Source organism: Leuresthes tenuis, unplaced genomic scaffold (genome assembly GCF_036924035.1).
Source record: "Leuresthes tenuis unplaced genomic scaffold, fLeuTen1.0.hap1 SCAF_8, whole genome shotgun sequence".
In the NCBI taxonomy this organism is placed as follows: domain Eukaryota; kingdom Metazoa; phylum Chordata; class Actinopteri; order Atheriniformes; family Atherinopsidae; genus Leuresthes; species Leuresthes tenuis.
Window position 1 is genome coordinate 15,457,103 of NW_027325362.1, and position 140,080 is coordinate 15,597,182.

The 140,080-nt window shown below is 41.2% G+C and overlaps 10 protein-coding genes across 15 annotated transcripts in view; 4 read left to right on the forward strand and 6 right to left on the reverse strand.

The window, feature by feature from the left end:
• Nucleotides 1-561: 561 nt before the first annotated feature.
• LOC140313079 (E3 ubiquitin-protein ligase TRIM8-like) lies at nucleotides 562-12,255 on the reverse strand. Of its 4 annotated transcripts, none has more exons than XM_072391036.1 (7): nucleotides 12,010-12,255; nucleotides 10,871-11,473; nucleotides 4,620-4,715; nucleotides 3,892-4,125; nucleotides 3,618-3,649; nucleotides 1,943-2,058; nucleotides 562-1,816 (listed from the first exon to the last, which is right to left on the reverse strand). In XM_072391036.1, exons 2-7 carry the CDS (start codon nucleotides 11,438-11,440, stop codon nucleotides 1,158-1,160), a joined length of 1,707 nt encoding a protein of 568 aa, XP_072247137.1. In that variant the 5' UTR covers nucleotides 11,441-11,473; nucleotides 12,010-12,255; the 3' UTR covers nucleotides 562-1,157. The 4 variants fall into 4 exon arrangements, with proteins under 4 accessions (XP_072247137.1, XP_072247136.1, XP_072247134.1 ...); XM_072391035.1 differs by having other exon boundaries at nucleotides 11,973-12,255; XM_072391033.1 differs by having other exon boundaries at nucleotides 11,969-12,255.
• Nucleotides 12,256-13,059: 804 nt separating this feature from the next.
• sufu (suppressor of fused homolog (Drosophila)) lies at nucleotides 13,060-22,277 on the reverse strand. Its single transcript, XM_072391037.1, has 12 exons — nucleotides 21,956-22,277; nucleotides 21,462-21,596; nucleotides 20,973-21,109; nucleotides 19,640-19,782; nucleotides 18,473-18,558; nucleotides 17,734-17,806; nucleotides 17,384-17,540; nucleotides 17,157-17,259; nucleotides 16,624-16,758; nucleotides 14,716-14,854; nucleotides 14,559-14,627; nucleotides 13,060-14,463 (listed from the first exon to the last, which is right to left on the reverse strand). The coding sequence occupies exons 1-12, from the start codon at nucleotides 22,102-22,104 to the stop codon at nucleotides 14,374-14,376; spliced, it is 1,416 nt and encodes a 471-aa protein (XP_072247138.1). The 5' UTR covers nucleotides 22,105-22,277; the 3' UTR covers nucleotides 13,060-14,373.
• A 5,194-nt stretch (nucleotides 22,278-27,471) lies between these two features.
• On the reverse strand, nucleotides 27,472-31,424 carry mettl18 (methyltransferase 18, RPL3 N3-histidine). Its single transcript, XM_072390376.1, has 2 exons — nucleotides 31,232-31,424; nucleotides 27,472-28,546 (listed from the first exon to the last, which is right to left on the reverse strand). The coding sequence occupies exons 1-2, from the start codon at nucleotides 31,334-31,336 to the stop codon at nucleotides 27,593-27,595; spliced, it is 1,059 nt and encodes a 352-aa protein (XP_072246477.1). The 5' UTR covers nucleotides 31,337-31,424; the 3' UTR covers nucleotides 27,472-27,592.
• A 255-nt stretch (nucleotides 31,425-31,679) lies between these two features.
• Nucleotides 31,680-36,236, forward strand: zdhhc16a (zinc finger DHHC-type palmitoyltransferase 16a). Of its 2 annotated transcripts, XM_072391038.1 has the most exons (11): nucleotides 31,680-31,829; nucleotides 32,691-32,948; nucleotides 33,266-33,460; nucleotides 33,557-33,645; nucleotides 33,858-33,886; nucleotides 34,001-34,134; nucleotides 34,334-34,417; nucleotides 34,521-34,606; nucleotides 34,962-35,085; nucleotides 35,384-35,454; nucleotides 35,556-36,236. In XM_072391038.1, exons 2-11 carry the CDS (start codon nucleotides 32,715-32,717, stop codon nucleotides 35,656-35,658), a joined length of 1,149 nt encoding a protein of 382 aa, XP_072247139.1. In that variant the 5' UTR covers nucleotides 31,680-31,829; nucleotides 32,691-32,714; the 3' UTR covers nucleotides 35,659-36,236. The 2 variants fall into 2 exon arrangements, with proteins under 2 accessions (XP_072247139.1, XP_072247140.1); XM_072391039.1 differs by lacking the exon at nucleotides 34,334-34,417.
• A 2,655-nt stretch (nucleotides 36,237-38,891) lies between these two features.
• ubtd1a (ubiquitin domain containing 1a) lies at nucleotides 38,892-47,268 on the forward strand. The gene is made up of 5 exons (XM_072391040.1): nucleotides 38,892-39,210; nucleotides 39,624-39,710; nucleotides 45,284-45,511; nucleotides 45,985-46,170; nucleotides 46,366-47,268. Exons 1-5 carry the CDS (start codon nucleotides 39,159-39,161, stop codon nucleotides 46,578-46,580), a joined length of 768 nt encoding a protein of 255 aa, XP_072247141.1. The 5' UTR covers nucleotides 38,892-39,158; the 3' UTR covers nucleotides 46,581-47,268.
• A 1,043-nt stretch (nucleotides 47,269-48,311) lies between these two features.
• On the forward strand, nucleotides 48,312-58,903 carry rrp12 (ribosomal RNA processing 12 homolog). The gene is made up of 34 exons (XM_072391041.1): nucleotides 48,312-48,523; nucleotides 49,290-49,519; nucleotides 49,776-49,859; nucleotides 49,983-50,059; nucleotides 50,155-50,260; nucleotides 50,356-50,472; nucleotides 50,581-50,719; nucleotides 51,448-51,575; nucleotides 51,675-51,773; nucleotides 51,854-51,945; nucleotides 52,024-52,135; nucleotides 52,319-52,419; nucleotides 52,525-52,639; nucleotides 52,724-52,866; nucleotides 52,965-53,086; nucleotides 53,185-53,249; nucleotides 53,669-53,831; nucleotides 53,932-54,086; nucleotides 54,182-54,249; nucleotides 54,379-54,472; nucleotides 54,569-54,727; nucleotides 54,854-54,934; nucleotides 55,023-55,128; nucleotides 55,219-55,326; nucleotides 55,419-55,576; nucleotides 56,376-56,467; nucleotides 56,554-56,709; nucleotides 56,796-56,968; nucleotides 57,060-57,170; nucleotides 57,249-57,295; nucleotides 57,389-57,467; nucleotides 57,545-57,612; nucleotides 57,705-57,787; nucleotides 57,866-58,903. Exons 1-34 carry the CDS (start codon nucleotides 48,385-48,387, stop codon nucleotides 57,966-57,968), a joined length of 3,873 nt encoding a protein of 1,290 aa, XP_072247142.1. The 5' UTR covers nucleotides 48,312-48,384; the 3' UTR covers nucleotides 57,969-58,903.
• Nucleotides 58,904-59,693: 790 nt separating this feature from the next.
• antxr1d (ANTXR cell adhesion molecule 1d) lies at nucleotides 59,694-79,822 on the reverse strand. Its single transcript, XM_072391042.1, has 17 exons — nucleotides 79,459-79,822; nucleotides 75,581-75,652; nucleotides 75,408-75,479; nucleotides 75,082-75,163; nucleotides 74,119-74,223; nucleotides 73,659-73,727; nucleotides 73,495-73,575; nucleotides 73,299-73,359; nucleotides 69,447-69,545; nucleotides 69,174-69,243; nucleotides 66,438-66,516; nucleotides 66,067-66,162; nucleotides 65,875-65,913; nucleotides 65,599-65,697; nucleotides 65,332-65,496; nucleotides 65,154-65,234; nucleotides 59,694-60,944 (listed from the first exon to the last, which is right to left on the reverse strand). The coding sequence occupies exons 1-17, from the start codon at nucleotides 79,611-79,613 to the stop codon at nucleotides 60,636-60,638; spliced, it is 1,734 nt and encodes a 577-aa protein (XP_072247143.1). The 5' UTR covers nucleotides 79,614-79,822; the 3' UTR covers nucleotides 59,694-60,635.
• Nucleotides 79,823-82,252: 2,430 nt separating this feature from the next.
• On the forward strand, nucleotides 82,253-85,877 carry znf488 (zinc finger protein 488). Its single transcript, XM_072390377.1, has 4 exons — nucleotides 82,253-82,368; nucleotides 83,109-83,331; nucleotides 83,698-83,926; nucleotides 84,113-85,877. The coding sequence occupies exons 2-4, from the start codon at nucleotides 83,116-83,118 to the stop codon at nucleotides 85,204-85,206; spliced, it is 1,539 nt and encodes a 512-aa protein (XP_072246478.1). The 5' UTR covers nucleotides 82,253-82,368; nucleotides 83,109-83,115; the 3' UTR covers nucleotides 85,207-85,877.
• A 3,095-nt stretch (nucleotides 85,878-88,972) lies between these two features.
• Nucleotides 88,973-94,096, reverse strand: gdf10a (growth differentiation factor 10a). Its single transcript, XM_072391043.1, has 3 exons — nucleotides 93,610-94,096; nucleotides 90,939-92,050; nucleotides 88,973-90,799 (listed from the first exon to the last, which is right to left on the reverse strand). Exons 1-3 carry the CDS (start codon nucleotides 93,842-93,844, stop codon nucleotides 90,608-90,610), a joined length of 1,539 nt encoding a protein of 512 aa, XP_072247144.1. The 5' UTR covers nucleotides 93,845-94,096; the 3' UTR covers nucleotides 88,973-90,607.
• A 27,437-nt stretch (nucleotides 94,097-121,533) lies between these two features.
• ptpn20 (protein tyrosine phosphatase non-receptor type 20) overlaps nucleotides 121,534-140,080 on the reverse strand; it is a 28,379-nt gene continuing 9,832 nt past the window's right edge. Inside the window, exons 18-46 of one of the 2 annotated variants that reach the window (XM_072391053.1) lie at nucleotides 138,443-138,520; nucleotides 138,225-138,332; nucleotides 137,977-138,093; nucleotides 137,641-137,849; nucleotides 137,058-137,162; nucleotides 136,601-136,694; nucleotides 135,864-135,949; nucleotides 135,182-135,353; nucleotides 134,465-134,676; nucleotides 132,996-133,094; nucleotides 132,355-132,896; nucleotides 131,345-131,951; nucleotides 131,022-131,192; nucleotides 130,758-130,932; nucleotides 130,453-130,663; nucleotides 130,329-130,366; nucleotides 129,963-130,049; nucleotides 129,148-129,209; nucleotides 128,608-128,769; nucleotides 128,277-128,526; nucleotides 128,072-128,163; nucleotides 127,827-127,909; nucleotides 126,431-126,564; nucleotides 126,187-126,335; nucleotides 125,845-125,935; nucleotides 124,418-124,752; nucleotides 124,120-124,335; nucleotides 123,660-123,722; nucleotides 121,534-123,567 (exon numbers count right to left, since the gene is read on the reverse strand). In XM_072391053.1, coding sequence (XP_072247154.1) covers nucleotides 123,457-123,567; nucleotides 123,660-123,722; nucleotides 124,120-124,335; nucleotides 124,418-124,752; nucleotides 125,845-125,935; nucleotides 126,187-126,335; nucleotides 126,431-126,564; nucleotides 127,827-127,909; nucleotides 128,072-128,163; nucleotides 128,277-128,526; nucleotides 128,608-128,769; nucleotides 129,148-129,209; nucleotides 129,963-130,049; nucleotides 130,329-130,366; nucleotides 130,453-130,663; nucleotides 130,758-130,932; nucleotides 131,022-131,192; nucleotides 131,345-131,951; nucleotides 132,355-132,896; nucleotides 132,996-133,094; nucleotides 134,465-134,676; nucleotides 135,182-135,353; nucleotides 135,864-135,949; nucleotides 136,601-136,694; nucleotides 137,058-137,162; nucleotides 137,641-137,849; nucleotides 137,977-138,093; nucleotides 138,225-138,332; nucleotides 138,443-138,520 — 4,859 coding nt within the window. In that variant the 3' untranslated portion in view covers nucleotides 121,534-123,456. Of the gene's footprint in view, nucleotides 123,568-123,659; nucleotides 123,723-124,119; nucleotides 124,336-124,417; nucleotides 124,753-125,844; nucleotides 125,936-126,186; nucleotides 126,336-126,430; nucleotides 126,565-127,826; nucleotides 127,910-128,071; nucleotides 128,164-128,276; nucleotides 128,527-128,607; nucleotides 128,770-129,147; nucleotides 129,210-129,962; nucleotides 130,050-130,328; nucleotides 130,367-130,452; nucleotides 130,664-130,757; nucleotides 130,933-131,021; nucleotides 131,193-131,344; nucleotides 131,952-132,354; nucleotides 132,897-132,995; nucleotides 133,095-134,464; nucleotides 134,677-135,181; nucleotides 135,354-135,863; nucleotides 135,950-136,600; nucleotides 136,695-137,057; nucleotides 137,163-137,640; nucleotides 137,850-137,976; nucleotides 138,094-138,224; nucleotides 138,333-138,442; nucleotides 138,521-140,080 lie in introns of those variants that run through there. The other variant, XM_072391052.1, reaches the window with a different exon arrangement.

A 140,080-nucleotide genomic window follows, 5' to 3' on the forward strand; every position in this document is an offset into this window, starting at 1 on the left:
GGAGACAAGAGGGGTGGAGATAGAGGAGCTGCTCATCAGTTATTCCTGTTCTCTGACCTAACTTGACAACCAGCTCCAATAACGAGACAAAGAGGGATGAGACAAAGATTTTGCCAGGGACCAGGATGTTGACAAGGAAGTGAACTGTCCTAAATTGGCAGATAATGGGCCTGCTGAGGTCTAACAAATCGTCCTCCGCTATGTTCTGGGATACACAGTAGATCTTTAACATGTGGTCATGTTAAATGTGGTTTTTTTTTTACCATTTTAGAAGCTGTAACTTATGACTAGGACGTTGGTTTCGAAGTTTTGCGAAAACGACTTGCCTTTCTCTTTATTTTTCCACAGGAAGTGCTGACATTTTAATCTGTGACTCAGTGAGTCACACTGTAAAACCTCCCACATTGTGCTTTACAGTACAAACAGACCACAAGCTATAACCACACACAACGTTTCAAATAAACGCACAACTGGATTTCAAATAAACACGATCGCCACCGATAAAAGCCCACAAGATTACACGAAAATCAGTAAACTGGAGCTTAAAATACGACAACGGGGTAATTCAATATGCTCGTTTATTTATTCAACATCTTTCACAGATTTTGGTTTATTCATAATCTTCTATAAAAATCCATGAAAAACCTGACAAGCATTTGGAGTTCAGTGTTTTTCTAAAGCCACATGGACTTCTGAGTGCACGGAGAGGCTCCCTGGGTGCCCTCAGCTGCAAACAGGAAATAATCAAGAGCTAGGAAATTGCAAGTACAGTAAAAGTGTGTTAACAGTCTTTTTAGGCACTAGAGTCCCACGTCAGGACTCGTGATGAAGGATATGTCGCTTCTTTAGTCGCTGCTTGAATGGGTTTAAGACTAAATTATTCACATTAGCACTTCCAGTTGAGTTGCAACAGAAAATAAATAAAAATTTTGAAAAAGATGTTTTCAAATTAGAGCAATACTTGTGTCACTGGGATTGGGGCTCTATCGTGGTTCCCAGAAGTGGTGTAAGACAAAATATTCAACACTATCCTGAAGGTCTACTGGACACATAATCTGACAACACGTCTGAGTCCAAATGGAAAAGAACTAAAAGCATACATGAAAGATGTGATTCCAGTTTTAATGTAATAACTAAATAAGTACTGTTCTGCTTCGTTACTTGGTCCCGTAATGCTTGTTTGAGGACTGACCGTACAGCCCGTAGAAGTCAGGGTGCCTGGGAGTCTGTGACGCTTCCATCAGTCCCCTCATGGGAAAATGCTGCAGTGGCTGACTTGCAGGAAGTGAGCCGTGTGAGGGGAACTCCTGAGAGTTCATGGAGGGGAAGGAGTTTGATGATGCGTACGGAGGCTGGGCACGAGCAGCGGGGGTCCTGGAGCAGCAGCAGTTATTCAGAGTGCACATCAGTACTTTCCTCCCTTCGTACATGGCTTGTTGTGAGGCACCTCCACTGGGGAAGTGGGAGGATGGGAATAAGTTTCCTGAGTGGTGGCTAGAGCTGGAGCCCAGACCCATCATGTGATGGGCTGCAGTGTCAAGGAGGCGACCGTGGCCAGGTCCACCATGAGGATTCTGGGGGAGGACTTCAGAGGAATAAATAGATGAAGCGTGATGGCTCTGATCAGACAGGAAGGGTTTTTTGCCGCTATAGAGCAAAGGTGGAGGATCCTGGGAGGAGGAGTTTTCTGCACTGCTTTCCAGGAAAGCCATGCCATATTTCCTCTTCTGTAGTCCTGAACCTGACCCCAGATGGGAACCAGCAGAGTTGCTGTGAGACTGGACAATCTCCAGAATGGTCGCCTCATTAAATGGTTCTGAGAATAAAAATTTGGTTGTGGAGCAGAAAAAGATCATTAGTTCATTCTGACCATATTTCATCCTAGGATTTGGTAAGCATCTAACAGGCTACATAATCTATGGTTACTGTGTTTCTTTCCTACCTTCCAACGTTTTTCTCAAGTTCTTCTCTCTTTTTGAAAGGTCAGATATGAAGTGGTGAGAGTTGAGCTGCCCCACTTTAAGTGGAGGGAGGGCAACACTCAGGTGTGAGTTCGACCTAAAACAAAAAAAGACGAGTAAAAGCGTGAAGACCAGATGTAAGCTGCCTGAACTTTTGGGCTTCGTTCACGTTACCAATCCAATTTTTTTTCCATTCATGTGACTCGTATCTGATTTCTGTGGGTTGTGTGGACACAGAAATCAAATTTACAAATCCAATTAGCACATTTCAGTATGTGGCCCTAGATCTGACATATGTCCCAACTGAGAAATGAGCGAGTGCTCACATGTCTGACTTTCATGCAACATTTCACTTATAAGCCTGAAGCTGCAGCATGACCACAGCACCGCTCGCAATAGTTGCTAAAACAGCTTAACCATAACCTTTCAGCGTAACTTCTCAAACTTTTCCTGTGTAGCTGTACAAATATTCGCTTTCCTTTGGTGCTAAATGTCATTCACCAACGAGCTGCGGTAGTTTCCATGTCAGCACGGCTTGTGTGCTTCGATCTAATTTCAAACGTGATGTTTTCTGTTGTTGCTGATGATACAAACGATGCAGGCAAAATGGCATCTGATGCACATGCGTGCGTTTCATTGGACAGTCACGGTCACAAGAAAGTCAGAAGCAAGACGCTTGCAGTTATGATTGTGAACCGTCGAATCTGGTCTGTTAACTAAATTAACTAAAAAATGCGGCCGTGTGAATCTTCGTCATCCTTTCATCCTCTCTTTTCAAAGTGATGCTAAAGACGAGTTCCCATTCCAATACTGGATGTTATTACTTTTAATCGACTAATGCGTGATGCAATTTCAAGGCTGTAAATATAAGAAAAACCCAAACATTTAGGGTATTTCATGGTTCATTATGAACATTGCCATCTGTACTGCATTTTGGACAACGATAGCCTTCCCCTGCGCTCGTGCTGCATTATTGACAATGTTAACCACAACACGGCAACAATGTTTCCTCCCTTTACTCTGTTGTGCATACACCAACCACTGTGTTAAAAAAAAAAAAGATCAATGAAGCTATTGATTAAATTACTCTTTGACATCACATTCTTACTCGTGCTAACTTGAAGTCATGTTTACTTTTTGCTAAAGTTTTTATCACAGTATTATCACTGTTAATGTCCATCAGAATTATGGTCCTGGTGCTTTTATTTGTTTGAAATCAGTTGGCTTAAATGTTGGTTATGTTTTTTTTATATATATATATATATATATAATTTGTGACTCACTGGGCAAATGAGAATAGTTGTACAAAAAGACTCAATATCAATATCAGTAACCAAGATGCGAGCAGTTATCATGTATCCATCCTTCTGCTGTTCAGCTCAAAGTTCAGTATTGAGTTGAGTAATATGGACAAAATATAAGTAAATATAAGCCTTGGGATGTTCATGGGTAGGGAGGAGCCCTCACCAAAATAAACACCTGTTATATATGTTTTTACATTCTGGATAGGGTAATGTAAATAACGATGAGACATTCAACAAGAGGGTTTGCAGAAGTAGTCCAAAAGCTGCAATACGTTGGTTTTAAATCACATGGGGTTACACAGGTGTTTAAAAAAGACACGGCTTTTTAAAGCTTCTCTGGAGAAATGCTCACCTGTCCATTAGCAGCTGGTAAGGTTTTGTGTTCTGAAAAAGATAGTAAGATGAATTAATCATTCCGACACATAATCTCCTTCAAACGTCTCAGAAATAGTGACATCGAGGAAACAGGAGAGAGCGCTGACAAAACAGGACAAACTGTGGTCTGTCTGTGTACATTGTGTGCATCCATCAGTGTTTTATTACACATTAACGTTTTGGATCGTGAAGTTTTTGTGCATACTAAAATTTTATTCTGGCGCTATGGAAATAGCCGTGACGATTTGTACCTTCATGAAGTTGACACTCTCTGCTCTTTGGAAGAGCGTCTGCACTGAGCTCAGAAGTTTCTCTGCTTCCTGGCGCTTCTCGTTGAGCTGCAGAACCTGCTGGGAGTTCTTCCTCACATACGTGATGTAAGTGCTCTCCAGCATCTGCATGGTCTCCGCTTGGTTTGCTTCAAGCAGCGCGTGCATCCTCTGATACTGAGCTCTCACACGCTCCTTCAGCTCAGAGACTGCATCCTGTGGAGAAAGACAGAGGTTCGTACACAAGCACACGCAAACAAAGAGCAACACTGAGCGACCGGAATACCAATTTCGCCAAACAATCACATGCATTTTTCTTCCCAGCCTTCACAAGGAAACAAGTAATTGGACTACATCTTTGTAGCGATTTGGCACTATATCAATGACACTGAATTGAACTGAAATGAGTAACGGATTGACATGCTTGGTGACTGTATTCGTCTTGCTTTTTGTGGAATCTGTGCCTTTCTTGCTCAAAACAACGAGTGGGAAATTCTTCTAAATAAGCTTTCCATCCTAATGCGAAAAGCGGTCATAGCTGGAGATACGTTTTCCTTTGATGACAGGAACAAGGCAGAGAAAAAGTTAGTCATTTCATTACAGCAGACAAAATTACAGCACAAACCCACACAGTGGTAAAGAAAGAAGAGAGCAGCTCCGATCGTGCTCAGAGCTCTGCGTGTATGTGCGAGGTACTTGTTGTACTTTACCTTCATCAGGGTCTTGTCTGACTCCAGCTTGTTGACCTGCTCATCGATGTTCTGAACACGACCCCCCAGTCTCTCTTGCTGCCTCATTAGCATGGCCTGAGATGACACGGACAAGATGGATTCGACAGATGAAACATAACAAGAAGCAGAAATCAGCGGGACGAAACATATAGACACGCACTTAAACTTCCTTAAGACTCTTAAGACCCCTGCTGTGGCCTCAGCAAACATGGCTGCTATTCACACTTCCTCCCCAACCCTGATTAGATGGAGGAAACAACAACTGCCAGCAACAAGCATGTGTAATTATCCATTAGGAGGGCAAAAGCAAAGACAAACCCAAGTGTGCAAATCCATCTGTAGTTGCGCCTCGGTTTGCCAGAGACTCTGTAACATTAAGTGCGGTCCATTGTTGGGATCAGCCTGCTCCCTCTACGGGCTTAATCAAGAGTGCTAAAACAGCCAAAGGCCAGTAAAAGAGGTAGTAAACATAATCCTTTTCTATTCACAGCAGAAGATCAAAATCAATCTGCAGTCACAGACAGACAGCACAGTATGAGCAGGGGAGGGCAGGTATGCTTTTTAATGAACTGATTCTGCATGGGGAAGGCACTGTTCCCTAATAAGAGAAAGCCGCTGTCGTGGCAACAAAGCCCTGTGTATGTATTTATATGTCAGAGCTACTGTGTGTCTGAGGGAGCAAAAAGCAGGGGTAGTCCGCTGCCCCTCTCTGCTGTCTCATTCTGCCGCATGCATTGCTCCCTGATGTTTACACTGGCCTCTGTGTCGCTGACAGATTGTCACGTCTGTGTGCACAACATCAGGGTCTGAGCTCTGCCTTCCCAAGAGCGCGCATCCCAAAGAGGGAACGGGAGCAAAGGCGTCGCTTACACGTGCCAAGAAAGGACAGAGGGAAAGTGACAAAGGCTGACATCAGAAGAGTGAAAGCAAAAGAAAAACTCTGAAGCAAAAAAAAAAAAAAAAGTGATAGGGGGAATGAGGACATTCCTGTAGTCTCTTAAGGGAGCTTCAGGGTTGTTACATTGAGGTATCTCGGCAACAGGACTCTTCAGCTGCTTACAACACTCATGTTGTGAGCAGCATTTGATATCTTAGACTACACCACAGTGGACAGAGCCAACAGTCCAAAAGACAAGAATGTACAACTACACACACTTTTGCTTGTTTGCATGTACTGTTCCATTCACTGCAGAAGACAGTCAACGGGCCTTTTTCACTTGGGAGACGGCAGAAATGTTTATTTCTCCCCCCCCCCATTTCTCGGAGGGGTAAAAAAATTAGGACCATAACAAGGACTTTGGACTGTTGACAAACACGATTTGAAGGGGAACAGAACACATAATGAGCCAAAGTGGTCTTTAAACTGTTAATAAAGCATAAACAGATTTTTTTTTGGGGGGCCTCTTGGAGACAGCTGAACTCTGAGCAGACATCGACCAAACGCAAGCCAACATTAGCAGTCCTATTTCTGGTCACCAAGCAAAATTAAGTTTCATAGTTATTCTCCTTTTAATTACATTTTGGTCCCCATTAAGCTAAAGCTTGCTCTGATACTTTGACAAAATGCTGTTTGATGCTATGCAGCAGACCCATTTTCTTTTTTTTTCTTTTTCCCAAGTCTTTAGATTAATTTTCATCAGAATCACTTAAGCTGAAGGCATCTGAAGCAAAAGTTTGAGGACTGTGCATGGTTAGGACTCAACCCTTTTAGCCAAGTATCACAGCTTGTAAAAGCTCCTTCTAGCTGCTGCAACTCTTTCAGTTCTTGCCTCTGGGATTTTCAGCCATTCTTCCTGCAAAAAAGGCTTCTAGTACTGAGATGATTGCATTACTGCACACTGTTTTCAATGTCGTTCAGATCAAAAGGCCGGAAAGAACCTTTTAATGGCAACTCTAGAGGTAGTCCACGGTAGACTGCGAGCTGTTTCGTCTTGTGTTTACTATCCTGTTGCCGAAGCCACCCTTCTTTCACTTTCAGCTTTTTTTTTACAGACTGTGTGAGATTATCAGCTGTTATCTGACTCAATTCATTCTCAACTTTAAGCAATGAAACGCTGGCTACAACACAAGCTCTGCACGTGATAAGTGTTCTTTTTATGAAATTGTGCAACACTTTTTTCCTCCAAACTTACTTTTCCCTTCTGATGACTTCTCCATGATGGTCACATTTGCACATGTGAATCTGCTAAATCCTCCTGAAGGTCTTTTGCAGTAAAAAGAGTTTTTTTTTTCACTAGCTTTTCTGGCTACGAGCAGTTCTTTAGGACCGTCTCGGTCCTCCAGACTAGTTCTTGTCCTCCGTGGCACTTTAATTGCCATGCCTTGAACTGTTATGTGAAAATGCTTTGCCTTCTCCTGCTCTGTGGTCATCAATTCATTTTGAGAGTGCGAAGCAGCTGCTTACAGGAGCCCATGGCTGCTGATTGTTGAGAAAATCAGAGGAATCAGAGTATATGTAGATGTTTGAAACTTGCGTCACATGACCATGACTGTGACCAAGCCAGAACTCTTACGAGCTAATTTCGAGGTTATGGTAGAAATTAGCTGAGGGCAACAATCTCTACACTTCTGTGAGGTGCTCCTTTTTATTCTTCCAACACTAATCTCGACTGAACTTCTAGAGAATAATAGATCTGTTCATCTCCTACTCGCTTAGTTATTCACGGTGACACAGCCAGGAACATCCCAGATGAGAGTGGTTGAAATCAGTAATGTCATAAAAGTACCTTCATTCACGAGACGATAAAAACTTTGTTTCTAGGTTCTCCTTGAATTTGTCTTTTCATGCCCCCCCCCCCCCCCTCCCCCATTTCCACAACACACGGTCATCAAATCTATTGCTAATATAAAAATATTGATCAGCACAGATGTAAGTGCCTTGAAGAAACAAAATTTATCAATTTAGCAGGTGATGGAGCAAAAAAAATCCCCCCATAACATGTAACTGTATCATGATATGTTTCAATATTGATCAAAGGTAGCTGACAGCGACAGTTGCATATCATAGTTTGTCAGTCAAGGTCGGACAGAACGCTCAGCAAGTGAATCTTTGTCGATTCGGCCAGCTCAAGAACAACAACTGTTAGCTACTCTACATGTTTGTCCATATTTAGGAAACGGAGAAATGTGAGTAGTCATGTTAAAAAACGTGTGACCATCATCACTTCCTCTGGCTTTTTTTTGCGTTTAAATGTCCCATAAGGCTCATTTAGATTAGCGTTTACGTGAGAATCTATAGCTGAACTCATGATCACCCCGTGAAGATTTTGACCCCTGATCGTTCTGTGTTGCAAAGCAACGGTGAGCCGCTCAATCCATTGTTTGCATCGTATGTTTAACCAGCTACACTCTGGGTGTGCGTTAGGGGGAGGTGCACCGGGTGGGGCAAATATTTCTGATTAATGTTCGGCCATTTCAGAACACATCTGGTTTCTGTGTGTGTATTAGTATAATGCGTATACAACACCAGCGCGGGGCGAGTTGTTAACAGAGGGAATCAAAAAGCAGTGAAAGAAATGATTGCCAAATGATTTTGTAGACGCGTTAGCAGATATCATTACATTCTTACTGTTTTGTGCATCCAAAGAGGCAGTGGCTTGAAGACTTGGCTCCGATAGCCGTGTGTCACATTTTCTGACAAGAGACAGGCAGCATTTACACTGCAAATCCGCAGAGAGGTAATGCCACCTGTTCCACACGTCAACACTACATCTTGCTTACACAAGAGGCTGCCTCCTCGAACAATCTGGTGTTACCTGTGAAAACAGACTCGGCACTGCGAATTCAGATAACTTGCGCCTTGTTTCCTCCAGTTTTCCAAACACACGACGCGACTGCGCAACATGACTGCTGCCCTGACTAAACAGGGAAAAGACACTATGTGGGGCTGCTGGTTAACGGCGACTTCATGTCATAGGAGCAGCTTTCCTGTGTCTTGATGCCTCTGCTCAACAACTGTGTCCTCCTCACTTTGTCATGCTTCCTCCAATACCTTTTCTGTCCCGTTGTATGTTTGAAATAGCATGAGGGGGCAGGGGCAGCACAGCAGCATGAAAGCCTACCTTTATCAAGCTTAAATCCGCCAATGATCACTTTCCGCGCTGTCCTATTTAGGCATCCAGACACCCGCAGGTTGCCAGGAAGCTCATGTTTAAATGAGGAGCCTGAGGCTCAATGAACAGAGAGTCTCTTTCACAATCAACTGACAACCATTCCCCACTTCTGATGTCAATGGACTGCCCTCAGCATTCTGGTGAACTGACTCACTCCAGCCCAGATAGAAGAAAATGCAAACAGCATAGCCTCCATGAGCGCTGGTTTCCTGCTGAGGTGCCTGAGAAAACCAAGGTGAGGTTGTGTGGGAGGGCTCCTCCTCCGCTTGTCCCAGGGACGACATTACTATTATATGACTCTTCTTTTCTCATCTTAAAATGACCAACGGGCCTGTGGAAAGTTACTGTAAAAAATGTCCTCCGAGAGCCAAAGATAACCAGAGATATGAAGCTGAATGTAGCTACGTTGGCTTTTCCCTCTTTGTTTATCCCAAACGCAACAAGAGTGCTGCCAGGGGAATTTAAAATGATTTTACCAAAATAGACCGTAGCTCTGTCAAGGAGAAAGACCTCTCAGTAAGTAATGATGAGAAGCCATTCTGGCCTCAAATTACTTTAACAAATGACCCAGCACACGAGAAGCCTAACTTTTTGACTGCTATATAAATTAGAGCGCACTCTGTATGTGAAGACCCAAGCAGAGAGTGTTAATCTGAGAAGAGCCAGGACCTCTTTTTCCCAGCAAATACACAGTTGTGAAAGAACAGAGAGATGGGTGGGTGTTTGCATGTGAGTGTGTAAAGAGAGCAGCTGTGGAAAGGGCTGAACAGACATCTTTTGTCCCAATAATAGCTCCAAACCAGGGCAACAGTTTGCACCGAAGATTTCAACTGATTTTTGACGTTTCCGAACTACTTTGGAAGGAAGTGTGCCTGCAACTTTCTTGCCTGGAATAATACAGTCACCAAAAAGTATCAACGAGACAGCAGCACAGCAGATGCTAAAGCAAATATAATTCTCACTCCCGCCTCTTCGCAATTAGGGAGGGAAGAAATGTGTGCGAAGCAGTGTGGGTGGTTGTTTTTGACACCTTTCAACTTACATTAGACTTGCGAAAAGGGAACAAACTGAGGTAAAGCACAGAGCTGAGGAAAATCTGGAATCCACCCCTCTACAGTGAGGAAAATGACTTCACAAGTGGAAAAAACATTGAGGACAGTCGTCCATCTTCACAGGAGTGGACGCCCCCAGCAAGTTCGCCCTAAATCAGACTCCACGGGCCTCAGTTAGCATGTCAAATGTTACAGTTTAAAGCACAGCGGCGGAGAAGTGATGATTTGGGCTTGGGTCGACTGGGATTTTTTTTTTTTCCTCTGTATTCAAAGTATTCAAGAGTAAAAAAGTGGGGCCATCTGTCTAGACAGCTAAAGCTCGGCTGAAACTGGGTCACACAAATACATGATGATCCCAAGCACGTCAGCAAACCTACAATAGAATGCCTGAAATAGAAAACAATCAAAGTGTTACAAAGACCCAGGCAAATTCCAGACTTCAACCTGATAGAAATGCTGTGGTGGGACCTCAAGAGAGCGGCTCGCAAACAACTATCCACAAACCTCCATGAACTGGAGCAACCTTTACGCATGACTGTATCTTTTTTGTACTGTTCGACATCTTTCACCTTCCAACGGTTCTTTAGAATGACCTTCCTTCCAACCGCTGAGAGCGGTTGGAAGTACTGGCTTGTGAACAATTTCGCAAATCACGTTAATTTATTAGCCTCCGGTGGGCATTTATCCTGATCAGGTAGCTCGCTCGCATAAACAACCCGCATGTGGCTCCGCCATCACTTCCTGCGGGTACAGGCCGCATCACAGCACTTACCTGAGGGCACCGCATGGCTAATGGAAAAAGCAAAGCCATCTCAAGTGGGCGGTATGATCAAGGTTAAAAGCTGCGTGTGGGTTGTGGCTGTTTGTGTAAGCGCACGCGTGTGTTTGTGTACACAATCATCTTCCCAGAGGGATGACTTTCACCTGTCCATTGCTTTCGCGTCAGATAAGATTAAAAGAGGGGTGCAAAAGAGAGAGAGAGCGCCTTCATAGACTGCCGAACTGAAGGAAACGAGTCTACCGGGTCTTTTCACTGCCGTAAGAAGAGCGCGTGTGATGGGTTTACCTGCATCTGTACACGCTGTGCGTCCACGTCACACACCGTGTGTCTTTGGTTCGTGCAGTGGGAGATGCAGCAGAACGGACACAGAGCCACCTGCTCCTCTTCGCAGTGAAGCAGCCTGTACTCCTCATGGCTGGGACACGTCCAGGCGCTCAGCTCCTCGGCGTCCACCAACAGGTGTCCCGGCGCGGCACACGGCTGCTGGAGGTGCGTCTGGATGTGGGTTTGGCAGCAGGGCTCCTTGCAGCGCAGGCACACTTTCCTCACGGGTAGCGGGGGGCCTCGTCTGCAGAGGACACAGTGCAGCACAGCGGGGGCTTTCTCAGTGTTCAAAGCATTGAACCGCTTGACTATGTTGGCAAGCTTGAAGTTCTTCTCCAGTGTGGGTTTCTGGTCGTAGTCGTGGTTGCACTCGGGACAGCGGACCGCCGCGCTGTCTTTGGCCCAAGCCTCGGAGATGCAACCCTTGCAGAAGTTGTGCTTGCACGGCAGCTGGATTGGCTCTTCGAAAACATTCAGACAAATGGGGCAAAGGAGCTCCTCCTCGAAGCAGTTTTTCCAGCTTGCATCCATGACTTCAGTAGGATCCAAACTGATGGCGTACAACTAAAAGGAGCAACAGTGACAATTAGTTCCTGGGTATGGAAATAGCCTACTTTTCCTCTACCCAAAACAGCACCAAAAGATCTGAGCCCAACAAAAAGGCTGTTTGCTTTTAGGTACAGTCTTATTACGTGTGTATAACACAACGTTTAGCAAATAAAGCAGGAGGGGACACCAGAGGTGAAACAGGTAGGCAGATCTCACCTCCAGTCACAGAACCCAAACTGCAGTCAAAATAAAACTATTCGGAAGACGTGCGACTCCTATTTGTAATCCCTGGCTTGAACATTTGGAGAGCAGGACGATACATGTTGTGGCGTTTCAAAGCGAGTGACAACTTGCTACTAAAAATTTGACTCCAGCCTTAAACATGTCACACTAAGCTCCTCTGACACGCTCTCTGAGCACAAAGACACCATCGCCCGCTGTTAACGCAACATTACAAGCGACGTGCTCAAATACATTGAATGTATTCTTACGGAACAGACGCAACGTTACCAACTATTTATTTCCCATGTCGTCCGTCGAGTCTGGTGCACCTATAATGCCGTAGAGCTTGTCATCCAGCCCCACGATGAGATCCGGCTCCTCCAGTTGAAATTACAGCCGTCTGTCCGTCGTCGCACGCGACGCCGGGATTTTCGAAGATTCCCAGCTGGTTTTCACTTCGCCGTTTCGCTTTCTCGTAAACTCTAAGAGTAATATTTTACGGTAAGTAAAGGGAAGATAGTGACTGGTCGGAAGGGAGCGCAGTGCTTACACACCGACTACAACCCCCCCCTTCCAATAACGTGACCCGTCACTGAGTCGATACAGACGGGGAGGAGCCGAGAGGAGCGAAGGCAAAGCAACGGCTACAGCAAACTCTACCGGACGAACTGCGGAAGACCAGCAGCACATTAGTGTGACCTGTCGTGGAGTTTTGCATCACTGCTTCCCCCCCCCCCCCCCAAAAAAAAAACCCGGGGCGGGCAGGGCAAAGGGGCCCCTTGGGGCCCACGTGAGGGCCCGTGAAGTGGAAAATGTGGCAACACAATCCGTGTATAGGTTTCAGTCACCTCTGACAAGTTAGAAAGATAACCTTAATGGATCACAATTAATGCTTTTTTTATTGATATATCAGCCAGATGGAAACAACTTTCTCTCTCATACTGTATTAAGTTATTTAATACATAAAGCTCTAATTATTTTACCTCACTGCCTTTAAATGCTAATGTGTTCCCAGGTAATTTAACTCACTTAGTGTCTACTCACCAAGTCTCCTTGTCCGCGTTAGACCTGGCAAACTTGACAATAATGAGGAATAAACGCCACTTATTAAATCGCACAAGTTCAGACATTGCGACTTAATAGAAAGGGAGAAACCTATTGGTTTTTACTAAGAAAACACTAATATATCTGACCACCTTGTATCCTCAGTACCAACGACTGCTAACACATCTCCAAAGTACTGTTACTAAGTAACATTTTCTGCAAGATACAACAGATTCAGTTGGATCATAAAGGAGTTTTGCTGTTTAAAAAAGGAAAAAAGAGCATAGAGACACAAACAATCTGACGTATCTCAAATTATGTCCACACACAAAGTCTTTCTGTACTCGAGATCCAGATTTATTTGTGAAATAGCTAAACTCTTTAATGCACTTAGGATTACAATCAGCCAGTTTAGTCAGAAAGATAATAAAAAATTAAAAAATCATCAGCATAAACATCTAAACTTTATACCTTTCATTCCAAAAACAGACAGGACAAACAAAACAATCATTTAAAACCCCCAAAAACAATGCCATCACGTGTTTTAAGAGTACATTTCTGTCAGAAGACACTGGAGTGAAAGTAGTTCTTAGTCTGCGTCTGACACGGAGTGCAGCGATGGCCTCGGTTTAAAGCGATGCATCTCAACAATCCAGGAGCTGTACGCAGAACTGAGAGTCAACGGAAAACCTGTAGTCCTTTGTAGCTAAAGGCACTGACGGATTCTACTCTATGTCAGGCAGGTCCCACTAGGGAAGAAGAAAAATCATAATCATGTGGCCACTGGAGACAAGACACTGCATTTGGATTCCCAAATTCTCTGTTTAACAGACTCGATGGCTTTCTTTGTACAGAAGAAGCATCATATTGTGCCAAAAAAACAAAAAAAAAAAACAAAAAAACACCCTAATTATCACTAAGGTGGGGTTAAGTTCCTGGCAGGAGGGGCGTAGAGGTGGTTAGAGCGGCAGCATTTGCCAGATACCTAAGACGTGACAGTGAATAATAACAGCTTGTAGCCGGTCAGGTTATTGCTACAGAATCTTAAAAATATTTGAGGCATAGACAATACTGGCAGCAACATGGCAACAGTTAAAACTTTGGCATGAATAAAAACACATAAGAGAAAAATGTCCAGCATTTGTAAATACTATACGCAAAAGTGTAACTGAAACAAACAAAAAAAAGAAAACACTCTGATAAAAGGGCTCCATTTGTTTTTTTTCATTCCCTTTTTAAGGCCACTGGAATAAATAGCATTGATTTTCGAGAAGCGCAACCCAGTTATTGCTTCAGACATCCTGCTGATCACAGGATGCATGCTCAACTGCATAAGTGGTGTATTTCTTAATGTGACTGGAGGAATGAATGCAGCCTGTTCTCACAGGTCAACCATCTGGACCGGCTGGTTTGAGATTGATTTGATAACCTCAAAAGAGAGATGTCGTAAACAACTAAGCTAGTCTGAGGACGCCGTAACAGTCAGAAGTGTTTAGCTGATTCCCAGGATCCACTTTGGGAGCCACATATCTGTGCGCCTCACAGATGAGGATCTCTGCCTGCTCCAGGATGTCTCCTGTTCACGACGGTGCACTCTGGAAGCGTGCGTCTGCAGATGTTTTTCTTCGCATTTTTAGTCTCTCTCTGTCTCACTGCAGTGGATTATCAAACACAGAGTCTGGTAGGACGGAAATCTTCAACTTCTTGTCTGGCCAGCTGTACTCCTTTGGCAACTTTGTCTAAACGAAGGAGGAACACACAAGGTGAAGCGCGTAAGCGAGCGGAACGAAATCAAGGCGAAAGTTAAACTTAAAATGAAGAGGGCTTCGCTTACTTCCTCACGAGTGTTGAGTTCCTGTAAATCCCCGAGCATCTGCTCCACAAACTCCTCGGTCAGCAATATCTGCGCAGGGAGAGGGGACCAAAAGTCAAATGAAGGCATCGAACACGAACGCGCGAGACGAACAAAGTGAGACTTTGTGCGTCCTTACCTGAAGCCAGGGGCCGTGAGCCGCATAGGGATGCTCCTCAGTAGCAAACGCTCCTTCGACCCCCGTAGACACGAACGTAATGGCCGTGTCCCCGTTGATACTTTTGTAGGTGAAATGTCTCCCGTGAAGTAACCGGCCCCTAAGCAAAGATATATAGACATCAGATACAAGACGGTATGAGTTACGATGTCAGAAACACGGACTGGACTGCAGTGGTGGATCCGGCCATAAGGAAGCTGTTCTCTGTAGAAACAACAGGCAAACCTTTACAGGGGAAAGTTTACGTTTTTAGACCTTTTTGTGTGTGTGTGTGTGTGTGTGTATGATGACAGCCCAGATGACATCTGATATTAAAAATCTATCTTTATGCTCTAATCACAGATGTCCACAAGTGAATTATACAGTAATAACCACGGATGAATGCAAAGAAAATCATTTTGATTACTAGAAATTTGGATCTGCAGCCATCCCCATCGTTAGTGTAAAAGGTCTTTATTGTGATTACTAAATATAATTAAAGCCTTCTGTGCACAGGAACATGTCCAAGGGAGCATTTCTAAAATCCTAATTTCCAACTGGATAGGAATAGTTTTCCTGCTAATTTCCCGAGGAAAAACAAACAACAACAACAACAAAAAAAAAAGGTCACATGTTTCTAATAAAGAATCATAGCCACAGGAGCGACCTACACAAGACTGACAGAGTATACCAGAGAAAGCCAAAATACAGATGTCAAGATCCCACAAACTGTGGGCTGTAGTTTTGCTTTGAAAGAGAGAGAATAAAAGAAACTTTCTTGTCTGATAAGTCATGAGTTTTAATGTGTGAACTTATTTAAAGATTTGACTTCATTCTCAGAAACTGGCCAAGCTGGCTGGAATGATGAGGACTGATCTGCCGTGCGTTATTCAGTCTCAGTGCTGAGGGAACTCCAGTTTACGATGTTTGGATAAGGGGATTTGGCCAGCTGCAGCTCTGGTTGTGTCTTAGGGGGAGTTTCCAGTCATTTTATTTAGCTAATTTACCGATCTGCAAAGTGTTTGCTGACAGGAATAGACTGTGGACTGCTCGATTCCTTTTTTTTTCATGCCGTGACACCATCGAGTGTGGCGTCAGGAGAGAAAAAAAATAAATAAATCGACACGCTTTTCACAGTCGTGAAAGCATGTAAAAAGTGCAAATCTCACGTATAATCATTAGCAGCCTTGCATCATCGGTCGTGTGACCCCATTGGATTCCTTGCACTCCAGATTCACAAAGATTGCTTCATTTAGTTCCTTCAGTTAATGAGTTGGGTCAAATTTAAGGCCAAAATAATCCTGTAGGCAGCTGAGAGCCGTGATGGTTACCATGACACCACGGGCAAAAACCTTTGCCAATTTCTCCGATTAGGTAAGGGTGTAGAAAGCAACGAATAAGCAGCAAATCTACTAAGACCCTAAATATAAGACACATTCAGAGGATCGAATTCTACACCTAACGCTAGTTCACAATTCAAGACAAACGGCTGCATCACCGTGACTGTCAATCATGTTACAGGTTGCAATAAAATGGAGCTGCAGTTATTCTTTACCACTGTGAACACTGACGAAAAACTAGCTAAGTTGCAGTTTTCAGCAGACTTTGAAGTGGTGTAAAGGTCCACGTGGGGGGGAGGTTCAATCAGTTTGTTTGATTTGTGCGGGGCAAATCTGCGGAAAGTCCCTTCTTCATGTCAGAGAAACTGGCATCGTCTGTGTTTTCATAACACTTTCTGCCGCACCCATTCAAGATAACAGTTGAGACTTTTTTTTTTTTTCCTTTTCTTTTCTTTCTTCCAACAGTCACACAGAAATTCTGAAGAATTTAACCCCCCTACACACACACAGTTTTATGTATGGGTGTAGAAGAGCAAGAATGGGACTGTACCGCAGGCAGAGTGGCAGAAGTGTGCCCGACTCCTGGTTGAATTTCAGATGGACGCTCTCCAGCTGCCGTGTTCGGACCAACTCGTGAGGAACAATGGCCGCTGAGCTCTCGCTCTCCAAACTGTCCTTCCGACTCCTGACAAACAGACAAAGAAGAGAAGCCGTGAGCGAGGAAGTCTAAAATGGTACGATCTCCAATCAGCGCATGCCTCTCTGAGGGGGGGGCGTAAAATATGAAAAGGAAATGTCAGGGGGCTTTGCTTTTGTCTGCAAAAATGTACAGACGCAGCTTTCACAACTCTGCTCCTTTGATAAACGGGTTACCTGATTCTGAAGCAACAAATTCTACAGAAAACTGGAACATATTACTAATGGGCCACAACAACATTCTGGGATATAAGAAACAATGATGAGAACAGTTATCAGTGGGTCTGTGAGTCACTGAGCATGATGGAGGTAGTTATCCTGCTGCAACCCTTGAGTTGGGCGAAGCCCATGCAAGTGTGTGTTGGTGTGTGTGTGGGAGGAACTCACTGAGCTCTCTCGTGGCTCTGTTTCTGGCTGTTGATAGGTGGCAGTGCTGCTTTGCTCTTAAACTCCAGTCCTTTTCTCAGGGTCTCCCTGATCTGCTCTGTGTCTATGTTTAAACAAGACAGAGTAGAAAACGAATGATTATTCCATCGCAAAACCAGATTGTTATTGGACCGACTGGCAAAGTACCTTTGGATTCGCCATTTTCTCTCCTATCGTAGCCGGCTTACCTTTGTCTGAGAGCCTGCGTGGCTGTGATCCGATGCAGATGGATCGGCTGTCCTCCTCATCCTCTGGCGGTTGGCTCAGATCATCCCACACGCACTTAGCGCTAACCCCGCTCAGGTTAGAGCCCTCCGTCTCAATACCCTGGTCCACTCTCTCCTGCTTAGATGAGCAAGAAATATATACGCAATCATCAACACTAGCTCGTGCAAAACTAGCAAAATTAGCATTTTCAGGGATTTTTACTTCTTTGAAAAGAACATCTGTGAAAGTGCAGATGTTTCTGAAAATAGAACACAAGACAAAGCGTAACAACGGGCCAACTAGCTGTGTATAGAATGTAATGAGGCCTTACTTGTAGGTGTGGATCAATTTCAAAAATGGTCTCTCCTCTCCTCATGTCTGTAATTAGCCAGGGGCCACCGGCTCTGTAACCAGGACAATCACTGGCATTAACTTCAAGTTAAACATACAAAGTTAATAAATGGACAAGCAACTCAACTCTTTACTTCCTGCTCACAATGTGTTCGTTAAACTGGAGTTCACGCACTTTAAAACAAAGCCACATTGAAGTGTAGATACAATGCGACACTGTGATTATTATCACTAAGATAATCAGTGAGATTCCTCGGAAAAAGCAGATCGTGAGCCAAGCTGAGACCCATTTCACCACTATGGCTGTCTCTCCGTTAATGTGACAGTTCAGACTTGTGTCATTCTGAGCGTTAAACCCACTACACCCAGTATATTAAGACGGATAAACCAAACTGCGGCACAAAAGCGCCGACGGCCTAATTTTGGACACAACACCACCATGTTCAGCTGCAAACAGATTAAGCCATTACTAACACAAAATCATTCAAATAAAGCCACCTAAAACCTGAAGGTTTGCTGGAAAACTTAAATATACTCACTAAGACATTTATTTCTCAGCCTCTGTAGAAACTAGAGACAAAGAATAAAAACATTATTTCCCCCCCACGTTTCAAGCTTTATTTAAAAAAAATGAAGACCGAAAGGGTCCAATTTCTTTCCACTCCTGTATACACAAAACCTGGACAAACAACACAAAAATGGGGGGGGGTTCAACTCACACTCGGATTCCACGCATCAACTCCAGGATGCCTTGGCCATTCCACTGTTGGGCCGCCTGCAGCTCCTCTGTACACACACCCACAATCTGTTGAGAGTGCAGAACATAAGGAGGTGTCAAAAAGTCCACAGTTTCAGGATGTGCTTTCTTTTGCAAGCAATCCGACTTAATGCAGAACGCAGAGCGGCTTAGTCCATCTTAGATTTAATGGACAAATCAGTGCAAAGATACTTTTGGATTCACTGGAAAACTCAACACAAACGTTGCCCGTGTTTACAAGGTTTCACTTTACGTTCCCGTTGCTGTCGGGAGGAAACTTAAACCGCATCAAGTTTCAGGATAACTATGTCCCGGGCTTTTTAACTTGTTAACTTTTAACTTAACAGGGTGTTTACATGCTGGAAGGCGCAGTTGAGTGAAACAATTGGTCAACAACATGGACAATCAAGATGAAGATCTCTGAAATATAGATTCAAACACTGGCCATTCACATACATGTGCTAATAAATGACGATCAATTCCCAGCTCGACCTGTAGGGTTGGACTAACTTGTCTGAACTGGTACTCAGGGCCCGGCTTTATCTGACGTCAGTATTTTGGACTGTTTACTGGTTATTTGTGCTCAAACTGTAAACGCAGCTGTTGCTGCGTCTCCTAGTCCACTTTACCACAACGAATCGTCCTCTCTACGCCACACGCAGCCTCACAGTGAGTGGGTTTTTTTTTTTTTTTCTAAGCAAAAAGGGACAAAAGCAAGCAGATGTGCGATTCCGGAGAGGGGCATTTTTCAGGCTACACAGCTGTGTATGTCACTGGGGAAAATAAACACTGAGCGGAGTCGCCCACAGCGGACACAGATCTAACAAGAAGAGGAGCAGGAAGTTACTGGAGCTTTATCTGCCAAAACAGAGCTCTGTCTGTTCTCTAGAATCTCCCGAGGTACAAACTCAGGTGCAGGTTCCTTTTCAGCCGAAAAGCGTCGACAAGCATTATGTCTGCTTGGTCTATGCGAGCTCTCAATAGTGGGTGGGAATGGGGGGAAAAGAGCCTCTTATTATGAATGTCCAATATTCTTCTAAATCATTGATTTAAATTTCTCCACACAAAAAACAGCTTTATGTGCAGCGTGGTTGTTTCCACTCGGCAATCGTCACATGATTTAACTCACCTGGAGAAAGCTCACTGTGCCGAATGGCGTTTGAATGGGTTGCATCTGTGGGTCCTCTGTGAGCAACATATGCTGGATACGAGACTCGCTGTTGTCCAGTGGACTGTGCCATGATACATGATCCCCACTACAAAAAGTGTTTTCTGTTGGAAAAAGTAAAAAAAAAAAGGGGTGAAATCATTTCTAAACAATGAGAAAAGTTGCAGTTTAGAGAATTGCACACAGAGTGGAGAGCACTCATCCAGTGAGACTGGCTCTACCTCCTCAGACAACCAATGGGAAACAGACCTACTATTTGCCCTTAATTCCATTGTATGGCTGCACAAAAACACTGTAAGAAAGTTACAATAACAAGAAGAGAGGAAATAGAGATCAGCCTGAGAGTGAGGAGAACAGACACGGGGAGAAACGGAGACCCATATGTGGACAGAAAGCCATAAAAGCTGCATTTCCATCTGAGTAAATCTGTCTGCTTGGGAGGTAACATGCATCCAGTCCAGATTCAGGAGAAATACGAGGGAGAAGATGGCCTGGAATCGGCATTCATTTAGCTTAGGAGCCCACCCACACGCAAATTGACCCCAGCTGGAAAACAGAGCCGAGAGCCTTGAGTGAATAGCCTTTTTCTCTGCCTGCATTGCCTTTTATCTATGACCCCTCCCTTGTCAACCGCATTTCTTCTGTTGTAAGTTACATACAACAGCAAAGACTTTTATTAACTTAACGCCACAGTATACAGTCATTAGATAGAAAGAACATCAAGACAATAATGGTCCACAATTCCATTCATGGAAACAAACATACTAAATGGGAAGGGGTAAGACAGGGGAAATCAGACTTCCTGTTAATATGCAGGGCTCCAACAAAAACAAACGATGTGTGCTAAACCTGCACTGATGCCTGAAGCAGACTCCTCTGTTCAAGCATGTTTAAACGTACCACTAGAACTGAAAGCCAACTTTACAAACAGAACGTTCTGTCGATATGCGAAGACTTGACATAGTAATATGCAAACCACAGCCAAGAGGGAGTTGTTCAATCAAAGCTTGCACAAAGAAATAATTTACAACACGACTGACGAGCTGCAACTAAATGAAAAAAAAACAAAAAACAAATCAGTGCTCTGTCCAAGTGATGCACAGAAAGGGTATGGCTGCCTAACAACAAAATAACAACGTTTCCACAGCTTGTTCAGTCTGGCTAATAACTGGGACAAATCCACTCAAACAAAAATAGAATGTTTTCAAAGCCAAACTTTCAAACTATAAGATTCGACGTCTGAATGTCGTCCTCATCCATACCAATCTACAAGAGCATTGCTTTGTGCTGTTACCTGACTGGAACACATAGCGAGCCAAGCCTTGCATGAGTTCAGCTGGCCACGTCGGAGGTGCCGTCTCCCCCACCTCTCTTTTGAGTCTGAAGGTGAGCTCAAACCCAAATCCACTGGACCCATCTGCCCCTGTAAATCTTACAAATCCACACAGAGACAATGAGAAGTTGAGGAGTTGGACAAAGGAACCTCTTTATTAGTTTTATCCTTATTTGCACGAGGGCTGTAAAAACTGCAGTGCATGTCAAGATCAGTAAGCTGTGGAAACAGGGTCATTTAGGTCAGTGCTGTCAGTGGGTGGGCTACTGTTGAGATGCTCCTGTGGAGCACAAATATTTGGCAAATTGAAAGGCTGAATAAGATGTGTTGACATGCCGCTTTTTCACAAGTTGGAAGTAATTAACAAAGTATGTGCAAAAACTAACGACTATATCCCTTTTGTGTCACATCGATACATGGCAATAACGCTGCTATAATTGGTGGACTTACTCATGAACACGATTATCCCCATACAGATCACTCAGTCCAAAGCTCACATAGTGCCAATGCTCCTGGACGTCCTGAGCTTGGCAGCCCATATTCCTGTACATGCTGATGTAGTCTAGCGGGTCTGGTCCACCAAGCCTGATCAATGCATAGAATGAAGACCATTAGCTACGGGACGCCTCCTTTTTGTTGTCAGTGGACTGCGTTTACTCTTTAATAATACAATTAGCACACACGAGAGGTTAAAACTAACGCCACGAAATACCTTCACCTTTAGTGTTATGATTAGACTCGTATAATCTGGTACTGATTCCGCCGACACCCCAAATGAAAGTCAAAGTAATGGGCAGTAAACTCTTGGACGTTAGTTAGCAGGAACGTCCATGTTAGCTTGAAGCTAAGCTAATTATTGGCTAACATTCAGCTACAAACAACATAAAGTTGCTCCGAAAATGTGTTTACAAGTCAAACCTCCACGAGCCGGGTATGCAACCTACCAATATTTTACAATGGCAGTAACTTGGAGCGGGTTGGCTTGATCGGGGTAAAGTCGCCGACATTCCCCATAGATAGCCTGCAGTCCGGGAGGAAACAGCGGCACCAGCCCGTGGGCTTGCGCACCACTGGTAGGCCGTACTTCATCCATACCACAGCCTTGGATAAATTAGGTAATTCTGTTTAAAAAAAAAAAAAACAATGTATGTGCTGTTTGAAAACTTTTCCCCAGTTAGCCAAAAAGAGACCATCCAACACCGCAAAAGCTTAACGGTGGACTTTTCTCTTGCTCTACAGTCAGCAGCGGGGGCCTGTTGCTCATCCTATACAAAAAAAAAAAAAGAAAAGTACTGCTCAACTATTGGTTTGACGAGAGTGTTTACGTCATAGATTGAAGGGTGATGATAACCAATAGAAATAGTATCAGCGTTGCCAACGTTGCCCGTCATTAGAATAGAAATAGAAATAGAAAAATACTTTATTCATAGCCCTGTGGGGGAAATTCAAATAAAAAGATAAAAAGAAAAGTTTCAATGATTATGCTATTATTATTACTATTATATTATTTTTATATATACTGTATTGGTGACTGAAAAAAATATGGATATATTTTATTATACATAATAAATAATACATTATAATATATATATTTATTTATTACTATATATATATGTATATATATATATATATATATGTATATATATATATTTAATTTTTTGGGAAACTTTGCACTTTTCTATCTACGGACAGTTCAGTCAGAAATTTAAACCACTGATTGCACTGATTACTTTATGAAAACAAGCCAAATGGAGGTCAAGGGGCTCTTCACAAGATGGCTATTTGCATTTTTTCTTGTAGGCAAAAACACTGTGGTGTGACAAAAACTGAGCGGTAATTTGCTCTGTAAGAAATATTTATTTAATTAAATCAAAATGTGCATGGGCAGAAAATAACACGATGCAAGTAAGCCCTAGAAGGCAAGGTGTGGCACTTGTTTTTTGATATTACTTCCCTGGAATGAGATACGTTAAAGGTGTCTGCTCATCTGTTGTAATCCTGAATATACTGTGCTTCACACTACACATGCAGTGGTACAAAATAAAACTTAAAAATATAAACATGGGACTATACATAGGACCCAAGCAATATGGTGAAGAATACATGCCCCTGGTAGATCTCCTTCTGTGGCGCTGCTCAGTTCTCGTTATCATTCTAATCCTTATGGCACCATTAACATATTATGCTCCAAGAGCCCCAGAGTAGGAGCATTCATGCTTATTGAGGCGCAGCTGTGGGAGAACCCATATGAAGTAGATGGTACAAGTTAAAACTGAAGCGACACCTCATTTAACAACAGAGAACCTGGTTTCTGTGAGGGCGGAGGAAAAGGATAAGAAGACAAAACTATAGATCATAACCTTTCAGTCTGAAAGTATCAGCCTTGGTCATATTATGAGTCAGTACCACAAGGGCTATGATTCAGCTGGAGATTATGAGTATCATATTAATATTTACTGCTTCAGACTTGACTGTTGTTGGTTACATATGAATAACATTAGCATTATTTTCAGCCATAGCGTCATAGAAATTCCATACTTTTCTCATTACGTTTCCCTTATATTACACAATAATACTGCCTCAGGTACGTACCCCCAAAACACTCCTTTAAAAGTCTATATGACAACATTTATGAGTTTGATATTTTTGCACATTTTGAAGCTTCAGATTTCATTTTCCCCTTCTTTCAAGCATTTAAGTCAAAGCTGTCATTACTGCTTTCCAAGCTTCAGGGCCTCATCTGTGATCTCACTGTATGAACAATTAGAAATTTTGTTCCTGTATGATCTTTGTGAAAAGAAATTGGCTGTCATATCGACTCAATATGGTTGCTATCTGCCATAAAGATGGCTATAAATTTGACAGAGCTCTAGGTAAGCTCTAAGTGAGGAGGCCAGCATGCACTGGGCAAGGAAGTAATACGGCAGCCCATGTATTTTTTTAAACTGCTTTTAAACTTTTTTTAAATATTGTCGAATTCTTAGATTCGACAATATTTTATACCCCAAATAAAAGCTGTATATTTAAAGAAATACAGGAAAAAATCATTCTTTTGTTATGACTTTATTAGAAATAAATATGTTCTACATCAGCTTTAATAAACTCAAATTAGAAAGTGTCAAATTTTTTTCAACACAGTAATATTCTTTATTATATACAAACAGAAAAGTAACATTTTTTCACCATTTAAAGAAATCAACAACATATATTAACATGAAAAAAACTTTTGTTGCTGTTGTTGTATGCTTGACAAATCAGTACCATCCCAAAAGAACTGAGCCCATAGATGACACCTGAAGATGCCACCATCTATGGAATTCAGTTCTCATAGTAGAGCACTTATCAAAATGTCCTCGGCAGCGTCTTGGTCCTTTCATGGAAGAACTGTTTGACGCGCCTCATGCTTCAGCGTCGGTGTTCCACACAAATCAAAATTTCCGCCTTCTTGTTAAGAACAAAAGAAAAAGTGAAAACTACCCATTATAACCAGTGAAACAACGCAACACTAAAACAAACTTAAGAATAGGAAATACGTTCAATAAGCGAGAAGCGAGTGTTAGTTAATAGATGCAACATGTGCAGTTAGGTCACCATCCCCACTTCTCAAGAAAAGCGGGGTGATGATGAAACGATTACATCAGTTCTGCTTCTTCTACTGTAAGATTGAGCAAGAGACTTTTAACAGTGATGATTAGACTTTGCTTTAGACAGACATTACTCACAGGCTGTATTTAGTGGAGTGGAATAAATCATTTAAAACATTTTTACGTTTAACAGATCAACACTTACATGTCCTCATTGTTTGAGGTGCCATGGCAAAATGATCAGAATCGTACAAAAATCAACGGCATAACATACTCATTTTTTAGCTTTTCATATCTAAACCAAGCAGTAGAGCTGGTTCAGACAGGTTTTATTCCACAAACTTGCCGTAAGATACAGTACGGTCATTGAAAAATGCGTTCTACCACACAGTAGCGCAGGACATTACAAGGATAAGAGCTCTTGAAGATAAGTTAAACATCAAAGCAAAGTGGAAAACAAAATCTTCAAAATGCAGTTATCATTAGATTTATCTTTACCAGGTTTTTAGGGAGCCCTCTGAGAGCGTCGGGCCTGTATGGTGGACCCAACCATCTTTTTAAATCAAAGTATTTCTGGAAATGCTTCACAACCTTTGAAATTAAAGTCTGTCAACAAAACCGATACAAGCACTGAATGAGATCAGGGATATTATGACTCATACACTCTTAGGAAAAGAACCCTGGGACAGCGTGATTATTGACAGTTTGTTGATGTGTCTTTGAACTCTACAACGTAGGTTTGATATTAACCAGCCTGTGCTGCATTACAGATTCTCGCCTGTCATTTGAAAAACATCTCATCCAAGGCCCTGGAGTCAATATTGACAATGAGAGTACAGTGAGATGATTATACAATGTTATCTGGGGTTTATTCATTGAGAGTATGCACTCTTCTAGAGCACAGAGCAGTACAATGAACTTTCTAAGGAAGGCCACACCTGAACGTGTTCAGGAAACTCATATCTTTCCGGCAGTTGGACTTGGAAACAACCGGTTCTGCGGCCTATTAAATGACAAGAAATCTCCTATGAGGAGAGTCTTAAACAGCAAATTAACAGAAAACAGAAAAATAAACTGCTTTCATTTAGAGATCAGACTTATATAAGGAAAATTTGGAATTTACTTTTCTTTAAAAAAAAAGAATTCTGCCCTGCTTACTCCAAATATGTCAAAATGTCAAGCACGCTGAATGTTGGTTCATTTGCGGTTTCTACCATTATACATACCTGATTTCAGAGCAGATTGTCTTTCCTGATCTTGCATTTGCCAGAAATAAACCTCCTCATCACAAAGGCCTCCCAGGATTTTGCTCTTGCCAGCTTTAAACACACCTCAGCAGTTCCATGTCAACACAAACATGTTTAAACGTTGAACCAGCAGCAGCTCCGTTTCACACTGAGCACACATTCCTCCCCAGTTCACCTGCAGCTTCTGCTCACTCGCTCATGTCCTCCAAGTCCCAAGGAAGGATGCGGCACAGTGTCTGGCATTCAGAGCAAATAAGCTTAAATACCACCACCTTTCCACATCACCCATCAGCCTCCCTCCTCTGTTTTTCATACACTCCCTCCGTACGGTAAGCCCGACAGTCACTTCCCAGTAAGAAGGAAGCAGTGGGAGTGAACAGCACGCCCCCTCACTGTGAATCAACACATAATAGTTTCTGAGGAAAACCATCTGACTTGCCCTGCCCCCTGTTCCCATAAAGTAAGCAGGGGAAAGGCTGTGTCTACTCGAGGAACCAGGAATTCCCCCACAGGCCAGAAACAGCTGTCGAGATGAGAGACGATGACGAAGTGCACACACTGGAAGTTTGCCGGCCACTTTATGCAAACAGAAACCATGTTTTGTGTGTTTAATGTACGTATGTGTGAAACAGCGTTTCAAACTGCAACACATTCACATAAAAAAGCAGCTGGAAATTCTGCTCACACATTTGTGGGCGTTGAAATGCACAGTCATGTTTGAGCTCCTGACATTTAGTTTCCTAGAGAAGCTCCGATTGTTGTTGAATATCTTTGATCAGCATTGCGTCATGGGCATGTTTTGATTAGTTAGAATACTGAGTATCAGTGTAAGTCAGTTGGGGTTTGACAGAGGTGTATTAAAGAAAAAAACATCCTCATATGACTCTGCTGTCAAATCAGTCGGACATGACAGGGATCAATCTCAGAAAAGGTCAGCAGGCCTTTAGTTTTTAAACACACCAGCAGCTTATTCAAACAGATCCATTGTTCAGTGGCAATGCAAAAACCCTGATTTCCCCGCATCGAAATGCGAGAAATCTAGTCTGGACTTGATACATTGTTCCTCAGAAAAATTCCTGTTAGATAAAACCAGTGGATTTCCTTGATCTGGACGAAAAGGGGATTCCACATGGAAAAAAAAAATAACAGCGAAGTTCCCTTCTCATACATGGATGGATGTCTCTCCGGGATGTATATACTCCTGAAATGCGTCAAGACATTTTGCCTTGCAGCGGAGCCCGTCATGATTAGGTAACCAGCAGAATAGGAGGTACAGAAACCCCATAGAGTCCCACCATTGATGTGTGGTGACTCTAGAATCCACTTTCAAACTACATCCTTAGGCTTGTGGGATAAGTTGCAATTGACATTTTGCGCTGGACTTCAGAAACAAGCCTGGCTTTCATGCTGGTGTTTGAACACTGGGGAAAACACTCGTAAAGGTCACTGAGCCCATTTCCTTTCTTTCCTCCCCATGCATCTAAAGACCTGTAACAGCCCCTTTCAACAGCACTTTAGTTACTAGCAGACGCATTCAAATTTCTATACAGGAAGTGAAAGAGGGTGTAGACAATGAAGAAGCAAAAAAGACATGACACAGTAGGTTTTTTTGCTGTTTTTACTGTCATTTTTTACACACACAAAAAAAGTTTCATATAGCATACTCCCACAGAAACCTATTTCCATTCATTTCCTATGTTCATCAATGAATACACTTCAACACAGCTCGAGAGTGTCTGTCGGCCCTCGTTCAAGTTTGCTTCTTAAAGCGCAGCGCGACTACATGTCTCTGAAGCCCTTCTTCCCCGTCCCACAGGCGATCCAGAGAGAAAATGCCCCTCTGCTCCACAAATGTCTCAAACAAATGCAGGCCACCACCAACACCGAAGTAGTGGGCCTTGGTGGCGAGGTAGACGAGGCCGCCCGGTGCCAGCAGTTTGTGGAGGGTCTCGTGTAGAGCAGGGTAGTACTCGGGGTTGTAAATGGTCTCCGAGGTGAATATGATGTCGAATTTGGGCTGTGGTTGTGTTTTTAGAACCAAAGGGAGAAATGTGCTCCAGTCACCAGAGAAGAAATGACACCTACTCAGTGACGGGTGCTGGGATAGGTCTACAGCTCTTTTCTTTGAAGGTGGGTTGCTATCGTTTTCCTCTTCCTTGCCTGACTTTTCACGACCGTCTTCCAGGATTTTTCCCTCGCCCTCCCTGTTTTTGTCATCCTCGCTGTCTACCTCATCATCCTCTTGGCAGTTTAGCAACACATTTGGGACCGTGAGCTGCTGAACGACGGTACTGTTGTAATCTTGAAAGTGAACCTGCCCGGCTCCTCTCTTCAGAGCCAGTATTCCCAGCAGCCCTGCTCCACACCCCAAATCCAAAACTGCCTTCCCTCTGAAGGTCTCTCCATCTTTCTCAATCAGCTCCAGAAGGTCATATGTGCACTCCCACACCTTCAGGCCTCCCTCGTACACGCCAGAGATGAGATCAGACCTCTGCTCTGCCCTGCGAGAAAGAATTTTCTCCCTGTCGTCTCGCTCCAAGGCCGTCCTCTCAAAAATAGTTTCGTTGAGGAAGTGCAAAGGAGGAAGAGTTCCAACGGTAACCGTTTCAAAAACGGCATCCGTGAGGAGGAACTGTGGGTCGCGTGGTGGAAGGTGTTCTTCGGCTTCTTTTACTGGTCCAGCTAGTTTAGGGCTATCTTCAGTCTGCAAACACAAAGCAACATGCATGATTAGGGAAGAAAAGCACGCCATCAGGTTTATATGCATCTGCTGGCTCCAAGTGAATAAATGACCGGATAACATGGTCAATGACAATAAGTGGCAAATAAGAGGCAAATTTGATCATTTTTAAAAAAAAAAGAGCTTGTGTGGTTTGAGGAAACTACTTCTACTTGTAGTATTTGCAGAATAGGTTCAGGGGATTTTTTTTTTTTAAATGAATTGTAGACACCAGTAAAGGTCCAGTGTGTGGGACACGGTGACATCTATAAAAATCGCAACTGAATGAAATCATCACCCTCAGTTTCCAACTGTGCCGGAAAAACTATGGCGGCTGTGAAAACCACAAAAGCTCTGCATGAGGTGGTTTGACCTGAGACGTCAGGGGACGTTAATAACTTGCACAAAGGAAATGAACACAACCACTGTTATTTTCATTCAATGCATCACTGTTCAAAACAGAGTTATGGATATTATGGATATGTATTTTTCGTGTAAAACGCGGCCCTTAATGTGGAGTTTGAACAGAGGAGTTGTGTGAACAGATTCTCAGTAAATACGGCTCATAATTATTACGGATATGACTTAATACACAAGGATCTCTTCTTTACATACTATACATTGTTAATGACATTAATCAATTTTAGGGATGTTGTAACAGGGCTTTTGAGAAAAGAGTAAATGATTTACAAGGCCTCCACGCTTGAGTTAGCAAAACAAGTAACAAAGTAACTGCTGCTGGAATGAATGTTGCTGCGTGTGGGATCCCTCTGGACTTGAAAAACACCATAAATACATGAGAATGTGACTCTGAAGGTTCCAACAGATTCACAACGCCGCGACTAACCACCTAATCTCCCGCGGCCTTTGTATGTATTTATCAATCACGTTATTCCCCTCACCTCTGTCATTCATTTTCTGTTCAGAGCCTAAAGGCTAAAAGGCTGGATGACTGGTTAATCATGAGACTTGTTGCAGATCAGCAATGTGGTTCACTTTCTGACTACACATCTCTGACAACACCACTCGCAAACGTGTGTCACACACCCACGGGAGCGCTACAATTCTGATAAAAAAAAAAACACATTCCTGGAGAGTTTGTGGCATGCCTCAGTACATTGTTCTCAGTCAGAAGGACAACAACTTGCAAAGTCCACAAGACATGAATGATTTTCCCCGACTTGTTGTTGACGTGCCCCCGGGCTGTGACGTCGAGGCTCACAGGCAACGTGATTATCAGCCTACGCTCATCTTTTTTTTTTTTTGTTGCTTTCTCTGCATCTACAATCGAGTTGAATAGTTGAATGTGGTTGGAGGACATCAAATTGGGATATTGTGATCAGATTACAAAATTCAAAACTCACTTTAACGAGCCCAGTTTTCATGATAAAACTAAGGTAATTACAAAGAAACTTTGATTACATGCAATATGGCAAAATGAGTAAATAAATAAAACATGTTCATGTTGATGCATTGAATTAGAACAGTTATAGGCCAACGCTTTGCTCTACTTTGTATCAAAGTAAGTTTCTGTCAGTTTTGTTGATGGTGACGTGCATCTTAGTTTTCTTTTTCCATGTGCTTAATGATGAATGATCAATAGTTATCTTCTGCGTATCTAAATTGAAAATGGATAATGAATGTGTGTGTTTACTGCTCCTCCTGTCAGCGCAAATAACTTCTGATTACTAAAAAGAACACATCATGAACTGCCCCCACGTATTGGATCAATTTTCGAAGGCTAAATATGCTAAATATTCTGTGCGTTAAGTGAATGGAAAATTGTTTTGAAAATATCTGGGTCTGAAAATGTTGTGGCTGCTTCTATTTTTCTTTTTATACACATAATATATTCAGTGTCTGAATTTGAAATCAAAAGAATGACTCTGATCATATTATTTTTTTTTCCGATGGACTAACATATCAGTTTCAAAAATCCGTTTGATTCGTATTCACTGACTGACCACATTTAAAAATCATACCCAATCACAATTTTTTTTTATTCATCATATTTACACTACATGAAATAATCATATTTTAAACTATCACATATCTGTTCTTATAAAAATGTAGGAATCCTGTCCTTAATAGACTGAAGAATCCTGTTTTTCCACAATGAGTTGTTAACTGTACCACATGAACAGATCACAGATTTATGTCAGATTTGCAAATTGAAATGAGTTCGTTTTATTATACATTAAATGTGTAAAAAATTGTATACATTAAACAGGGCAATAATTACATGTGGTAGCAACGGTCTTTGAGATGCATTTAAGCGCCACCTACTGCTATTTCTAAAAACTTGACTGTGCAAGAACATAAGTGTACTTCCATTGTTTTGCTGTTTATGTTTTTATGCTTTCTTTGTCATGCATTTGGTCCAAGGGTCTTTTGGATCATGTTATACTTACATTATTAAAGCTAATCTAAAAAGACATGTCCAAGTTATTGGTGCTATGTCAACGGGACTGATGCTCTCACCCCTTCAAAGTGATATGGGCAACTGTACGTGATGCGTTTACGAAAATTTATTTCTTGTAACTACGACCATTTAAGTGACATTTGCTCGACTGGCAGAACTTCCTCGACAAGAGGGGGGGCTACTTTAAATGACTACCCGAGAGCCTGCTGTGTATAGCAACACATCATTAGTGAGCTAACGTTACTCACACATTTAGAATAACTGTTTTTCTTTCCCGTTTGTCGTTCATTTCCATCCACGTCGTCAGAAGCTGCTGTTTGTGCTGGGAGGTCGAAGTTAAAGCAAAACGACATGATGACTGACTAGACTAAACGCGATTAGCTTCAGGTTGGAAGGTTCCACAAGTCATCTAGCCAGCATGTTGTAGCTTAGCAGAGCCGCTTGGTGAGAGAACTTCAAATCCCATAATTCTACAAACGTTTCCTGCCTCCTTTTTGCATTATTTAGTGAAGCAGCTGGATAATCACGTTTGGTGGAGTGACGTTAGATGTATTAACATATAACAACGAAAATGTAAGGACTTAATTATAAATGTGTTGGAAACATGGAGAAAAAACTGTTTGAAATATTGCATTAATTCCTTACTCAAACGACCATAATGCACCTCGCCAGTATTATAGCGCTTGCGCATTAACTTATAGGTCAGGATTCAGATCGTTTAACTGTCACAGGTCCCTGATCCTGCTCCTCCTCGCAAATACAATGTCTGCTATGCCGTTTTTGTCCATCCTTTGAGAATGTCAGCGAAAAGGATGGTCTCGACGGGTCTCTCGTCTCCATAAAACAGTGAGTACTGCTAAATATATAAATTTTTAAATGCCATTTAATGTCAGTATGAGCCGCAGCTCACAGTGTCGGGTAATTGAATTGGACATCCGGACAAAAGGGATTTTGGAGCGTTATCATCCAGAGATGTTGTAAACAAACACGTGAACTCGAGACAAATTAGGTGCTTTATTGTGCCTTTTATGAGGCGACAGACACAGTTGTTTTTCAGTTGTCATTGAACATCCCTGCCTTAAGGTGAGGCAGAATGCTGCAGCTGACAAAACTCTTCTCCAATCCAGACCGCTGTTCCGTTCACCTCCTTTAGCTGTAAGAACCTCCACCCAGACTCCACCCTGGCCGGAATGCAGCAAAACAAGACTACCTGTATAGTTGTTTTTTTTGACAAATCATAAACTGATGTTCGTTTGATTACCTCTGTATTTCCGTTGTATATACATGTGAACGCTTGGCTTGTTTTGCCAGCACCTTTAACGAGAGGGGCAATTAAGGCTTCTCAAGCGGGGAAAAAAAATCACTTGTAGAGAACATGTGATTATTATTTTTTTGTTGTTTCAAGAATGGATGCGCCGATTTTCTTTATCTGGTTATTTATACGGTAGTTTATCTTTACTGGAGGAGGTAATTTTCTCCGATTGTTGTTGCACCAAAGGAAGAATGACACAGGAAGTGAATGTAAATAGAGTATCCTCAGGGTTTGGGTCTTTACTCTTGTTGATGGATGTCTAGTATGGGCAGTTTGTGCTACTCTTAGAAAAGTAGGCCTATGGGTTGTTTTTTTTGTTTTTTTTGGCATTGTGTTTGGCAGGTTGCCAGAAGTCTGTCAATGTCTCTTTACTTTTACTACCTTTCCACTTTCAGGTGTTCGCCTACAACAAACGCAGGATGCGGTGGTGTCCCAGCTCTGTGCTCCACCTGCTGCGCTCTGTGCGCCTACGGTTGTGTTGCAGGCGAGGAAAGAACAGACTGCCTTTGTGGATTAGGGAAATTTGGGCTTACGTGAGACTGCTGGTGCAGTCACTTTACTTCAGCTCTCTTACGGACTCTGATGTCGTTTTTGACTCCATCTTTGAACCAGTGTTTGTGACGGTGGATTATGTCACTCGCTGGTTTGGCATGGTGAGTGTTTCTGTATATATACATATATATATATATGCCTGTATGCTCATTTAACTAGCAAGCTTTGTTGCTGTTGTCACTTTTTTTTTCTTTTATGACAGCTCTCTACATTGTGAAAAAAAGAGAAGGTTATGGAGTTATGTGTCAGTGCTCTTTAGCAAACTTCAGGCATGTAAGGATGTTTGTTGCTGGAGGTCAGCAGGCTCCTCTATAGTGTTCTGTCATTGACATTTATATGTTAGACTCGTACACAGGGGACGCAGCTACGTTTTTTTTGGAGGTGCCACTGTATGATTACTCCCATTTTTGTCTTTAAGGTGTTTGTCTGTCTGGTGGTGATATTGACCAGCTCCATTGTGGTGATAGCCTATTTGGTCCTGCTGCCTCTGGTCCTCAACACATACTCTCCCGCATGGATAGCTTGGCATATTTGCTATGGGCATTGGAACCTTGTCATGATTGCTTTTCATTACTACAAAGCTGCCAAGACCTCCCCCGGGTATCCCCCTACAGTAAGATTCCTCTTTTCTGCTGAACAACTAACCGTTTCATTTGTCTGTTAGTCTGGTCTTTTGGTAATTCAGGTACTTTTTCTTTCTATCTGTCAGGAAAAAAATAACAGGCCATTTGTGTCGGTCTGCAAAAAATGCATCATGCCCAAACCAGCAAGAACCCATCACTGTGGAATCTGTAACAGGTAAGTTAAAGTCATTTCTTTGACTTTTTTTGTTTGTATCAGCTATTCTGATAAAGTGGTTTTATGATTCCACAAACTAAGTCAAAAAGAATATTGATGCTGTGCAAAATCTTGTCTGATTTAGTTATTTCCATTCTCACAACAAAAAAAAACAAAATGACTGAAATGTCAGTTATTACGGTCAGGCTAATGGTTTTTCTTTGCCTTTGCAGGTGCATTCTAAAGATGGACCATCATTGTCGTATCCTTCTGTGCCCAATTTTATCCCAACTGGTTTTACAAGCAGCGTCAGAAAGTTCATGTAGTACTTTACAAAAGACATCCTGGTGATTTTTCCTTAATGTCAGCATCCCAGCCTGGTTGAATAACTGCGTGGGCCATTTCAACCATCGTTACTTCTTCTCATTCTGTCTCTTCATGACCTTGGGCTGTGTTTACTGTAGCATCAGTGGCAGAAATCTGTTCCTAGATGCATACAATGCTCTTGAGGTGAGATGAGCAGACGGTCGTTATCAGTGGGCCCGCTTGGTGTTTTTTTTTTTTTTTTTTTTGTCCTTGTGAGCCGCTATGTCTCTTAATTTTTCCTCTGTGTGGTATCGTTTTGTGTGGGGCTCGACTTTTACTTGCTGACGCCTCTTTGTTTTCCGTCTTTAACACTTGGGTTTATGTATGTGGGCTGCTCCTTCAGCGCTTTAAGCATATGGACTTGGAAAAGCCAGGGATACCAGTAACGGGGATGGGACTTCTTATAGGGCTTCTCCCATCTGGCCAGGTATCATTCACACATGAAACGCACTTTAACCGAATCAAGCTCATGCGTGGTTTTTTGTTTGTATGTTTGATAGTTGTGTAATATTTTTGTTTTTTTTGTCAAGACCAAGTATCAGACACCAGCACCTCCATACTCCTTCAAGGATAAGATGATACATAAGACTATCATCTACATGTGGGTGCTCACCAGGTAATGTTTCATGTTGCCACTTGCCGCACATAGAGCCAGTCCACATACTGTAATAAAGTTTATTGCACAGACTAGTTCAGCGACCTTTGCTCGGAACACAAAAATTTAAAACCGATATTTCTTTTTTGTTTTGTTTTTCTTTCAAAATATTTTTTTTTTGCTTCCTCTTTGTTTAAGTAGTCACAATTGTGAATAATTGTCTCACATATTCCGATTTTATCGCTTTCTACTAATGCAGAACTGGAAAGTTTGATACGACTGACATGATTAAACATTAGATGGTAGAAAAGGGTTGGTTTTTTTGTTTTTTTTTCTCTTCACGGTCGATAAAATAAAATCTGCTTTGTTCTCGTAGTACGGTGGGAGTGGCCCTGGGAGCTTTAACCATGTGGCATGCGGTTCTCATATCCAGAGGGGAGACCAGCATTGAAAAACATATCAACAGCAAAGAAATGAAGCGAATGACCAAATGTGGCAAGGTGAGGATATACATACAACTTAAAAATGTTACGGGAAGTGTTAAGTGACAGGGGTTTTGTGTATGTGAGTTTGTTTATGTTTCTTTTAGCAATAGACGTTGAACAAATGTTTAAAATAACAAATTATCCAGAATTGAACATCATAATCACTCGCTTTGAAACTGTGCCAATGTGCAAATCCCCAATCTTTGTCAGTTGCCATCCAAAACCACAAACCACCAGCTTCCTTATCAGAGGTAATGAAGGTAATGGGTTCTTTTGGTCTTTTAATAGCTTTTTAATTTCACCGTTCTGCCAGGTATACAAAAACCCATTCAACTATGGTCGGCTGAACAACTGGAAAGTCTTCTTTGGGGTGGAGAAAAGAAGGTGTGTTTCTCTGATGTGAGGACAGATTGTTTTTTCGCCCAGGTATTTGTGCGCCCTGTGTAATCACTGCTGCTTTGTCCTTTTTTTTTTTTTGTGTGCAGTCACTGGGTGACACGTGTTCTCCTGCCCTCTGGACATGCCCCACATGGTGATGGTTTGACATGGGACATCTTTCCAGTTAAAAAGGATCTCATACCTGTATGAAAGACCTTGGTTCGGCATACTTTCGGCCAACTTGTCAGCCCACTTGATCGGGTTGGCTGAAAGGAATCTTGCTCAGTGGCTCCATATTACTAAAAACATGAAGTGATGCCAATCTCCAATACCTCAAAAAACTTGTTCAGGCATTGTTCGTGGCTCTGCAGGAAGTGTTTTTCCAGCAAGGCAAGGTGCCATAAACTATTTGTTCTCTGCTGGGTTTTACTCATTCTTCCAAACTACTTTTACTTGATTGTGACCACTGTACTATTAAGGTTTTATTTATTTTTGAACACGTTATAGATATGACTGACTGAACTGTTAGGTACTGATTTTTTTTTTTATTTTTATTTTTTTTAAGAAAACATTTCAGCAGTTTCAGCCAAAGCTGACTTTTATTCAAAAACACTAAATTTGATGACACGGTGGTTCATCTCAGCAACTCCACCTACCAAACCCATTTATACTCTCCAGTCCTATGATATGATTTGATTCAAACATTCAAGGAATGTAACCTGATAATGTTATTTGTGGGTATTTTGCACTTGTTAATGAATAAATCTTTATTACTTGCTTTACTTAAATACCTCTACACTGTCAGGATGTCTTTTTACCATGTGGCAGGATCACTCATAAGACACTGAGTAGAACGAAATGAACACTATGGACTCTGAAAAATACCAATGCCAACATAACTGCCAGTTATGGTATTGAGTTTATTCTTTTATTTTTTCCATTTGTGATTGGTTATTTTGCTTCTGGAACGCGCTACACCAAGCTACTCAAGCTCCAGGGTTATGTCACAGTCTTATGTTGACAGACCACGGGAATTTACTGCAACACGACGAGGATTAAATGAGACGCACGCCAGATTTCACAAATAAACAGACAGCAGCTGAGATGCACTAAAATCCATGCAGCTGAGAGACCTTGATATTGTTTTTCCAAGTGATAGAATTAAAGGCAAATTTCTCTGGCAGTAAACAGTGTCTGGCTAAAGAGGGTTATGAAATAAATCTTTTTCTGTGTGTACATCTGTGAGGAGGGAGAAGAGGGAAGAGATTAACGGACGATAGCAGATTTCCGCCTGATTCCAACCCTTTCTCACCCTGCCACTGCTCGTCTCCTTTAAACAAATAACGCAACAATATCTAATCATCCAGCAGATGTCAGTGTGCAACATGCTAAGTTTGCTCACAGGCTCTTCAACATCAGCATGAGCATTAAATAAACGAATGAAATCACAAAGAATTTTATATTTATTCTAAGTAGTAGGTTGTCAATTTTAGATTTGAAGCTGAAGGATGTTTTATAGTTTGACAAACTCTTATCAAAACGGTAAAAATAAGCCCTTATCACAACATTAGGGGCTACTTTTTTTAAGTTTTCATTGAGGCCGAGATGATGATGAGTATAATGACCAGCAGGCATAGCAGGTTTCTCCATTTGGAAAAGACCCCATTGCAGTGAGGGATGCAAGCATGTAATACAACCACAGCAATCAAGAGTACATACAAACAGAATATTTACTCATGAGTTAGGGAGGACATTTGTGCAGGAACCCGTATAAGCGCATTGGTGTGAGTCTACATAAGAGTAGGAAGATGTTTGGTGATGTTTGGAGATGTAATGTACATGTAGTGCACCTAAGCCTGCTAAAGCAGTGCTAAGTGTTGTTTCCTTAGAATGTTTAAGCTCAAATATCTGTCCAAATGTCTTCATACACTCAACTGTATGCCCTTTTTTGTGCTTTCTTCTAACTCGACCTGAGATCTGTTTTTGTAACAAGGCCAGCTAAATAGAAATAACTATATTTCTAAAGAATAAACTAAAAATGAGCATCAAGAGGCAACATTATGGACAGTTGTGGATATGATCCTGGAGCTTCACTGGTGTATTTCATAAAACTTTAGATCGCACACAGGTGAGATGTTAAAATAAAAGTCTTATGCCGCTGTATTGTTTTTAATTTAATGGTTGCTTTAGTTCCTCCTCAGGTGCATCTTTTAGATTGCTTCCTCATTCAAACACAAACACAATTCTAGCTGTCCCGGAAAGTTTTCCTTAAATTTCACAGTTTCTGAAAAGTTATCGCCTCTACTCGGCACGTGTTGTGCAAAATGCAGCATCAAAACCTCATTTTTGCAGAGATGGTGAACAATGCAGCCGTGTGTTCATTCCCAAAGCGCTGCATCTGAATCTCTTGGTCCCGAGAGTTGCGTTTTAATAGATCTCGTGAAAAAAAAAAAATTCCAGCTGGCTCCGTCTTTATTCTATAGAAGAGGGCCATGCCTTTTCTTGCTGCACAGTTGGCTATTGCAGCTCCTATGGTCTCCAGTGAGATGCCAGTGACTTTTAAGAGAAAGGAAAAATCAGACACAACTAACTTGAATTAATGCAGCTTTGTGGATGCTTTACCTGACGTTGCTCCAGCAACGAGTTATTCCTGTCATGCTCAGGCAACTGAAGTTATCTATAGTGTTTCTGTTTATACCTTTACTCACTGTTCACCTTACATTAACTCACCTAACATGATCCATTGCCTTAAATGCTACTGTGTTGACTGCCCCCTCCCCCCCCCCCCCCCCCCCCCCCCACCACACACACAAGGTTAAAGTAGGTAGGATTACCACGTTCTCACAACATAAGCCAGTACAAATTTAAATAGACATGATAGTTAATTCTATGAACATAACAAAAACAAATGTTAAAACGTAACATATGTCACTGACACTATGTTGAGCAGTTTATGAAGTACATGAAGTAAAAGACGCAACATTTTGCTTGATATTGGGATTCTTTTTAAAGGAAAGGCCGTTGTCTGTATAAATGTTCAAATTGAAAACAAATGTTTCTGTACTGTAGCAATTTCAGACATGCAGTGCATAACTATTTCTATGCCAGATACATGGAAAGAACAGCAACAATAACAATGGGCTTATGTTTACACTCATGTTTCATACCAATACAAATGTTGATGTGAAAAAAGGCTGACCATAAAAAACGTACTTTTGTTCTAACTATAAAGAAGAACGCCCGCTCAATATTTCAGTCTAAAAACGGCTGTTAACAGTGGAATTAATGTTAAGGGTTAATAAATATATATGGAGTATATGGATTCGTCATATTGCAAATTCAACTGCTTTGAAATTCAGATTTTCTTTTTTTATCATTCCCAATCTTCACTATTATTCTGAAGGAGTCATTTCCGGATTTATCTTGAATCTAATTTACGCATGCGTGCGGAGTGGAAAAGCTTTCATTCTCTATCGGAACGCACGGTTTGAGCGTGTGGGCACCCTGCAAAGTAGTTTGAAGACATGGGGAGCCTGACTGCATTATGTTGAAGAAGCGTTGATATTTCCTGAAGACCCTGCTGGAGCAGACCGATCACCGGTCAGTAGACCTGCACAGACACCACTTCCTCCAGTTTGCGTCTGTCTGCTTGTAGACTGCTATCTGCTGCTGATCGCCGAGTCAGGAACTTCTCTTGCAAGCAGGTTCGGATGTGGCAAGCCAACTGCAGACGGATGCATAATTTAGCAGACTGGATTTCCGGTTGGTATCAGCTGTTTTTAATGAATTATGACACAGTAATTGACTTGTGACTGATAAGACTGAAGCATGTCTGTTAATTTGCAGTTGCACAGTACTGTCATAACTGTGCAGAAAGTCATTTTTTAACATGTGAATGAAAACTCAGAGCAAGAGCGGCAGGATGTTCAGGCGCGTGCCCCCATCAGCTGGCAGTACACGTGACGTAAACATAGCAGCTTGTGTGACCTCACAGGGACAAGGAGTGCTGAGCTGTCATTATTCTCCGACGATGCTCTTCTTTCACTTTATTTATGATCATTATTCTTCTTTCTTATTCGACGTTCTAATGCGTGCACGTTGAGTAGTTTGTGTTGGAATCTTTTTCAAATGGGATTCAGATGGTCTTAGATTGATCTCCTCCTTGTGGAATGTAGGGACCGTGATGGGAGGCTGTGTTGGAAGGAGCAGGATGGATGGGCAAGGGAGTGCCCGAAGCTCGACAGGAAGCAAAAAACGTGGAGGTAAGAAGCTCGAACACATTCAACCACCTCAACTCCATTGTGGATAAAGCACGTAAGGGAGCAAGTTTGTTGACTACAACCGAGGAATAATTTTCTCCACATTTGCTATTGCAGGATGCTGTTGTAACTGAGATAAAAGCTTATCTGGCAATATGGTTCTCGTGTTTCAGTGAGCCTTCTGTTATCTTATATGCCTTCAGCTGTTATGATAAATTAGATTTTGTGTTGAATAGCAAATCCAAGCTGAAACCTCATAATTCTACCGTCACAGTCAGGACTTGTAAACCTGCCAGTACAACACCGTAGTTTACCCAATATTACCTTATATTAATGTTGATGATATAACCTGGACTGTGGCTAAATTCTAAACTTTGTTAATACTTTCATTGGGTTCTCCAACAGCTTACATTTCTCTCAAAACTAAATAAATGTAGCAGGAGAAGGTTATATATGCACCTCACAAAACCTCATCCAAACCATGAAATTCAGCTCTGGAAGTTTGCAAATGAGCATCTAGTCATATGTTTAAGGGAAAAAAGGAAACTCTGTCCCACTGTTAAGCAAAGTGGCGGACTGATCATGCTTTGGGCTTATAATGCAGCCGTTGGCAAAGGGAACATTTCACTTGTAAAAGGAGGGATTCATTTCATACCTGAACATTTTGGAAGCAAAAATCAGACCATCTATAAATAAGTCGAAACCGAAGAGTGGAAGGCTCCTGCAAAATGATGGCGACCTGAAACAGACTTCAAAATGCACATTAAGAATCTCACAAGGGGTTCAAGCTTAGATTTGTGCCATTGCCCTCACAGACCCTGGGCTTAAATGATATTGAAAGTCTGTGGATAGACCTCATAAGAGCAGTTCTTGTAAAAAAGAAAAAAGCCCAAGGATATTACAGAGCTTGAATATTTTTGCACAGGAATGTGTGAAAATCCTACCTAAACAAGACGAGCCATGATACATGCCAAAAGGGCTGTTACTAAGTACTGACCATGCAGGATGTCCAAATTCTTTCCATGGGGCCTTTTTTTGTTATTTTTAAACCTAAAAAGGATGAAAATAAAGAAAAAAGTGATTAAGCTTAAAATGTTAAATGTGACACATTTAACTGCACCCCTTTTAGAAATCAAGTAAACTTTATTTAATGTAACTATTCACATCAGCAGAGGTTTTGACCTGTGGTGCTGAAATCATGCACGCTACGTTATATCTATGTAGCACCAGCAAGATGGACCACAATGTAAAGCCTTAACGATCCATGCAATTAGTTTTACCTACATGTTGCATGGAAGTCATCTTCAGTCTGAAGCTGGCAGATGTTAAATGTCCATGTACCAAGTACCATGGCTTAACGTAGTCATGTATCTAATCTGAACTGACGACCTGCTCTGGCAGGACAGATTATATAAACACTTTTCAATCCATTCCTTGTGAACAAATGCCTGTATGCTGTGCTGGACTGGCATGCATTAGGCATTGAGCAGCAGAGTCTCTGTATGAGACATTGACCCACTTAGTGCAGGAGGCATCTTTTGTTGATCTGCTGCAAACTGTAATTACAAGCAGACTGAGGTCATTTACCTGCAAAACAGACATGACTCCTCCAACAAAGTTTCTGCACTCAGATCTTGTACTTTAGTTAAATGTAAGCCCACAAACCTGCCTATTACCTATGTAAATTAAGCATCTTTGAAACAGGTCTGTATTTTTTCAAATAAGTAGTAAAGTCATGTGCCAAATTTATACATTCCCAGAACCACAGTAGTCTCTCCTTGTCTTTAACATTCTGTAATGGTCTGACCAGAGTTCATAACCCGATAATGGCTTTAGTACGTTGCCTTAGGGTATTTCTATCCTGTCTTTAAATAGAGCTGATAGGATTAGGCCTCTTGTGTAAAGAGGCTACCTTCTGGCAAGGACACTACCTACTCTCCCCATACATTGAACTCTTTCAGTGAATTACTCCCAGGGCGTTTGGGGCTGTGTTTGTTAGAAGGGATAACAGTGGACAAGCTGCTGTTATTTTTTAGCAACTTGGGAAGTGTCACAAGGGATACCTGAGCTCTGGATCTGAGTCTGCTCATTGTGTTAAACTAGAATAGGTGTTGGTGTATTACAGCAAGCACAGAAGGGACTCTCCTCTCTCTCAAGGCTGCCATCTCTCACTCATTTTTGTGGACTTTTGATGTACAGAAGTTTGATTCACAGCGAACCTCAGAGAAAGAACAGCTATGGGAGTGCCTAACTCCAGGGAATACAATTACTATCATGCTCCAAACACACCCTTTAGGATCTTGCTGAAAAGTAAGTATAGATTTTTTTTTTTTTGTTTTACGGGGGTGAAAAAATATCATCTGCTTTGACGGCTGTGCAGTTCACTGTTTATGTTATTGTTTTTGCTGCTGTTCCTTTACTTATTTCACCAAGCCTATTAGGTTTATTGTGTATTGGCATAGCCTCATTACACATTGATGCAAATTGAATACCAAAAAAAAAAAAATCAGCAAGGGAAAAATGGCTACAAATGCATGGGAAGGTTCAGATAAAGCAATAAAGATAAAGCAATGCTGCATTACATCGCGAGTGCCACTTCCTTATGATCCAGTAAACAATGCATCTGTTCGGTAAAGGCTTTACGACCCTGACCTGAATCATATGTCAGTATATAAATGCATTGTTTATGCAGACAGGCTTTACCTTAATGGATTGTGAGTTTGAATATTCAGAGTGGAGGTTGTAAATCTGATAAGTGAAAGATAAATTGCATTTTAGATCAGATTTTCTGAGTGTTTGTATTGTGTTTTAGAGAAAGACAAAAAAAAATCTCAGTTAATATAAATTAAGTATACAAAATAAGGTGTGAAAACAGAAACGAAATTATTATTTTGCCCATAGAAGTTGGAAATACACAAGAATATGATACAAGAAGATAGAAACCAAGAAAACTGAGAAAACAAAAGCGTTGCGCATTGAATGTGAAAAACAACAGAAAAAGAGACAAAGGTTACAGTGACTACAAAAAACACATTTAATACACAGTCAGTAGCAATTGCACATTGATACAAAAGTAATATGTGAAACAGATGATTCATTTTAGTGTTTATTTGCTTGACCGTTTTATGGTAGAGTTTCAGTGGATAGTAACTTAAATCCACCAGGACTGTTTAAGCTTGAATGAGGGGAAAAAAAACTTAAATAAAAATAGCTAATCTTAGATTCCAGGTAGCTACAGACTTACAGGGAAGAACTCTGCGTCAAAGCTGATCTCTGTGAACACAAACAGCCAGGATCACTGATTTACTTGAGCAGTGACTTGGATGACGGGATATTTTTCATAAACTGTGGCTGTTATTCTTGATGACTGACATTGACTGCTGAAAACAACTCCTCTGCTTCTAATAATGAAGACAAACCACAAAGGTACCTTCAGCTGTGTTATATACATTACAGCCAGTACAACCAGAAGGAAGAAAAAAAAACTCATCTTGACCATTTTCATGACTTAAGATGCTCAACAGTCAGCCTAAAAACTTACTAAGAGTAGATTTTCATCTTACTGGAGGATACTCTGGCTGAATAAATGTTTCGGTCTGTGTCTTTTTCTGCCATTTTCTCTGTGTTGGTCATGGTGCTTTTTTAGGATTCCTGAAACCTTTACTATTTGCATTTGTTCGGCTGGTATGCTGATGGAGTTTTGCATGATTGCCTGGCCGGAGACTAAAACAAATGCCCGTTCAGGAGAAGGAGTAAAATATAGAACCGTTCTTAATGCTGTTTCCTTTTTTTTTTTTAAATCAAGGAAGCTTTTTCTTGGTAAATTTGAATTCATTTGCAAACTGAAACAGGCCATTGTCTCATGACTAAAAGTCACTGCTACCGCCTGCACTGGTGCTGTGAGCATGTAAAACAGGAAGGTGTTGTGTGGTGGGAATGTCGCCTAATGCTTAAGTAAGAATTTTTTGCAATAATCTCAAATACTTCTTATGCACATATCATAAGACATACATAAAAATGAACTAAACCAATCTGTTGATCTATTCATTTAGGTACAAGAAAGGTTTATAGAAAAAATGATAAATTATGATATTATTGTTGTTAGTCCATCACAAGGCACATGGCCACATACATTGGTGAGAGTTATTTTGAATGGGTTATATAAAACATCTTATTTGTTTGCTGTAAAGGTTGAGCTATCTATCTATAAAAATAAAAATAAAATGAATAAACACAAAATCTGCATGTTTGGGAAACAAGTGTAGGATCTCATATTAAATATTAAGTATTAGATATGTTTCATATTGGATTTAAATTCTGTTCAAAAAAAGATATTTGGCACATTGCTATGTAATATAATGTAATATGGGGGCAGTGACATATAAATCCATGTCTGTTTCTTGTTAGGTGACACAACGTATCCATCTGATATCTTTATGATTATGGAAGTTATTGTGCTATATGGGAAAATGTTACGTAAGGGTTAACTTAATTCTTCTGAGAAGGGAAGAGGGGAAAAAAAGAGATGTTTTTAAAAAGATCACCACCAACTTTGATGCCGTAAAAAGCATCACAGCTTGAAATGTGATAAGTGATTCATAACGGATTTGTTTCATGTGCGCTTGCTGTTTGCAGACTTGTGTATTTTTTGATGCTTCTGATTGGCCAAAGAGTGCTCATCTTTTCATCTGATGCCCTATGGGATAGGGGCAAATAAATCCTGTTATGTGGAACCTGATTACTGCCCATAATCCACAGCAGTGTACTTGTGTGTGTATGTCTGTGTACATGTACAGTATTGGTTACTAGCCACTGCAGTAATCCAGAGTTCTATAAATAACCACTTTGATTTTCCTCCCTCTGTGAATCAAAGGGGCTTTGTTGTTAACTGTTAAAAGAGATGTATGGTATATGCTGACATGAAAGAACCTCAGCAGGTTCGAAATGACTGATCTCAGCGTTAAGGCATAAACATATCAGAGATGGTGCTTTAACGACTTTAAACACAAACACTTACAAGATAAAAAAGAATGTTCAGAAGTAAACAAACTGACAAATTATTATATATTCGTTCATTTTATTTTTTTCTTATGTAAATTCTTTCTTACATTACTCTGAGACAATGGTTGTTCTGCCTATGATATTTTAGTATGTCACAGGACTATAACGTAAGATCAAAGAGGCACTTCAGCCAGAATTTATACTTGTGTTATTTGCTGTAGAAACAGAAGCTTGGCACAAGTCTGCCAAGGTGATCTGAATAACACCTCAAGTTTCTCTGTGCTGGAGGTAATGGAAAAGAGCTCAGCCATTTTTAGAGCAGTCATGACGTGAGACAACATGGCAGCCATCCACATACTAAGCATTTTTATCACCAGGTACCTGAATTTACTGCCCGATAAGACCTTTATGATGTCATCAGACTAGATCAAGTAAAAGATTAAAAAGTTTACCTTTTGAACTTTTTAGAAACTTAAGAAATTGTTTGCATGTGCAAAGTGACCATCGTTTAAACCCTTAAGTCTGGATCAAATTAAGCACTGCCTTTTTTTTTCTTTTTTTTTTTTTTCAAATAGCACGCAATGAGCCTCTCAAGAAGGAGCGTCCAAAATGGAAGAGTGAGTACCCGATGACAGAGGGCCAGCTGAGGAGTAAGAGGGATGAGTTTTGGGATACAGCTCCAGCCTTTGATGGACGGAAAGAGATCTGGGATGCTCTCAGAGCAGCAGCCCTGGCTGTGGAGTGCAATGACCTGGAGCTAGCACAGGCGATAGTGGACGGTGCCTGCATTACACTGCCGCATGGTAGGGAACTACTTTAACCCACACAGTGTCTCTTTCAGATATGATAACATCATCCAAACTGTAAGCTGAAAATCCTGGAATGACCTGCCCAAATTGCATCATTTAATGTAATGATTCACGCAGCGTCAAAGAGCAGTTTGCAGAATCGCATGCATGAACTGATCAGAGATTACTGCCCTAATGGTTACGTAATAGCCATAGTACTGTGTGTTCACTGTGAATGGACTGATACCATGAGAGGAAAAAGCTCTGTCCCTTTGTTGTTTTGATCACACAGTTTTTGCTTTTAACTGCTTTACTTCTTCAAGCTCACTTACTCTCTTGACCTAACAGTATGTAAACCAGGCTTATGTAACTATTGTAAAACATGGAGAGAGGGTTTACTATAGGTAGTGATGATAATTTAGGCTGCCAGTTTTGATGAAAATGTTTTTGGGATCTGGTCGTTTAAGTGGGGGATTTGTCCTCTGCAGGCTCCCTCACAGAGAGTTATGATGAACTGGGCAACCGCTACCAGCTGCCAGTGTACACTTTAGCCCCACCTGTCAACCTCATCACTGAAACGTCTACCGACGGCAAACTGTCCGAATGCACACAGAAGCAAGCTCAATCACAGCCGTGTAGAGAAGAGTTCCAGCTGCGGGTGCGATTATCAACAGGTAACGGCCACTGCTGCGTATGCTCTGTTTACATAATGAAGAACTAAATCCTAGCCGGCTTTTCTCCTGCATTTGATATTTATATTACCTATCTCATCCTGTCTTAGGGCAGATTAACAATTGATGGCTTTACAATGTCTTACAGCTCGTTCGGTAATCTGTGTCAACTCTCTTTATGCCTTGTGGTTGTCTTAGGAAAGGATGTGCGTCTGACAGCCAGCCTGGCGGACTCTATCGCTGAGTTAAAGAAACAGTTGGAAGAACAGGAGGACATTACCGTGACCCGTCAGAGGTGGTTCTTCTCTGGGAAGCTTCTGACTGACAAGACTCGTCTGCAAGACGCAAAGATTCAGAAGGACTTTGTTGTCCAAGTGATCGTGAACACAAATCCCTCAGTTATAACTAACTGAGGTGTCAGGCAGAAGAGATGAAGTGACGAAAAGATAAAAGACGTGCCAGAGAGGGCTGCAGGAGTAGAGCCTGAAATCAGTTTTCAATCAGTACTGCAGTTTAAGTTTGTGTACATTTTTATATAAGATATTATTGCTTTTATATTGCTCCTTTTTCTATTTTTCCTTTTTTTCCAAATAAAGCAAGAATATGAAAAGCACTGAAACACTTTAGAGTATAGGTAGAGCCCTAACACACACATTTCACTTTCTGTTTGTCTATTTGTGGAGACCTTAACTTGCAGCTCTGCCATTCACTTGGCTTCCTCTTCCTCGTCATGTCTGTTTGTACTTGTGCTTATTGAGGAATTCAAACACAGTTGACCTGATGGTCAAATAAGGAAAATCCACTCTCTTTTTTTTTTTTTGAAAAGTAGAAAGAAAGCTACTTGTAATTATGAATATCAGATTAAGTGTGTGTTGTTTGGTCATGTAACTGTGTGCACAGTGCACGTGAGGCTCAAAAATATATACTCATGATAAAGAAGTGGAATGTAATGAAAGCACCTTTCTAAAAGGTAGTAAGAGATTATCAGGTTTACTTTAATTTCATCACTCCAAACAACTGTACAAACATACTGTAGTTTTATGTATAATATGATGCTCACTGTACTTGAATAACTTAATAAATATTGTACATTTAAATCCATTCTCCCCTTTTGTGTTTTTTTTTATAAGCACTACACAGATGTTAGAACCCACTATAACGTTTCCATGGCTGGTGTTGCCTGTCTTTTCAACAAAGCAATACCCATTAGGATCCGCCTACAGGCTCTGTCTTCTAACTGTGCCGGGATCTCCTTCAAGGGTGGCAAATAAAAATAAAATTTGACCACACATCTTAACAAAGTGATGTGACGCCAACATGTCCGTCCATTCAGCGTGGCAATGATTCTTTGAAATCCATGAGAGTTCACTCTAGGTTTGAAACATCATTTTTCTGAACAATATTCCCTTATTTGGTGTTTTGGTGACAGTGGTTGAGAGAGCTGTCTTGAGATTTTGGTCCAACATTTCACAGAAATGTTCACACGGGTTGCGATTTGGTGACCATTAAGCCCATGAGACACAATTCTCATTATTTTTCTGCTCACACCCTGTTGTCATACTGGAAGGGAACAGTCCTTTCAGAATAGAAATGCTTCATTGTAGATGACAGATAATCATTTGAGACAGATGTTTTTCAAAGTGTGGCGCATTCCTTCTCTTGGGATGCTCCAAGTGTCAGTTTTGAGTCACTTCAAAGTTATGATGTGGTATAAAATGTGGTTTTTCCCCAAAGTCAGAAACAAAATTTCCTAAGAAAGACCACCAATGTATTCCGTGTAATCTGGATTTGGCAGTTAGCAATATGTAGTTATCATGGATCATATAAAGAGCTTTCAGGGTTCGAGGCTGACTGGTTTGTAAAAATTGTGAAAGCAGTGAAAAGTGCTGTTATAAGTGCTAAACCAACATAAAAATTGCTGCTAAATTTCTGTCAGTTCCCAGATTGATAAAATGACTTGTTTTGGTTGTATTGTTGTGTAGTTATGGTTTTAGTACAGTTTCTTGGCAAAAATCTTAATTTGTCTACAGTTAAAAAGATGCTACAAACAGTGCAATTGTCTGAAAATAGCACTGGGGGTCAACAGCGCCATCTACTGCCGAAAGAAATAATGACACTATAATGGATGCCCGAGCGCAGCTGTGACGTCACGTGGTGAGCGACAGTCACCTGGTCCAGAAGTCAGTTGGGGGAACGTGACTGTTTTCAACCCCGAAAATGGTCAAATCGGGGAAACTTCGGTCTGGGACCGGGTCGAAACTCAAAAGGTGGAAGAAAGGCCATAGTAGCGACTCAAATCCACAGACGAGCCGCTTTCGACAGGCTGCAAAAAGCCGCTTCTTCAGCCGACCCACTGGTAAGCTACACGTGGGTCTCTGGCTAGTGCTAACAGCGGCTAACATTAGCCATTTAACTTCAAACAGCCTCATATAACTGTCTGTTCCTCTTTTACATTTGAACTTAAATTCAGCACCATGCTCTAGGTTCTATGTATTTTCTCTGTCTGTATAAAGCTTGCCCTGCAAGTGACAATAATAGGAACACATAGTTTGTAAATATTTAGCTGCACGAGTGCCTGTTTTGGATCTACATTGCTCATCGTATTCTGAATATGTCTGTGATTATTTCTTCCTTTAACGTTGATATTGACAAGTTCTTAATCGAGAGCATTTATGTTTGCACACAACGTTTGCAACGTTTATGTTTGCGAACAGTTTATGAATCACAACCATATTTATGTGTTATATGGTCGCCCAAAGATGTCCAAAACTAACTTAACAGTAATTTCACAGAAATTAGCTTGACATATTTCTTGTTTTAAGGCCTTCAGTGAGATTTGTAGCAAGTGAAACACTTTGTTAGGATGAATAACAGTTGTTGGCCAACTCACTAGTAGGGAAGTGAGTTAAATCATTGTTTGATATAAATCATGCTTCAGTGCCATCCAAAATGACACAGACCTGCCACTTGCAACTCTGTATAAATTTGATATAGATCAAAATATACTATAATAAAGTTTTTAATCCGCAGTATGAAATGGCCCTTTGTAAAACAAGTCCTTAATGTCTGAAAGTCACTCACAAAATGAGTTCTAAAAAGCAGCACACTTTTTCTTCCCACAGAAAAGAGTGATCTAACAGTCGATGCTCTCAAGCTTCACAATGAACTGCAGGCTGGTCCACTGGAGATCAGTGAAGGCGGCCGTAAAGATGCCCGTATGGAAGAGGAGCCGGATGAGATGTTTTCAGAGAGAACCTCGGGCACCTTCCTTAGCGGTCTGTCGGACTGCTCCAACCTCACATTCAGAAAGGTGCAGCGCTTCTGGGAGTCCAACTCAGCCGCGCACAAAGAGGTAGGTTTGGCAGCACATGTGTTCCCAGCAGCCTGTTGAGAAAGAGCTCTGTGGAAAATGGTTGTTACCGTCAGAAAACCTTATGTTTTGTTGAAGTGAACTCTCCATTTTGGGCCAAAGCATAAAAATAAAGTAGGAAAGTGCTGAAAAGTTGTCTAAAACATTTCTAATGATTTCCCCTGCAAATATCCATATAGGTGTAAATCCACGATAGCCAGATCGCTGTAGCTGTAACTGTATATGATATTCTTCACAGATCTGTGCCGTTTTGGCAGCTGTTACTGAGGTGATCCGAGGTCAAGGAGGAAAGGAGACAGAAACAGAGTACTTTGCTGCTTTGGTGAGTGTTGCCTTTTTTAATGTGTTCACTATCTACTTAACAAATAAGTTGAACTATGTCTAGATCTAGATCAAGATCAAGGTTTTGGGCGTGATGATGAAGCAGGTCTTTGGTTTTGTGTAGATGACCACCTTGGAAGTTGTGGATTCAGCCGAGTCTCAGACTGCAGTGGCTTACCTCCTCAACCTCGTCATGAAACGGTAGATTTGACATCCTTTTTTCTTTCTTTTTCTTTTTAAATTCACAACAAAACCCATGGACAATGAAACCTTTTTTGTCTTTTTTTTTTACATAGGGTTCCTTCTCCGGTGCTCATGTCTAAATTCTCAGACACAACCAAGGCTCTGATGGACGTCATGTCAAAAGAGGCCACGTCTGACACAGCTTCGGCGCTCAGATGGGTGAGGAGGTTTTTTTTTTAGCGCTGTGTTTTTTCGTAGTCTATTCTTTGTTGAAAACTTTTGCGAGGACAGATTTCTTTATATTTCTTCTGTAGGTCCTGTCATGCCTGGCCACTTTGTTGAGGAAGCAGGATCTGTCTGTGTGGACATACCCATCTACTCTGCAGGCTTACCACGGCCTGCTCAGCTTCATTGTTCACAGCAAGCCTAAGGTCCGTTTCATGAGCCCACATGACCAGCTCTACTTATCTAATACTGCATTTACTGAAAACAAAAGGGCGTGGCATTCTATCCCAAATCATTTCTCTTTTCCCTCTCAGGTCCGTAAAGCAGCACAGCAAGGTGTGTGCTCCATTCTTAGAGGCAGTGACTTCCTGTTTACGGATAATGCCCCAAGCCATCACCCTGCTGCACTTACCACAGCAAAGTTCTGCATCAAAGAGATGGAGCAGGCAGGAGGTGAGGCATCATGCTTGTTGATGCACTTGATTGATAGATAAAGTAATTCACTATTCCTGTCAGGACCTCTGCCACTCTTGAATTGAAAGCAAATATTTTTGATCATCTTCGTAAATGGAAATGAGAACCATTTTTGCACGGTCAAGATATTTATTTAATTTCCCCAAAAGAAACATAATAAAAGGCTTCTGTATAGTAGAAATGAAAATAAATCCAATTTTGCTTAATCCCTGTTATTGGCCCCCCCCTGAACCAAGTAGAGTTAATAAGACTTTATATGCAATCTGTGCACACTGATAGAATATCATGTCTTATGTTTGCAGCTTTTTCATAGAGATAGATTCAGGATTCATTAAATATATCAATGAATACTGTGCATTGTGAACAAAACGTATTCCGCAGTGTTTGAAAACTGGGTTTGAGGTGAGGGTCTTTGTGTTTTCAGCAGAACAACAACGTCGCAAACAAATGGATGAAAGGGAGACTGTTTTAAATTGGCCAGCAATCCTCAGTCCTCTCTCAAACCTGAGGAGAGGCTAAAATCTTGTGTATACTTTAAAGAACTTGAGCATATCTTAACGGAACACTGGCAGAAACTACCAGCAGATGGATAGAAGCTTCTGGATGGCTTTTTGTTAAATCTACCCATTTGCTTTTCCTGTTTAAAAAAAGCTAAATGATTTGATGGTCATCCAGTTATTGTAGGTTTCTTTTTCTTTTTTTCTCAGGCAATAAAGAGGACACCACCACGCTTCATGTACTGTGTCTCCTGAAGGAGTTGATGGGAACGTTTCCTCTGGGGGCTGTGAAGTCCTGTTGTGAGACTCTGCTGCGAGTGATGACTCTTAGCCACGTGGTAAGAAGGCCAAATTATTTGGGGCCCCGAACCCTTTGATCAGCTGCGGGGCTTGTTTGTGGTCCTTAATGTCATGTGTTGCTGTGTTTGTGGCTGTAGCTGGTGACGGCCAGTGCCATGCAGGCATTCCACAAGCTGTTTAGTGGGAAGCCAAATGCCTCCATCCTCTCCCCGGAACTCAATGCACAGATCATCACGGTGAGAGAACATGAAGATGGTTGTTGTCCTATTTTAAAACTTGATGGGGGCGGGGACTCACTCTCGTTTGTCGTCGACAGGCTCTGTACGATTACCTTCCCAGTGAGAATGACCTGCAGCCTCTGCTGGCCTGGCTGGCTGTTATGGAGAAGGCACACGTTCACCTGGCGAGGTATGATCAGTCGTGTTCTCTGAGCAGAGTATCATTGACCAATCACAGGCGGATGAACAACAGAATGTTCTTGTCTAGTTTACAGAGTTCTCTGAGTTTAGGGCACCTCCCTCGCCTCTTCTCTACTGCCATGTCCTGCCTGCTGTCGCCACACACTCAGGTGGTATCTGCAGCCACAAACACGCTGAAGGTAAAGGACAAAGAGTTTGAGCTTTTGGGTTAGAAAGTCTGAGGCTCGGGATGTTTCTGGATTGTTATAGAATCTGCTTTTTGGGTGGAAGGTCTTAACTAGCGGAAAAACCCAGTTAATTAGTTGTTGTGTCTCGGTGCGTCTGCTGGTCTCTAATTCACTAGTTGTGTCCATCTGTTTCAGACTTTGTTGACTGAGTGTGTTGCCCCTCATATGGACGAGATGGGCATGGTCACTGCCACTGTGTCAGCGGGGAACCCCTCATATGTCTGCAAAATGTTTCGGTACGACCCCCAACTGTCATAGAAAAATCTCTTCTTTTATGTGAAGAGTCTAAGTGTAAAAGCTCATCAGGATGACTGTGGTTGAGTACTGATTATCTGTTCCAGTATTGTAGAGGAAGGACTGTCCTATCGCTTCCACGCCTCCTGGCCCTTTGTGCTGCAGGTTCTGGGCTGCTTTTATCGAGCTGCAGGGAAACAGGCTCACCCCATCATGACCAAGGTAGGGTGGCAAAACCTCACCGATCACTGTCTGGATGAATAAAGATGGAAGTGCGTCTGAGTGTTTGTGCCGCTTCCCGTACAGTCCCTGCAGTCTTTGGCAGACCTGCGCTCCACTCCTCAGTTCCCCTTCAGTGGAGAGTTGGACCTGGCTGTAGGAGGAGCTGTGGAGAGCATGGGACCTGAAGTCGTGCTGGGTGCTGTGCCTCTCAACATCACTGGCTATGAGTAAGGGCCCACACTCCTACTCAGACACACTGCATTTTGTTTTTCCAACCTCTGTAGTACTTAAACTGACATTTGAAATCGGTGATGGTGTTTTTCAGTGACGACTTGGAGTTCCCGCGCAGCTGGCTTATCCCGGTCATCCGAGATCACGTGAAGAACACTCACCTTGGGTTCTTTACTTCATATTTCCTTCCTCTGGCCTCTACGCTCAAACAGAGAGGTAATCTAAGTGTTAGATTCTCTAGTTGAGGTTTAGGAACTCAGATGGTAGATCTTCTGAGTTTTTGTGTATTAACTGTTAAATCTGTTGTTTTGTAGCTGAGGAGTTGGAGCAAGCAGGAAAGAAACTTGAGGCCAAAGTCTACCAGACGCTACAGCTACAGGTAGAAGTCTCTTTGCTTTAACTAGTGTCACGTCTCATATTAGCGTCAAGTAACTGTAAGTGGCTTTTTTATTTGATGCGAAAACAAGGAATTGGCTTTCTTTTTTTTTTTAAAGGACAAAATCACCCCAAAGTGAGCGAAAGTTAGGAAATTGATGATTGCCATTTCCATCAACCTTTCCTTATGCAGTACATTGGTTTACATAGCTCAATTCAGCTTAAGCCATGGTTTTTTAGCCTAAAAATTGTTCAATATGAGGTAAAAGTCATCAGGATTTGGAATTCTGAGGTTCTTTGGTTGACTCTTTGGTGTGGGATTGCAATTGGTCTCTTGCCTGGTTGAATATATATATATATATGTGTGTGTGTGTGTGTGTATATATAGTACAGTATAGTTCTGAGATTTACTCTTTCTTTCAGATTTGGACCATGCTTCCAGGCTTCTGCACATGTCCTGTGGACCTGCTGGTGTCTTTCAAGGGCATCGCCCGCACCGTCGGCATGGCCATTAATGAGCGGCCAGACCTGCGGCTCACGGTGTGCCAGGCGCTGCGCACTCTGATCAGCAAGAGCTGCTCCACAGGTGGGAGGACACGTGCTCACAGAAAGGGAGTCGACGAGTAAAACGTGCCGCAGCGACATCAAATGCTTTAAAAACGTTTATGTGTGCTTTATGTTTGAAGCGGAAGAAAAGGCCGAAATGGGCCGCTTCTCTAAGAACTTCCTGCCCATCCTTTTCAACGTGTTCAGCCAGCAGCCCGCAGCGGGAGAGCCTGGAACGTACAGGATGGCTGTGCTGGACACCATCAAAGTCTATTTATCTGTCACTGAAATGCAGGTGAGTCCGTTTTGTTCTGCTTTGTGCTGAAATGCTTTGTTCGCACAATTAAATTAGGATGCACTCCATCACTAATGGAAACGGATCTTCCTTAGCTGATCTGCACTTTCCTGCAAAAAGCCACAGAAAGGTTGTCGAGCCCAGAGAGCACCGAGTTCACACGGTAGGAATGTGGATTTACTGCTATGAAATATTTGTAATTGACTCATTTCTTTTAGAAAAGGCTTAATATCGGTGTACTTACTCTTCTGTTTATTTCTCCAATTTTGTTCTGGCCTCATTCACTTCTTAGGCTGTCTGTAATGGACCTTGTGGTTGCCATGGCTCCCTTCGTAGATGAGGTCACCATGACTAAAACCTTTGAGTTGATTAGACCATATTTGGAGGTAAAGTCACAGTGCAGCCCTCTTATGGATTGTATGGTTTTCATTGTGGTGTATTAAGTATAAATGTTTTTTGAATGTTGATGCATGTATTTTCAGGCCAAAGAGCCAGGCATGCAGAAGAAGGCGTACCGTGTGCTGGAGGAGATGTGCGGAGCAGAGAGAGATGAATGCAGAGCGTTTGTCGTGTCTAACCTGGAAACACTCAAACCCGTCTTGCTTGATACTCTGAAAAAAGCCTCTTCACCAGCGAAGAGGGTGAGGTCACTGTGCAGAGAGAAGCAAATGACAGAGCGCATTAGCTGGGATTTAGTACTACTAATTGCTTAACGGTGCCGTCTGACCATGTCTTTCCATTTGTGCTGCTTTTTTTTTTTTCCTCAGCCGAGACTGAAGTGTCTGATGCACATCGTGAAAAGGTTGAATGAGGAGCACAGAGACTTCATCACTGCACTGCTACCAGAGGTACTGACACCAATAAGAGCCGGCAAGCACACAAACACGGCGAGTGCTGCCGTTTGTTGTGTCTTTATGATTATGTTCCCACTTTCAGGTGATCATATGTACCAAGGAGGTGTCTGTGGGAGCTCGTAAGAATGCCTACAATCTGCTGGTGGAGATAGGAAACGCTTTCGTTCGCTTCTGTGGGAACAGAAAAGGTCTGTTTTGTTGGAAAGTTTCTCATTTTGAAGATTTTACATGTGCTTTAGGAGCACTCGAAAAGAACCGTCTCTCTGCTTCTGTTCTAGATGCCATGGATCAGTATTTGGTGTTGGTGTATGCAGGGCTTACGGGTTCCGTCACCATGATCACTTGCACCGTGCTGGCGCTGACGCGTCTTGTGTTTGAGTATAAAGGTAATCCTGCAATTTCCAGGTGGTGATCGGAAAGCAAATTTTAAAGCAGATATTTGTGGGTCGGAATCAGTCTGCTGCTCTTTTTCTCTCAGACTCTATAGAAGTGTCCACCATGGAGCAGCTGCTGCACAATGTTTGCCTGTTGCTGTCATCTCGTACCAGGGAGATAGTCAAAGCTGCTTTAGGCTTCATTAAGGTCATCCTCTTCATCATGGACAACAAGGCGCTGGCCTCACATGCCACTGTCATGGTATGACTTGTTTATCTGGGTTCATCAGAGTCTTACGGGGGCACTACATGTCAACTGAACCAGAAGTTGTCACAGATTTTTGATTTAGGCATTTCTCAGGTTACAGCCGGTTTGATACGAGCTGGGTCAGACTTGAGCATAGTTGAGCAGATGTAGGGTTTCAAAAAGGCCACTTAGAAATGTTCTATATGTCTCATTTTACATATGGAGACAGGTGTGTACTCTACTATTATCTGGTAAGTTTGCCACATTTCATTGGGTTTATCGTCAGATGTAGGTGTTACAGCCTCTTAAAATATACATAACAGTAGACAACCAAAAATAGGTAAAAACATAAGATTATAACTTGGTAGTAATATCTTGCACATTTTGACTGTCCCTTATTAATAGCCTGCTGATGTTTTCTTGCCTATGTAACAGGTTTTTGAGGGTATTTCTGCAGCTGTGCACTGGTGGTTTAATTTGGCATAAGATGGCCTGTAAAAATTACTCCAGTTGAGTTGGAAAAAGTCTGATTTAGCATATTTTTAAAGATGGAATAATATATTTGGGTGACAATGGTAATACTGACCCACTCTGTAAATTCGCTCTAACTTGACAAACTCCCTCATTTGAGATTTTTTTTCGACTAGATTTTTCATTTGCCAATTAAAAAAGAAAAAAGAACAACATCAAACATTTGACATGGAAACTCCAGTTTAACTTGTTGCTTTTTAATATCTGGATGCAATTTGGGGGAAAATAGCAGTGAGGGAGTTGAAAAATGGACGCAGATTAGAGATTTGACTTTTTCATTCAGATGGAGGGCATTGGAAACATCACAGATGATGTGAGGAGACACTTCAGAACCAAACTGAAAAACATCTTCACTAAGTTGATCAGAAAGTTTGGGTGAGTACTTTTTTTATATTACTTTAGCTGTTTATCCCTCAACTAAGCAGCTGGAATTCACTTAGGATACTCTGCTGTGTTTCCAGGTTTGAGCTGGTGAAGAGAATGCTGCCGGCAGAACACCACAAGGTGCTGACAAACATTCGCAAGACTGAAGCCCGCAGCAAGAGGCGAAAACAGGCTGCAGAGGAGCAGGACGACTCTGAGAGTGAGGAGGAGGCACCTAAAGCAAAGAACGAAAGGTGGAGCACTGTTCCCAACAAAAAACCTTCCGGCACCCTTCAGTTTCCACACTTTTCCTTAAACCCTTCTGTCCTCTCCCTTCCAGCATTGAGGACATCCTTGCGGAGTCTGACAGTGATTTGTCAGAGGATGAAGGAAAGCCTCGCAATGCTCAGAAAAAAGCAGGAAAGCAGCAGAAGGGACGGGCATGGCTCAAAGAGGGAGAAGAAGATGACCCACTTAACTTCTTGGACCCAAAGGTTTCCCAGAGAGTTCTAGGTAACACAACACCCAGGCTTTGGTTCCATTTGCCAATAAAAGGAAGTTAGTGGGCACAGTAATAATGAACATGACTTGTGTTGTTTGTCAGCCACAAATCCTCAACTGAAGAGGACCACCAAGGTTGAACATGGCTTCAAAGTGACCTCAGATGGACGGCTGATCATCAGAGATGATGAAGAAGAAGATGTAAAGCACAAAGGTGAGAGCAGTTCAGCTGTGTCCCATACGTTGCTTCATGTCTGAACAGACTGATGACAGTCCTTCACTCTCCTCACAGACGGTGAAGAGATGAACGATATCCTAGAAGAAGCGGGAGTCAAAAGTGTGAGTTTTTAACTGTGCAGAGTATAAATCAGCTGTTTGGGAAACTTTTCTTTGCCGTTTTGTTCATGGTCTTCCTTTCCCCAACCTCTTCAGAAAAAGTCCATGAAGAGGAACTTTCAAGATGGCAACTTTGATGATGACATGGACATTGAACCTCAGTTGAAATATAAAGGTAATTTAAAAAAAAAGAATAGGAAAAATGTAAACCCTTTGAGCAGCTTGTTGATAAAACTTGTCTTTTGGTCGTAGCTGGTGGCTCAGGTATCCACAGACCTCTGAGAGGTGGTCAAGACGTTGGAGCTGATTACAAATCAAAGGTGAGCTTGCACGAGAACCTGCTGCTGGAAGTGACTGGAATTGGGTGAATTGTTGCTCTGAAACGGTCATCCTGTGTTTTCTTGCCTCTCAGAAAGGAAAAGGAGACGTGAAGAAAAAAGGAAAGCTCGATCCTTACGCTTACATCCCTCTGAAGAAGTCTCAGCTCAATCGCAGGTATGTTGTGTCATAATGTTGAACCAAAAATGTAATTGGTGAAACATATCTGATGCCAGTGTGGATCATTCGTTCCAGGAAACGTGCCAAACTGCACGGCCAGTTCAAGGGTATGGTGCGAGGAGCCCAGAAGGGGGCGCTGTCTGGGAAGAAAATGCAGAAGAATAAGCGGAAAGCATGAAGAGCATACTTTACATAACTCTATGGACTCACTGTGATGGCGTGTTCTCAAACATGCTAAAATGTAGACATAAACCCCGGTTGTGTGCGTTTCTGTGTGCAAGTCCTCAAAGGTAGAACCGGTTTGTTTTTAAACTGTCATCTCCAAAGTGGTAATGAGGCTGTGATTAACACGAGACGACACTAAATAAATGTGCTACAGCATACAGCATGTTAAAAATATTCCCTCCGCCTTGATGGAAGTGATCTGACTGGTTATAAAGAGCAAAAAGAAAAAGGCAATTGGACTGTAATCATTTGCACATGCATCAGAAGTTAAATCTATTTACGTGTTTGAATAAATGTGCACAAAGCAGCTGTTAAAGGAAGGAGGTTTTGGTGTTGAGACATTTGGACACATGAGGGCGCTGTAAACTTGTAAACTGAATAGTTAATGATGAGTAAAAGCATTCATTAATTCTTTCAAAGGCTTATTTTTAGCTCAAACAACACATTTTTCCACTTTTCCTCTTTAGAAGCACAGGTATTTCCGACCTGCGGCTGTTGCATCTGGCAGCGTAACTTCAAGCCACTGAGACAATAACTATAGGTTGTTTTGCTGCTACTCTCATGTGATTCAGTTTCGCAGAGTGAGTCACATAGTGACAGACTGACCTCTTAATCACACTCCAGTATGTCTGAGTTTAGTATGTCACTGCTTCTGAGGAAGGAAATGAATGTCAGGCTAGACATCATCCACATTCTAATTAAAGCCTTTTCTTAGAAACTACCAGGGTGATATGTAAGCCCCCCCAGAGAGGCAAAATGGAAAAATTCTAACCATTTGGCGTCGTCAACTAGCAGATACTGTAATACCATCAGAGGACTCAGACTATCGAGAAGAGATGGCTACTTTCAAAGAGAGCTGATTCTGTATGGACCACAGTGAGCACAGCTTGTGACCGCTTCTGTTAATGTAACTAAATACTATGTGCAAAGAAAAAATAAAACGTGCACAAACGAGATTCAGAGTCACAGCATTCTGTTCAAGATGGAGTGAGAAAAGGGGAAAACTCAATTCTGACTTATCAAAATGAAATTCTCTTTTAACCAGGGGTTAAAAAGGAGAAGAATGAGCATATATATATTTCAGAATGATAGTTTCTCGTTTTCTACATATGAATTTGTTTTTTTTAGCTAGTTTATTTAGCCGATTTTACACAGAGTCCTAACTTTTTGTAATGCATTGTTGTATATGTGTATTGATTGAATATTCCCTCTTACTGCAAACGATCCATTACGACAAGGTGAAAACTCGATTTTACAAATTTAGAACGAACCCGTTCCTCATTCGACTGCAGGTCTCCGGTGCCGTTGGCGGGAAACGAGCGGCAGGTTGATCAGCACCTAAATGTTATCCAGAAGAATGACTTGAGAGTAGCACAAGAAGTCAAAATCTTCAAATGTAAGACTGATTAAGCAGGTCGTCTGCATAAATATCAGGGATATATCACAAGGATCCCGACGGCAGTGGAAGTGTAATTACTTTAAAGAGCATCGCAGGAAGAGCAAAGCATTATATCACCAAATATTGCATCATGTAATATCCAATTTACTAATAACTATGTCCTCAGGTCTGTGGCGCTGACTGTGTGTTTGTGGGCAGATTTACAACATGACTCCAAATACTCCTCTTAAAATAGTAAAATATGATACCGTACTTTTAATATATTACAGAAAACGCTGATTAAAAAAGGAGATTTTTATTGAAGACAGACACAAGTTATTGATGAAGAAATAATACAAACGATCATTTCAGTCACTAAATGCAATATATAGAAAAACCCTGAAGATAAACATTTTTAATGCATTCTTTCTCCTAAAAGTGTTCATAAGCTTAAAAAAAATACCTCCAATGGTATGCCAGAATGCTTCCTAATATCTTCCCCCGATGCCCCCATCCCTGCCTCAAAGATTTGAAAACCCACACATCTACCTGATACTAAAACAGAGAGGGCCTGTGTTGCAATAAATAAAATATGGAGAAACTGCCCTGCAGTTACAAGATCAATGAACTTTGAATTTTAACTAGATTGCAGAACGTTTCTTTGGTAAACACATGAATTGTCGACACCTAATTTGGCTTGTATCTAAAAAAAAATGTAAAAAAGAAGAAGGGGAAAAAAAAAAAAGGCAACAATACAGACATTGCTATTATCTTTCATTACATGCTGGGTTTAACATCACTTCTGTCAACACTCAAAAAAAACCCCAAAGCGGTCTTTTTACTTTCAGCATTCACATGCGAACTGTCACAAGCTATCGCTCAACAACGCTAAAGTCCTTTTGGTTGGATTTCCAGCAAAGATTGCACTTACTCTCTCCACCGACACCACATCTCGTACTGTACATACAGGCCTAATCAAGTAGATGCGTAATGATTTTTTTTTTTTTTTTATAGCGCTTATGTTTTATGTAAAAGCGTTGTGAAACTCAGTAGCAGATTTTGACATCAGATAAAAATAAAAAAGTTTTTTTTTTTTTTTGCTGTCCAGCAACAAGGCACAGAGGTCCTGGCCTGGAGGATTTTTTTTTTAACTGCTTTATAAGTTTTTGGGCTTAAAGCAGGACACTTTTCTTAATGAAACAAGTTGATACATCAGTTGTTTATTGCATGCCCTCCTCATCATTACAGCCTGGGTGGGGGGCGAGATGGCGGGGGTCCTGGTGGCCCAGGGGGTGCCCGAGTTGGGGGAGGAACTGGAGGGACTCGGACTATGGGGGGGGGTGCACGCAAAGGAGGCGTGGTGATGGGGGGCGGCACTGTGCGAGGCCCTCTAGACGGAGGCTTTGTACGGGGGACAGAGTTGGAGACCAGAGGTTGCTCTTCAGCCGGCGGAGGAGCAGAAGCTGAGGGGGAGTGAGGCGTGCGGGGAGGGGCCTGGTGGTTTGGGGTGGACTCTCCGTCTTTGACCCGCTGAAAACTTATACAGCGACCCTGCAAGACACAAGCGCACGTCATCATTTCGGTGCAGAATACAGATTAAAATAAAGTGCGTCTCTGTGCAAAATCAATGAGCGTCTAAGAGCCACCAGCCAAAAACGCTCGTGGGAGCCTTTGCACAGCTTCACAGACAAACGCATGTGTGTTTGAGGCCACAGAGAGCGCACAGAGCTGCTTCTGTCCTCTGTCCACACCTGCGCGACAATAACAACGATGCCCCGACACAGTCAGCACGCACACATGGCCTTTGCAGTCTCTGGCTTTCCCTGATTCCTCTCCTAGAGGAGCCTCTGCTGTGACATGGCCTTTCTTGACGCAAAACAAAAACTGGTTTATGTCTCTTACATGCTCGACTTGAGGGAATGTAAAGAGAAGGATTTAAATATGTCCACAATAGTCAACAGAGGTCTGTCAGTGTTTAACATAATTTACAAGTCTGGGATAATGGAGCGCTTCTCTTATTGTCCTCATTGATGGTTTTTTTTTTTTATCTCTTGTCCTTGGAGCATCCGGCAGACAGACAGACACACACACATACACACACAAACATAAACTCTTGTCCTGGTCAGTGTGTGAAGGATGTGGAGTAGGTCTCTGTGTCGCAGACCCTTGGTGGTCTGATTATAACACCTTATTAAACAGAGAAGCCCTAAAGTCACACAGGGGCCATTAAGAGGACCCCAGCAGCAGTAGCTTTGTGACTGAAGGGGCCATTGTGTGTTTGTGTGTGTATATGAGGGGTGTGTAATTGATTGAGGGCAGACCCGCTTTTTGGGGGTGGGGTAGAGGGGTGTGACTGCTTCAGTGTTGTCGCCGGGCTGCAGTGAAAAGGCCAGTTTGTGAGCAGCAGAGCAGCAGCACAACACCAGAAAGAGCATATGGACACAATGAGAACACAAGCTCATGAATATGGGTGTGTGTGTGACTGCAAACATGCTTCCACCAGAGCATATGGCCTGAATGAAACCTCATGAATAACAAAGAGGAGGAGAAGAGAAAGGTTAGAAGGCTGAGTGCAGAGAGCACCAAAAAACATAAGCTTGGAGAGCATGTCTCCATCTTTAAGAGGATAATGTGTATAGAAATAAAATGTGGGTGAGTTCTACGCCACTTTTAAATATATATTTCTATAATTTTGACTTGTATTTTATAATTATACCTTCATTTAACCAGGATGTAAGAATCTTGAAATTACACCAAGTGTCCTGGTCAAGACAAGCAACAGATCAGACCAGCAATTGTTAAAACAATATGGACACATACACAAAAACTATCACATATGTACATCATATGAACCATCATACTAAAGAAAAGGCACCAGTCATCATAAACAGGAGGCAGATATGATCAATCATAACATTAACAATTTGTTTGTTTCATTTAGTGATATTCATCCGTATTGTGTACCCCTTTGGCTCTAAGATGTGTCACTGCTTCATTTCTCCTTGTGATGATTGTTTACATCAAACCCTCAGCTCCTTCTAAGAAGAAAAACAAGACCCTAAAACGCCTCCAGCATCCCTCTTCGCACGATTTCTGTCAAGTCTCTGTTTCTCCGTCAAACCCAGAAGACTTTGCCCTCCCCTCACAAACACACATATATCAGGCAGATCGTGGATGTTTACAGGGAACTCATGCAAACACGTACGATTTGTCACTGTAACAGTAGAGAATAAGCGAGAAACGAGAGAGTGGAGACACATCTGACCTGACAGCACTGCCTGTCAGCTCGCATATTACATCAATTCACTCACATCAGGAAACTGTTACATGTGCGCTTGCAAGAGTTAATGCACTTCATAGTGGAGAAGCTGGATCTTAAATTCCACGTTAACATGCTATTGAGCACATTAAAAGAACATGTGAGATTTTTTTTTTTTGTGATAGGTGCAAAACTTTATCCATGTGTTTCAAGGAATGAAAAGTCCTATGAATTAAGCTGTGACTGAATTAAAAACAATGCTCTATGTAAAACCTTCTGAATGTAGAGGGGAATAATATTGTAAAGCATGATGTCTGTTGGTGCTACTGAAATAGAGGCATCTGGCTAAAATTTGGTGGAAAAAATTGTTTAGGGAAAGCAACATTAATAGATATAGGATTTAGAATAAAGACTAAAGACTGAATCCTTCTCACCAGTAAAAAAACAAATATTACAATGAACGATTGATTATCGTTACCATATCATACCATTATCATACCATATTGATTATCAATAGTATATTGGGCTTTCTGTGGATGCAAATGAGTTATTATCTACTGAGACCTGTGCCAAGTTAGATGAACAGCAATTGAAAAAATGTTGTAAAACACAAATGTGTGTTTTGAAGGTTTTCTTTTCTATTGGTCTATTGGTTCTAAAAGTTTCTCTTATTATGTGACTTTGCAATTTCACTTTCTGAGATTTTCTCTTCCACAGATGTAGATAGAGTTCAGACTTTGGTGCTCAATGCATTTCTCCAAATTTAGCACTTTTTTTTTTTCTACAGATTGTTTTCGACCGTTGGTTTCCCAAACTTTTTGTGTGGTGTAAGTGAAGTAATGTAGGAAAAGAGAAAAGGGGTGAATGAGGGGCGGTGCACTTGTGCGGTCAGAGTGAGCACTCTCCTCAGGTCTGGTCTGGCCTCTCCTATGCGACGTGGCCATCAGTGCCATTAGCTCTTGGGACAAAAGAAGGGAATCTCGCCTGACACAATATGACTCGTGGCCTTTCAACTTCTCCTCTGTGTGTATGATGCTCACTCTGGAGATCTGACTTATACGTTACAGTGACACATTCATGCACACACACTAGTAGACAAAGAGATTATGTGCAAATGGAAAGCGCGGCAGAAACTGGCAGGCCATTGATGACTGTTTGCAGAGCTAGTGATGTAGTTGGGAGAAAGCAGAATGAACTTCATCTGAGAGCCTGCTTAACAAGCAACATTGGGAAGTCAGATGCCAGCTGGTCGACGTTCTAATTTTTGCCACTTTATTTGGCTTTTTGTGGCCCTGCTGTGCAGTCAGTCATCATCAGCCAACCATCTTTTTTTTGTGGAGAAATTTGGCAGTACTGCTGACAAGAATCCACTCAGGTATTAGGTCTGAGCATGGCCTTGTCAGCGATGAGAAATCACCTCTTTAATGTCTGATATGGCTGTTACCACAAATTTCTAAACATCTATCTCTCCTTGGAACAAAAGTGGGTTTTTTTTTCTCCCCCATTTTTTCCATGTGAGAAGTTGTGTTTCATTTTCCCCAGTTAATGGCGCGTGAAGGGAGTTGTGGGGGTCATTACTGAAAGGCCCTGTGAACCACAGTCCCACATAAAGTGGCTGACAAAGACGCCAGAGATTTCTGCCCTTACAGAGACTAATTGTTCATCTTGGAAAAAGAAAAAAAAATCTACATGGACAAAAAGGATAGAACCACTGATATAAAACAACTTTTATAGACTTCTGATACAGTGGACAACACTGTTGCATAGCGCAGATGAATCATGCTATTCAAAGCACAAATCAATCAGTGATTTAGCGTTGGCTATGTGAAGTGACAATGACACCATTTACAACGGTGCAGATGTTTTACCATGACAACCAGTATGGTGATCAAAAAACATGTCTGGAGTTATGGGTTGCCATTCACAGGGTCAAGGTTAGACAACATTAATCGCCCTCTGCTTTCTCTGTCACAAACTTGGAGGGAACACGGTGATGTCACGATTTAGGAATGGCCATAATGTCCAGTAACGAAATGCACATCAGCTGCTGTATGACTGCATCACACGACTAAAATTATCGGTTGAAGGTAGAGAGTGAAGGTGCCTGCTATTTGGGAAACTTGATAGAGGCCTAGTCTTTTTCTGGAGTCGCAGGGGAAAGTACAGAAGGGAACAGTACTCCTTGTGTAGGAACAATTGCAGCTTTGATGAGGGGACCGGTGTCAGTAGCTCTTTGACTAAGTGTGAATGTGAGCATGTGTGGTGAAAATCAGAGCTGTGCTGTACATGTTGCTCAGTAACACACGCCTTTATGTAGTGAGACACAAGGATGCAGATGCTCAGTTGTTCAAAACAGAGACAGAAACCCTTCTGTATCGTCTAACTTACTGCTAAAAGGCTTTTGAGCATTTGTCACTCAGAGCAATCCTTGAAATTGAACAGAATTTGCCTTATAGGCGGCGTTTTGGAATTTAGTGGCTTTTTAGAAGAAGCAGTCTCACCTGGTCTCCAGGCTGTGGTCTCATCAGGGATACCTGGTCGTAACCTCTCCTAAACAGAGCCCACAGAGCATCTAGCTTCCCCTGGAAAGCACAGAAAGTAAAGTGAATTAAATACAGGAAATTTCCAATAAAGAAAGAAAAAACACACATTTAACATTTAAAGAACAATCATACCAACCTTAATGGGTGAGTACCACTTCTTCTGCTGTGGGGGTCGGCGGGGAGGTTTTCGAGGCTTGGGTTCGTAAGGTTCAAATTCCTGCTCTGGCATCTTCACGACTGCATTTTTAGGCTTGTCTAGCTTAGCACCTTCCTCAGTTGACCCTTTCTCCCCCCATCGCACCTTGGAATTGTAAATAGGAAAATGCAAAATCAAAACAGAATGTACGTACTGCTCTATTTTTGCGTTACGTACACAAAGACAGATGAGAGCGTGTGTTTCTACCTCCATGCGTTTGATACCACCCACTCCTCTTCCTCCATAATAAGAAGCATCCACTGTGGGCCATCTCTTCTTGGGCATCCCGTCTTCATCATCCGATTCCTTTGATTAAGATCTTTATCATGATGCAGCTCATATTCTTTAACGTACTACTATTAATCAAAGCAACTCCTATAAAGTGGTTTCAAAACCATTTAACACCATATTAACCCCTACAATCTTCTGCCAATCTCTGACTAGAATAAAAAATAATATGTTGAACTTCATGCAGTGACTTACTGGCTCAGGAGGCGGGGGTGGCGGAGGTTCTTTGATCACCTAAAGATATAAACAATTACTATTAATATGAGATACGCAAAAACTAGATTAATTTACAGCTGTCCCCAAGCTGAACGCTTCATTGTTACCTGGTTCTGAAAATAATAATCAGGTAATTCAGTGTGATATCCAGGGTGAAACTCTCAAACTTACCACAGTGCAGCAAAGAGGCCAGAACCACCACATCAGCAGCAGAGCCAACAGCAGGAACACAACCAGCAATGATATCAGCACTATGGTGCCGTCGAACTACACACACCCACAGAATGAGAGGATACAGATTAAACTCAAAACAAAAAACTGCTGTTTGAAAAAAAAAAAAAGGGCTAAATCAAGAGCGAAAGTACTCACAGCCTCCTCTGATGACAAACAACAGAGGAGCGAGAGAGGAAGATAAGAGAAACAGGAGAAAAAACGAAGAGAGTTGGAGGAAAGTTTATTTAAAAAAGGCAGCATGCCAAAGAGAAAAAATTGCCATGTATGGTTGCAGCGGTGCAGACTGTACACAGGCGGGCGGTACTCACGCATTCAGTGGTTGTGATGTGAACAGAGCTGGTGATGTAGGAGAGGCCCTCGTTCATGCTCACCTGCAGGTAGATGACCCTGAAAAACACAACCCCATTCGATAATCTGACGTGCACAACTATCCCACTCGAGGGTGTCTGCGTGTGTCAACACATTCATGACTACTGTAGAAGCTTGCCAAAGGTGTTGAACGCACTCCTCCATCCACTTTGCCCATACTTGCTGCCTTAAAAGCACGCAAATATGCTGACAAAGGACCCACAGCAAAAGTCTATGAAGAGGCTGAAGGAGCACTCCACCCTCAGAAGGAATCTCTTCTGCTTGGATTGGACCCAGGCCTCTAATGTGGAAACCACAAAAGGATCAAATAACTTCTAATTCTCCAGGATTTTATGTTGATATAAATATATCAAGATAGCCAGAGCAGGCAAAAGAGACAGGAAAAAACAAACAGTTTTTTTGGTTGATGGCATGATAAAATGATTATGGAACCAATGCTGTACATAACTGAGGTTGCAAAACTGACTTTCTGGTTGATAGGTTCAGTATAAAAGACCAAAGAAAGAACTAATGCCAAACAGGCAGACTGCTGGACTGTAGTTCTGGGTTTAGAGAAGAATGGAGAAAGGCATCTTGTACTATTCCAATGGTTTAGGGGAGTGGAGACAAGGGGAGCATTGAGCTTTGGGTTTAGTCTTGAGGAGGGGGCAGCAAGAGGTCACTGCAGGGTAGTAGGAGGGCAGAGGAAAGGAAACAGAGGGTGGGGGATGGTAGGAGGAAGGCTTTTCCTGTTCTCCATCCCTTCAGCACTGTCCCTCCCTTCTGAGAATCCCTCTTTGCTTCCTCTGTCACTGACTATGTTTTCAGCCCCTGCTCCATGCCTCACTGTGGCTCATCTCATAACTCACACTGACACTGACTTGGGAGAGGGAAATTGGAGGTGCAGGTGCCACTAATCTTTTCTTCTACTCCCCCCGCAATCATATGGTCAGCTCTCCTTTCAGGCAGGCAGGACATGTGACGCTATCAGCTGCACTCTGACAGAGAGATCTCAGTCCCTATCAATCATCAATCTGCCCACAACATACGTTTTTCTCCTCTGTGTGTGTGTATTTGTGGCGGGGGGTTGCATCCGGAAGGTTCCCAGTCAACACTGATTTGTTTGACAACAGCAGTGACTTCATCCTATGTGACTTGGGTAAAACAGGAGGTGAGTGATGATTTTCTTTAGGAGTTTTGGGCTATAAGGTGATGCTGGGAGCGGAAGTCAATGAGTTCTCATGTATAAATTTAACAACTCCTCAGCAGGAAAAAGTTCAGCTTTGAGACATGCGAGGAAGATTTTATGGCATTAATTGATGATGATTGTTAATACTATTAAAGTCCTTCTCACAGCAGGTACTCATGTGGACTAGTGGGCCCACATGGCAGAACCTGCTGCCACAATGTAAAACAGAGGCTTGGATCACTACACACACAAAACTTAGCAAAAAGTTGTTTTCTGCCAAATCAATAAAATATAATATTATATTCCAGTGAGAGTATACGTCTATGCTTTACATAATACTTTTCTTTAATCTTAAATCTTAAATATTATCAATATGAGAGGACTAAAAGTAACTCAACAGCAGAGAGTTATTATGCATTACCTGTCCAGCCTTCATAGCGTCACGGTCGCCTCTTGGCATATTTCCACAACTAAACTCATCAGCCAGCTGTCGGCCTTCTCTCTGGGCTCTTCAGCCATTCACAGCTGACTTCCTCTTTAGAGCACACGGGGTGTTAGGTAGTGCTGACTCTGCTGTGATGGGCCTCTGTTACATGGAGGGATACCTCCTTCAGGCATCAGTGCAGCGTAATGATACCCCTTGTTCTGCTCTGGTCTCAGCAGGAATTGCAACAGAGTGATGCTACTTAGACACTAAATTATAGAAAATTACTATCTGCTGAATTGTGCAAGTTGTGTGCAGTTATTTGGTCCTTTTGTTGTGCAGTGTGAGTAAAATATACTTTAGTTTGACAGTTTTTTAAGTCCTCTTGCAGCCACAGTGCTAAAGCAAATTTAATTTTCTTCCCGTCTCTGGACATCAATTCCCCATCGAAGCAGCACTTTTTACTGGCAGACAAGACTATTTCAAATCATGGAAGAAATCTGAGTGACAGAGACAAGACAGATGATGACTGGGAGGTGTCTGAAGCTGCAGGCTTGAGAGTATAATTATGCACAGGACTGCGGGTACGGTAAAGCTGCTGGGCCGTGCACCACTCTTAGCTCAGCCAAAAGCATCAATCTATCTTCCCCGTAAGAAAACTCTGCGCTGAATCACCAGGAGCAAAGATGGAAGCCCTCAGAGGAAAGTCTGCACAGCCCCACAGTCTCTACTCACGCTCTCCCTCTCAGAGATGAAAACAATCACACACACCAACAAATTTTCACGCGCAGTTGTGTGGCCCTCTCAAGCAGGCTCTCATTAAGTCATGTTCCTGGGCTCTACTCCTGTTGTCCCCTCGCGATTAGTGTCTGGCTTCGTTAGCTGTGACAAACATTGATTGATCGCAGACACACAATGACTTTGGCCCTAATTTGTTCAAGGACAGCGGTCCTCACAAAACTTGAGTGCAGCTGGCAAATATCTGTGTTACAGCCATACATGGATAGTTTGGAGACTGGAGACATAGCTGAGAAACAATGTGGTGTGAAAACCTGGAGTGAACCACAAAAATGTGCAGCTTACCTCCCCACCTCCTCTACGACGGGAGCAGGACACAGTAGGTAAGTGTCCTCTATTCCAGCTGGTCTTTCATCTGCACATGAAATACAAAATGACAAATTCCAATCCAGTTACACATGAGGTCTTCCAGATATCTAGATAATAGTTAATCACTATTACTCACAAGCGTTTACTTTCTTGTTTCTGATATTTACTTTTAAACAAATTTTTTTTTAAAACTTTTTATCCTCTCAATACATGCATTTTATGTCCTTTGTGTGCATTTGCAGAACTTACCCACACGATGTGTTTCATTCAGTTTGAAGCTGCAGAGAACCTGGTTGATGTTTCTGGCATGGAGAAAACCATTGCCCCTGACAACCACCTGGAAACTCTCTGAAACAAGAAAAGAGCACAAGCAGCACCATCAGAAATTATAAGTAACACGTACAGTCATGTCAAAGCTCATGCTTTCAGTTGAAACAGCACATTTATGGAAAAATTTATCTTCTATTCCTGCCAGATTTTAAATCAATTTTCTGGGGTGTTCAGTTCTGGTGAGAGCTGGCAGCCATTTTTTCTTTCTATGAAGTGCTCAACTCGAGCAGGAGAAACTCATGCATGCCTCATTACTGCTTGTTTATATCTGTGTGCTTGTGCGTGTATGTGTGGAATGGCCATAATATGCTCCAATGGTGCTAATGCTAAAAGTGCTGCTATTCACAAATATCCCAGACAGTGCTGTAGCCAGAAGGAGTGTTCATATTTTTGTGTGTGTCTTTGACCTTTAATTTCCCCCAGGCATTGTTAAAGTGCACTGACAGAGGCTTGCCAGCATATGCTGGAGTGTCTATGTGGCTGCTACCCAGCATATGTTAAAGAGCGGGGAAAAAACACTTGCTTAAAAACATGCCTGGAAGGCTGACAGCAGCACAGCACCGTCAAAGTAGGTCTGACCTTACCTATGGCAGCACGACATGGCATTCGCACATGTGTGCCTCCACACAGACGTGTATGTGGATATGTAGTGCTTCTGTGTTTTTTTTTGAGGAATGTCTAAGCATTTATATGTAAGCATGAATGTGTGCATGTGTGTGTGGTCTCTGCATGTGCTCTGGAGTTTCCTCCAGCATTATCCTGGCTAATAAAAGTGAACATTTGCAACACCTTTAACATTTCAAGCTGCAGCGTGAAGATCACTGGATAAAAACATCTCAGGGTGTGGGTGTATATGTGACTGTCTTTCTTTAAAGGTCAGACAAGCAGCGATGAAAGCCATAAACTACAGATATGCAAGTAGAGGAAGAGCTGAGAGGAGAAAGCAAACACCACCCTACAGATGTCTGGAGAAATGTAGAAGAATGAAAATTTGTATTAGGAGGCGTTCCAGCGAGAATATAGACATAGTAAGCTCTTGCAAAGCAAGCATAAGTTACACTTTCACAATACATGATGCACAATCTTGACACTGCATTTTACTTACTTATTCATTATTACTTACTTACTGCACCTTAGTGTGTAAAGAGGATGCAGTTATCAAGCCTCTACATCGTGAGTTTTTCATATCCTGCAGCTGCACATAGCTCAACACATAGTGCTGAGTTCTCCACATGTGTGAGCATGCTCATTTACAGATGTTCAATGATTTGCAACATGTCAGTCAGTCACCGCCTTCGTCATTTCCTACCATATTAAATCTGGATTCCTCATGTTTTTACACACAAATGCATGAGCACACATCACCTGGTTAAACAAAAACATATGTATAATATAATATAATATAATATAATATAATATAATATAATATAATATAATATAATATAATATAATATAATATAATATAATATAATATAATATAATATAATATAATATAATATAATATAATATAATATAATATAATATAATATAATTAAATTAAAGGAGTTCACATCAATTATTCTTGCCAGGTGACTTGGCTGATTTAGCAGTCATCACCCTTTCAACTAGTGTTACCATCAAACAACCTATGTTGCACCATGACAGGGTGCAGCCACAAAAATTCACAACTCGGGGCTGAATATTGCAGATCCATAATTATTAAAACTACTAATGTGTAATGCTTGTAAACGTGAACGAAAAAAAAGAATAAAAAAAGGAAAAAAAAGTCTGATTAATTCATGGCCAATAAAGAAGTGGATTGCATTGTATATTACTTCCCTTGTTTATGGAATAAGTGCGAGACCTCCATATCTGCAAACTAAACATAGCAAAAAATCTATTTCTAATTCACTGCATTATCATATTTGACTGATTTCTACAGTATTTTTAATCATACGAAATCTTTGACTGAAAAAGTCTCATCTTTTACAAACACCAAAGCATGACGGGAAAAAAGGTCAGTGCTGTCAGACGCATGGTGGGCTGGGACTGGTGGTGTCCTGCTGACATGTACCACCAATGTGCTGCTGCCCTCTGCCACTGCGAGCACCAGTCCTTTTACATCTACACCTGAATGTCTGACATGAATTTGAATTGTGTGATAGTGTTTCTGTGTATTGCCACACAAATGTACATACACTCGCGTGTCTTGTGTTTGTGTGTGCAGAAAATGCGGTGTGACTTGTCCGAACGGCGGGCCTTCAATCATATTAGTGCGAAAGGACAGTAAAAAACAAGGAGGGGCGAAAGCGGAAGGGACAACAGGGAGAAAAGGGTCAGACGTTAATGAAAGCAGCAATCTCTCCTGTCATGTTAGATCTAAGGCCAAACTCTCACTGTCCTCAGTGTGTGTGTGTGTTGGGAATCAGTGCTGTCATGTCTGATAGTGTGGCCCAACGTTCACTGTCCAGTCTGATGGCCTGTTTGCAGGCAGCTCAGTCTGGTCACTTCACATCAGTGTGAGGGATGTGTGTTCATGTGCTTGAAGACAAGTGCGCTAGCTGACTAAAGAGCATCTAAATGTGTTTGTTGGTTCAAAACATGTTCGATATGCTATGTGACTACATGCAGGCAAAGAGGAAAACAGAGACTGTCACATTATATATGCAGTATGTCAGTGTCTTTGTAGATGTGAATGCATAATGATAGATGGATGGGGGTAGGAATTTATAGTCAAATATCCGCAATTTTCCAAAGGGTTTTGAGATTCAGAGCAAAGTATGATTGGTAATCACTTTTTTTCAGATGGTCCTGCAATAATTAGCTTAGAGCATCAGGCGGTTAATGCTTAGTTCTTATTTTTCCTCAGTGTAATGTGAAGCCAAGCGCAGGAAAGATTAGACTTGTATCTTATGTTTACACATCAAGTCACAGAAAATGCTTGTGTGTACAATCTTTAATAATTAGGCCAGACCCAGGCCTCGGTCAAAGCGGTTCGCTTGGTCTCTTAGTTCACTGACCATTAGACAATTCATCAATCGAATAATAAATGAGGCTGTTGGAGGATATTTGGGCATATGTCGAGTGACACACACCAACCAGAAACTATTATTATCACTGGAGGATAACAGTTATTTTGTCACTATTAGTCCCTCCTTTTATCCTTCTTGAGTGAAATTTTGCATCTTCTCTTCTTAGCTGCTCTTTCTTTATCCTTTTCTCGTCCTTCATATCCTATAATGGATGTTAATCTCCATTAGTTGTCCTGGTAGCAGGCCTGCAAATGCACTCTCTTAAGTGATTCCAAATAAGGTCATGTCAAAGCTCATCCATTCTGCTGGCTACCCATAAAGGATCTTCCTCTCTCGCTGCATCTCTTCTGCAGCTTCTTTAAACTGCTGTCAGGAAGCAGAAGAGTCTGACATAGATGTAGAGGTGAGGCAGAGGATGGACAATCAAAAAGACTATTTAGCATATACAATGTGGCAAACTAGGCCAGGGATGCAGCCAAGCTTAAAGATTCATGGCTAATTCCTCTGACCAGCATCCACCCCCTCCTTTTTTTTTTTTTTCTTTTGCACACATGCTGTGTTGCAGCGACTATGCTAATTTCCCCCGGCCAAGAATGACAATACGCTCTCTGTCACTCCGTGATCATGAGCGTCCAAGCGATTACTCAACCTCATATTCAGCTTCAAAGGCTTCAGATGACTGACACAGTCACACACCATGACTGGCCTCCGCCTTAACAAAGATGCTAAAACTTGCGCCTCTTAATCTTAAACATCTTACCTCCTGCACACACGCTGGATGGCTCTGCTGCCAGAATCTCAATGCAAGACTTCTTGATGATCTATGAGCCATAAGGAAGTAGAAACCACAGTCATGACAAATTTTAGGGATGTAGCATTGTTTTATGACTGTCTCTGTGTGGGTATCTCTATGACATACATGCGGTACTCTGTGTGTGTGTGTGTGTTTCCCATACTGAGTCAATGATTCCCCTGAGGGCTTGGAAGCCTCCCCAAACAGGAAACACATGATCCACACTGTCTGCAATAGTTGCAAGCTAGAAAAAAATAGAAACAGAAAGAAAATGGTATATTTGCTTTTTATGGATTTGCATAAAATTCTTCTCTATGTGGATCTTACTTGGGTCTGGTTGAATTCTTTGACCCCTACACAGTAAACAATGGCTCCCAAAGACCTGGCCACCTGTGCCTGAAAGAAAATAGCAAAACTATTGTCTTCTGTTGAGCCAAAAAACCTTTTGTTAGTCCACAAATCCACTAAATTTTATGGTAGGCACCACATGACACACACTACAATACAAAGACAGTAGCTCCGATGCAGTTTAATGTTAAAAGCTGGGTCATATTCTTTTAATATCATTTTGCTGCATTAACTTAAATCCTTTGAAACTTCACCAACTGCCGAGTTAATGAATATCTAAATCAGTGTTTAAATGCTTTTCTAAACATTTTTTAAAACTATATACACCACAAAGATCTTATGTAGCCCAGGAGACAACAGGACACATTCTAACTGTATTCATTATGCATTGACATAAACTGTTATTCATTTGCGGACAAAGATATCTAACACACATTACCTCTCGCTGTGCTGTGTCAAACTGCCACTCATTCAGTTCTCCATCAGTCAGAGCAATGATAACACTGGCGGTCCCATGGTTCTCTTGACGTATCTGTGAATTAGCCTGGAATTGCAAAGAAGAAACATTTTAGATCAACACTTTTTAAAGTCTTTACTGCTGATACCAGCGACATTTGAAAATCACGCTGCATGTCCTGTGATAATAAGTTCTTACATACGGTTCAGCATAACTGCAAAGTCAACCCTATAGATCTTACTTTGTATTGTATGGTCTGCCAAAGATCAGTAAACATGAACTTTTTTGCATGCAAAAGATCTGCAAAGTTACAATGCTGGTCTTCAACAAAGGGAATGATTCTCTCCCACAGAGGACACTGCCCCCAGACCCTCTGAAATACTTTGTTTATAGCCAAAGCTTTTCTTTAATTACCTAATGACATCCCTATGTAGCATTTGCGTAATGCCAATCCTACAGTTCATTTGGCATGTCTCAAATGGAGAATGAGAAGCTACCTTGTATTACAACATTTTTGACGAATCGGAGCAGAATAGGCCATTCAGGAAGAGGGTCTTAAAGAGACAGTAGCAAAAATAGAGCGTGTAAGACAGAAAGTGACAACAGGTGCTGCAGCAATTCAAAGGATGAGAAAAAGTTTGTTTTTGCACATTGAAGTTTCATTTGAAGTTTGTACAATAAAATTCTGAACTTTTGAAAAAAGCTAAATATAAGCTCTTTAATCAATACTTTATGAGTGCTCTTTTTCTCCCCTCACTTAAGTGCTTAAATCTGCACTTTAAACACGCAGCAAGTCATTCAGGATCTCAGCCACTCCTCATAGTTATCTAATTGGTCCTGGTTTCAGCTGCCAGGCTCTATTAATCCTTGGCAGACACTGTCTGGAATAGATCCTTACAGGCTAGCAAGGAGATTTATGAACTAGGTCCTTAAACTCAGCCTTACCATCTCCAGGCCCAAGTTCATATACGTGTCTCCTCCTGGGATAACTTGGTCCAGAGCCCTTAAGCCTTCAGTTATGGCCTCCCTGCAGGGTAAACACAAAAACACTGAAGGGGGGTTGCTCTTCAGAAAGCAAAAACAAACAGGGAGGTAGACTACTTAGAACTTAGACAAACTATGTACGCAATTAAATCTGGTCAGAATATCTATATGTTTTCCCTTCGGCCATAAAACCAGTAACAGTCATAAACCCAAGAAGAAATGGTATAACTATACGGTACAGGCACACAAAAATGCAGACAGAAAACACAGGTAGGTACAGCCATTACCTGTTCTCGGTCAGTTTCATGATGATATTTCCTCTTGTGGAGAAGACTATAAAGGACATTCTCAGCATGGGGCTGCAAATATAAAAGTTGTTTCCCTTTAACAATGGCACAAAACTGCTCAAATGCACAAAACAAAACATCCAAAAAACACAAATGACTGGTCCTGCTTGTACCTAATAAACTTTTCTGCCAGCTGCCTCACAAAGTAGTAAATCTCCTTCCAGTGATGCTTCACGCTTCCGGATCTGAAAAAAAAAAAGCGGAAATACAACCATTAAAGGAAAAATATATATATCTTTTTTAATAAAATTACACATCCACATGAGAGGAACAGGGTTATAACTTATACCTAAGAAAATGTGCAAACGCAATGTGCAGATTTATTATCCATGAGATTTGTTTCCAGAAAAGGTGTCAAGAATATTATTTGGGTCACTTAGTCACATTCCATTACTTTGGACCGTAACTGTAAGCTGTGAGCTGCTGGTTAGATGGCTACGTGCAGCTACAAACATGACATTTTCCTCAATGAAACCTAGTCCCATGGGGCTGCTAATGGGGGCTAATTACTGCTGGGCCAGAGGGTTGAGGTTAGACAGGGACAGATGTAGCAGTCTGCCTCTAGCAGCGACCATGTAGCAAGCAGCTGGCCTGTGTGCACATTATACATGGTGGCATAAGAGTGCAAGTGAGTGAGTGTGACTGTGACTGTGAGGAGGAACAGATGGCCCTACTGTGCATGGCCAGCCCAACAACAGGTTGGGTATCCATGGGAGTAAAAAGGCTGCGACATGAACAACAGTGGGACCCAGCCCTAACGCTTAGCAGGGGGGAAATGTGCAAGTGTGTGCGAGTGTCTGTTGAAGGCTGTAACATTCAACATGTTCAACACCAAACTCGACAGAAGGGCAGGGCTTTCTGTGTGTGCATTACAGGGTCATGGTCAACTTGAAAGCCTGAGCTGGTTAGAAGGCAAGATGGCTCCTTTGTATCTCCCATTTAACTAGGCACTTCCGTCTCCACTTATCATCTTTCCTGGAAGTGAGTGGATGATAAAAGCCCTGATCCAGGAGGAGTTTCCTGAGGGATTAAGTTGCCAAGAGAGACAAAAGCACCTTATCTTGATCTCAAAATTCTGCGTGGTTACTGATATTCAAAAAGCTCATCTTCAACTCAGTGTGCAGGACTGAAAGAGATTTAACACAGCCAAAAGTTTTAAAAAAACTGAATGTGTTATATTCATTAAACTGAGACTGAAGCACAGGGCTCAAGTGTGTATGAGTCGTGTACCACAACAATATATAAAGAATGCCCGAGGAGGATTTACCTTCTTAAAATGATGAATAGTCTTTCAAGTGCAGAAACATCTAGTTAATTAACTGACAAAGAATGAGTCACACATTTTACTACTGTTGGCAGTATGCTGAAATGTCATAAGTCTGGCTTCTCGATTGCAAAGACAAAACCGTTTGTCGATTTTACATTTTACTTTCTGTTCAAACACACTACTCTGACATAGCCTTGAAGTCTGTGTTTTTAAAGGTAAAAACAAAACACAAGTTTATCATTATGAAAATAATTAGTTTTTCTTTAAAAAGAGGGAAAATCAAAATGCTTTTAAATATTGAATGTTAAGGAAAATAGATCATTGAAAGAAAATGACAGCATCATTCTAAAGTTTTAGCCATCGGTCTTCAATCTTTTAACTGCATTCTTAAGTAATGATGGCAGAACCTCTTTGCGCTGGCATTCACAAAAACTTGCACAATGTTCGCCCTCGAAAACAAACCTCTGATCAGGAACCGGTCGTAATATCAGGAACCTATTAATCAATTTGTGGGCAGCCCGAGAGAGCGGAAAAATGCAGCTTTGTATTTAGTAAGGGTCAGACGTGGAGCTTAGAAGGTGTGGCACTTGGAGTAATTTAGTTTTTCTGATGCTTCAAGTGGAGATTATACGCATTCTCCACTTGTAAGCATGTTTCATAACCCCAAATATTGGATTAGGTCACTTGGTGGCATTTAAGATCTGTAAAACAGCTAACGAGACGGTGCTATCTCGGGAGAAAGATCAGCTGCTTCCTGGAGGCCTGCAGAAGCTTGCAGAACCAGACAGTCAAACAAACAGAGGCGCACCAGAGGCTTGGCCATGCGTGACATGCCACGCTCCCCAGGCTCCTCCTAAACTTTTTGAAGCAAAGGGTAAAGACTGAAGAGTGGCTGACAGATGTTGATGTGGACATCTGAAAGATCATCAAACGTGTCAAAGCCAAAGTTAAATGTCACTCAATGTGTCCACCTCACAACTTATGGGTGGTGCACATGGAGCCACTGAGGACATATTAAAAAAGACCCCAAAAAACGCTTGTTTGAATTATTACTTCAGACTATTCTGGAATGCTGTGTAGAGACACCACAGTGTTTAGCTGCTTCACCATAAAATCACAGCATTCGTTCTTCTGAAAATACAATCATTTCTTTTGACATTCTACATGATTAGAGCAACAAATTCAACCATACATTATGGTCTTTGCTGTGACTCTATCCCTGCGCTTTTCTCTGCCAACTTGGCATGTTTTGACATGTCATTATTCTTTGTCCGTATGCATAATCTCACCTCGCAGCAAGAGTCTAGTCATGACAAAAATGTAAATTATAATCTCTGAGCAACTATTGGGTTACTCTGAGGGGTGTTTTTAACGTTGGGAAGGAGGTTATCTCCGTGGCAAACGTATGCATAAAGATCAGTAATCACAAGATTAAAACCACGCTGGGGACCTTTGTTTGTCACTGTCATGCTCCCATTTTTCACTCCCTGAAACCTCCCACTGATTCCTATCAAATGAAAAACAAACTAGCCTGACAAATGAAAAGTGAATAAGGTCATGTAAGGGTTATATTTGATAGATTTAGTCGTATCATTTTTTTGTCATTAGTGTACAATTGCATTAAAGTATGAAGTATGAAGAATGTTTGTGTTTTAAAACTCTTATAGCTTCAGATAATGCCGCTGCTCCTTCCCACAGTTTGTATCTGGCACCATAAGGCCTCCTTTGGTTGCAGTTGCCCCTAGGTGTCACTCAGTTCTACACACTACTCCTTTCAATTGTACTTGCAAATAAAATCAATTTAGTTCAGGTATTCTGCAGACTGAACTCAAGCTAAACTGGAGGAGGATAAACTATCCAAAATAACTTTTCATGAACTGATTATGCAGATGTTTCTTCTTTTCTCTTTTTCTTTTTTTGACACATGACATATAAATAACACCTTAATGAATAACGTGTTTATCATTATCACGTGTAATGCTATTCTTTCCGCGTATAAAACTATTACAATACATGCCTTTTAGAATAAGGAAGCTATTTTCTGGTCCTTTTGTTCAATACAACGACAACGGAGAAGGAGGAAAGAAAGAAAGAAAGTTCAGTGCAAGATTTAATCAACTGGCATGGCTTCTAATGACCGGCTCATCTAATCAAGACATAAGGAGGAGAACAGTAAAAGGGAGCACACTGAAGCAACACAGCAGGCAGATTCTGCAGCTGTGTCCGCAGGCGTCATCAGACTGAAACCCTATCCATGCTGCTCGCCCTGCCCACATCCCGTGGGTAAAGCTCATTCTGTTTGACTTACCACTGTAAACCAGACGAAAAGAAAAACACGGTCAACTGTCCAGAATATTGTCCCTTTTCCAAAAACAAAAGCCAAAAACCCAAAAGTGTCTAATAGCGTACCTTGATACATACAAGACAAACCTATTTTAAAACAATGATGGATGATTATGGGTGTGTTCTCTATGAAGTCATCCCATTACGATCTGTAAGACTTGGACAAACTTACTAACACAAAAGGCAATATGATTAAAAGGTTTAAGCTGTGTGTCCGACTTTAAAAGCTCCATTGTGCTAGTTTGCTTTTTCTAAAGTAGCCCACCGTGGGCCACGACAGGACGTCCAACTGATGCGCTCCGCGTTCCCCAACTCGTAGGTTGCATGGCAATGCGCAGCGACCAGAAAGTTACAACGCCATAAATAATATCGGAGACTCACTTGTCCAGAACAAAGTAGAGGTCGAATGCGCCCTGACAGGACATCTCCTCCTCCTCCTGTTGCTCTCCCTGCGGCTCCCCTTCCACAGAGACACCGAGGAGGAAAATTCCAAGCAAAGCCAAGGCGAGAGACATGCGAGCTCGTGTCCACGCCATCTTTCCCGGTTACAGTTGACTACTCCAACACTGCTTCAGTTTAAGATCTTTACATTTCTCTCTATCGTGTGTTTTTTTGTTTGTTAACAGACTGAGTGGAGTGATCGTTTTGTTTGTTCGGGTCCTGCTCTCTTAACGGTGAGCGCACCCAGCCCGCAGAGTCTTGTCCAGCTTAAGCCGGGCTCTCCAACTCTTCTCCTTCTGCAGAGGCAGAGAGACAAAAAAAAAAAAGGGAAAAAAAATCACTGAAGCTGGGCAGGATGAAGGAGAGGAGCGACGCCTGAGGAGAGATACAAAACTCCACTTTTTAATTTTTTTTTACTTGAAAAAAACAACGAAAAAACATGACACATCTAATGATAATACATTGGATAAGATATCTGCCATCTGAGGGGAATTTACGCAAAATGAACGATATTAGAAGAGGGGGGAAAAGGGGAGTCCTATCCATTAGTCATGATTTTCGTATGTTCACGTATTAAAACACGAGATAACGAGAAACGTCTGTAGGCTATACATTAATAATTTGAATTGTTTGTTATGTGCATATCCTTAAATATCCACGTTATATAGCGCCATTTGTACAGAATTTAAGGCCTATTCCACATTTGTAAAATCAAATAAGCATTCCAGTTTGAAACAGGCAAATAATTCAGTGTCATATATAGTAAATCTACTCATTACAATATTCATAATTTGTGCTTTTAAGAAGGTCTCGTCCGCCCTCTGGCTCCGGCATGTCGCCCCCACATGAAGAAAGAAGGGAACTGCAAAGGATGTGATGCTGAGAGGATTTCCAAGTGTTCCGGTGATTGTCACTACAATTCCCAAACCAATCTGATGTCATAAATTACCACAAAAACAGGAAGAAATCAATAGTGGATAGTAACTTAGTACATTTAGCACTATAGCGTACCTAATCACAGTTTTGTGGTGGGCAACAGTTAGAAATCAAAACAGTGATTTGCAATCTTTTTTGCCTTGAGCCAAAAGCAGTTTTTGGTCTAGATAACTTTTCAGTTGACAACAGCTGCATACTCTGATTTCTCTGTCTAAATTTCACCCATGGTTTCATTCCAGTAAATGTTCACATTATGCAAAGTATCACCCACAAATCAAAGATTAGAAAGAAAGTCCTTCAGCTGAATTTGTATAGCAGATCTCGGTCTTTTCTTCTTTCCTCTCCCATGAACCATTGCATGACCCCTTAAATTGGTCTGTGTTCCCATTATGTACGAAAGTTGCTCAAAACAGCTCCTCAAAAGGCATCTACAACAGTGACACACAGCTAACAATAATAACTTAGTTTAATTACGTTGAACTGGCACTATATGAACAAACTAAACTATTATATATTATTATAATGTCAAATGTAACATCACTCAGAAGGACCACACAAGTACTTTGACTTATGCCCTCCTTAAGAAGTCACATTTCTATCCCCATTCTTTGTGGAAATCAGCTAATTTGTCCTCATATCAATAAATGCATGAAGTAACGTGTATAAACCTTCATTAATTGATTATTAAGTGTGAAGTGATCAGTGAGTTGATCTTGATGAGCAACAGCAATTCATGATATAACCTGCATGAATTTAAGCATTAAATCATCATGAGCCATATATACCAAAGTAAAGACTACTGACATGATTTTTACTCTCGTTTTAAAGTGTTACATTAACTAAAGAATCTTGATACTTCTTCCACCACTGTAAACAAAAGAAAACTCAGCTATTCTATAAAGCGGCTGTTTGGCAGTTGGAGTTCACCCAAAGCGGCCTCCTCCAAGGCATTTTATGAGTTTCCACTGTCTCATTACAGTCAGTTGGCTCGGAAACAAGCAGGAAATTTACCCAAATCGAAGCCTTGATGCAGAATAATCATTAAATGCTCATTAAGCACAAACATTTAGTTTATGAATAATGCATTTTCCCGATGGCAAGCCCCGACTACCCTGCATCATGTCATGACATTGTGGCCAATTTTACAATTCCCATTGCCCACATCAGGACCTTTTCAACCACTGATGCAACTCTGGTGTTGCCAGAACCAAAAACTGTATTTTCAATCCATAATAGATGTTTGTGCTGGGACTACGGTGGAATGAGGATGTCAGATACACAAAGAACAGTCAATGCATTGTCTGGCAGTGAGAACCACAAAACTCAGAATAATACCATGAAATCATTATGATGATTATCGTGTGATTAATTGCTCGCAGAAGGTATATTACGCTGTACTATTCTTGTTGTGCTATTGTATAATTGTTACTCCCTTATTATTATTTATAAATCAACTTACTTTATATTCGCACAGGGGAGACTTGATATATGTCAAACTGTCTCATACTGAGTTAGGGTGTCCACATCTGGACAGAGGACGCACTGTATTCTTAAAGGAGCTTACATATCATTATCCAGGTCATCACTTTTCTCTCCATACCAACACCCTCGCGAATCTCCTTCGCCGATGTGACTGTAACTAAGACAAAGGAGAATTTAGAGGATAAACTAAAAGCTTGTGTGCCCGCGTGTACGCGTGAGCGCGCACGTGTTGAAATCAATGCGCCACGCTTCAGCGAGCTCTGAGAAGGGAATAAGTGCAAACAGGAGAGGAGAGAGACGTCAGTGCGGAGGAGGATTCAGTCGGAGAAGTAACTCGCCACAGCAACACGACAGGGCTTCGTCACCGAGGTCCACTGCACCTGCGGCAACTTACTTCCACGCGGCACAAACATCCTCCTCCAAGTCTGGCGGGTGAGTCCACATGAGACACTCTTCATTTGTTTCGCCTTTGCTTTATTCACAGAAGTACCCGATTATACAACCCAAAGTTATCCATTTGGATTGGAAAGCTGGCATTTTCAGACTGGCACCAGATCATTCTCTAACGATGTTGCGCGGTCAGCTGTCTACGTTTTAAGAAGGTAGAAGCCTAAAGAACCTGTCACTCGTTGTTAATAGGACAGAGGAAAATCGACAGTCAAGTAATTTACGTGCGTTCATGATGTCCATTCATTCTTAAATCGTTTTGAACTTCTCCAGCGCACAGAGGGGACAGTTGGAGTCCACGGCAGATGCTGAGACAAAAGGAGTAACCGAGTGAAAAACTGAGACAAAGAACGTTAGAAATGATTTTGCTTCGACACCGTCTGCGCCTGCTTCCCTGCGGGATCTTTAATTTGAAAAAGAATTTAAAAAAAGAAAAAGAGAAATGCATTTCGTCACATAAATGATCTTTTCCCCCTGTTTCGCCTGCATGATAACACAATTAATCAAGAGCTAATCCAAATGGTTGAATAGCTTAGGTCTGACCATTAAAAATCCCCCATGTTCTATTGGACTAAAACATATAAGATTAATGTGAAATGTTAGAGTTGAAACAATTTGGCTCGAATTGTGGGCTTAAAGACATATATTCTTATTTCTGTTTCTACCTTTAAGTTAAAACAGATGCTGACTAATTGCAAACCTGATCTTGATGTATTCTCTTCCAGTTTAAAAATGGATCACACTCTCCTGCCTCGGTCTACCTGGACCACTGACAGTAAATTCCTCCAGCAGCATCCAGCGGATCTCTACACCAGTGTGATGGTGACGCGCAGCATCCCTGCAGGCACGTGCTTTGGTCCATGTGTGCTCCAAAACACTTTCTACGACACTATCGCCTTCATAGCGCAGAAATCCTGCGACAAAAGAGCGAAATCCTGCGTATTCAGGGTGAGTCAGTTATGCGGTCAAAGGTCAGGCAACATGGTCATATGGACTTCACACTTCTTTATGACAGTTTAGCTTAAGTGGCCCTCTTAATGGGAGGGGGGATTCATGTGACTTTATAAGCCTATAGCTGTTGCTTACGTTTTTGATTTTTATTCTGCGACGTGACTATATTTTATAACTAAAATTCGTTGTTTTGTCTGTCACTGAGCTGCTTTGAAATGGAAATATCAATGACACAAAGATTTAAAAACGTAGATAAAATCCTTCAAACAAAGGCACTACTCATGGACATAATCTGCCACATTTACAGAAATAGAAAACATGAAAATATGAGCTCAACTAAAATGAAATATTTCTTGCCAAAAGGTCGACCCCGAGGTCATGCGCAATTCGGCCCTGGTGTTGTCCTGGTTGCGGCTCGTACAGGCTGCGCGCAACGGAGAAGAGCAGAACACAGAGGCCTTTCTCAAAGCGGGTCAGTTGTATGTGCGGACCACACGGGACATCCGGCCGGAGGAAGAGCTGTTGGTGTGGTACGACCAGGAGCTATCTCATCTACTGGGCTTCACAGACATAACCAAAGGGTCAGACGATGGTGAGACAGAGCTTTCGTTGGGAGTGTTATGTCATTTTTTATGAAGGATTTCATTCCAAAGATCCTGCATTAAGTCCGTCATCTGAGAGCTGATATGTGAACCTGTAATTATTTAAATTTTGTGTCACATAGAATATGGATTTATCTGTAAGTTTTCACATCATGTGACTTTTTTTTCTTTTGCAGAATTCAAATGTGGTCGATGTAACCAGGTCTTCAAAAATGAGTATCCCTTCGTGGCTCATCGTCGATTCTTGTGTACTCAAGCAAAGATTGACACCTGGAGCCGCGAGGTTTACGAGCACAAGCATTTGGAAATTAGGAGGCAACGCCGGGTGATAGATTTCCACAACATCGCTAGAGATTTGGAGCACAAAAAATCCGGCACCAACGAGGACGCAGAGATTTCCTCCAGAAAGAGGATATGTGAAGAAATTATTTATCCCAAGTGGCGAAAGACAGTTCTGTTAGAAAAAACGAATATCGCAAACGACGACAATAGAACACAGCTGAGTAAGGGCTACGACCAGGTAGGAGGAGACGCCTCTTCCTCTGAGGACAAACAGAAAACCGACATGGTCAAAGCGGACTTTCTGGGACGTAAATGTGTTGATTTAACTGACGTTGGGAAAGTCAATGGGACGTTTACGCACGACAGAGAGGTGGACACACGGTCAGAGACAGCAGAAGGTTCTGGTGTTCGCTTGAGCAGCCATAGCGCATTTTCTCTGGTCCTTTCTAACGACCAGCGTGAGCAGAAAAGCGCGTTCTGTAAACCGAGCAAAAGAACTTCTCTTGTCGAACCCCAGGCACATCTCAGCAGCGCCCCAACAGCCCCATCTAGCCGCCTGGAGGAGATGACGGACGCTTTTACCTCGAGGACTGCTCTGGGATACAACACTTTGATGTCATCCAGCACCATGAGCGCCGAGCTGCACTCTGTACCCTCTCCGGCTGCATTAGGCAACGGCTTCCATTACGCACCACAGCACTGGTCAAGAAACATCGGCGCTCAGCTGCAGAGCACACCTTCCCTCACGATCCTCCCTCCGACTTTCACCTCATTCAGCGTGTCGGTGCAGAACTGGTGCGCAAAATGCAACTTGTCCTTCCGCATGACCTCAGACCTCGTTTTCCACATGCGTTCTCATCACAAGAAGGAGTTCGCGGCGGAGTCTCAGGTGAGGAAGAGGAGGGAGGAGAAACTCACCTGCCCGATCTGCCATGAATACTTCAGAGAGCGGCACCACCTGTCCAGACATATGACTTCTCATAACTGAGAGAAAAGCGACAAATAGTGTATTTATTTTATAATGCCCGTATTTAAGCTTAGAGACTTTGGTGTAGCCTATATCAATGAATGTAGGTAGCTGTTAAATAGCTATACACGAGGCCATCACGGCCTGTCCACTAGATGACGATAGAGATATGCTTAAGCTGATCTTGCTGCAGTTTTGTCACGTTGCCCTGTGTGTCCGTTAAACTGATGATTGTTTTGTGCCTTATGGAATTCAGGAGGGAAGATATTTGGAGAGACCTCGAGGACAGCTCATGATTGTCAGAAATATCTCAGTTTCTAATTGATCAGCTTTTCTCTGCTCTGATTTGTGCGGGAGATGTGACTTGTGTCAGCTTGCACATGTGTTTGGAAATCAAAAATCATCAAAGGGAACTGATGTGTCGAGTTTTTATTTTAATTTTATTTTCAACCATCACCATGTTGGTTCAAATGAAAGTGCGTCAATATTTTTCTTTTCCAACAGGCGGCGACTAAGACCACCCTTCTCCCTCTGTGGGAACGTCAGTGTGAGGAATTGGCCTGTGCTTTGCGTCCATACTTTCCTGAGTGATATCAGGATTGTGTAATGTACTGGGAAGATTTTATTCCACTCTTGCTTTTCATAAGTACTCTACAGGCATAGAACTTGTTTCTTTAAATTTGACATCTTGGGCTTGCAAAGATTAAATGGTTTTTGTTCTGGCTGTTGGCAGTATTTGAATACTATATGAATACAACTAAATCTCACAGGCATTTTGAACCTGGCTTTATTCAGCGTTTAAATTTCTGTTCTGGAAATGTGCAGGCAAATGTTATTATCCAATATCACCTTATTTAGACATAAAATCTGACAAAATATACCATTTTAATATAGTTAATCAGCTGGGGGCAATTGATTGCATAATTGCTTATCTGATAAAAGCACCTACATATCAGACAACATGCCAGCGTGCTGTTTGAATGAAGGAACTAAAATAACGGTACATTAAATCATTTCCAGGCTGCAACTCCAAAATGTAATCAAGCTCTGGTTTTTCTTTGTTCGCTATCATTCATCTACAGACCCAGATGGAGTACAACAAAAGCTCAACTGCTTTGGAATTATGATTTTACATTTCTCCACCAATCATGTACAGCTTATTACCCATTCAGACTTGGCTGTGGACTGATGGACTTAAACAGCCCCTCTCTGTTACAGGTAATGGAGGTAGGAAGAAAGCATGAAGTTCCTGGGAAAGTAAAGACTTAAACCCCATTCAGTCACTCTCTACTGAAAGAGGAAATGAAGCACCCCCACAATACTGTTGTCTTTTTGTTGGAGCGAGAAGTTTCCTCTTTTCAGTCTCTTTGTGCACATACTGAAATCATCGGACAATCATCAGGTACCATCTGGGAGTTCAGTAAAGCTTCTTTTGGAAATAATACAAGGATCAGATATAATTATGGATAATTATTATCAGTAAGAAACAATTGCTCATCTTACACAACCCCCCCCCATAAAAAATATCTGTGAAAGTAAAAACACTGCATTATGTTTGTTATCACTTGTTTAGTCAGTTTAGACAGTTTTTAACCATTACCTGACCTTGTTCTAGCCTGAATAAAAAGGTAATTGTAAACTGGTGAAAATAGATTTTACACCTTCAAAAAGCAGAATAATATCTTTAAATAGAAGAACAACCAGGGGCCAACACGATTGAATGGGTGATTAGGAGGAAGAGTGTCACTCTATTAAAGCTATTTCTTAATGAACAGTGCTATTACTTCTCTGAGCTCAGAAACCGTGAGAGGAAAAGGCCATTATAGCTAGAGACAGAAAATCCTCTGTTGTCTAATAATGGCTGCATTGCTCTCCTTTAATTGGACCATCATCATATGGAAAAACAAATATTGTTCTTGGTTCCCCTCTTGCCTCGTTTATTTTTTTTTAAAAATATATTGGGCCGCTAGAGCCCAGACTACTGTGGTTTTCTCGGCTGGAACAGACCATTGAAAGTGTTCTCCTGTGACTGTGATTGCGGTTGACACGGGGTTCACTTTTTAATGGCAGATTGTGGGTTCGGACTGTAAAGGGGATCATTTAGGAAATGAGGAAAAAAATGAACGTGGATGTGTTCATTATAGCTGGGCCGGCCTACTTTGAAGCCAGGACATAATGTAAACATGATTTATAATAACCCTAATTATAGTCATCATCGTAGTTTAAATGGAGGCTAGACCATAAATAGTCCATTCGTAAAACAGTTGGCTTGTAGCTGCTGAACATTTCCACTTGCTCAGAATGGAGAAAACTGAATCATGAATTTTGGACCTTTCTCTCCCCCCTCATCAGTCCCTTTACATCATCATCAAATATAGGTTTAAGATGATCTTTTAAGAGTTGTTTTCATTGGTCTTACTAGGACATGTTGCAATAAAACGCTAGTGCATTATGTGAGTACTCAGTTGCAAGCCATATGGTTTTCTACATACTTTTTGTTGTTGAGGAGCATCAAATCAATTGAACTTGAAATAGACATGACTTTCATTCTATATTCAGGAACAAGTTATTACATTTCCCCACTGATATTATTGGTTTAACATCAAATATTCATTATCCTTGTTTAATTTTTTTACAGCCTTGAATCAAAGCAATCTTTATTTACTCTACAGAAGAAATAATGCAATTTCTGTCACGGAGTAGAAAGTGATTCTCGCAAAATGATATACAATTTTTTTTTTTTTAAAACAATGATTGTTTTCAAAAGTCTTCCCCACCTTCAATATCAGATGACTAGAGCACAAACGCTCGGTGCATCTACTGAAGTCTCATAAATGTATTAATTAAATTGAGGTCACCCATGCAATAAAGAAGCTCTAGATTTTCATTAAGGTTCATACATTAAGGTTCAAACAGGTTTTGACTTATCAACAGAAAGCAAATGAGAAACAAACTTGTTGTTAACACTATTAAATTACTAAGCCCTAATGTTCTAAGCTAAGCTAATTAGTGAAGCTAATTACAAAATCATGAATATGTTCTTCCACAACAATTAATAAAATATGTTACTGAGTTACCGGAGAAAAGACAGGAAAATCCTACAACAGTAAATATATTTAGTAATAAATCAGTTTGTGATTATGTGTCAAACACATCACTCAGTGTGGTCCACCGCTTTAGCAGAGATGATAAATGCCATATAGTCATGCATAAGTTATAAGTATTGTGCTGACTGGTTCAACATATTATCAGGAAACAGTCATGACGACAATTATCTATAGGACTGATTTACAGATGAATAGTCAATACTACATTGCAACTCACACTTATCTACAGCATAATCCTTTAGTAGGAATTAATAGGGAAGTACTTATTAATTAATCACCGTTCCTCACTTACTTCATTCATACAATTTGAAATAACTCTTCAACTAATTAGCAGTTAGTTTCTATGAGGAGTTCATAAGCTTTTTATTTGTTCCCTGCATACTATAAGTCTTTTGTCCTGGACTGTAAAGTGTTAGGAAGTTTAGACCAAAGCCAAGGCCCAAATTTTTGTGTCAGAACCCGATTTGTTGATGTATGTTTTCACCTTGGCTTTAAAGGGATTTGATCTGTTGTTGAGAACAACTGCACTAAATACTCCTTTGGCTCTTGCAATAAGCTCCACAGACAGTAAACACTTATAATCACTACACTTCTAATGGACAAAACAGTGCTGATATGGAAAATATGCACAATTGATTCTTAGATATAACTTTATCCATTCACTATGCACATGTGCCAGGAATATTTTCTAGCATAATTTTCTAGTGCAATAAACAATTCATTCTTTTGTTTCTTTTCCACAAGTAAATGTCTCCATCTTTGAGACAAAGTTTCTGTCCAATTGAGACAAACTTCAAAGCATCTGTTTGATGAAAACAGATGTGGATGCACTCTGCCAACTTTTTGAGGCTCAAGACAAAACAGCCACAAAGTAATGGGTTACTAGTCAAATGGTTTCCTCTATAATTTTCACTGTCAATTCGACACATTGGGTAGGTACCACATGTCACCTTCCTCCTCCTTTGAATAGAATCGGCAAGCAGTGGGGTTAAAGAGGTTCAGATTATCTGACTGTGAACATCTGAGAAGAGAAGCTATTGAGAGGAAAAGCCTGCACTTGAAAATGTCCTGTGTTTGAATGAGGGAGTGGGGTCACGTGGGAAGAAAATGGGAAGTGCACCACGTTCCATGTTCTGAAGCTCAAGTGGCTGACGTCCTAATAGGTGCATACCTATGTCCTCCATCAACCATTAATCCACTGCAACCGCATCCGTCATGTTATTCGTTGGACAGCAGACATCTGAGCCTTTGGTGTGGGGTAATAACGGGTTCAAAGGGCCTTCAGGGAATGTTAGCTATCTTTGAGTGGACCCTTCCTGCTTTTGTACTGAGTTACGGTGGAACAGTGGTGCCCTATAAGGTTTGTTTTGAGAAAGAATTTCACCCCACGAATCAAAAGTTATGCACAGATATTTTCCAAGCAAAACATTGGCTGTGTGAAACAATAATATTCCATAAAGATTGCTGGATTAAATTACTTATTTATTCTAACTGATAGAAGGCTAAATTTTCATAATTTAATCAATATACATGTACAAAACACATTTAAAATATACTAATACAAAATCTAGTAACTATGACAAATTATTTCTAACCATATTTCACATTCAAAAATAGAAAAATACTTATGGTTTCAATCTAACATTCTTGAGGAGTTATGAGGGGGTTGGTGGGTGTAAATGAATTCCAGGTGACATCTACAGTTCATTGGAAAGTTCCTTTTTTTATATAAACAGCAAGAATGTATTATAACCTTCCTGTCTGTCAACTAAATGAAGGTTGCATGTAAAAGGTATTGTTGTAAACAAGTATGAAAAAAATTGAGAAATGTTTCATAATCTCTTACATGTGTGTGCTGCTATGTGACCTGCCTGGTGACACACGATAAAAGTTTAATCTTTTCAATTCATAGTCTTTGTATTCAAAGAAAACATGAACTCACTGTGAGCTCTTTGCAAAACTTTCTGTGATTAAAAGGAAAATATCCCTTTAATGCTCCTGTCTACGGACTTCCTCGATGTGATTTCAAACACAGCATAAAAACTACTGGGTTTCTTAGACATGTGGAGCATTGACTTTACATGTGTTCCTCCTGCCCCAGCAGATACCAGACAATGTGTCTCTTCAAGTCTGTTGCCGCGGGACAGAGGAGATGGAAGTGATTTCTCTACAGCCCACGTTCCTTCAGGAATATTGCTGGGCAGAGTGTCTTTGTTTCTCAGCATCAGGAAACCACTTAACAGATGTACGTTTCTGTCTTGTTAACAGTTTCTCTACCCAGCCACCCTGTTTTGTGCTCTGCCCTCACCACCTTTCTATCTGCAGGAGCAGGAATGAACGGACATGTTGGGGTAAATCTTGAATACTGGGTTCCTGGATTCATCTTGGAAGAGCACAGCCAGAGGACTCATGTTTTCTGGGACACAGCAGGGCTCAGGAACCCCAGGGATGATCCCCACAGCTCGCACTATGCTCTGAATGGTGGCGTGGTTAGACGGCCTCAACACCTAGTGGGGTTTAAGTGCAGGAGATTGATGCAAATGAGAAACATTTAATAAAAGGGTGAGATGATCACTCAAATAACTTGAGAAAGAAAATATGAAACTAAGTAAGACATTATAGGGAGTTAGATATTTATGTTCTCACCTGTGGCATGGGGAAACCGCATGTGCCAGCGCAGTAGTAGGCATCAAAAGCCTTGGGGGCTATGACCCATTCACTCCAGCCAATGTCTGCAAAATCCACTCTGAGGTTCCTCCTGGAGCAGCCTCTGTGCTGGCTGTTGCCCCACTGCCGCCTCCTGGCCTTCCGCATGGTTTGTTCATCAAAATTCAGAACAGGTGACTGAGTATTAACAGTCCCCTTGTGCTTCTTTCCACCCTTTCCCTCATGTTTCCGCTCATTCTTTCGCCTGTCACTGATAGCAGGTGTGTGACTGTCTTCTGTTTTTTTTGCAGTTGAATCGTCTGTGCTGATCTGTTGTGATGCTCTTTCTGATTCTGGGATAACTTTAGGTTCATTCGCGTCCTCTTGGGTTTTTCTCTTCTTTTCCTTTCTCTCTGATTTAGGCTTGGGTTTGAGTGCCAGGTACCAATTGCTGTCCCACACGTCATCTTTCCTGTATCCATCGTGCCAGTAGTCAACCTCAGGCAACTCATTGTTTTGGATGGGATCAGAGAGCAGATTTGTTTCCCTCCTCACACGTCCTATCAACTCTGGTGAGGAATTATGTCTCTTCGGGAGCTCTCCTCCCTCATTAAATGGATCATATTTCTGAAGGCTTGCTGCCACGCTGTTGGGTTCTGCTAAGGTTTTGTCATTAGCATACAGTAGCAGGTAGGGCATGCTGCCAGAAGGCAGAACCTCCTCTGGTTTCTTATGGGGCTGCTGCCCTAAGTCCAATTCAAGTGACACCAACAACTGACCCTTATCCTGGGCTTCCTTTATGACCTGGGTCACATCTTTTATTTGCCACACCCCTCTTCTGTGGGGATGGAAGGTCACATTGCCTAGAAATGAGCCCACTGACCCAGATCTGGCCTCTGACCCAGAAGAGACAGAGCGAAGTATCAAGCTGATGGATGGAGAAGGGTGGAAGGCTGCAGAACGACAGGATGGGCTCTTGAAGCGTTTACAGAACCAGGGTTTTGGATGTGGGTACTTCTCAAACAGGAAGTGAAATGTGGCCGAGAGGATGACCTCTGAGTCCAGGAGTGTTGTAAGGTTGAGCCGGTACATCATCCTGTGGTTAGTAGAGTCTGCAAAGACAGTCAGTGTCAGTCAGGCAGGTAAACGGATTGACAATGAGTTCTTGTCTTCATCCACAAAGCGATGCCTTTTTTTAAACTTCTTTTTGAAATCACATATGGAAACATTTGCACAGTTTTGCATCTCCAGTGTGCTTTTGTGATCTTGTTTTGAAAGGGATAATTTAGCCAAAGGTACTTTCTGAATATCTAGCTGTTATTTGGCTTTTAAAACAAAAATAATAGGCTGTTATTATGGGATAGAAACATATGCCAGTGTAGGCATGCAACCAGGAACTGAACCTTGTTTGAACTCAGGCATTTGAGCTGTCTGTATTACAATTCTTACCTGCAATTTTAGATCAATTTTCTAGAAGAAAGAATGGCTGAAAAGGAAATACACGACTTAAAAGTGCCAAATCCAGAGGAAATGTGTTTAAAAAGCAGTACATTACTGAGCCAAAGCATTTAATGTGGTCAACCGCCCCTTCCCAACACTGGGGTATTTAAATACCATTCTTTACACTGTGTTGCATGACTGAGGTGTGTGACTGGTATGCTGCTTCATGCCTTGGTAGGATTTCAGAGGGTGCCCTTAAGAGGAAACAGACTCTGGGGATCTGACTGGCAGGGATTGAGGGGGTTGAGCAGAGAGCTGCATATTCATGATGAACATTAAGTTCAACAGCAGAGTTATTGTTCATTGTATAGGAACTCAGCGGACGTACTGACTGACTCAAGAGATATACATTACCTTAAAATCAGCCTGCATATGGAAATGCTTTCCTCAGTTTCTGTTAAAGCTTCCCCTTAAGCTTAATACAGCCGGCACTGTCTGCTCAGACACCAAGACATAATCAACTGCTTCAACAGGTCTTACATTGTTGTGAAAACTCTTACATCTCTCCTTGGATTACATTAAGTCTCAGCAGTAAAAATACACACGTGTTATGGTATGCTATCTGAGAACTTTGTGGGATATAGATGTCTGTGAGTTGTGTTTGTAAAAGCAGCATCGGGCAGAGAGGAACGACTGTGCTTTAAGCCTCTTGACTCCAGGACGTGGAGACACTCATGCCCTTTGGCAACAACAGTAAGCCACCACAATGACCCTGTGCTGCTGAGGTTTTACTGTATAGTTTTTTACTGTGCACGGCTCACAGGGACTCACATGAATTCTTGTGTGCCTGTTTGGAGAAACTAATCAGACTCTGCGCAGAAGAGGCGCAGCTGCTACCACAAACTCTGCGAGCCCACAGCATCCCCAAAACTATTTAAATGCATTCTCAGACTGTTCCAAAACAATCCTACCTATTTAGAGACTCAGGCTGAGCCATGCAGCCTCTCTTAGTGCTCACACTTTTAATAGTCATCCCTGAAAAGGATCAGCAGATCTTTCTGGCTGCGCATTTATTTATTTGTATTTTTTTTTTCTTTTTGTGGCGGATTACTGGTGCACGTGTGGTTCACAAGGCTATTTTTGGTTTCACAATGACATCTAAAATTATACATCATAGCGCTCAGTGAGCCTTATCACTCGTCTAGGTACTATAGACAGGCTGTTCACACACCTCTGCTGGCTCTGAAACTCCTAACAGTGTTTCCTTCTTTGAGGCGGTTCTCCTTGTTGTATTTCTCGTACAATCTGTACATATGCTGGGAGACCATGTCCTCATCCAGGTCACTTATGAATGGTTTCGATGACAGTTGTTGGAAACCGCTGACCCCGGCGACAGATGCAGCGGCCAGGAAACAGTTGAACATCAGCAGGAACAGGTGCGAGGAAATCATACTTAATGCTGTCATTTAAATGCTGAGGAGAACTCGGTTTTAATTCCAAAAATGCAAACCGTCTAGAAAAATGTCCGAACTACCCAGAAGAAGCGCCAAAAACAATCCACGCTTGACAAGCTGTGCGCAAATGTTCCACCTCTACCCTCACTTTCCTCGTCGTGCTCAGTGCGCAGTCTCCCTCCTCTCTCTCGAGCTGTGAGGAACCTGGATGCTGAATCGGCTGGTCCGGGCAAGAGTTGGAGCTGCTACTTTCACACTCTGTGTGACCGCCAGAGGCTTGAGGAGGTTATACTGGAGCGGTGAGAGGCACTGACGTATAATCCTGTCAGCCAACGAGGTTTCTGCAGAGCTAAGAGGCAGGAGTAGAGGTCATGATGCTGACCCCCTTCTCTCTCTGCTCGTGCTGATATTAATGATGATGGTACTTATGTTTTATGTGTTATTTTGCATCCGTTTAGCAAGGACATTTATCTAGTGGCTTTAGAGCGTTTTAAAACAGTGTTTGTGTCCATTTGTTCAAGACTGGTCAGACAAAACCCCTGCTGAAACTCATCAAACTGTGTGTTTTTCTTCACAGGCAAAGCACTTTTACCTCACAATTTCCATCTCACCCCTTATTTCCAGTAACTGCTTTTGACATGCTCTCAGTCACACATAATTAGCATAGAAACACCTACAATAATAGTCTGACCAACCACCCAAGGGCTATTGTTAGGACAAGGCTCCACATTTTGTACAGTGTGCTGCAACGATGTGTGTGTGTGTGTGTGTGTGTTTTGCAGTGAACTGCTGTACAGCAGACTATTTCAAGGGACTTACTGATTTTATTCATTGCAAACAGAGCGTGACCTCTTCTGGGTTTCAAACTTGCCACAGTTTTGTCTGTGGTGTGTATGTATTTTTGTATGTTTGTGTGTATACGTGTTATTTCTAGTGTGTGTGTCTCTGGTGTCTGGAGTTCTGTACCAACAATGCTTGTTTTGTGGAAGTGGTGGACTCCAGCAGAGAGGCTGTAACTAGCTGGGCCTCTCGGGTCACTCTCCACCACTACGCACACTCACAGTCTCACATGCACACCCTCACGCACACGTGCTTGCATGCACACAGAGAGAGAGCTACTTAGTACCTTTCTGGCCCCCAGGGGCCCCACAGGATACTCCTTTTCACTATGTTCCACACGAGCGACAGGTCTTAAATCTGGATTATTTTCAAGATGCATTTGAAAGTGCATGTGTGCCATGTGTATGCGCACACATTTTTCTGTGACAGTGTAGAAGCTGGCTGCAGTGGCATGCTTTATGGCTTTGTCATAGCACACAAACACATGATTGTTGATATATGGGATTGGAAAACAAACCATGATTAACTGCTGTGGTTATTTATCTGAATACATGCAATACTTTCCCTCCACTTAAGTAAGTGGCATGTTTGAAAAGAAATAATGAGAAAAATCCGGTGAGGGTTTGGAGTGATGTTTGAGAATGATCACTATGCAAATCAAAATCTGTGGCTTCACAATATTAAAAAATGCACTGTTGTTTCACTGGGAGTTATAACCTTCAAAAACCAAAGTACAGTTTCCCAACAGGGAACTTTCATTCTCCATTATTAACAAGTCATTGAGCAGACCATCAATATGACAACACATGGCAGTTTTGTTGCACATAGAAATAAAACAGACTGGACAGTTTCAACAATGTACAAGAGTTCATTGTCGACATTTTGAAAAATCTAAAATGTGTGTGATGCAATATATTTGAGCAGGTATGGAGAGTTAACACATCTATCTAAAAGATAGAGGGAATTAGGGTCAAAATGAATAGTTGTGGGGAGGAGATGGCCTAATGCAAGTTCAAGCGTGAAGAAGACAACATGAAATGGCTTTGACCTCTAACCCTGAATATGTAGGCTAGTGCGAGATTAATGTTGGGCATTATCTACAATAATGCTCCTGTCTCTATTATGTGAGTATAGCGGCATCCCTGTGACTAAACCTAATGAGTAAAAAACGTAGAAACAGCTGGAGAGGCGCTATGGTTACTCATTATTCCAACTTTTGGTACACATCACAGAACATAGCAGTGTCCAAATTTAGGCTCAAAATTGGTAAAATTACAAAAACTGTTTTGGATTACCAAATCATTATTAGACTACGTTAACTTAAAGATGATGCATCATGTAAACTTAGATTCAAGAAGTTCAATTAAAGTGCCATTATAAGTTAGACAATTTTAAGATTATGATATGTAGATATGTACTTAAGAATATTTCCACAATATATAAATATATATATATATATATATATATATATATATATATGTGTGTGTGTGTGCACATGTTTGATTGTTGCTCAAGGCAAACTGTCTCTGATTAATTACTGGAATAGGGTATACATGAATTTATACTTTGCAGTTTAATAGTTAAATACTATAGGCTATATGTATTTTTGCTGGGTCATGAGATAGTCACTGTAGTGCCTTAAAAAAGCACACCGAAAGTTTGACTTCCTCTCCAAGAAAGTTGTCCTTGGTTAGATACTTGTACAGGACAGGACTGATTGGTTCTTTTAATTTGACAAATGATATAAAATCAAGCGCATGAGATGTAAATAGTCATTTGAAGATAAGCTAAACTGGAGGTAGAAATCTGACTAAAATTCTCTATCTAGATTGACCCAGCACCTCATCTTATATTAAGAAATTAGCATCTTATTAAACTAGATAAAACTCAACTTTTAAAAAAAGTTTGCAGCCATCGTAATCCACTTTTTGAAAGCTCAACACAAAATAGAAATGGTAAGACGGTCGCAAAGTGTGTTGCTGAATAACTGACATTTTCACAGAGTGACTCATAGCTTATGGGATACAGTATGGTTTATCATTGAAAGGTTTGAGGGACAGATGCAAATGTTACCGCACACTGATCCCTCCAGCAGCACTGAGCTGTGAAGCCTGTTGTAACTGACTGCTCGGGCTGTGTTACAGGGCCACACTGTGTTATAGTTTGTTCAACATGGAGGTCCCCTCGTAGGGCCGTCCAAACCAAACAGGAGTTGTGTTCTACTCTCTGTGGGGCTGTGGAGGAGTGCGAGGAATTAACGTGCCTCCGTATGTGTTTGTGTGTGTCTGTCTGTGGGTGGTACTGATGGTTCTGGAAATGCTCCTATTTTAACACCTTACATGGTGTTGGGTAAGACTATTTTGGTTCTTGAGCACAGCAGAGGGTGTCTAATAGATGTTTGTGAGTAGGCACAGGGCATTTAATATGGATTATCTATTGAACAGTCACCCTCTAGTAATTGAATATGTAAATAATTTTCCATTTTCATACTAACAAGCAAAAAAAACTAACAAGTGCTTATAAGAAGTTTATCTTGCCTGAATTTTAACATTTTGTGTTATTAATACCACTGACAGGGTTATGATTTTCAAAGCTTGAACAGAAAAGGGATGAGCATCTGTTTCTGTTCAGCTAGGTTTTGAGACGTGAGACGTGAGAATCTCAAAATCTCTTGCAGAGATGTGGAATGGTTCACCAAACTTTTTCATTTATGAATCTGAGAAGCGTTCCATTTCCATTGGTGGCTTTGTTTCTTTGATATGCCATCAACATGTTTTGAACAGGCTACAAAACTAATTCGATTTGCAGTGATGAATACAGATTATCCAGAGTGACCGTCATTGTCATTGTTCTTGTAGGGATAAGCCTACTTTGGTGGTCAAGCAGAAGTCTTGTGTTGGGAACACCTAATCTCAATGGCAGCAGACAAAATCGACACTATATTAACTAAATATGCTATTTTATGACTGTAGTAACCAAATCTTGTAATGCTTATGTGGAGCTAAGAATCCCTCGCTTTAGCAGTAAAACTGACCCCAGAATACAGGATACAAGTAGCTCATAAAACATAGATTGCCTGCTACTGGGATTCTTGATCTTGGGCCAAATTCAAACTCAGATTGGAGGGTTATGGTGGACCAGAAATCCCACTATGTGAATGTCCTCAACTTTGCTTGGTTTAAGTGTGAGAAAGAGCACAAGTGTGTGTGACTATGGAGACTGTAGTTATGCTTGGGGGTGTAACTCTGTGACCCATTCACATGGTTAATAAAACATTCATAGAAGCAGAGGAATGTTATGGTTTTTGTGTATGTGTGCGCTTGCATGTGCAGGCAATCGTGTGTGTGTGTCCTTGTGTCTGTGATGTTGGGACCCCTGCAGTGACCACACGGAGTGCACCATTCTATCCACAAACAAAGGACCGGCTGTTCCCCCCTACTTCAACTGTGGACTGCTCCAACACCGCCGACCGTTCGTCGTCGAGCTAACCAAATATTTCCCTTTCTGCTCTGAATTTGTCTCAACAAATAGTTTTGTGTTTTGGGGTTTTCTTTCTCCTCTGGCTCCTTGCTTTTGATAGAGGACTCCTGGACTCACAGGTGGCCATGCAACGATAATTCAGTAGGTGAAATGGGATCCCTTGTTTTTCCAGAAGACAAAAAGTCAGGAAAAGCACCAGACTTCTCATGTTTTTGCCTCATGTGACATATTGACTTTTTATATGGAAAAATGACCCGACAGTGGAGCAGCCTGCTGTGGGAATGTTGCCTCGTGTTTAATTGACTGATTCAGATTCACTTAGGTTCACTTCTGTTCTCACAGCCCGTGGCGAGGTATAGATAGACATATTGTGTGTAAGATCTCACTGCCTGACATTTTTCTCTGAGCATGGCTCAAACCACTTGACAGGGGGGCTGATCTGTGATTAAGGAAAATAAATGGAAATGTGTGTGTTTTAAACACTTGCAGGACTGATGCCCTTTCCAAGCTCTGACATACAGCCTTTGCTTTGTGTCTCTTCATCTCGCAAAGGCCGAGTTAGTCACTAACAGAAACATTACTGTCTCATGGTAAATCTAACCTAATATACATAAACTTTTTTTGTTGTCCTCGTTTTACTGTGTTCGAATTTCTTTCTTTTTGCCACGTGTTGCATATTCATTCATACAATACAATCCCCATTAAGACTTTTACAGACAGTTTGGAGAAAGCTAAAAATGTTTAACTAACTGAGTGTGTAGTGTTAGGTGAGAAAGCAGAATATTCTACAGAGTGTGATTTGAGCTGTGACCGGTGGTGTTGTGTTTACTCTGACGCCCATGATATTCATTACCGGCCGCACTGTATGCTGGTACTTCCTGAACATGTCCCATAGGTCCCTGACCTTCACCTCTGCAGGCTTCGCTGAAACCCCATTGGGCTGCTGCCAAGAAATTACACCAGGAGATTGATTGGCTAAATCCTTTAATTGTTAGGATTTCAAAAATGGGGCCTGAACGACTGCACCTTTGGTAGGTGACCATGTCCAACAAAGCCGGGAATGTACGGCCTTGTGATAGACCCTGCTGTGTTTATTCTAAAATTCAAGTGAAATTTAAGGTTTAATTTGAGGTGTGGGAATTGAAGCAGGTTTCATAATATTGATAGAAAACAGAGATGTAACACTTGGGAATGAGCTTGTGTATTTACACTGTAAAGCAAATCAAAAAGGCAATTATTTGTCACTTCCTCCTCACTTTCAGTTTATTTATTTTTACCCTGAGCTCTGGACTGAGGGCGGAATGTCTTTTGTTGGATATGATAATCTTCTGCTCTTGTGCTGATTGGTCGTGTACAAGAATGTGATATGCCCACACACATTCAGGATAACATCCTGCTGAGATTTGCATGTGGTTTGTTTCTGTTGAGCTCACTTTTTGTTCAATATTCTACATGTTCCTATAAAAGGGGAAAAACAAAACCCAAATTACCCCACAGCTCCAACTCTCGAAAGACAGCAGATATCTAATACATTTTGGGAATATGATGGCAGGGGCTTTTCATTAAGCTTGATGGATCTGTCAAATTGACCCATGCTCTAATTTGCTTCTGTCTCCATCATTTAGTGAGAGGGTGTGTGTTATTTCCCAATAAATGTACCCTCCTTGAAGAATAGTAACTACGATATGTATTTCCCAGTAGTGGGGGTTCAGACCTCCTGTTTCATTTGGGGTTCTAATTGAACGTGACTGTTGCTTGGGTGATGTCATATTGGTGGGCTTGAAGTAAAAAGAAGCAAGAAGACCAGTAGTGGTAAGTGACTGATTACTGAAAGTCAAGAAAGTTGAGATTGAAAAGAAAATAACTATGTTTTTCTACTTCCAGGTCATGTTGAAACAGTTTGATGTTTCATGATTCTGGCAGTCACTGACAGAAGGAAAAACATTTCATCCAGTTGGATCTCTTGTCTCCGGTGGTGGTACAGTCGGGGCAGCCTACAGCCTAAACATACAGTATGTCAGTCTTTGCAGGCCTGCAGTAAGATCAAGGCCAGAGCAGCGGTGGGCAATTTCATAAGAACGCAGATTCAGTTAATGAAAGCTCTTTGTTGATAACTTCCCAATTTTAAACAAAGTGGACTGTCAGGTTTCACTACGTTATTGCTTACAATCTTTCATCAGATTGTGGGAAGCATTTTTGTTTTTATAAAATGGGAGAGTAGTATGTGAACACCAAAACGAATTTGCACAAATATTCACAGAGCTGATGGTGTCAAATCAACATACTCTCCTTTCTGCATTGTAATATGTGTGCCTTAGAAGGCTGATTGTGCACCTTTCTGAAGCCCCAAGTTAATTTTACTAACTTTCTTTTGGATATATTCACTGGGAAATCCTTTTCATGCGTACAGTTAATTCTTCAAATGAGCCTCGCTTGACTTGACCAGGATATAATGCAAAGAAAAATAAGAATTAAATTGTCTATTTTGCTATCATCTGGCTCGTTTTTTCTAATTTTGATTATTTTCACTATTCTTCTCTTTATTGTTCTCTAGAGACTTCATTTTCTCTATGTTCTACCTTTTTTACCTGATATTCAACTGCAATCACTCTTTAGTGACTTTGTTGTGTTTGTTTGGGTGTCTGTATGTGCTCATACTCAAACAAATTATAGTGATCAATTGCTTCTGGACGGAGCTCAACTATTGGTTTGATGAAAAAGATGCTAAAAGGGTTGTAATAACTGATATTGCTGACTGTTAAGTGATTGCTATTCAGTGGCTGTAAAAATGGAATGAATCACATTGTACTGAAAAAAAAAAACAATTAGTGGAATAAGTGTTTAGATCATTAACAACAAAAGTGGTGCAAGTGCCAAATGTAATTAAGGTATTAAAAGTAGTTTTTGCATGATTGCATTTTATTTTCATGTTTTTTTGGTGTATGATTATCAGCGTATGGTGAATTTTACTGTAGATGTTTAACTTTTAGATTGTTAGATGGTTTAAGCAATGCATATTCTGAGATCATAACATTTGTCTTAAAGGTTCACTTTCCATGAGCTCAAAAAGCAGAACGCTGTGTTTTTTTCTTTTTAAAAAGGGTATGCTCTGTATTTCATATCTTTGAAGATGAGTGAACTTTTTCATCTCATGAAAACTCACGTTTATAAGAAAAAGAAGAAATTTGAAGGTACATAGTTTTATTGTGGACAGAAAAGGCATAAAAGCCTGATCAGTGTTTAATCTAATTTGTTACTAAACTCTCAAAAAAAATCACATTTTTGGCTGTCAGTTGTAGTGGAGGTAGTAAACGTAGAGGAGGAAGGAGGTTTATGCGGTGGAAGTCATGCACACGTATTTGGTATGCTCTGTATTCTGATCATCATTCATATTTAGTTTTATACAGTTAAATAATCATAATAAGTGTTGTAATGTGACAGTGCAGCTGCATTGTATATGACTGTGTTAGAAAAACCCCACAGAAACTGGATAACTTTTTAGAGCGCTCCTGTCATGCAGAGGAAAGAAAGCTCAAATCCAAATCCATATGGAAAGAATGATTTGCATTTGTCTTTAATTCACTTTTTCTTTAATTTGCTGGTACAAATTCAAAAATGCTTTTGGTTCTGTTTATCCTTCGATAACCTACATACTGAGACAAAGTTGTAGTTATACATGACAGCTCAGTAATTTGACATACAGAATAACAGCTGCTTTTATCTCTCTTAATCACTATGTATTTATTCCTTTGAATTTATATGAATAACCTTTGTCCACATCAGTATATGTAGCTATGCTGAACTAAACTTTGAAAGATAAATACATGTGCAAACAGGGGCAAGACATACTACCCAACAGGTTTTAATCCACTGTGTAAAAGACTTGGTTAGCATAGCTTGTTCACCAGTATAAAGGTTTGTAACTCCTGTCCATCTATAAACTGTGCTAATCAGCTGCATAGGAACTCACACAACACACAAGATTGGAAAAGACTTCAGATGTGTTTAGAGGAGATAACGGAGAAGGATCGCTGGTCCACTCTTTGTTAGGAGTCTCATATGGATCTGGTCCTAGGCTTCTCTTGACATCTTGTCATAAAACATTTTTTTCTCTGTCTGACATTTTCTTCCCATAATACTTGTTTGGAGTCGCATGTTTTTCTCCTCTCTAGCTTGTTTACCATCGATGATTGTTACTGTATCTTTCAAGATGGTGATCACGACGCAGATTGCAATGCGCTGTGAAGTCTTTTCCCCTTGTCACTACTGGAATAAATGTACTTACTGTAATTTGGCCAGTAAATCAAAGTGACTGCTAAAGTTTTAGACGTCTGACGGCCGATTAAAGTGAAAAATGTCAAACTTCACATGACCCTACTTTAACAGTTCAGTGCAGGTTACAATGCCATCATGATCATGATCAATGGTCCCCATCTGTCTTATCCTAGCTTCAAAATATAGATATTATTTATGAATGATTTTAAACATGGTGGACACAAGCTGTTAACATCTAGTTCCCATGTAAACCGAAACCTCAGTGATGGTTTCAGAGACTTTCTGGTTCACAAGGTATTTTTCTGAAATTAATGGGCTTTCCCTCTTGACTCGGTGGGAGCAACAGGGAACTGGTATTGTATTGCAACTGAGTGTGTGCATGGGCGTTTGGGTCTGTTTGTGCTTATATTGCACTTGTGACTGTCTCCAAGGCCTTAGCCATGGACCATGAGGCCACATCATGTCTTTTGCTTAACCTCTCATTCCATTGCGGACTGACTCCACAATCCCCCCCATTCAAACAGAAAAAATTCAAACCATTTCAGACTAGAGAAGATCAACCCTGGTGAACTCCAGGCTCTGATGCGAAAATATGTATGTCTGAACAAAAGCCAAATTAATGCACACTCCACCCTGTGTGACGCACTTTGTGTCTTGCTTAACTCACACATAAGGTGCCAAATGCCAAAAGATGATAGATTTTAACAGGAGATTGTTGATGTCATGGTTGGCAGCTAAATAAATCTGGGGTAGAAATAACATTCTGTAAATGGAGTGATCTGAATGTAATGAAAAATAAGCTAATTATTTGGAAGTGAAACATTGTATGTTTTAACCTCTGAATGCAGTGAATTCACTTGCATGCCATTAGCTTTTGAGTAAGAACTGTGGCTTGGAAAACTCATTAAATATCACTTAAATCATAGTTATATCACTATGTTAAAGTGTCAACAGTAGCCATGATCTCACCAACAGAGGTATGGGGCCTTATTAAGGAGATAAAGCTGTAAGGGGAGTGCAGATTGGTTTGTGACAGTGTCAGGGGTGAGACATGTGGCGCACACCAGAGTATGTCCGCAAACACCCAGACGCCTGCTGCACCACACAGAGCTGATTGTTCTGGAGCCATGGGCCCTTCCATTCAGCTCTTCTTCAGTCCATCCCTGACCCAAAGAGGACTCCCCTACCCTGGGGTGACTAATGCTGAATGACAGGGAGACACTGATCAAAGCTTCTCCTGGAAGCCCTCCTGTCACAGTTGGGAGGGGTCAGAGAGGAGAGTAGTAACTGAAGAGACGGGAGCAGTATGCCCAGTCTGGAGCTGGGCCAAGGATCAGGGATCAGGCAGCATCGCTGGACTTTATTAGCTTCATTAGAGACAATACGGTCTCCATAGTGGGCCTTCACCAATGCCAGATTATCTCATCCTTCTTCATAGCTCAGTGGCCCAGCGCCACAACACACTGGAGTCTTGGAGCCATGAGGAGAGGAGATATCTGGTTGATACTGTAAATGATGAGCTGGGGCCTAACAGTTTTGTCTTATTATCTTCTTACTTTATACTGAAAAAAAGAGAAAAAGGCCCATCCTTCTCCAGAGTACTTGTCATACTTTGCATACCTAGGAAGACTGAAATCAACCTAAGATTTCTTGTCTAATGCTTCATAGAATATTGATTTTATTGACCATAAAACCATAAAATCAGCTTGAAAGGTGGTTCTAGATTCTCAAGGAGACATATGATAGTTTGATACTCTTTAACATGACTGAGTAAAGGCATCATTTGGAAGAGGGAGCTTTTATATTCTTTAATATTTGTGTCTATTTGTGTATGTCGTATCGTATGTATTCCACTAAATATCCCCCTCCGCTGTCAAATCAAAGCTAAGCTTGAAGGAATTGATGAAGTAAACCACGCCTTTCATTTGTCTTTAAACCATGTTGATATGCATATTTTAAAGTACACCATGTCATACTGTAGCCAGTGACTTTTTACTCATGAAGCCAAGGAAAACACTTTTCTTTAAACACAGCCCCCTGATTCGACCCACTTGATGAATAGTTCAAAAATCCTCTGTTAGATAGAAAACACAATGCCAGAATTTCATTGATCTGCTTGGCAACGTGTTCCTTTTCAAACACATTTTGTAAGACTGTCTGTTTTTAAAGGATATAGGGAGGATTTGCAATAAATGCAAAACTGATCCCTGGTTGAACCTCTCCTCACCTCTTCTTTATCAGCTGTAGGAAGGAAATGAAGGCCTTTGTGCTGCTGCTTGCTGAATTTACATACTGGGAGGAGAAAATTGCTCTGGAGAGGTTTTAAAACATAATACGCAACTTTTATCTTGCCCTGACACTACTTTGATGCCTGCCTGTTGTTTCCTTTACAAGGGTTAGGTTAAGGTACAGGAAGTGCTATTTGACCTCTTTGGTCTGCCCCTAAAGGCAGCTTTTACACTGAGCAGCATCCATCGCGCTGCAGCTCAGTGGCATTAATAGCTCATAAGGGCTCTGCTTTCAGAAAGGCCTTGATGTGATGGATGAATGAAGAGCACGTTGAAGCACTCTGAGCCTGACTGTGTTTCTCTTCCGTCACCACATTCCCAATACAAACCTGGACAGGAAAAGGCAAACAGGAGAGAGGCTAGTGAGTCTATCACAGAAACGGACACTGGTTATTAGAAGTCACATGTAATTTGTTAGGCTGAGAGAGGACTCGTGTTTAAAAAACTAACATGTTTTTGTCATTATTGATCAAGCCCCTCAACAATATTAAAATACTACTCTGTTGTTAACATCATTAGTAATCGTCAGTGGTAGCATATAAACAGGAAATAAAACAATCCCTCATGGATTTGTGTGAATGCAGCCATGGCTGCCGTTGACCTTCTGCCCGTCTTGCTTTCTGCATTTCATGCACCAAAGGTAAAAGCAATCCAGTATTCTGCTTAGCATCTATCATCATATCTCCGTATATAACTTGGATTGTTTATCTTTATGTAATCATTCCCATTTTCTGTTGAGCGAGAGCAATAATTCAATGTTTGAATATCTAATTTGATCCACGTATCATCAACAGTGTTCCCATAAATCCTGAAATGCAAATCACAGACCCAGAGGATTGCTGTGGTGCCTTGACGTCTGAGTGCTGTTGTGATGGGGTGAAATTCAAAAGAATAATCATGGTTTGGGGGAATGAAAACTGAAACCGTAGCCAAGCAGGATCCTCTCTGAAGTGCTTCCGTATGCCTCCTCAGTCAGAGGGCCCATTTCTTTCCTCTGCCAGTGTAGCATGTCCTCTGAATTCATATCTTTCCTATTATTATCTGTCCACCTCATTATGGCAACTTCTTCTTGTTTCACTGAAAGTTCTTGAGTGAAGCTTGAAACAGGGCTTTTTTTAATTTCAGCCTCCATCAACAACAACAAAGCACTGTTATTGTGGCCCCAAGTCTGCTCCTAAAATAGTAGTCAGACATTAAGTGTCTGCTTTAATAGCAGAGATCAGTTGGGGAGTAGTTGAAAATGAATATAGCGTGTTACTCTGCAATTTTGGCCAACCACAACAATTATGTAAAGCAGATATGGGGGCTGATACACATGGAGCCAAAATAACTCCAAATGTCTGTCTGGTTATGATATAAATATGCAAAAATATCAAGCTTTTTCTCTTTTTTTTCTCTTTTTTTTATATATCAGGGGGGAATAAATCTCCAAATTAAGACAATTTGGTCACAAAAATGACTTAGTTAAAAAAAAAAAGTTCAGTTAAACAGAGTTTTGTTTTATATAATTTTTATAGAAATTAGAAAAGATGTAGACTCTGTTTCACTCCAAAAACACTCCTTATATTAGAGACTGCTCGGTTCATGTTCTCTAGCTGAAAATCTTTCTGAATATCATTTTTGCGTAAATTGTCAACAGCTTAAGTTTGATTAGATGGGGCAAAACAAATAAAAAGAGATTCCCTGTAAAACTCCTGACAAAGGCACTTTAAAACCACCTCATAAGTGACGTAGACATTCCAGATAAGTCAAAATATTGTTTGCTTTACCAGCACCAGTTTGGGTTTTTCTATTGCTGTATCCAACAAGGATGATAGCCAGAGGACTTCTATAATCTCTCATGGCTCATGAAAAGTGGATTTTTTCTGCTTTGACAGAAGCCATTTCATGATTTTGGCCACTGTGACATAAAAAAATGTGTCTCTTGCTGTCAGTCTGGCTAAGACCTCATCTTAAGTCGTTCTCAGCCTCTGGAGCATTCCAGCACCATTGTACATAATTAAATGAGTGTGTGATGCGCACCACAGTGTCTCTCTTCTGAAACCTGGCTGCAGCAAGATCCCTGGGAGGAAGGAAGTGGGACTTTAAGGAAGATGACAGCTGACAGATGCATCGCTCTTGGTGGCCGCTGGTGCTGTTTGAGGACTTGGACTGGATTGGAGGTTGGTGCTTATCAGGCACTTGTCATTGCTTCCTTCAGAGAGCACAGCTGAGCCAGGTCCTCAGGGTGTGCAGCACCCAATCTTTTGGCCTTGAGAAAAGGAGAAACTGTGTCCTTCATTTTCGCACTCCCACAACCCTGGTGATAATTCTGTTCCTCTGCTTGAGAACTTTCTGTAAAGGCTTTTGTGGTGGGTGGGTCACCAGACCATGTGAGTTCCCATGAGAATGGTTGATTTGCCCACTGCTCCAGAAAGGTGACGTGGTTCAGCCCTTTTGTTTTCTTGCTTTACTTTAGCAAGTCTCACATGACATGACCCACAGTTAATTTGGATTCCTGAAACCCCAAAGCCTGCACTTTATTCCTGTCTTTGTGTTTTATGTTCTTTTTTTCTTCTGTGAGGCCGCTACTGACTGGAGGAGCTTTATCAGTAATACTTGCCTGCTGGGGAGATATAAAAAAAACCTGCAGTGTTGAATCTAATGAGTCCAGCTTGTTGATTTATTCTATCTCAAGATCCAAGTCCTTCATATCTTTCCCCATGTTGGTGTGTTTCATTCTTTTCTTTCCTGGTTAGGTCAGCTATGCAGGGAGGAAAAATAAAGCTGTGGTTTTTTTTTTCAAGCAAGGGCATTTTCTACCTCTCTGAAAACACTCATACACACTTTGCCCACTCTCACCAGCTGGCAGCCTCAGACTATGGAAGGGCTTTGTGATTGAGGGCAACCTGCTGAGCATGCTCTAAAACACACCCACGGTGCTTCAGGGGAGAGGAGCTGGGAAAAAAGAGGCCTGAGAGAACAGGGTTTTGAGACAGCAGCCACCGACCTGGCCTGCTGCTAACGCTGTACATTATTGCCCCAACATGATTACAAAATGCAGAATCCCACTCACTGGCTCGGACAGTTTTAAATAGAATCTACGGCAAGAAATATAGTATTAAATGAAAAAACAAGGGGCAAACTGGTTTGAGATAGTTTTTGAAGAAGGAGGGGGAAAATAATATAAAACTGCTGTAAAGTTTGGGGCACCCTAACATTTAAAAGTGTAGCAAAATAAACTGAGTGTCTGTGGCAAATGTACAACTGGACTTTAAAGAGACTGCACATTATACAATGATAAAAGAGCATGTAACGTGTCAGAGGAGAAAGAATAATAAACTCCCTGCAAGAGGAAGCCTGGGCTGAGTAGGGAAAGGCCTGTCAAATGCCATGAATGTGTGTTCAAAGACAGCAAGATTGATGAGGCTGTCTTCTTTGGTGGTATTGTGGCGTCATTGTAACCGTGTAAAAGTGTATTGTGACGAAGATTTACACTGGGGGGTGATGGCTATGAGATGTGGTCTCATCCAACATGACACCATATGCTTACCATCATGTATTCTTTCTTTTTTGAAAGTATTTTGAAAAAAAACACAAAAAACTTTGAAAAATGCCTATATATGATGTCATATTTTTCAGATTATTTATACCCTACATTGTATTGAAAATGGAACAAAGACATACAATTCTGGGCAAAACTCTAAAGCCACCTCTCATTTCTTTATATTTTGGGTACAAGGGCTCAGACTTTGCTTTATATTTTTCAAAGTGGTTCTTACCAAAAGTTCTTCAGGGATTCAAGTTTTTCTTTGGATATTGGTCTCTTTTTCACGCATCTTAAACTCAGTCCTTATAAATGAACTTTTTAAGAAGAAAATGTTGCTTTTTTTCCTTTTTGCTTGTTAAATGACCTAACACTGACCTATGAATAATTCAAGCATAAATAAGGCACCTAGCTCAAGGGATGAACCAGTATTGTGTCTACATATAACAAAAAACTTATGCAGAGACCCATTTTTCAATTGTATTATCAGAGACTTTGTACCAGCCCGTCGTAAAGACTTTAGTTGTTTTCTAGTTTCTCAATCATAGAAAAGTATTTTGTGCACATAAAAGGTATTCTCTAAGAGCTATCAGCTGAAAACTTGGCATGTCTCGACACTGTGGGCAGTCTGTCCAGTGTGTGACGAAACTGGAGAAGTGAAGGACAAAAGAAGAAGTGGCAGGCCTAAAAAACTATCTATGACAGACAAACTGTATCCGAAGGTAGTGTCCTGAAGAAGCAGTAAAAATCCACCAAAGATCTGACACAGGAACTGAGAGTTACATCTGAACCGTCAGTTGATCCATCTGTTGTTAACTTAAGCCTCATCAGAAATGGTGTCCATGGAAGGTTGGCTGTCAAGAAGCCATTCTTAAGGAAGAGAGACAGGAAGAAAAGACTGAGGTATGCCAAAGGCCACTAATAGCTGGCCTGAAAATCAGTGGCAGGAATTCTTATGGAATAGTGAATAAAAATGTGGAACTTTTGGTTAATATTGTCGCCATTATGGGCAAAGAAAATTGGAGAGAACCACAACATGAGTCACTACATCAACGTGTAAAACACAGTGAAGACTTTGTTATGATTTGGAGCTGCATTTAAGCCAGTGGTGTTGGGTATATTGACTGAAATTATGGAATTATGACAGCAGAACAGTACCATCAGATTTTATCATCCCAGTCTCAATCCATCTGTGTGTTGTCTGCATACGTAACATTGTGGAAAATTGTAGTGCAAAGGCATTTCACCTCACCGTCAGATCTTAATGATTAGCAGATGTCAACCTTTTTGCTCATCTGTCACCATCATTGTCTTCTGTTCTGCATAAGCAGAAGCACTTGTGTTTCACTTTCCCTTTGGTGGTTTCCAGGCACTCTTTAAGGGAAACTGCATTTTACAGTGATGTGAAATCAAATTGCAGTTTTTTCCCCCACTCATTAAACAGGCTTCCTTGTCTAAGTTTCCAGCCTGTGTTCTCTCTGGGGTCTTTACCTGGTAAACAGCAGAAACATCTAAATCGGTGGAAAATGTGCCTCATAGAGGGGAGAACTGTTCCCCTTGGCCCAGCACTTTTACAAAGGTCTAAAACATTACAGGCAGCTGGAGACCAAAGACTGAACAACAACAGTGAAATGGCAAGCAGAAAAACCTTTTCTTTACACAATATTCGGTCGGCTGACAATTAACCTTGAAAAGCTCTGGGATGAGCTGAGAAAATCACTTTCGGTGTCTGTTATAGTTCCCACTTGTCATAGTGAAGCTTAGTGCAGCCACACTCCTTTGCGCCAGCTATTTGATGTCTTAATAACATCAATGAATGCAAACAAACTGTCTTCCTCTTACAGGGGCTTTATCTTTGTCCAAGAGAAGCAGAAATTAGCATGTCTCACTCTCTCAGCGTGTTTGCACGTCATTTTCTATTAGTGTATTGGTGTCAGTGTGGGTGGAGGAGGATGATGTCGAGGAAAGCCCTGGTGAGTTGTTTTCACATGGAATCCCCCTCCAGACTGTGCAAGGCTGTTAGAGTTTCCAGCCACTTTAGGAACACTGTTATTTTAGCACAAACACACACACACATTTGCAGAACAGGACTGCAAACATGCCAAACCATACACAACCTTTTTTTTTTACAAAAACAAGTTCTAAGTCTGCCTTACAGACAGATTGCGGCTCTGTGGACCAGAAAAAAGTGTCTGCATCAACCAGATTAAATTGCTTGCAAGAAGAATGACAGGAGAATGCTGTGAAATTAATAATGTGTTTTACAGTCTCTCTTATAAGGTCACAGCATGGCAATAGTAAGGCAACAGGTAATTTTGGGGGCCTGATTGATGCTATGCAATAATACTCCAAATGTCCCATGCTGTGAAGTTCATTTATTGTTGAATAGAGTGAAATATAGTGTTATACTTACACATCCATGACAGGCTTTTTTGTTATATTTTAACACATGCCAGCGCCACTTGTTAGTTGTTGGTAAATCAAAATATTTTAGATTTAGGTCCTTGCAAGGATCACAGAAGCTCCAGCAAATACATAAAAGAGTTAGAATTTGATGTCATTTAAGATTTATTGATCAACAGGATAACATCCATTTTATGGGCCTCAACTATCTTGTCAACAACCAGAATGCTGTGCCACGATTGTCTATAAAAGAAATGTGATTGATCGTGTATGTGGGTGGAAAGAGGAGGATGATTAATTCATCAAAGTGTTTTGGACTGCTAGCTCGTAACTACCTTGACACGTGTGGGAAAATGTCAAGAACTTTTAGTTGATTCTCATTCATGCACTCACCGCAGCCGCTAATACACACAGATCAATGCACAACCACACACACAGAAAAATGAATAATAAAAGATACACACAACGTTTTAATTCAATATGCATAATTAATGACTGTTTATGCTGCCTTTGTTTAACTCTGATAAATGATGTTTTAAACGGGATTTAATGCCCACCGTCTTTCCTCCATAGATGCGTTTAATGGCAATTTGCATTCTTAATGCCTTGTGTGAGAATGAAGATATTGAACTGTCAAAAAAAATTTTGAAAAGTTATTTTGTCTTCTAACTGGCTGTGGTCTTGTTTCAGAGCATCAGCAATAAACTAAAAAAATGCAATTTTCCCAAACGCAACCTCAGAGAAGATTTGTTTTGTATGGACCTGCCACCACATTCAAAACTGACATCACGTCTCTATTCCCACTGAACTTTTATACATCAGAGCTGGTTGCATGTGCAGCCATGTGCAGATCCAAACTTATGAAACACACACACATCTAACAATGGCAACTTCTAGATATACACATCTCTATCTCCCCTGCTCTTTGGCATGGTCCTGTCGTCTGCTCTTTGTGCTCTGAACAACATCTTCTCGTCTTCAAAGAATGCCTCCGATGGGCCTCTTTGACATGCATTGTTTGTGCAAGAAAATTTAGACCCCCAGCCCTGTCCTTGGCCCTCATCTGCAATGCAGCCATAGGCAGGGCTGCCACTGTGACTAATGCCTCATAGATCTGCCTCTCTGAGCGTCTCTGTGTATGTACATGCATGGGTGTTTGTGTGTGTGCCAGAGAATGAAAGAAAGTGTGACTAACGCCTGCAGAATGGTATTTATACATTAGGGGGCCATTAGCAGTTTAGGGTCCTGGGTGTGACAGCAGGGAGCAAGACAGGCATTGTTGTGGCCCCGTCACCCCTATCACAACCAGCCACTGCCATTCCTGCTGCACAGATAGCCATTTTGGGGACATTAGAAAAACAAACAACATGAACTTGCTTCTTTGCAGCCAGATCAGCAAATAGACACTTTGTTAGTAATCAGTTCAATCAATAAGTTTTTCTTTTTCACATGCTGCCACGAAAGATTATTAACGATCAGCTTCCTTTCATTTCAGTTTCACCCTTCACAAAAACCTCACATACATCAGATATAGACATCGTCAACATGTTCAAACAATAGAGACAATAGTATTGGATCTTTAAATCAATCTGATATGCTCTTAGAAGCTAAATCTCAAATGAGCCCAGGCAGTTTAACTTGAGAAGAAAAAAAAAACAGAACACAGACAAAACACAATATCAATGATTTGGCTGGACTTATGCCACTTTACGACATTGTAGGTGTTTTATTGATCTGTTAATGTGACATCAATTTGCAATATTTGCCATGCATGTGAGATTGGACTGTACATCAAGTGAGATGTAATGCTGCAATTTAACACAGTAAAACGTTATCTTGGCTTAACATTAACAGTTAATAATATAACACAACTGTACTGGAGATGGAATCTGAAAATATTGGTTTTCTGTATGTTTAGGGTCACCTAATAGGAGGTGGGATTATGGGACTCTTGGCATTCTCACCAGCGTTCCTGTTTCTGTTAGTTTCCTAATGATGCGTATTCTCTGAAGTCAAGCGACAGAAGTTAAGGGACAATTTGCAAATACCTCTGGCCAAATTTGGCAAGGAAATACATGTAACTGTTTACAACAAAGACTTCAATGGTTGGGTTTTAAAAAAGGAAAACAGTGTAGAAATTGAGATAAAGCTCTAACCCCTTCTCCAGGCACCACAGTGATTACAGGCATAACTGTTACCAACAATAGAAAAACATTTTCTTTGACTCAATCTCTCTGCTGTTGTTGTCTACTGTGTGTGAGAAAGGTGAGGCTGGAGCTGCAGCTGAACCCTGAACGTAGAAAAGAACATTCAACTGTTCTGTTTCTTTCTTTTTTTTAAAAAAATTGTTCCTCTTGTCTTAAACTCTTGTTTGGGTGCTGAATCAAGTAACGGTCAGGAAAAATGTGGAACAGAAAGTTCTTGGCGGCACAGTTTATTCATTTAATGACACTATTTCAGCATTTCCTCTTGACACGCCGACAGAGTGTGTTTTATCCATTATCGTTACTGCATACAATTCAGACTTGTTCCCTGATGAAAGCGATACATAAATTACAAGGCTCAGCTGAGTGATATTAGCAACCCAATTTGTTTTGGTGAAGCAGCAACATGTCTGTGAGGTTGGAAATTTAAGGTAGAAATATGAATATTGTGAGGCCATCTACCATTGGTCACATTTACCTGATATGCCAGCATGAAGGCTACATAAAGCTGATATGTGATGAAATAGTGTGTTGCTGTTACATTAAGGTAAAAACAAGTAGGAAAAGCAAATGTACAAATGAGAAATTTCCATTATTGACACTTGTCAACTGTCGCCAGCGCTTTGTCAAATTATATAGAAATATATTCTTTAACTTTTTAATGACCAGTTTCTTTGCATTTTTTTTCAGTTGCTTAGTGTAACAAAAATACTAAGATTATTTTTTTTTCAAATGGTTGGGATGTCATTCATTGCTAAAATTAGGAAAAGGTCATAAGATATACTCACTTGCATCATCATATACCAAAACTGAATGGCAGAGATGGCTTAGACAGCCTTACTTCAACAAATTTTTAACACGACACAGTGTAGTCACTGAAAAAGGACACTCAAGACCAACACGGCATTTCAACATTAAACCAATTTAAGACACCAATTTGATCTGTCAACTGTAATGCTGCATGAAAAACTGTATGATTTCTTAACCTGTTGTCTTTAGTAATCAGCTTTTTTCATCTACAGAATAAAAGGCTGGAATTCTATTCATGGAGGATGTATTTCTTTAATCCAGAATGATGGAGTGGGTTTTTATATGGCTCAATGGAACAACATATACATAGATAAAAGATTAATTTAAGATCTTGAAATAGGAATCATCTGTCTTGACGTTGCTTATTTGCCAAAAAATTTCATTTTCGTCTTTAGACATTGCCAGTTGTGCTACGTGTCTTTCTATTCTTGACATACGTCATCAAAGACATATGTTAAACATTTTTTCTATCATTCTCAGAGAGGAAGCCCAAAGTGAGCCCTTCACTTGGAGGGTGGCGTTGGAAGACCCGATGTTTGTGTGTATGTGTGTATCTATGAGTGCGACGGAGTAAGAGGCAGTAACGAAAGGTGTAAAAATATCATACCGCTCCAAGATAAACCCTCTCTCCCACAGTCTGACATTTACAGAGTCCTGGAGCGTGGGAGGATGTGACAGGGTTGCCCTCGGAATGTGTGCACATGCACACTGTGTGTGTTTGTGTGTGTATGAGGTTTCCCTCCACTGAGGAGAAAAGCTCCATTGATGTAAGATGGTGCTCCTGTTCCAGTGTCAAGTGCAGCACTGGGTCAGACGGAAATTCTGGGATTTTCCACAGGTGAGTAGTTGTATGTGTTTGTATGTTTCCTGCATTTTCAGAGAAATGACGTTTTAAGGTATGTGTTTTATTCTTTACTGAGTGGGGAAATCTGTTTACATACTTTTTAAATTAAGGAAAGAGGGAGGATGTTACGTCCAGAAAGACTGTGTTAGAGCCAAATTTCTACATACTATATGTAATCTGGGCCCACTGCAAAACATGGAATCGTATAGTTTTTGAAGAAAACACATATCATTACAGCATATGCATATCATTATCAAAGATTAAAGAAAGATTTAAAAATTTTTTAAAAAGGAAGGTTTTGTAATGTAACGGGAATTAAACTTCTTAAAAGACCTGTAATAAGGACTGGAAATCGTTTCTAAAGATGTTAGAATTAGATTTTGCTCAAATTCACACGGCATAACACACAATACTTCACATTATAGCATGCATTAAAGTGAAGTTTAACAGAGCTAGATTTACCAGAACCAAATGTAACATGGCTCATTTCGACATGTAAAATATGAAATAGTTTCTGTTAGAAAGTATTGTATATGCACACATTTTTATTCAGTTGCATTGTTTATGGATACATGTATCTACACAGAATCACAAATATGCATTAAATAGCAAACAGCTGAATATAAAGCTTTGTTCTATCATTTATGCTATCACTGAGGATGACAGACTATCTTTGCAAAATGGTAAAAAGTGAAGTTAATAAAGTATCTCGACTTTTTACTTATAAACTCCTCAGCTTGACACATCCATATCCACTAACCATCAGCCTTCGCTCCAGCTTTGTCACTCTGTCCAGAAAGTCCACAGCAGAGACCTGTCAGGTCAATAAAATATGACCTTTGGCAGTGTAGATCTGATAAAGTTCCCAATCACGCTGTGACCGCCTGTGCTGCAGTAATTTACTGGATTTCAATAAAGGAGCACTCAGTGCCTTTGCCTCCTCTGGCTCAGTGGTTTGTGACAGGCAGGCAAGTGGAGGAGCAGCCCAGTCAGTGACCCGCCATGGTTGATGTTCATCACAATGACACTGACCTACTTAACTACCATCTCCTCCTGGATGTCAAAGAAATCACTGTCTGACATTTGGAAAAAGGCTTGGTAAAAATTAGTTAGGAATGACAAACAATAAAATGTGCTTTAGCTCAAAAAGTGGAAAAGATGAGAAAAGACTCAGTAGCACTAGTCTCTCTGCACTGCTGTTGTCTCTCAGAAGGCAGTTTAATTTGCCAACTGTGCTCAGAGCATAAACACATGTATTAGCTGAGGCCATCAAAGCTAACGTCTCAACTTGAATCAGACACAGATTGATGGTGGTGAGGCAAAAAAGGCTCCTCCGCCTCGTATTTAGCAAGAGGCGAATGCGGGAGGCAGTGACCCGGAGCAAAGGTCTCATCAGTGCCTGTCCCCATCAGAGGCCTCTCTGCCTGTCAAAGTCACATTTTAATCGCAAACATAATTTGAATTTACACTAATGAATACAAATGACTCCCAGGACTCCACAAGCTGAAAGTAATAAATTATTATCGCTGCTAACAATCGCATTTCTGAAGCTGTTTTTCAATTAGAAGGCCCTCTGGAGATGATCCTGGAGGGCGCGCTCAAATGAAGACAAACGATACCCATCGCATCGCCATGCGTCTCCTCCTCTGATCTAATAGCTTTCTAATTCTGGAACATCTTCGACGTGACGAGGCGTGAGGCCTTTTTTCTCCAAACCTCGATGAGAAAGTCACTTAATGGAGAGCAGGTGTTAATCAACCTTGCTCCAAAGTGGCATGATTTAGGAGGGACTTTGACAAAGAGAACATCGTCCTTGCCACTCAGTGACACAGGCCATTCAATGCACAAAGGGGGCCTTTTCTGCATGTTCCAGTTTTTTTTTTTTGTTTTGTTTCATTTTCCATTCAGTACTATTAAATCCAGAAATCCCATCGTCCAAATTCAAATTTGACACATTGCACTGAAAGGAGTATGAAGAGAGTAAAGATTAAAAAAAGACAAAGAGAAAGCCATATTTAGCCTGATTTCAAATCCATGTATGTGTGGTTACCAGTAGTCTTAAAAAATATCAGTAAAAGGTAGTTTAAATGTCTTGTGGCTCATTTTGTTTCCTCTGGTAAAGGTGATCAACAAAACCAAAGTTTATGTCCTTTGACAAGTGCTCATTTTCTCTGGCTGCTTGGAGTGGTCACATGTTAATTGTAGGGAATTATGGTAAAGGAAAAAAAGGCCTTTTCTGAGCTCCGTTGAAGGATTCTGTACTTGGAGCTGCAGTGCACACAAACCAAGATCCCAAAATGCAGTTTTTTTAAACTCCTATGGTCTAAAAGAGGACTAAGTGAATAATTCTGCTGCTGATTGCTTCTGATGTAGACATGCCATCAAAATAAACCACTGTTGTACTGATGAAGTCACTTACTTAAATACACAACAGTGCTCTATTCACTGCACCCTAATCAATATTTATGCTGCTTTCATGGTGCCAACAGATTTGTGACATTTATATTTCAGCCATAATTATACTAAGCTGGTTTGGTAAGAGACATAAAAAAATAACAAATGGAAAGGATGATGGAAAGAATCAAATTTTTCCTCTCTGCACACTAATCAATTTTCAGTGTCGATCCATTTTTAGATTCACCATGCTTCTCTGTCAGGTGTCCAGTGTTTACTTTCAGAAAAGTTTGTGTAGTGTAAATTGTTGTAATGATCTGTGGAATGATTTGTTTTTGGAATTATCAGACACAATATAATGGACAAGGAGGAGATGAATTTACTAGATACTTCAGAAAATTAGTCATTCACATCAACATTAAATGATATTCCAGACCACACTCCCAGCTCAAAACTAGAATTCCAGTGGTGAGTCCAGCGAACCTTTTTCACACAACCAACTTAAGATAATTGCACATGAACATACAAGAAGAGACCATAATCATGATCGGCTGTCTTTGACAAATCCGTGGTGTTTGAAAGTCTGGAAAGCCACAAAAGTGACATTCTGCTCAAAGAGCGAATGAATGGCTCTCTGTGTGTCTGTCAGAGGGCTGTCATCACAGAGGAGCCTGTGGGGTCGACTTACAAAGGACACGGTCAACAACAGCACAGAAAAACACATTAGTGACCATTTATTTGTACTGCTTCAACTAAGTGTAATATGATATAGAGACAGCTCTATATCTACTTCCTTGGAAGACAAGTGTCCACAGTGTCGTACAGCTGCTATCTGTGGCATAGGGAAAGTGTTTTAGTCACCTTCACTGTGTTAATGTACCTAGGTGGCTTAATATCTCTTCTTCTTCCAGTATTAGCTATCACTCAATGTGTGGCAACTTCAACAGAAACTCTCACAGGAAACATTGACATTGCAACTGAAACACAAAAAAGAGGCTCAAGACTCACCTTTTTAATCAGGCTTTTATTTGATTTTATTGATTTCCTTTATTCATTTTAATCAAACTTTGTATCATACTTTTGTTCTATAGTATTGTAATGATAAGTTTTAACTACATGTTTTCGTTAGACGTTTTAACTACACGAGCTGAAAAGCATTTGATCTATTTTGTTCATTTTACTACTTTAGTTTTTCAGTTTTTTAACCGCAGTGTTTCCTCATGGGGGCCTACCATGCTGGGAGCTGCTTTTGGTCCACTAACGGGGGTGCTGTCCCGTGGACTGCTCTGACCCAGGTGACCGGAGGGCTCTGCACCTTGATGTTGGGCCTCTTTGTCTGCCCAGGTTGGGATGGTCTCTGTGGCGGTGCTCCCTGTAGTCGTGGGCCGGGAGCCCTCTCAATGTGGTCGGCCCCCAAGGGTGGCTTTTTCTTTGCCTTAGGGCTCGGTGCCCGGCCATGTCTCTGTCTAATAGTGCAGACCAACACGCAGTGGGTCTGAGCTTGTGTGTTTGTGTGTGCACGCGCGTGTGTGTCTGTATGTCTCTGTGTCTCTCTGGGTATTTATAGGGTTGGTATGTTTAATCATTGTTGTTTTTAGCCTCTGTGAGGCACTTTGTGTTGCTTTTTAAGTATGAAAGGTGCCATATAAATAAAATTTGATTGGATTTTTATTTGATTTAATATAGGTTGTTTGTTCATACCCTTAAATGTGACCCAAGGCGTCTTGTAAAGCATTGCTCCTATTGGGCAGAAGGAAAATACAACTCACATGAGCATTTCTATATCAGAGCAGACACCATTCTAAAGTGTTTCATTTAAGAAGGCACAAACCTCTCATTAAGAGGAAGGAGGAATGGCACAGCAACCAACATATGTTCCAACCTAAAATTTGATCAAAAACTTTTGTCACTTCAGAGTTACGGCTAAAATACATTCTTTTTACAATTCAACCGTAACACTCGTGGACACAATTTATATAGGGTTGAGTAACACAACATGTTATGGTGAACTTTGTCACTTCCTGGTTGGCTTAATGCTGCAATATCACTTGCTTAGGGTTAGAAATCATAGACTGTATAAAAGTTTTAGTTTCCTGGTTAGTCTACAGTAATGCATACGCAGTTGTTCTCATGGCCACTAGATGTCACATATTATTTATAACAAAGTTATTGGCCTGCCTGCATAAACAAACACTACATAGGTATAGAACAGTTTCAAGAAAACAGTGTTGATTATGAATGAACTCTCAGAGAATGATCTGACTTTTTCACATATGGTAAACGAGCACTTTCTTTTATTAAAACTATGTATCTCAAAATTTGGTGGTTTAAATTCTTTATAGGCTGCACATAGGGTTCCTGGTTCAAATCCTGGCTGGGGCCTGTCTGTGTGGAGTTTGTATGTCCTTCCCGTGTATGCAGGGGTTCTCTCTGGGCACTCCGGCTTCCTCCCACCTCCCAAAAACATGTAAGTCAGGGTAATTGGTGAATTTTAAATTGACTTCTAGGAGTGAGTGTGACTGTGAGTGTGGATAGTTTGTCTCGTTTGTCTCTGTGTGGCCCTGTGATGGACTGGCGACCTGTCCAAGATGTAGCCTGCTTCTTGCCCAATGAAATCTGGGATAAGCTCCAGCCTCCCTAAGACTTTGAATTGAATTAAACAATTTGAACCAATCTGAAGAATAATGTATAATCACAAATCTGAAAACAACCCAATGAAATGTTATGATTACTATGTAAAACATTCATACTCAAAGACTGCATAGTTGTGTGCAAATTTATCACTTATAAAATTCAGCCACACGTGTACAGTTTAAGTTTGTGTTTGTCGCTACTGAAATACAAACCAATAATTTATTCAGTAATTTAAATTTGAAGGATTTTTAAACATTCTATTGTAAATCTTTTTTTTTTTATTTGTCCAGTCACAAAGCTGTTTCATACCCCTTAGTGCAGTGTATCTTCCAACCTTCATCAATGCTTTCAGGTCCTTGAGCTCAACTTGAAGTTTGCTGGCTGATAAGAAAATACAACTTAGAATTCATCCTTGTGTTTTTCCAGAGAATCCAATCTGATTACAACGGAGTCTATTTTGCAAGCATTCTGCAGGGATGTAATTCTCAGTGTTCTTGAGATCAGCTGCAGGAGGTTCACACTTAAACTTTTCAACCCTAAAAGAGTTGAGGATTCACTGTGACAAATACATGGTGTGCATGCAAACCTTATCTCACCCCAAAGAACTTTTATTTCAAATTTTGGTCAGATCTCAAAGTGTCTGCATGGCTCAAATAGTGGAAAAATGTGCACCGAGTGACGCCTAAAACAGAAGTTTTCCATTTAGCCAAAAATTGCTTAGATTTAAATCTCTTTCTAAATAGTCTGCAGCTGTGCTGTCGCTCTGAAAAAAGCAGAAAGTGAATATATGTCTAAAGTAATCGTACTACGTAAAGAAAAGTCATGTAATATCCTCATCATGCATGACCAAAGTGTATCCTTATTGGGTTAACAGATGGGTTCCCAAAATGAAAGAAAATACAGATGAAAACACAAGTTCCAAATGATTTTGAAGGATTTTAGAAAGAATGACAGAGATGCAAGTTAAAATTTGACAGGAGTGAGCAATGAAGCAGGAAAGGAAGATAGAACATTTTTAGAGGGTGGTGTGCAGGTGTGTGTGTGTGGAGGGGGTTAACAGCACATAAGTTGTGTGCTATGTCCTAATCAGTAGAAAAAGAAAACAGACTTGTGCCTGTGTTACACTGAGTCCAACAGAGAGCCAAAAGATTTACTGAAAGCACATGCTCACCTTTCCACACATTTCACTGGCCTTTAAATCACACTGTCTTGCTCATCAGCCCTGTTAATGGATTTACCACCAACTATCTTCCCAGCTCTTCATGTTCCAGTTGTATATTGTGGGATTATGCAAGATAATTAATGCTGTATGGAACGCGTTTCCTTTTCCAATCTTTGGTCACATTCCTCTAACGCAGCTGAAATTGGAGCTCAGCTGATTTACAGCAATCAGCCTCCCTACTTATATGATCTTTGTGCCAGTACGCCAGTCAGTAATTCTTCCTTCACTTTGTGATTTGAAAGTCAGCTCTTTAATGAAATGATACAGCTATAAACTGGAATGGGTCTTCAATAACTTGAGCTGTAATAACTTATAGCAATAACAAGGTCTGTGCAAAGAGAATTAGAAGGAAGAGGGTTGGGTGACTGGGGGATAGTGCATTTGTGTGAGTGGAGTGGTGGTTGATATAGTGCACAAGGGCAAAGGGACTACACATAAAAAACAGAGTAAAAAGTGAGCAAGTAAATCTGCTATGTCCCCTGCATCATGTTTATATGTGTGCAGGGTGTGCGGTGTGTTTCCAGGGGTTTCCATGCTGCCACAAAAGGCCCCTGTGAGACCAACTTATTTACCCTGCAGTAAAACCCGAGAGGGAGTATACCCTGCAGTAAAAGTGGAGAGGAGGTGCCGAGGAATTAGATTTAGGGCCACCTCCGGCTCTCTGTTCTGTGTGTGCCGTCAGGGAAAAACCCTCTGTGCCGCTCTTGTTCCATTGTTGAACTTGAGTTATGTTGTGTGTTCAGAGTCATGGGTAAAATGTGTTGGATAACACACAAACAAGTTTCAGAATAGGTTTTAATTAAAGAGAGAGGTATTACATTGTTCTCAGTTATTGGTTACATAGTCGCTGGTACAGTGACAAGTTATTAATTTAGCATAAATAAGCAGTTGTGCAGTTAAGGGTTATTACATTTCACAATGCTGTTGCATAAGCATTTGCTTGACTGTACAAGATGCATTTTCACATATGAATGCAAAATGTGCTTTTGCTTGTTCTTTCCAAGATGTGAGGCAGAAAACTTATCAACGCGATCTCAAAGAGAACTTGCACATAACCAAGGGTTTTCGTATCGCTGGAAACCAGGCGACCAGCATTGAGCGAAGAGATGTTACATATGCAGTACAGAGGGTAAGCACAGCCACACACGTGGCAAAGGTACAGTACTGCATATGTCTTCCCAGCATGCTCCGAACAATTTGGAAAATGGTATCAGGTAAGAGAGCAACATTCTAAACCCCCTTCCTAGTGGAGAGGGTTGCTTTTGTTACATTCCACATTTTCATCATGTTCAAGTACGATCAAACTGCAGGACAGGACGTCTGCACTTTTTGAGTCTGCATGCAATAAGAGAGCTGGTGTGTGTGTGTTTGTTAGCAGCTGAATGAACAAAGCTTACAAGCAGTGACATCCAAAGTTGAGGTTGAGACCAGCAGCTATGAATCATCTTTGATCTGTGATTTGGGGATGTACCTGTGTTGCTTTTAGCAACGTCTAAAGTGGCAAAATGGAAAGTTTGTAAACCTCATCATATTTTTTGCATTTTTGACTGAGTTGTATTAAATTAGCTGTGGAATACAGATAAAGGATGTTAACACATAACAAATTACACCTAGAAGCCACGCAACTAATCAGCTAAACTACACTGAAATTACTTTTGTACATTTTACAAAAAAAAAAAAAGGATACTTAATGTTAACACTTTGTCCAAATCTAAGTAAAAGAGTGAGTTGAAAATGTATTAACTCATTCAAACATTTGTTATATTGAACCATTCTTTATCTGTATTAGGATGTGCAGGTTGTGTTTAAAACATTGATAGTGTTTTGTATAAAATGAGCCCACAAACAAAAAAAGATAGGCGGTGTGCAGACATCACACTGTTGTCATAGTTACAATCAAACTACTAAGATGAGATGTAATCCTCCTCTGGTTTGGTTCAACCAAACCTTAACCTCAGACCACAAACTGACCAAAAGCTTTATATTCAATCTAACTACTGTGCTCATACATCAGTTTCTTGCTTTATGTCCCCACCCGCTTGTGACAAACAGCCTGGGTTCATTGTGATGCAAGTGGGGTGTGTCTTTCCAAGGCACTTGATTCTTTTAATTTCCTCAGATGATGAATTGAAAAATTTTTGATGTTGCACTTTCACATATGCTCTCCCTCTCCAGGGTAAAAAAAAATGCACTTAAATGACATGAAAACACATTGCTTAATGAAATGCTACTCAATATGGAGTTAAATAGATGTTAACACAGGGGTGATTATTGTACACTTGTGCACATTGATGACAGATGAACGATATAACGATTACCAGATTTCCAATTCCATGCAGTATGACTTCAGAATAAATGTCATTTGAACAATCAAAAGACAATAAATCAAACTGCGACACAAAATAAAAAAAGATGCTTTAGACAGAAGGCAAATGACTAAACCTGAAAAGGCAAAATAACCTCAGTGATCTAAATTAAGTTGACATAATCACAGCACTGAGAACACATAACCAAACAAACGAACAACAAAAAAAATGAAGTCATTGTAGCAAAACACAAATGAACAGATTTTAAAGCTAACAAAACTAACAACTGCCAAAAGCGATTCACCAGTGAATCACTCTGCTGTGATAGACCGCACATGTTTGAACGTATGCAGCCTACGCTTTACAGGTATATGTAGCTGAGCTGAAGATGGAAACATTCAAACTAATTTGTGGTCTCTCGGACTTTCTGGCTGCCACTGGTTGCCTTGAAGCTGTAAAATCCCCTGTAAAACGTCCAACCACACTTTGAAGCAGAAGAGGTACTGTTCCTGAAACAAGATGGACAAAGGACATGTGTAGCTTTTGGAAATGTCTCTTTTTAGAAGAAAATAATAAATAATAAAGCTCCTTTTGCACTGACCTTGGTTTGAATCATCCCATGCCGCTGAAGTCTCATCTCTTTTACAATGTCGCTCACACTAATCTGAAAACAGACAGACAGATGACACAACTACAGCGTGACTGTTAGCTTTGGCTGTATTCCATTTGTAAAATGAACAACCATTGAACAAAACTAAGGGTACATTTCATGGTACCAACTTGTGACTCAGAAATCGTTCTCATTCAGCCATCAATGTTCTACTAGTTTAAATGCACTGGAGTAGTGAGGAGTGGAGGCTTCTTCAGGAGCCCAGAGAGAGCATACTTAGCAAAAGTCTTTTATCAAGCAGACATATATATTGCACATTTCTATCTGTGGGACACAATCTGACATGATAAGTATTGAGATATTGAGTCTGAATGGCAATTTCCCTTACAAAACTATGACCAAGTGATATGGTAAACTTATTAGTTAACATAACAGATTGGCCTCCACTTACAGGCAAGTCTTTTTCAATGAGGTTAATGATGATGTCGGTACAGATGAGAACTCCTGTGCGTCCGATGCCTGCGCTGCAGTGAACGGTGATTGGCCCCTTGTGGTGCACTGCCCTCATGTAGCGGATGAAGCGAACGAGCTGCTCAGAGCAGTGTGGCACGCCGTGGTCAGGCCACTGTGTGAACTTCAGGTGATGAACAATGTGTGTATCACCAGTCTGGAATGACAAGTAGCTGAACTTTTACGCAAGCCTCTTCAAAATGTAACTTCAAAATGACAACACTGTACTCCTTTCTCACCTCTATGTCCACCATGCGGATGACTTTGATGTGGAAATATTCCAGGTACTGTTGGTTATCCAGGTGAAGCCTGTACCTGCCTGTGTCCAAGGGCGTGCTTCGCTTTTCTGGCCAGTACTTGTGACACTTGATCCTTCCCCGTTCTACCTCCTGGGTCATCATGGAAATGACATCAGATTTGTTTTCCCAGATCATCTGCCAGAAGGCCTGAACAGTGGAGGGCAGAGGCCCCTGGCAGGAGATGTAGAAGAACTCCTCAGCTCCGACTTGCATGCGAATGAAGCTTGCATTGATGTAGTCCTGCTTCTCTCCAATGGCAACGCGCGTTTGGTCATCTATGGAAAAAAAAAAAAAAGAAACAGAAAGAACACCCTAATTTATGTGTAATTTTTAGAAACAACAAACAATATCTTGATTTTGCCACAACCATGCATATGATGGTAAAATAAAGTTAAGGAAACATCCCTGCAGTCTGGAGCTCAACAAACTGGTGCTGTAAACACATTGACTGATGGTGAGGGGAGTGACAGACCTAAGAAAATTTGGAATGTTTACTGGGTCCCACTTTTGAAGTCCAAAAAGCCACAAAATGGATACTGAAAATTAAATGCAAGCAGGGTATTTGGACAGTAAATAACTTGACTTTTTCTAAGCACTTGCACAAACAGCATTTGCAACAATCTGCAAGGCATATGGTGAGGGGCAGTGGTATTAATTCCACTGGGGGTCACTACTTGTTTTATCACAGTCATTCATCTTAACCCTGACCCATTTCACCCCTGCACTCTGTGAGGGTTTGAGAAGAAAACACTTCTGTACACGCTGCACATGCGCGGATCTGTGTTTGTGTGTTTGGCAGCTCTGTTTACATTAATGACATTCCTTGGCTAATCTTTGAAAGCAGAAAATTCATGCGTGCACACACACACACACACACACACACACACACACACACACACACACACACACACACACACACACACACACACACACACACACACACACACACACACACACACACACACACACACACACACACACAGTTTTTCTCTACGCGTCTATTCCAAGTAATTCATTATGGTAATACACTTTGTAATACAATTTGTTTCTTCATTTGTAGATCTAAATCCTGGATAATAAGGATCCTCATCATCACTTACTTGGGAGGCTTGGAGAAAATTATACTGCAGTGTGGTACGAGCAAATTATCGACTAAATGTGGGAGACGGAAAAGGCTGTGCAGAAATTACTGAAGCTATGTAAACAAATATCTCTACTTTCTTCAATTAAAACATAGAGTCAGTTTATGCCTTCTGGTTGAACAGTGCCAACAAACAGGCTCTCCTATATGCCTCTGTCTGTGAGTAACCAGCTTTTACAAGCTTTACTACGCATTCTGCCCGAGAACGTGCAAGAGCTCCTCTTACAGGGTAGGATGTCTCTGTAGCGGTTCTTGTCTCTGTTCTCAGGTGCTTTTCCCACCAGACAGTTGTCAGAAGGCTTCAGATGCTCCAGAGCCTGCAATGAACAACATAGGCAGAAAACAGGAAGAATATGATCGCCATGGAAATAGTCTCAGTGTGTGTCTGCATCACTGCTGCAAGTCATGGTGCGTTAGAAATTCTATATCGCTATAATATGTGGATCAATGCTGGAGAAGTCAGTGGCGTGCTACCTAATTTATGCAGCTTTCAAGTCAATTCTACAGAGGTGAAGTACACTGCTTTGTTGATGCGTACACATAACCACTGTCCATAACACATACGCACCATGAACTCTTTGAGCAGTTCCTGCTGGTCGACCTGATGCTGAAGGATCTGGATGAGCGCTTTGACCCTGGAGCCTGAATACTGACTGGACTTGGCTGGAATTATGATCGCTAGACTGGCCAGTTCCTCGTGTGATACTAAGGGTGGGCCTGAGGAAAAGAGCAACCCTTGGCTTTTATTGCCCTGCGAAAATAAACATTTCATTTCGAGAACGTGAAAGCAGTAGTAAAAAATGACTTAACACCTGTTTGGGGGGAGGACACTTCCTGACTTGTGGTGTCAAATACGTCATCATCCTCTTCGCTGCTCCAACCGTCTGACTGGGTTTTCCGGATGTCTTTGCAGGACTGGTCCAAAAGTTTGGTCACAATTTGTTTCCTGAGGGAGTCAGGAGGCAGGGGTGAGACCACACCATTTTTACTCTTCAGTAGGGAGGGATGAAATCATGCAAGGCTGAGTTTCCTTTTCCTGCGTCTTTCCCACCTAAAATGCAGTATATACAAGAAGCTAAAATACACTCTTGGTCAAAAATATTGCCATCATTGAACTGTAAGTACAGAATTTCGAATGTGTTCAGGAATCAGTGAAGGCGAACAAAATCTGTATAATCAAAATTGTTTGAATGAAACGGCCAAAGTTAGTGAACAACAAAACTGTATTTCATTTAGATGATTGAAAAATATACCCTGGACACAATTACTGGCACCCTTCACTAGTACTTGGTTTCAGAACCTTTGGCAACAAAGACAACCATTAAATGATTATTGTGAGCATGTAGAAGCATCCTGCACCAGTCTACTGACCGTGTCTGTCACTGGCTGTGTGTTCAAGCTCATTAAAGTTGGCAGAAGTCTGTTTTGCAATGGGAAAATTCAGTTCTACAAAAGTTTTTCATTTAACCTGAGTCAAGACTAAGACCTTTCCTAAACTCTATTATACCTCATTTTCTGATTACACCATTATATCGGTGCATTCACTGCTTTTAGCACCAGAGCAATCTTACTTCATGTTTACTTTAGAGAGCATGTTCTTTTCCTTCTGAGCTTGATCTAATAGTTTATTAACAAACACAAGCTCTGAATGCCCAAAGAGCTCTCTTTGTTAGACTGTTTTTGCAAACTCTTTGTTGCTTTTTGTGCCTTTCCTTTAATAGTGCTGTCATCCTTTGCCTTGACCCACATATTACCGATTAGTTCAGTTTGCAGGTTAGGGACTCTAGGATTAGATTGCTCCTGGTGAGCCTGAAGCTGTTTCGATGTTCTTCTCTGAATTCATATTTACTTACAATTCAGCAGTGGCAACATTTCTAATCAGGACTGTGTGTGTGAACTTCTTCTGTTTTTTTTAGGTTACAAAGACTAATCTTATACATTTCCTAAATATCCTTTCCTAAATATTTCCTAAAACTTTTCTTTTTTTTGTGTGTGTCTTACTGGGGCTGATAGTTCAAATACAATAACATGTATTCCAGGTGACACATATTGTGTCATTTCTATTGCTCTTTGCTCCCTCCTTGTGGTTGAGAGTGGAACTCCAGCACATCAGATGAAAAGAGGAAGCAGGAGGAAGAGGTGGAGAAGGGAGATAGGAGAGGAAATACACAGACAATACAAGAGGAGAGACGTTCGGGATGTTAATACCTGTCAGAGGCTCCATGCAACATGTCAGTGACATTGAGAGATGGGCAGCAAGCTTGATGAGAGGGGGAGCTGTTACAACTCTCCTGTTCCACAGACAAGCAGCCAGAGGAGGCAACAGACAGGAGGACCAAGATGTTAGTAGATGTTAGTAAATAGGTAAGGAGGGGTGTGATCTAACTTAAAAAATACACATAGTTTAAAATATTACACTACAGTTCATGAGCGTTTATCCTTGATAGTGTTACCTCTTTAACTGAAGTCTCATCTATTACAACGGTCACTCTGTGAGGTGGGGGAGGTGGTGAGGTTAGGATAACTTCTGTGTCTGAATTTATTTCTGAAACACAAATTTCAGCTGTCAATAAATGTCAGGATACAACTTTATAAATTTCCTTGATGTTGTCTGTTAAGATGACACTGAGCAAGAAAGAGAGTTGTTGGAATTCATACCAGGAGGATGCTCAATTGGCCTACTCAGCATGATGTCAGGTGTGGAGCAGGCATCGGGGCTGGATACCGGAGCCGGCTGCTCGGCAAAAATAGCTTCTGTTTGTGCGGACATGTTTGGTGGTGTAGGTGACTCAGCGTAGGTCAGGGGCAGGATGTCTCTGCAGATGGTGAGCTGAACAGTACCCTCAGCTTTACGCAGGATATCCACCACCTTGCTGTGGCTCAGCCCGGACACAATCACACCGTTCACCTGGTATATACAAAGTAACAATCATAGTCTTTTTGTGCAATGGGGGTAATAAATCAGTCAAGCTATATGATGGAGGATTACCTCTAACAGAATGTCCCCCACTCTCAGCCGACCGTCCTGCTCGGCTGCTCCGCCGGAGCAGATTTCTCTCACTCTGAGCATGCTGCCATTTGTTCCCCCGATCAAAGCGAAGCCGAGACCTCCACCTTCTGGTTTTTTGAATTCCACTTGCATGATGCAACTCTACAGGGAGAAAAAAACAAAAACAAAATAGAGAATTTGGTGAACATTAGAGATGGATAGTGTCACGATCAAGGGTTTTTGATGCTAGCTTATTTACATATAGCTTATGTCAATTTACAGGAGCCCATTATGTTTTACAAAAACTATCATTATGTTGTGAATACGACACGACAAGCGGACAGTAATATCATCAAACAGAATGTTCTCGCACACCGACATCGAGTAGAATCATGTTACAAGTTTGATTCCAGAAACACTTGAAAAGATGGGCTGCTTAAGAAACACACACGATGAAAAGAGGATGCGGGTGACAACATTAAAGGGGCACATGAGAAACAAGGAGCCGCTGGAAAAAACGAGATATGTTCATGAACTTACATCCTGCTCTTGGGAGAGAGAGAGGCATCTGAACCTCCCAACAGTCGTACACACAGCTTCAGCTGAAAAACAAGAAGAGTTATTGATGAAGTAGCTTCCAACGTTGAGAAGTCCTGTTATTGCACCCATTATAATGCTTTCTGAAAACAACAACCAAACTATTAAAAGCTAAATAAGGGGTGGTGTCTGGAATTTGGCCCTCCGCTAACAGTGGAACTTCCATACACGCAGCCAATTTCAGGCAATGGAATTTCCAAAACAATCGCACGGGAAAAAAACAACACACCAACCTCCCACCTCTTCACCCATTTTTGGAGAAGTGTTGATGGGTGCCTCTCTTCTATGACAGATGAACAAGGCTGAGCTTTTCAGAGTGATCCTCTCTGCTATCCCTTACTGCTCCATGTACTGTCACCAGGCAACTGAGCTCCCAACTCCATAGACCACTGGTTGTATGGCTCTCAGTGTGTGCGTGTGTGTGTGTGTGTGATGCATTTAACGTTGCAGTCCAATACACCAGTGGAGGCCCAGAGGCTTGCTAATTATTAATCCTGCTGTGAGAGTCCAGGATCTGTCTGTCAGTATTCAGAGCACACACACACACACAAACACATGCATGCACACAGACGCTCACACAGACTCACACAGCTGCAGAGACCTATCTGTCAGCACCAAGCTCCGGCTTCACACAGACAATGGGACAACAGGGAAAAGGGTGAAAGGGAACCAGTTACGTTGCAAGTAGAACATGCTGATGGAGAGTTTGGAGGAGGTAAACGGAGAATTACATGAGGTAATGGAAAGAAAAAACTCACTGTCTTCAGTAGGAAACTGTTTCTCGGGAGAGGATGGCTCTTCAAAACGAGCAAAGAACCTCCTGTCCTTTTTCCAATCAAAGAGACCTGTTACACAAAAACTTGTTCAGAGCTTATAGATTAGATAAGAAAACAATTTGTTTGCATTACCACAGCTACAAAATGCAAAGACAAGCAGTCACCTTTCTTCCCATTACACTAATGTGTTTGTCTAGTTGTCACTATTCAGGTCATGACAAGCATATCTGGTTTCTAGGCAATCCATCGGTGCAGTTGATGCATAACAACCAAAACTATCCTGTGTATGGGTCATTGACTGAACTCAAGCATGTGAAACCATGCCATAAATCCATCGGAATTTCTTACCATTCCACTTAGCCTTTGGGTTGACTGGCTGCTCTTCTCTGTGACAAACAAAAATGACAGAATTATAAAAGAGAAACAAAAACATAAGCACCAATGCGAGTGTCTATCCTTAGATGGCACATACCTGATGACTTTAAGCTTAACCTTACGCGGGGCGATCTCACATGCTTTGACTGCATCCTCTAAAGTCATTCCCAGGGTGCATCTGCCACTAATGTACAGGATCTTGTCTTTGGGTTGGACGCTGCCCTCCTCGCTGGCTGGGGAGCCTGACACCACCTCCAAACAGTAGATGCCCTGCCATTTGCTGCCAATACCACCTGTCAGTTTTATTCCTGGAGAGGGCACACACACAGATTTATTCAAATAATACTGACTGTTGTGATTGATGTGTCTATTAAATGACCAAAATGATGTACAAGGTCCCACCCAGCTGTCCTGAAGGTGTCTTGTGGAGAACAATGTCAGGCAGGCTGTCACAGGAAGGTGGAGCCACCAAGTTGCTTACTGCTCTCCCCACTGTCATATTCAGTCTTCTCGGAGATGACCTGAGAATCGTCATGGTGACATCATCTGCCACTTTGGTAACGTTGTGCCCATTTACCTGAAAGAAAATGACAGAGAATGGTTTGATAAAACCAAAATCGCATGTTGTTTTCAAATATGCAGGCACGTTTCGAGTCATGTGCATACTATGATCAGCCTGTCCCCTGCCCTGAGCCGCCCATCCGCCTTGGCTGGGTTGTCCAGTATTTCTTGTATGTAATAGCAGTTGTCCAGTTTGCTTCGAGTGATGGTAAACCCAAAGCTTCCACTCCGGGACTTAGTCAGAACCACTGTAAGCTCAAACTCTTTAACCAGCCCCTGTCAGGAAAGAAAAAGATGAATATGTATCTCAATCTCATGTCAAAGTTACAAAAAAATCTTCAAATTACATTACTGGAATGTTTGCAAGCATTTCCCAAAACATATATTTATACATTCTACTCAGGTAAGAGTAGAACTCTTCTACTTACCTTTCTCCGACTCTCCTCCTCTTCTTCGTCAAGCTCTTCATCATCATCATCATTTGTGTAATCTCTTACTTTCCTCTCCGGTTCTTCTCTGAGCTGCGTGTGGCTTTCGGCAGGCGGGACAAGCACTGTGGACGGCAGCGTTGACACACCGGCACAGGGAGGCACAGAGGAGATAATCTGGGCTGTGATGGGGGTCGGTGGTGGAGGCTGAGGTGGAGGCACCATAGGCCGAATGTTCTTGGAGGTGGCTTTGTAGTGACTTGGAAGGAGCGCTTGCTGGATCGGGTGATGCACGGTCTTCGGTGGCTGCGTTGTGAGCGGCTGGGATGAGTGGGCCATGGGGCAAGAGGCCGAGGTGTCAGACGAAAGGTTGAGTGGCGAAATGTTGGTAGTAGGGATGTGGGAACTGAGGTTTGCAGTCTGAAAGCTGCTGGAAGTTTGAGAGCCGAAGTCTGTGGGGTTTGTTATTGAAGTGTTGTCGATGGGAAGGCTGTGAGGGGCCTCCATTGTGGAGCTGATGGTTAGGTACTCTTCATCTGCCATGATGGTCAGTCCGTTTCCCATAAGGCAGTAGGTCACACTTCCATCAGCCTCCTCTCTGATTCCACTGCAAATAAGGAGGCGCCAAAATGTACAATCACAAGTGTGGGAGCAGTTTAAATGTCTGAATACAGCTAAATGCTTCACTGATGATGCTCATTGGCAGTATATGAGTTGTGAATGAGTAACAATCTTTTCTAGAGCCATAATATCCAGCAGGTGAACGCAGTAATGATCTGGTAGTAAACAAACAACTTGATATGATGTTTAGATAGTCAAGTAGTAATTTAAGAAATTTTTTTATACACATTCATAGTTGGTTTGACTTAGTAAAGCAGTTATAAACTGTCTATTTCTTTTATTTGACAATACAAGCTTTAAGGGGGGAATAATGGATGAAAACATCTGACAAGAAATTAATACAGAAACTTAATCATTTTCATGTGTGTCTCCTGTATGCTATATATTACCTGGTATATACAGATTGAGAGGAAGTCTTAGAGTAAACATCCATCGACATCACAGCTGAGCTCAGTGTCGTTGCAGCCTCCTTCTCTTCTCCATCCATGTTCCTTCTTTTAGTGTCTCCTCCCTTTTGTTTCCCCGGTTCCTCATCGGTTGGTTGTGGCTCTGGTGGAGGTGGGGGTGGAGAGGCAGTTGCAGGTGAGGCAGGTGAGGCGGGCGATGGTAGTGACAAAGGTGACGCCGGCGAGACTGGTGATGGAGGAGATGTGGGTAATGTTGGTGAGGGCGGTGTGCGAGGTGGAGACGGAAAAGGCTGGTCATCATCCTGAATGTCACCATCCAGACTGTTTTGGCTCTCCGGAGGTGGTGGAGCTGCAGGAAGCTCAGGGCTTTTCTCTGTTGTGTTGGTGAGATCTTCCTCCTGGGTGTGGGGCACCGTCTGCACACGTACGCTGACCTTATCTGGCGACTTAAGGAACTGGCTGTAGTCTTCTCCGAGTCGGATATCCAGAGAATGGGATCGAACCTCTCGTACGGGCGCAGGACTCTATAGAGACAGACAAAAGATAACAAAGTTCATCTGGATTTCGGCCTTCCATGGGACTTATTATAAGGTTTGTACGGTGATCTGTGTCTGTTTACATACCAGTGAGTTATAATCTACATCATAGAGTACTCCAGAACCTGGTCGGCAGATCAGCAGATGAACCTCCGATGGTGCTCCACGAAGCAAGAACAAGACCCTCTGAGACAAATCAGAAAAGTGTCTTGATCAAAGAATGTTGGGCTTGGGCATCTATCTGATGATCATATATTTGAAAGAGCCTGTATTAATACCATTGTGCTTTCCTTAGCAGTGTATAAAAGGTTGAATGGCACAAACACTGTGACACAACTAGCTTGCTATTTTCAGTCGTAAGTGATTAAAGGATTAGTGAACAAATGACGTGGCCGTGATCTTAAGAAAGAACAGGGCCACTAGTGTTGCTAGTACACAATCATTCATATTGTACACACACAAGTTCATTCATAGTATTAATGTCCAGACAGAATGACCCACTGTGTTTTCATAATCGCATGAAGTTTTAAGCTCTCTCCCTCTCTCATATTCATAGTTCGGTCCACGTTTCAACGTTAGAACATGCATGAATAATCAAAGCATACAAGCCACTTTCCTGAAAAGTTGGGAAGTTTTCTAAATGCAAAAAAAACTTAAATCTAGTGTATTGATTTGAACTTATCTTTGACATACAATACTACAAAATACATTTTGCTCAATGGTTTCACTGACCAACTTCATTGTATCTAGAAAATATAAACAAATCTAGAATTTGATGCCAAAAATACTTAAAAGACTTTCATACGATTACTACTTTACTAGTTTTTTTCCAGAGGAATCTGTGCCCCTTCTTGCTTAATACAAGACTTAAGCTTATTAGTCTGTGCTCTTTGTTGTCTGATTCTTATCAGTCAAGCATATACACTCTGTGTTTATGACGCTACGCTGCGGTAAGTTGTGCAGAATGACGTCTGGTATTGTCCTGCTGAAATAACCGTGGACCTCCCTGTAAAACAAGTCACCTCTGATGATACTAAATGTCCCTCCAAAACTGCAACATCAGCCTCTGCAGTAGTGGTACCTTTCCATATACATTAGTTACCTGTACTATTCATTGAGATTTTCCAAGATTTTCACAACATCTTTTCACAACATTATCCACTGGAGGTGTAGAAAGAAAGCCAAAGTGTGGCACAAAATGGTAAACAACGACTCATCCTTGCTTGGAAAGACTGAATCTTTGGTGGATGCTCCTTTCATCCTAACCTGTCACCAGTTAATCTGCTGACTGCAGAATCTTCCAGAATGGTGTTACTTGTATATTCTTGAAATTTTCTTTTTTTGGGTGTGTTTGCTGACATCAAATTCCAGAAAACACTAAGCATTAATTTCCTTTGTCTTTATCTCTATTAAATAATGTAAAACAAATTTACAAATTACAATTTTTAAGTTCTTCATGAAGATCTTAGAAAACTTCTCGAAATTAGGATAGTATATGTAATAAAAACCGTGCTTATGAATAAGGAACATTTTTGGTTTAAATATGCAAATCCAACCTGGTATGAGAGATCTTTGACGCGCTCTTTGTTGACAGACAGAATTACATCTCCCTCCCGCAGCAGGCCACTTTCTAGTGCTGGCTGACCTGGGAACAGACGTTTAATGCGGACCACGCTACCACGGTCTGCCGCAGAGTAAAGGTGTGAGATGTAAAAGCTGAAGCCGAGACCAGACAAACTCTTCTTCAGTACCACTTCATGAGTGTTTTCTAGAAGACAGAGAAGATGAAGGGAAGGGAAGGGAATTTTGGACTATTAACATGTGCTGTGCAATCTTTAATCTGCAATTTAATACACTGTGATCAAAAACTATTAATCAGTCTCACCACCAAGTATGTTATTCTGAGAGAAGACCTTATTTTTGCAAAAATATATGCAATGATTCTCCTTTTTTCACAATCTGCCCCACATTTCTTTTTACTATTTCTATTGGAAAAAAATCAATAAAAAAACAGGCTTTGTAGAGAAGAAGACCTCTTCTTTTAACCAGCAAACAGGCATCTTCAAGGTTTCAGTGTGTGCAGTCTCAGGGGACTGAGGCAGCATCAGCCCTGGACGACTGACAGCTACCACAATGTAGCTGTCAGATGACTCACAGTCACCTCTGGGCCATGTGTGTGAGTGTGTGTCTGTGTTTGTGTGCACAACACTAACTGTCTGACTTTTTTTTTTTTTTTTGAAAGCGAGTATGTGCCTCTTCCTCTCCCCTCTCACCATCAGTTACAAAGCTGTAGTCCTTGGCACGGCCACTCAAGGTCGTTTCCATGGAGACTTCGGTCCTGGGGGGCTGTGTGTATGATGTACTGTGGACCATGGCAGCACAGGGCGAGTCAGGTCTGGACTCCAAGACTGCTGTGGGCTCCCTTTCCAACAGCAAGTTCACCACCTGAGGTGAACAGATAGGCACCCGTAAACCCCATTCATATGTTGAAGGTACACAATTAACTGCACACCGTTATGGCTTACATAAAAATAATAATGTGCAGTATCACCTTGTTTTGTCCATGTTTATGATTAGCTGTGGATGAAGTGAATTGCCAAAGATTCTCTAGATTAGTGTAAACATCAGGGAAATATTTCAAGGGGCCACTGAGTGCTTGTAGGTAGGCTTAATGCTGTATTCCAGAAGTAGTTTCTCACACCTTTGTAATTCAGATTTTTTGTCATGATATGCTAAGTTTAATAAACTAAAATAACTTCAGTTACTTTATGGTTAAAATATTAATAATAATACTAACTAGAGTGAGAAATTCTAATAAAATACTGTTCAGAATCAACATGATAAAAATAATTTGTAGCAGTTTATTCTGAAGAGGACAGTGAAATTAGAACATATGTGTAAATGTGTTATATTGCATGTGTGTATATATATGTGTGTGCGTGTGTGTGTGCATACCTCCCCGGTCCTCTTGAGGGACTCGACAGCTTGTTGGTGAGTCACCCCCCTCAGGTTGGACCTGTCAACCTCCAGCAGTCTGTCACCTGTCATATGCACAAATACAAATCTCATCATCATTAGCAACGTCAATTATGTAAACGGTTTGCATGCGAGTGAGCGTGTTTGGTTGATGGGCACGTCAACAAATCTAAAAATCGTCCCTGCTCACTGAGGCATAAACAAGCAGACACAGACTCGGTGGCTCCACACGCTCACAAGAGACAAAATAAGATTTCAAAAAGAATCTGCATCAGATCCTGATCTTTTTCCATCAGGTTTTACACTTAGATCCAATAGATTTTGTAAGAGGGTATCACTCTCTATAGAAGTATCTCGAGGACCACTGAAAGAAGAATGAAACACCAGTGCTAAACTGTGAGCTTTATAACAAAGGTCTGAATACCTATGTACATCTTTTTGATAAGATTTGAATGTACGAGTGTAGACTGATGAGTAAGATGACAAGAATTAAATCAAAGTCTGAAACCTTTTTGCAGAGCAAGAGTGTATTCACCTTATATCATGGTAAAGATGCAAAGGACAAAATATAAACCTAACTATTGAGAAATTAAAAAAATAAATGAATAACCGCGTTTGATAACATTTCTCTAACTTACTTGAGGTTGAGTGTATGTCCTGCGCAACATCAAGCTTTTGAAAAAGCTGTTGTCTTAAATGACAAAAGAAAGGATTACCAATCTGAATGCGTCCATCCTGCTCGGCAGCGCCTCCCGGGACCAGACTCTTGATGTAAATGCCTCCGTATCGCACATTTGTGTTCACTCCTCCCTATTGGCAACAGAGATTGGAAAGACGTAATCAGTCAATGACATTGCTCTCATATAATCCTAACAACTCACACTGACTCAGCGCGTAGGGATCAAGAGTTTCTGTGTCTTCTAGCATGTTACTTATAGGCATGTCCCATTAAGCCCTGTAAATCTCTCTGGCTAGCAGTGAGGCAGTGATGTCAGATGATGTTTTTGGATCTATATTTTTCATCACAATGTAAAGCACTAGACCTTTTACTGAGAATATGTATTTTTACAACCACTCTTTTCAGAACGATTATGCAAAAATATTGAGTGACGACTCTACAGAGAGTGAACATAAAACTGATCATCTTGAGTGAAAAGGAAACAAGACACTCACAGTGACACTGATTCCAAGGCTACCACTGCTTTTCTTCAGTTCTACTGCAAACCGCTCTCCGGCTTTAAGGCTTAAGATAGAGGGAGATCGAGGATAGGATATGTCCTATAAAAGAGACAGAAAAGGGAAACACATTCAAGTTCGACACATTTGAAAGAAAGTACTTACAGCTTACATCTACAATTAAAAAGGCAAGAGGAACTTACAGTGTAAGCACATGTTTTATCTCAAAGTTCTATTAAAACATGAAAAGATTAGCCTTTGCCTTATTTCCTTGTAAGTAATTTATAGATAAACTGTATAAAGAAACAGTAGCACCAAATACAAACGCATTAACTTGGAGGCGTGAATCTAAAGCTCAACAAAAAAAAGACAATAGGAAATTTTCAGAACGACATGTGGTTTCAAGTGTAAACATGTGTCGTCACGGTAGTTTTGATGCCAGCGGATTACGACAAACTTAATCCTATCAATGTGAGGTCCTAATCAGTTTTACAACCAGTACTGACCTTGTACTAATTGTTAAACATGCTTCATGGAAACAGTAACCCCTGATTACTGTCAGCTGAGTTCTAGTTTCTACCTGGGCGTCTTGTATTCGTACGACAGGAATGTGAAGCTTCCTGTTGTGTTTTGGAGTCGCCATGTTGGACAGTGTGATGGCCTCGTCCAGTTCGTCTGCGGCGGGACGGAACTCTATACCACTCAGGGTGGTCTGTGATCCAAAGCTCCTCTCCATAGATAAGCCAAGAGTACTTTGACTCAAAGAACTCAGTCTGTCCTTCAGGGAGTCTGACAGAAAAAAACACAGCAAGGGTTAAATGACTAACCAAATTTTAGCCATATCCACTGCTATGCAAAGTAAGGGTCTGACAGTGAGTCCTAAATATCTGCAGACACAGCATGAAGCAGGTCTCACGTTTAGGTTGGGACACGATGAGCTCCACCTCTTCAGGGCTGCTCTGTAAGATGGCAGCGGCGTCACTGAATGTTACTCCTTCCAAACTGGTCTTATTCAGGGATATGAGACGTCCACCTAGAAAATCAACAGATTACTACGAAATCTTTGTGATAGCTTGTCATGTATGTTCTAATGTTACCTCTGTCTCCAGCAATGTTAGGCTGTCTGTTAAATAGCAATCCACATTTTTAGTTAGTGCTTTGTACCTGGTTTGATTCGTCCATCTTTGTCTGCAGGCCCATCAGGCACAATGGAAGCAATGAAAATCCCAAGGTCCAGTTTGCCTGTACTGTCCTCTCCCACGATCACAAAGCCTGCAACAGGACAGAGTATGTGAAGACAAATGTCTCTAGATTTAGCATCAGATACAATACGTTGCATATTTCTCATTCAGTTTACTTCAGATTCAAATAAGTTAACTCACCAAAACCCAGTTTGGGATCTTTCTTGAGGGTAACGCAGACTATCTCTCTCTCTGGTGGGGTTCGAGTTGGTGTATCAACTGTAAAATATGTGTTTAATGGATGATAAACAGGCCGCTGTGCATGAGTCTATTTACTTTTACTATCCTTTTCCCATGTTCAGAGTCATAGCTACAGGTTAGAGCAGGGTTAATTTGCATAATTAAGCATATTCCTGTTTACAGACAGTCCACGGTGTTGATTGGCCATCCAAACACAACTCCTCTATCCTAAAAGTGATGACCAGTAGAGACTTATACAGCCGCAGCTTGTTTTTGTTTGCATATTCTATTTCTACCGCTCTGTGGTGAGCATTTGTCTAACATTAGTACAGAAAACATCCTTTGAGATAAAAGAATAATCCAGCCCACTGAATTTTTTCCTTGTTACACTTATATTTAGGTAATGCTCTATTTTAGATGTGGAAAGTTTTACAGACTAACAGATGTGGCAGCCTTCTGTAATGCAGTAACATGTTGTCTATTTAAGGACATAATCATACACACCGTTTTCCACAACTCTTTATAATCTGATGAAGACTTTTTTGAGCAAAAAAAAATCTTTGTATTCCCACATTTTCCGTTGATTTAAACACAGCTTTGTATTCCTCTGTGGACTGCTTATGAAAATATTTAAAAATTCAGTACTCAATCTACTAATCTCCACACAACACATGATTGTATGACACAGTTATAAACATAATTCTCTAAGTCATGAAAGCAAAATCATTTAAACCGAAACAATATGAGGTCCTTCTTAGGAAATTGAGTAGGTAGGAAAATAACTAAAATGTGGGTCAACAGAACAAAAACAGGACATGGGAGCTTTTTCTAGCTGCCAGGACTTGATGTCCAGTGTATTTCCTCCTTTTGTGGAGATGTTAACGTTATGTTGAAAATTAGACCAAAAAAAGAGGTTTGGTTCAAATCACCAACTATAATAGGGCACCATCCAACTTGTGAATTTTACGACAAAAACAACATGGCCTAAGTTCAAACATCAAGATCTTGGCACACATCATCCAACCACACCGACTGTGTTGGAGCACCAAGCATCGATGATGTGCTGTAGACATTATGCTGTTTAGCTGTACTGTCACATGTGGACTGTGTTTGAAAACCTAAACAGGTTTGGAGAACATATTGTCTTCACACAGAAAGGCCCCACTTGGAAGGATACATGAGGGCAATTTTGTTCTGAGTATACAGCGTTCTCCAAATTTGAACATAGAAACTGTTAATAAATAAAGACAAGCAAGTATGGGAAGACAGAAAAATCCTACTCAGCGAGACTGTTACCAGAATAGTTTCACTACTATGAAACGCAGACTGCATTTAAAAGACGGATGTAGACAGTGGATTTTGAATATAAAGCCAAAAAGGAGGATTCTTTCAGGTACAATACCAATTAAAATAACAAGAAGATAGCTCAAAAAGATCTCTGATTCACTGAGTCACTCCCTGTTATCAGTGTGGTGGTCTTTTGGTCTTTCTAAAAATGTCATACTTTAAAAAATGATAAGGCTCACAGATCTGTTTCAGTCAGGTATCAGTCTCCAAATATGTCAGTATTCCGTCCTTTGATCTTTCATTCATTTCTAT

Coding starts and splice junctions, on each gene's coding strand:
- gdf10a (XM_072391043.1), bottom strand. CDS start 93,844: ATGACAGCATTAAGTATGATTTCCTCGCACCTGTTCCTGCTGATGTTC. Junction 92,051..93,609: donor GAGTTTCAGAGCCAGCAGAG/GTGTGTGAACAG, acceptor CTGTCTTTGCAG/ACTCTACTAACCACAGGATG. Junction 90,800..90,938: donor GCGGTTTCCCCATGCCACAG/GTGAGAACATAA, acceptor AAACCCCACTAG/GTGTTGAGGCCGTCTAACCA.
- znf488 (XM_072390377.1), top strand. CDS start 83,116: ATGGATCACACTCTCCTGCCTCGGTCTACCTGGACCACTGACAGTAAA. Junction 83,332..83,697: donor CGAAATCCTGCGTATTCAGG/GTGAGTCAGTTA, acceptor TCTTGCCAAAAG/GTCGACCCCGAGGTCATGCG. Junction 83,927..84,112: donor AACCAAAGGGTCAGACGATG/GTGAGACAGAGC, acceptor TTTCTTTTGCAG/AATTCAAATGTGGTCGATGT.
- sufu (XM_072391037.1), bottom strand. CDS start 22,104: ATGGATGAAGTACGGCCTACCAGTGGTGCGCAAGCCCACGGGCTGGTG. Junction 16,759..17,156: donor CAGAGCCACGAGAGAGCTCA/GTGAGTTCCTCC, acceptor TCTGTTTGTCAG/GAGTCGGAAGGACAGTTTGG. Junction 14,464..14,558: donor AACTCAACACTCGTGAGGAA/GTAAGCGAAGCC, acceptor TCCTTCGTTTAG/ACAAAGTTGCCAAAGGAGTA.
- zdhhc16a (XM_072391038.1), top strand. CDS start 32,715: ATGCGGTGGTGTCCCAGCTCTGTGCTCCACCTGCTGCGCTCTGTGCGC. Junction 32,949..33,265: donor TCACTCGCTGGTTTGGCATG/GTGAGTGTTTCT, acceptor TTTGTCTTTAAG/GTGTTTGTCTGTCTGGTGGT. Junction 33,887..34,000: donor AAAGATGGACCATCATTGTC/GTATCCTTCTGT, acceptor TCAGCATCCCAG/CCTGGTTGAATAACTGCGTG.
- ubtd1a (XM_072391040.1), top strand. CDS start 39,159: ATGTGGCAAGCCAACTGCAGACGGATGCATAATTTAGCAGACTGGATT. Junction 39,211..39,623: donor TTTAGCAGACTGGATTTCCG/GTTGGTATCAGC, acceptor TGTGGAATGTAG/GGACCGTGATGGGAGGCTGT. Junction 39,711..45,283: donor AGGAAGCAAAAAACGTGGAG/GTAAGAAGCTCG, acceptor TTTTTCAAATAG/CACGCAATGAGCCTCTCAAG.
- antxr1d (XM_072391042.1), bottom strand. CDS start 79,613: ATGGCGTGGACACGAGCTCGCATGTCTCTCGCCTTGGCTTTGCTTGGA. Junction 74,224..75,081: donor TGAACTTGGGCCTGGAGATG/GTAAGGCTGAGT, acceptor TTGCAATTCCAG/GCTAATTCACAGATACGTCA. Junction 65,235..65,331: donor AGTGGTACTCACCCATTAAG/GTTGGTATGATT, acceptor TGTGCTTTCCAG/GGGAAGCTAGATGCTCTGTG.
- rrp12 (XM_072391041.1), top strand. CDS start 48,385: ATGGTCAAATCGGGGAAACTTCGGTCTGGGACCGGGTCGAAACTCAAA. Junction 50,261..50,355: donor CAGCTTCGGCGCTCAGATGG/GTGAGGAGGTTT, acceptor TTTCTTCTGTAG/GTCCTGTCATGCCTGGCCAC. Junction 54,935..55,022: donor TCACTGCACTGCTACCAGAG/GTACTGACACCA, acceptor TCCCACTTTCAG/GTGATCATATGTACCAAGGA.
- mettl18 (XM_072390376.1), bottom strand. CDS start 31,336: ATGTCGTTTTGCTTTAACTTCGACCTCCCAGCACAAACAGCAGCTTCT. Junction 28,547..31,231: donor AAAACAGTTATTCTAAATGT/GTGAGTAACGTT, acceptor TTGTGTTTGCAG/ACTGAAGATAGCCCTAAACT.
- LOC140313079 (XM_072391036.1), bottom strand. CDS start 11,440: ATGGATGCAAGCTGGAAAAACTGCTTCGAGGAGGAGCTCCTTTGCCCC. Junction 3,650..3,891: donor AGAGTGTCAACTTCATGAAG/GTACAAATCGTC, acceptor TATCTTTTTCAG/AACACAAAACCTTACCAGCT. Junction 2,059..3,617: donor TACCAGCTGCTAATGGACAG/GTGAGCATTTCT, acceptor TTTTTGTTTTAG/GTCGAACTCACACCTGAGTG.